The sequence below is a fragment of the Moschus berezovskii genome, chromosome 25, assembly GCF_049115385.1.
Source record: "Moschus berezovskii isolate FMDL1 chromosome 25, NW_MosBer_1.0, whole genome shotgun sequence".
Taxonomy (NCBI): Eukaryota; Metazoa; Chordata; class Mammalia; order Artiodactyla; family Moschidae; genus Moschus; species Moschus berezovskii.
This window is the reverse complement of record NC_142484.1, coordinates 48,546,115-48,689,731: the sequence shown is the minus strand read 5'-3', so window position 1 is coordinate 48,689,731 and position 143,617 is coordinate 48,546,115. Positions and strand designations below refer to the sequence as shown.

At 48.0% G+C, this 143,617-nt stretch overlaps 2 pseudogenes across 1 annotated transcript; one reads left to right on the top strand and one right to left on the bottom strand.

Annotated features, from left to right (window-relative positions):
• Nucleotides 1–9,703: 9,703 nt before the first annotated feature.
• LOC129548573 (etoposide-induced protein 2.4 homolog pseudogene) lies at nucleotides 9,704–10,512 on the bottom strand (annotated as a pseudogene).
• A 43,187-nt stretch (nucleotides 10,513–53,699) lies between these two features.
• On the top strand, nucleotides 53,700–140,451 carry LOC129549093 (uncharacterized; annotated as a pseudogene). Its single transcript, XR_008684447.2, has 7 exons — nucleotides 53,700–53,738; nucleotides 62,985–63,103; nucleotides 64,789–64,876; nucleotides 64,992–65,369; nucleotides 67,080–67,156; nucleotides 107,210–107,287; nucleotides 140,380–140,451. The product of XR_008684447.2 is annotated as an uncharacterized LOC129549093 (transcript).
• Nucleotides 140,452–143,617: the final 3,166 nt, after the last annotated feature.

The window sequence follows — 143,617 nt, the reverse complement described above, 5'->3', positions numbered from 1 at the left end:
GAAGGACTGATGCTGAAGATGAAACTCCAATACTTTGACCACCTGATGCAGAGTTGACTCATTAGAAAAGACTCTGATGCTGGGAAAGATCGAGGGCAGGAGGAGAAGGGGGCAATAGAGGACAAGATGGTTGGATGGCATCACCAGCTCAATGGACATGAGTTTGAGCAAACTCTGGGAGATAGTGAAGTACAGGGAAGCCTGGAATGCTGCAGTCCATGGGGCCACAAAGAATTAGACACAACTGAGTGAACAGCAACAACAAGGATTTGTGGAAGGCATGAGAATAGGTGGATTCTAGAGAGTGGAGAAAGAAGAGAGGACTGAATCCAGGCTTTTGCCCATGTCTAGGGAAACTCCAACATTTTGGCCACCTCATGCAACGAGTTGACTCACTGGAAAAGACTCTGATGTTGGGAGGGATTAGGGGTGGGAGGAGACGGGACGACAGAGAATGAGATGGCAGGATGGCATCACCAGCTCGATGGACAGGAGTCTGAGTGAACTCCGGGAGTTGGTGATGGACAGGGAGGCCTGGCGTGCTATGATTCATGGGGTCGCAAAGAGTCGGACACGACTGAGCGACTGAACTGACTGACTGACTGACTGACTGAGGGAGACTCTGAGAGCAAAGGGACATAACAATTATTCTGAGATAGAAAGAAACTGGGAACCAAGATCACAGATGGCAATAAGGGCCAGATGAAGTAGAGTCTCAAGGAGGAAATGATCTTGGGTGGCCTTGGTCGAAGTGGCTTGAAGCAGGGCTTTGGTTCCTGGAAGAGGTTGAGGTTGGGTTGCAGCAGTGAGAGCACCAAATTCTAGCCCCTAGACCAGTGGTTGTAATCTTTGAAGTCTCACACATTGAGTGGATGTGCTGCCTGGGACCTTTTCCCAACTGGGACTCCAGATGTGCTGTAACATGGGACTTACCAGGGCTGATAAAGTCTGGATGTTGATTCAAACCTAATTTGCCTTGCCTTGGACACTGAAAAAAAGATCCTAATGACCCAGATAACCATGATGGTGTGATCACTCAGAGCCAGACATCCTGGAGTGCAAACTCAAGTGGGCCTTAGGAAGCATCACTAGGAACAAAGCTAGTGGAGGTGATGGAATTCCAGTTGAGCTATTTCAAATCCTAAAAGATGACATTGTAAAAGTGCTGCACTCAATATGCCAGCAAATTTGGAAAACTCAGCAGTGGCCACAGTACTGGAAAAGGTCAGTTTTCATTCCAATCCCAAAGAAAGGCAACGCCAAAGAATGTTCAAACTGCTGCACAGTTGCACTCAACTCACATGCTAGCAAAGTAATGCGCAAAGTCTTCCAAGCCAGGCTTCAACAGTACATGAACCATGAACTTCCAGATGTTCAAGCTGGATTTCGAAAAGGCAGAGGAACCAGAGACCAAATTGTCAACATCTATTGGATTATTTCCCTGATAGCTCAGTTGGTAAAGAATCTGCCTGCAATGCAAGAGACCTGGGTTCGATCCCTGGATTGGGAAGATCCTCTGGAGAAGGGAAAGGCTACCCACTCCAGTATTCTGGCCTGGAGAATTCCATGGACTGTATAGTCTATGGGGTTGCAAAGAGTCGGACATGACTGAGCGACTTACACTATTGGATTATCAAAAAAGCAAGAGAGTTCCAGAAAAACATCTACTTCTGATTTATTGACTACACCAAAGACTTTGACTGTGTGGATCACAACAAACTGTGGAAGATTCTCAAAAAGATGGGAATACCAGACCACCTGACCTGCCTCCTGAGAAATCTGTATGCAGGTCAAGAGGCAACAGTTAGAACCAGGCATGGAAGAGTGGACTGGTTCCAAATTGGGAAAGGAGTACGTCAAGGCTGTATATTGTCACCCTGCTTGTTTAACTTATAAGCAGAGTACATCATGAAGAATGCTAGGCTGGATGAAGCACAAGCTGGAATCAAGATTTTCAGGAGAAATATCAATAACCTCAGATATGCAGATGATACCACCCTTATGGCAAGAAGTGAAGAAAAACTAAAAAGCCTCTTGATGAAAGAGGAAAGTGAAAAAGTTTGCTTAAAACTCAACATTCAAAAAATTAAGATCATGGCATCTGGTCCCATCACTTCATGGCAAGTAGATGGGGAAACATGGAAGCAATGACAGACTTTATTTTCTTGGGCTCCAAAATCACTGCAGATAGTGATAGCAGCCATGAAATTAAAAGACACTTGCTCCTTGAAAGAAAAGCTATGACCAACCTAGACAGCATATTAAAAAGCAGAGACATAACTTTGCCAACAAAGGTCCATCTAGTCAAAGCTAGTTTTTCCAGTGGTCATGTATGGATGTGAGAGTTGGACCATAAAGAAAGCTGAGCACTGAAGAATTGATGCTTTTGAACTGTGGTGTTGGAGAATACTCTTGAGAGTCCCTTGGACTGCAAGGAGATCCAACCAGTCCATCCTAAAGGAGATTAGTCCCTAGTATTCATTGGAAAGACTGATGCTGAAGCTGAAACTCCAATATTTTGGTGAACTGATTCAAAGAACTGATTCATTGGAAAAGCCCCTGATGCTGGGAAAGACTGAAGGCAGGAGGAGAAGGGGATGACAGAGGATGAGATGGTTGGACTCGATGGACGTGAGTCTGAGTAAGCTCTGGGAGTTGGTGATGGACAAGGAAGCCTGGTGTGCTGCAGTCCATGGAGTTGCAAAGAGTCAGACACGACTGAGCGAGTAAACTGAACTGAGGCCAGTGGTCAGTGACAAGGGGCTGCTCTTCAGCTTTGCAAAGAATTCCCATGGAAAGGGAAAGTAGTGAAACAAGTAAAGTGTCTTATTAGGAGGGAAAAAAAGAGTACAGTACATGTTGATAGACACACAGGTGAACTCAGAGAGAGAGAGAGTTGGGCCCTCACGCTAGTTTGAATCACTTTTGTGGGGCATTTCTTCTGGGTTTCCTATGGCCAATCATTTCGATTTGCCTGGTTCTGAGTCCATATTTGCTGTGTCTCAGCATCCTCCTATGTGTGCACATGCATCTCTTAGCCAAAATGGATTCTACCGAACAGGCCTGTGGATAGTTAGCACCACTTACTATGGGATGGCACCCCCCTTCCCATTTTGACCTTGAAGGAGGCTTTCTGCGCGTGCTCAGTCCAAGAGGTCCCCCTTCCTCAGAAACACTAGCCATACGGTAGATCCAGAGGGACTATGAGGACATGGCACGCCTGCTGTTAAATTTGGGATTCAAAGCCCATTTGTGTTTTTGCGGAGTGTGACTCCCAGGGAGAGGGAGAGGTGAGCACAGTGCTTTGGACATGAAGAAATGGAGCGTTAGTCACTTAGTTGTGTCTGACTCTTTGTGACCTGATGGACTGTGTAGCCCACCAGGCTCCTCTGTCTGCGGGGTTTACCCGGCCAGAACATTGGAATACGGAGCCATTCCCGTCTCCAGGGGATCTTCCCAACCCAGGGATCAGACCCAGATTTCCTGCATTGCAGGTAGGTTCTTTACCCCTGAGCCACCAGGGAAGCCCTGAAGAAACGAGCAGCAGGTTAAAAACGTGATGGATGCAGGAGTCGGCTAGTGGAGCCGTCTGTCCGCATGGAGAACCATGGAGGGCTCTCAAGAGAAGGCAGATCTGAGCAGAATTGTGTGCAGAGAGGGAGGAGCCGATAGAAAAAAGAGAGGCTGGCGGTGCTACAAAGGACAATACCCTGAAAGAGCCTGGAAAGCTGGAACCAAGAGCTCAGCAGAAGGAGGGGTTGCTGTCAGAAGGAAGTCACATGGACTTCTTTCACAGATACACCCCCTCCCCTGCCCCCAGAGGAGGTAAGCCTGACCTCTTCTGTAGATGGCCTCCCTAGTATCCTCAGAGTAATTAGCTCCATGCTAATTTTTATTACAAACAGCACCTCTTAAGCCAATCATACTTTCACAAATTAAAATTATAAGTCTCTTGGCTTTTTACACAGCTTTTGCTTATTAAAACTAACTTCATGGAGCAATTAACAAAGGGAAATATCTTGCAACTCACTAGAGAAGAATCATCCATAGATGTCAGAATTCTGGTATTTTATTCCTACATTAAATCTAAGGACACGGGGCCTGTTAAACTGCCTTTTTATTTGGAGATTTGTGGAGTTAGCATCTTCTGGCTGTCTTCGGCAAGATAATTTAGGTAAGAAAGTTTGTGCATATCTTTTAGCGCAGGTGACAACTTCCAATGAAGGATTTTACAGAGAGCAGAACACAGTCATTAATAACACAGTGTCCTCACCAGTCATGCATATTTCTTTTTTATAACAAGCATCTTGTTTGGTAATGGCAGGACAGCAGAGTGAAGATCCTGCCACATTGAAATTCATGAAGTCCAATCCACTTTATGAAATGCACATATAAAGATTTTCTGCTCAACTCTTTCTAAATTGCTGTATCTATCCCTATGACTTAGGGATTTGTGAAATACTGTCCTGGTAATGATACTTTAAAATGCATCTCCCCTGCAGTATACCCATTATGTCGATTGAACTACATAAGAGATTCTTAAAATACAGACTGTCTTATTTATATAAGGATCATTATCTGGGGAGGATGCCATGCTTGGGAGGAGGGGGAAGAACTAATGGCTGTATTAGAAGTCTGTCTGGGACTCAGCATCTTTGGAAGAGCAGCTGGACGTCCATGCTGTCAAAGTACATCAGGCAAATCAAAAGACTAGAATTCTTCTCCTTTTGTAAGATGACAGGGAATGATGAAGAAAGTGTATAGTCAGCATCGCTCTGGTTCAATCCCTTTCTGTAGGCCGCTCTGCCAAGCCTGGCTTATTGAGACTAGCTAGGGAGAAGAACTGTCTAATTCATGGAATATTTTCAGAGAAATTCACTTTTTATACTCCTAAATGCAAATAATAACTCAATAATAGCTCAAACCGGGTACACATTTTCCCAGGTGGGTGTCCTGACTGGAGCTGACAATGATTTGTAGTTGGTATAGTGACTGTGTGTGCAGTATGTTGATGCTTCTCAAGGGCTGTCTTTAAAAAGCACACTTTTTGCTCTCAGTATTCTTCCTACAAAGGCAACCCATTCCAGTGCTCTTGCCTGGAGAATCCCATGGACGGAGGAGCCTGGTAGGCTGCAGTACAGGGGGTCGCTAAGGGTCAGACACGACTGAGTGACTTCAGTTTCACTTTTCACTTTCATGCATTAGAGAAGGAAATGGCAACCCACTCCAGTGTTCTTGCCTGGAGAATCCCAGGGATGGTGGAGCCTGGTGGGCTGCTGTCTATGGGGTCGCACAGAATTGAACATGACTGAGGCGACTTAGCAGCAGCAGCAGCATTCGTCCTGCAACTTTGTTTATTCTAGTACTCTTGCCTGGAAAATCCCATGGATGGAGGAGCCTGGTAGGCTGCAGTCCGTGGGGTCGCTAAGGGTCGGACATGACTGAGCGACTTCACTTTCACTTTTCACTTTCACACGTTGGAGAAGGAAATGGCAACCCACTCCAGTGTTCTTGCCTGGAGAATCCCAGGGATGGGGGAGCCTGGTGGGCTTCTGTCTATGGGGTCACACAGAGTCGGATACGACTGAAGTGACTTAGCAGCAGCAGCAGCAGCATGTCTCTGTTCCATGAATTAAAATTTAGTAGGACTTCAAGGAGGATTTATTTTTGTGTGTGTGGGCACATTTGTATGTATGCTTTAAGCCATTTTATTTTTAACCCAGGAAAGAGAAAAAAGAAATAGCAAGTTATAACCAAGTTATAGGCCACAATGTCATGTAAGCTCTGAGCATAGTGATAAGAATATGATCTCAAAGGAGGTGAATTGATGTTTTTTTGAATGTATGCTGTGCTCCAGACCATGAATTAGGTGATTTTGTGTTAAAATCCAGGATTTATAAATCTCAACATACTGCACGCACAGTCACTATGCTAATTACAAATCACTGTCGGCTCCAGTCAGGGCTCTGGCCCTTCCAGGACACCCACCTGGGAAAAGAGATTCTTGTAATCTAATATTCTAATCATCTAATATCAAAATATGCTTCCTGAAAAGACACAGAGAAGCTTGGGATTAGGCCCTGGGACAGAGGGTAATCAGGAGTCAGTTAAGGGGCAGCCTTGACTCGCTGAAAAAAGCAGATGACCTAGAATAAAGACAAAGAAGAAAAAACCCCGAAAACCGGTGTCCCTCAAGACAAAAACAGTAACAAAAAACCCTGAAGCAAAATCAAATACAGAATGAGTAAAACAGATAGATTCAAATCAGCAGACTTAAGCTCACGCGCTTTTCTTAGAGTGAGCTTCGTGATTTTGCACTCAGAATCGATATATTCTTTTCCTAAGTTTTTTATTGTAGTAAAATTTACATAATATAAAACATACTATTTTAGTCATATATAACTGTACAGTTCCATGGCACTAAGTATACTGACATCGTTGTACAATTTTTATCATCATCCATCTCCCAAATTTTCATCACCTTCCTAACCTGAAACTCTGTCCCCCTTAAACATTAACTCCCTATTTTCCCTCCCCACTCCCTCCCCCTGACACAGTGGAGGAACCAGGCCTTTCCTCCCCTGCAGTGCTGGCCATGGGCCAGCCTGACACTGCATGTGACTGCGGCCTGGCGTGGCCTGGGCGCCTAGAATGGGCAGCAGGTAGATTCACCTCAAACCTATCCCCTCCTCTCTCCCCGTCCTGTGGTAGAGGACATCTTTGTTGATCATGTCTGTCCTGGGCAGACTGGCTGACCAGCTCTACTAGTCCTGCGAGCACGCTGCCCGGGCTGTTGATGCCAGAATCCTCTATGTGGACTCCGCCGACTGGTGGACACTGAGCAGAGTGGTGGACACTGTGTTGGACTGAGCGCAGCCCTCCGTCTCTCTCTGCCACCAGGTAAGTGGCATCAACCCCACCTGGAGGCTGGAAGGGAGCACCTGAAATCGGGGCGGATGGGTGACAGGCGGGCAGCCCAGGGGTCTTAACCTCTCTGCTTTTCCTCCTCCTGCCACCGCTTCAATGCCTCCGTCCCCAGTGCTGCTGGAACAGTTGAAAGAATGGATGAACAAACAGAGTTCCTCAAAGCTGGTAGCTCTAAGCATCACAAATCGATCATCTTCAAGTTCTGGAGGTCAGAAGTCCAAAATGCGCCTTCCTGGGCTAACACCAAGGTGTGGGCAGCGCTGTGCTCCTCCTGGAGGCTGTAGGGGAGGATCTGTTCCCCACCTTTCCAGCCCCTCGAGGTGTTCCTCCGCTTGTGGCCTTTTCCTCGTCTTGGAAGCACATCCCTGCAGCCTCTGCTTCTGTCGTCACAACTCCTTCTCTGCCTCTGAGCCTCCCCTGCCTCCTTCTTGTGAGGACCCTCAGTTAAACCCCATCTGCAAAGGCCTTTTTGCCCTGGAAGGGAGCACACATCATAATCCTGGGAATTAGGATGCAGACATCTTCAGGGAGGGCATGATTGTGTTCCTAGACCCAGGAAGAAGTAACTTGAGGTCCTGAGCAGAGGTGGCTGGTGTGGCTGCCTTTCCCCAGGTCCCTGAGTACTGTTTGTGCTGTCATCAGCAAACATCCTCAGATAAAACAGCCAGGAGTTTCCATTGGCTCAGGGCTTCCAAAAACCACAAAGTTTCTAAAACTTTCAAATAATGGTTTCCTCCCCTCTGCAAATTTTCTGAGTGGCTTTGTTCAGAGTGCCCTGACCCAGAAAGCACGGGAGAAGCAGGGTCTCTGCGCCCATGTTTCCTGGTGGCAAAAGAGTCTCAGATCCCTGAAGGAAGGCGGGTTCTGATCTATCTTAAACCACTTACACAGATCTAGCAACATTTAGGATCCAATTGCGACCTGGGGAAATGTTTCCTGGATGAAGGGGAAATGAAGAGCTATGAGGGAGTCATAAGAGCCAAATCACAGCCCAAAGCATTTCTTTTGGGGAAAGTTTAATTGTAAGTAAATGAATGCTCTGTCATTAGTACAGATCTTGTGTACAAAAACAGAGAAAAACCATTTGGGGCAACATTATAGATTTAAAAGAATAAAAGGGAAAAGGAACAGAGGAGAAACAGAAAAGAAAGAAAAGGAAGAAAAAACTAAAACAGGAGGAGGAGGCCTGTTTCAGAGCATCAAGCTACTTCTCAGCTCAGGGTAACCTCTTCAGCTGCACCAAAATAATGTCCCAACCCAAGAGATACAGAAAACCAGTCTGAACCATGTTCTAAGGCAACGCTTACTCTGCTTGAAAACTCTCTTTCAAAGTTGGGTTATGTTTATGTATTCAGTTGTGTTCAGCTAATATCTCAGACATTTATTTAGCCTTAAAATATTATATGGTTATTCAATCTATGTACTCTGTTAAAACTATCCCTTACAATTAATTCCAAAAATATTTGGAGAGACACACACATACGCCAACCTTTGTATTACTTTTAAATAATCCTAATCGAGTGTACCACTTCTTTGTGATCACTGTCTTTTTGATCTCTGGCAGCCTTGGTCTGCAGCGACTTGAAGTAGAGTTTTGATTCCCAGCCAGAGACTGAGGACAGGTCATGGCAGCGAGAGCTCCAAATCCTAGTGCCTAGACTGGTGGTCAGTGACAAGGCCTGGTGCTTCATCTTTGCAGAAAAAGAATTCCTACAAAAAGTAGTGAAACAAGTACAATATTTATGAGGAGGAAAAAGAGTACAGTACGTGTGGGTAGACACATTGGCTGACTCAGACAGAGACAGCTGTGCCCTTGTGGTACTTTAAATCAGTTATATGGGGCATTGCTTCCAGGTTTCCTTTCGCCAGTCATTTTGATTTGCCTGGTCCTGAGTCCATCTTTGGTGTGTCTCGGGCTCCTCCCAGGTGTGCACATGCATCTCTTAGCCAAGATGGGGTGTAGCGAAGAGGCCTGTGGGTAGTTAGCATCAGTTACATGAGGTGATGCCCCCCCTACCCCGCTTTTTACAGGTTTAATGGGTTTAATAAGTTTACGCCTTCAGTTTCTATTTGCAGCACCCAATGTTCCTTTGAAACACCAGACAGACCCAGCAGTGGCCAACCGTCAAGTTCAGACCTCCAGAATTTAAAAGTTCAGCTTCTCTGAGCATTCTGTGTTGTAGTGGTACTTGTCCGAAATTGGTACCTCCCTATCTTTGGGGGAACTTTAAATGTAGATGCCTGTAAAGGGAGTGACCAGGAGCAGCAAAGCCTCCATCCCTCCAGGCAGCCAACATGTGTGCTTCACAGAAAAATAACAATAACAGGGCCACAAAATACAACAGCTAGAATTACAGAAGTCCATTCATCCAAGGGCGGCAGGAAGGTGGTGGGAGGCAGGCAGGGGAAGTGGGAGGGGAAATGGCGCAGGGAGAAGGGGTATTCAAGTCAGTCCAGGCACGGGGCTGGCAGACACTAGAAAAGACTCGCTAGTGTTTAAAATCCATACTGGTGTCAGGAAGATTCTGCCTTACCTGCACCAGAGGCAAAAATCCAGATTCCTCAGAGAGAAGGGAGTGTGAGCAAGGCTCTTGGCAGGCGGGCCCTGCCTCCCCTGGGAGGGGTGGAGGGGAGCTGGCGTCCTTCCAGCCCGGCCGGCCCCTCCGGGTGGCCGGCGACCCCCTCCGCGGCCCGCAGCAGCCTTCAGTTTGGCAGCAGGTGGTGCGGAGAGGGGAGCTTTTCCCTCAGCAGTGGAACTCCTTAGGGCCGCTCGCAGGTAGACCGGCTTGTGGAAAGAGGCTGTTGCTTACCACCAAGGAGAAGAGGCGCCCTGGCAAAGCTGTGCATTGCGGGTCCTTGCTTCACTGGTGATGAATGGAGGAAAGAGGGCAGAGAAGAGGATACCCTGATGCCGCGGGAGGACTGCCTTGTGAGAAAGCCGGGCTAACCCATCCAAAGTGGCCAGGCCGGTTCCTTTCTGTGTCTGACAGCCGCGCGCATTTCGATTCCTGCAGGAGGAAGAAGGCCTCAAGCAAGAGGCTGAAGAGCGTGTCAGCAACGCCAGGGAACGGGGGAGGCCTCCTCCCGGATAGCTCGAGTGCCTCAGCTATGTCCTGAAAGCAAATTGCACCAAGGACTTTGGTGAGCACAGCGAGGGGGAGCATCCAGACAGCACTGAAAACTGACATGAGGAAGAGCCCCAGCCACCAGCAGACATCCCCGGGTAGTGACAGACCACCAAGACGGATCACCCAGATCACCAATCTGGGCTGCTTCTGACTGAAGGACAGGAATAAACGCTCGATAAAACAAGAGGAGCTGGACCCAGACGACTCCGCCCTTCCAAGCGCAGCAGTGAAAATCTCTGCCAACAGCACGTGGCTCACCCCCCGGCTCCCCCGCTAGCTCTGGGCTCTTCTGTGAGCCAGGACACCTCTTGCCCTTATCCGAAGCCGCTTCTCTCTTTTGCTGAATTCGAGCATCCAGCTTTGAGAGGGCACAGACTCCTCAGATGGCGTCTTTGATTTCCCCTGGCAAGGTCCTGCGGAAAGGTTTGACCCTGTCCGCCATCTCTTTACCGCCCAAACTCTCAACGACACGAGGCAGAGAGCAGTGTCCCCAGACCTTCCATCGGGAAGGACCGCGCAGCTTCGCCGCGGCTCCAGCCGAGCCCCCGCGGCCCGCCGCCTCTCCGAGGCCTCTGTGCCTCTGTCCCTCCGCCAGGCCCCACGCGCCCCCTTCCTTTCCGACATCCAGGGAGACTTTCTGCGCAGCGTCTTGGGGAGGTCTCCTGACTGAGGATGAGAAACGTGTGGTCTCCTGTCCTCTGTGCAGGGCGCAGCCTCCGCCCCCAACCGTCCTGCTATTTTCTTCTTGGAGTATCTTCTCCTAAACAGTTGGAAGCCAGAGACATCAAGTCTAACACACACAGCCAAAAGTAACTGTCACACAACTGATTCAATAAAACTGTGAAATGGGCTCACTTGATTTTCTTTGCTTTCATGACTTGCCGTTCTTGTAACATCTTTTAATTTCCTCATTTATTTGTCCTCATTATTAATTTCCTCATTTATTTATTGAGCACTCACTATCTGCTGGTATTAAAACATCTTAGAAAGTATTAAAAATTTTACTGACTTACTTGAGTCTGTGCTGGTTCCTCACTGCTGCACGAGCTTTTCTCTAGTTGCAGTGTGCGGGCTTCTCACTCAGGAGGCTTCTCTTGCTGTGGAACGTGGGCTGCAGGTGCACAGGCTTCCGTAGTTGCAGCATGTGGGCGCAGTAGTTGCAACTTGCAGTCTCCAGGCACAAGGGCTTCAGTAGTTGCAGCTCCCGGGCTCTGGAGCACAGGCTCAGTAGTTTTGCCGCTCGGGCTTAGTTGCTCCGAGGCATGTGGGATCTTCCCGGATCAGGGATTGAATCTGTGTCTCCTATACTGGCAGGTGGATTTTTCACCGCGAAGCCACCAGGGAAGCCCAGAAAATATTTTGATGTTATTTGTTTATTTCATTACTTGTTTAAAGTTTAGTCGCTCAGTCGTGTCTGACTCTTCGCGACCCCATGGACTGCAGCCCACCAGGCTCCTCTGTCCATGGGATTTTCCAGGCAAGAGTACTGGAGTGGGTGGCCATTGCCTTCTCCAGAGGATCTTCCCAACTCAGGGATCGAATGCGGGTCTCCCACATTGTAGGCAGACGCTTTACCATCTGAGCCACCAGGGAAGTCCTATCATTACTTGTTTACTTACTTAAAAATGAATATCTATCCATTCTTTTAAGTGTCAAGCTAGGTTATGGTGTTGCACTAATAAACAAGACAAATGTATCTATAGTCCAAGAGTATGGTCTGTAGTCAATGTGTTGCCTTCCCCGGGATATCTGCTTTTAAACTAATTCAGATTGCAGAATAAAAGACTTTGAACTGTAGGATATTGAAAGAAACCTTTTTCTCTACCCTCTTATATGTGTCTGGGGCCTGAGGATTAAACTGACAAAAGACAGATTAATGCACAAGTGGGGAAAATGGGGTGGGGATAAATTGGGAGACTAGGATATATATATATATATATATATATATATATATATATATATATACACTATGTATCAAATGGGCTTCCCAGATGGCACTAGTGGTAAAGAACCTGCCTGTCAATGCAGGAGATTTAAGAGATGTGTGTTTGATCCCTGGATCAGGAAGATCCCCTGGAGGAGGACACAGCAACTCACTCCAGTATTCTTGCCTGGAGAATCCCATGGCCAGAAGAGCCTGGCAGATTATAGTCCATAGGGTCACAAAGAGCCGGACATGATTGAAGTGACTTAGCACATGCATAAAATAAGTAACTAATGAGAACTTATTGTTGCACAGGGGGAAAAAAAGAACATACAATCTGTTTGTAGGACATATATTAAATTCACCTTAAAAATGCATTTGACAAAACATGGTTCACTGGAGAAGAGAATAGCAAACCACTTCAGTATTCCTGCCTTGAGAACCCCATGAACAGTATGAAAAGGCAAAAAGATAGGACACTGAAAGATGAACTCCCCAGATCGGTAGGTGCCCAATATGCTACTGGAGATCAATGGAGAAATAACTCCAGGAAGAATGAAGAGATGGAGCCAAAGCAAAAACAACACCCAGGTGCGGATATGACTGGTGATGGAAGCAAGGTTGGATGTTGTAAAGAGCAATATTGCATAGGAACCTGGAATGTTAGGTCCATGAATCACAGCAAATTGGAAATGGTCAAACAGGAGATGGCAAGAGTGAATGTAGACATTTTAGGAATCAGTGAACTAAAATAAACTGGAATGGGTGAATTTAACTCAGATGACCATTATATCTACTTCTGTGGACAGGAATCCCTTAGAAGAAATGGAGTAGCCATCACAGTAAACAAAAGTCTGAAATGCAGTACTTGGATGCAATCTCAAAAACAAGAGAAGGATCTCTGTTCATTTCCAAGGCAAACCATTCAATATCACAGTAATCCAAGTCTATGCCCCAACCAATAATGCTGAAGAAGCTGAAGTTGAACGGTTCTATGAAGACCTACAAGACCTTCTAAAACTAACATCCCCAAAATATGTCTTTTTCATTATAGGGGACTGGAATGCAAAAGCAGGAAGTCAAGAGATACCTGGAGTAACAAGTAAATTTGGCCTTGGAGTACAAAATGAAGCAGGTCAAAGGCTAACAGTTCTGCCAAGAGAATGCACTGGTCATAGCAAACACCCTCTTCCAACAACACAAGAGAAGACCATCACTAGATGGCCAATACCAAAATCAGATTGATTATATTCTTTGCAGCCAAAGATGGAGAAGCTCTATGCTGCTGCTGCTGCTGCTAAGTCACTTCAGTCATGTCCAACTCTGTGCGACCCCAGAGATGGCAGTCCACCAGGCTCCTCCATCCCTGGGATTCTCCAGGCAAGAACACTGGAGTGGGTTGCCATGTCCTTCTCCAATGCATGAAAGTGAAAAATGAAAGTGAGGTCGCTCAGTTGTGTCCGACTCTTCGTGACCCCATGGACTGCAGCCTACCAGGCTCCTCCGTCCATGGGATTTTTCCAGGCAAGAGTACTGGAGTGGGTTGCCATTGCCTTCTTCTTGGAGAAGCTCTATACAGTAAGCCAAAACAAGACCGGGAGCTGACTGTGGCTCAGAACATGAACTCCTTATTGCCAAATTCAGACTGAAATTGAAGAAAGTAGGGAAAACCACTAGATCATTCAAGTAAGACCTAAATCAAATCCCTTACAGTTATAAGGTGGAAGTGAGAAATAGATTCAAGGGTTTAGATCTGATAGAGTGCCTGAAGAACTGTGTATGGAGATTCATGACATTCTACAGGAGGCATTGATCAAGACTATCCACAAGAAAAAGAAATGCAAAAAAGTAAAATGGTTGTCTGAGGAGACTTTACAAATAGCTGAGAAAAGAAGAGAAGCTAAAGGCAAAGGAGAAAAGGATAGATATACCCATTTGAATGCAGAGTTCCAAAGAATAGCAAGGAGAGATAAGAAAGGCTTCCTCAGCGATCACTGCAAAGAAATAGAGGAAAACAATAGAATGGGAAAGACTAGAGATCTCTTCAAGAAAATTAGTGATACCAAGGGAACATTTCATCCAAAAATGGACACAATAAAGGACAGAAATGGTATGGACCTAACAGAAGCAGAAGATATTAAGAGGTGGCAAGAATACACAAAAGAACTATACAAAAAAGATATTCAGGACCCAGATAATCACAATGGTGTGATCACTCACCTAGAGCCAGACATCCTGGAATGTGAAGTCAAGTGGGCCTTAGGACGCATCACTACGAACAAAGCTAGTGGAGGTGATGGAATTCTAGTTGAGCTATTTCAAATCTTGAAAAATGATGCTGTGAAAGTGCTGCACTCAATATTCCAGCAAATTTGGAAAACTCAGCAGTGGCCACAGGACTGGAAAATGTCAGTTTTCATTCCAATCCCAAAGAAAGGCAATGTCAAAGAATGTTCAAACTACCACACAATTGCACTCATTTCCCAAGCCAGCAAAGTAATGCTCAAAATCCTCCAAGTCAGGCTTCAACAGTATGTGAACCATGAACTTCTGGATGTTCAAGCTGAATTTAGGAAAGACAAAGGAACCAGAGATCAAATTGTCAACATCCACTGGATCACTGAAAAAGCAAGAGAGTTCCAGAAAAACATCTACTTCTGCTTTATTGACTATGTCAAAGCCTTTGACTGTGTGGATCACAACAAACTGTGGAAAATTCTTCAAGAGATTAGAATACCAGACCACCTCACCTGCCTCCTGAGAAGTCTGTGTGCAGGTCAAGAAACAACACTTAGAACTGGGCATGGAAAATCAGACTGGTTCCAAATCAGGAAAGAAGTACATCAAGTTTGTGTATTGTCACCCTGCTTATTTAACTTATATGCAGAGTACATCATGCAAAATGCCAGGCTGAAGGAAGGACAAACTGGAGTCAAGATTCCTGGGAGAAATATCAGTGACCTCAGATATGCAGATGACACCACCCTTATGGCAGAAAGCGAAGAAGAACTAGAGAGCCTCTTGATGAAAGTGAAAGAGGAGAGTGAAAACGTTTGCTTAAAACTTAACATTCAGAAAACTAAGATCATGGCATCTGGTCCCGTCACTTCATGGCAAATAGATGGGGAATCAATGGAAACAGTGAGAGACTTTATTTCTGGGCTCCAAAATCCCTGCAGATGGTGACTGCAGCCTTGAAATTAAAAGACGCTTGCTCCTTGGAAGAAGTGCTATGACTAACCTAGAAAGCATATTAAAAAGCAGAGACATTACTTTACCAACAAAGCTCTGTCCAGTCAAAGCTACGGTTTTTCCAGTAGTCATGTATGGATGTGAGAGTTGGACCATAAAGAAAGCTGAGTACTGAATAATGGATGTTTTTGAACAGTGGTGTTGGAGAAGACTCTTGAGAGTCCCTTTGACTGCAAGGGGATCCAACCAATCAATCCTAATCAGGCCTGAGTGTTCATTGGAAGGACTGGTGCTGAAACTGAAACTCCAACACTTTGGCCACCTGATGTGAAGAACTGACTTATTGGAAAAGTCCCTGATGCTGGGAAAGATTTAAGGCAGGAGGAGAAGGGTTCGACAGAGGATAAGATGGATGGATGGCATCACCGACTCAATGGACATGAGTTTGAGCAAGCTCTGGGAGTTGGTGATGGACAGGGAGGCCTTGCGTGCTGCAGTCCATGGGGTCGCAAAGAGCTGGACACAACTGAGCTACTGAACTGAAAAATGCATTTCAGTCAACACTAGGTACAGACAAATACTGTTTGATTCCACTTAGAGTCAAATTCATAGAGTCAGAAAGGACATTGGGAGATGCCAGGGTTTCGGGTGCTGGGAGTGGCAATGGGGGAAGGGGGACTTGGTGTTTAGTGGGGACAGAGTTTCTGTTTAGAAGAATGAAAAATTTAGCAGATGAGTGAAAGGTGAGAGTTGCACAACAATGAGAACGTACTTCGTGCCACTGAGCTTTACAGTCCAATATGGTTGAAGTATGCTTTCTATTATGTGACTTTCACCAACATAAACAACATTTTAAAAAAGACAGATTAAGAGGAGAAAAGTCACACACAAATTTTATTTCATGGTAATATTTTATTTTTTACATGCACAGAGACCTTCACAGAAAAATGAAGACTCAACAAGGCAGTTAAACCTGGGGGCTTATATCCTATTGTATCAAAGGGCAATATATTTATAGAAAAATGTCAAGACAAGGGCAATAAATCGTGGAAAGATAAATATTTGAAAGTGAAAGTCACTCAGTCGGGTCTGACTTTTTTGTTACCCCATGGACTGTAGCTCACCAGGCTCCACTGTCCATGGAATTCTCCAGGCAAGATTACTGGAGTGGGTAGCCATTCCCTTCTCTAGGGGATCTTCTTGACTCAGTGATTGAACCTTGGTCTTCTGCATTGCAGACAGATTCTTTACTTTCTGTGTCAACAGGTTCACTCTATGTACAGTGTTGACATTATGTACATTCAGTTCAGTTTAGTCGCTCAGCCGTGTCTGACTCCTTGTGATCCCATGGACTGCAGTACACCAGGCTTCCCTGTCCATCACCAACTCTTGGAGTTCACTCAAACTCATGTCCACTGAGTCAGTGATGCCATCCAACTATCTTGTCTTCTGTCATCCCCTTCTCCTGCTGCCCTCAGTCTTTCCCAGCATCAGAGTCTTTTCCAATGAGTCGGTTCTTTGCATCAGGTGGCCAAAGTATTGGAGTTTCAGCTTCAGCATCAGTCCTTCCAATGAATATTCAGGGTTGATTTCTGTTAGGATTGATTGGTTTGATCTCCTTGCTGTCCAAGGGACTCTCAAGAGTCTTCTCCAACACCACAATTCAAAAGCATCAATTCTTCGGTGCTCAGCCTTCTTCATGGTTCAACTCTCACATCCATACATGACTACTGGGAAAATCACAGCTTTGACTAGACGGACTTTTGTTGGCAAAGTAATATCTCTGCTTTTTAATATGTTTCTGGGTTTGTCATAGCTTTTCTCCCAAGGAGCAAGCATCTTTTAATTTCATGGCTGCAGTCACCATTGGCAGTGATTTTGGAGCCCAAGAAAATAAAGTCTCTCACTGCTCCTATGTTTCCCCATCTTTTGCCATGAAGTGATGGGACCAGATGCCATGATCTTAGCTTTTTGAATGTTGAGTTTTAAGCCAAGCTTTTCACTCTCCTGTTTCACCTTCATCAAGAGGCTCTTTAGTTTCTCTTCACTTTCTGCCATAAGGGTGGGGTCATCTGCATATCTGAGGTTATTGATATTTCTCCCAGCAATCTTGATACCAGCTTGTGCTTCATCCAACCCGGCATTTCACATGATGTACTCTGCATATGGAGTACGTCAAGGTTGTATATTGTCACTCTGCTTATTTAAATTATATGCAGAGTACATCATGAGGAACGCTGGGCTGGAAGAAGCACAAGCTGGAATCAAGATTGCTGGGAGAAATATCAATAACCTCAGATATGCAGATGACACCATCCTTATGGCAGAAAGTGAAGAGGAACTAAAAAGTCTCTTGATGAAAGTGAAAGAGGAGAGTGAAAAAGTTGGCTTAAAGTTCAACATTCAGAAAACTAAGATCATGGCATCTGGTCCCATCACTTCACGGCAAATAGATGGAGAAACAGTGGAAACAGTGGCAGACTTTATTTTTTGGGCTCCAAAATCACTGCAGATGGTGATTGCAGCCAAGAAATTAAAAGACGCTTACTCCTTGGAAGGAAAGTTATGACCAACCTAGATAGCATATTAAAAAGCAGAGACATTATTTTTCCAACAAAGGTCCATCTAGTCAAGGCTATGGTTTTTCCAGTGGTCATGTATGGATGTGAGAGTTGGACTGTGAAGAAAGCTGATTGCTGAAGAATTGATGCTTTTGAACTGTGGTGTTGGAGAAGACTCTTGAGAGTCCCTTGGACTGCAAGGAGATCCAACCAGTCCATTCTAAAGGAGATCAATCCTGGTTGTTCATTGGAAGGACTGATGCTAAAGCTGACACTCTAATACTTTGGCCACCTCATGCAAAGAGTTGACTCACTGGAAAAGACTCTGATGCTGGGAGGGATTGGGGACAGGAGGAGAAGGGGACGACAGAGAATGAGATGGCTAGATGGCATCACCGACTCGATAGACGTGACTTTGAGTGAACTCTGGGAGTTGGTGATGGACAGGGAGGCCTGGAGTGCTGTGATTCATGGGGTTGCAAAGAGTTGGACACGACTGAGCGATTGAACTGCCCTGAACTGAACTGAACTCTGCATATAAGTTAAATAAGCAGGGTGACAATATAGAGCCTTAACATACTCCTTTTCCTATTTGGAACCAGTCTTATCCCATGTCCAGTTCTAAATGTCGCTTCTTGACCTTAATACGGATTTCTCAGGAGGCAGGTGAGGTGGTCTGGTATTCCAATCTCTTGAAGAATTTTCCACAGTTTGCTGTGATCCACACAAAGGCTTCGGCACAGTCAATAAAGCAGAAGTAGATGCTTTTTTGAAACTCTGTTGCTTTTTCTATCATCTGACAGATGTTGGCAATTTGATCTCTGGTTCCTCTCTGCTGCTGCTGCTGCTGCTAAGTCACTTCAGTCGTGTCCGACTCTGTGTGACCCCATAGACAGCAGCCGACCAGGCTCCGCCGTCCCTGGGATTCTCCAGGCAAGAACACTGGAGTGGGTTGCCATTTCCTTCTCCAATGCGTGAAAGTGAAAAGAGAAAGTGAAGTCGCTCAGTCGTGTCCGACCCTGAATGACCCCACAGACTGCAGCCTACCAGGCTCCTCCGTCCATGGGATTTTCTAGGCAAGAGTACTGGAGTGGCTTGCCATTGGTTCCTCTCTACCTTTTCTAAATCCAGTTTGAACATCTGGAAGTTCATGGTTCACGTACTGTTGAAGCCTATCTTGGAGAATTTTGAGCATTACTTTGCCAGCTATCAAAGAGGGCTAATAACAGCTGCCCAAAGACTCTGTGAGAATTTTATGTACTGAGAAACTCTCAGTTACTTACAACTAATATTTATTGAGTATTTATGGAATACCAGGCACTTTTCTAAATACCTGAAGTATATTTATCTCAGTAAATCGTTTTAATCATTGGAAGGACTGATGCTAAAGCTGAAACTGCAATACTTTGGCCATCTCATGCGACGAGTTGACTCACTGGAAAAGACTCTGATGCTGGGAAAGGTTGGGGGTGGGAGGAGAGGGGACGATGGAGAATGAGATGGCTGGATGGCATCACCGACTCTGTGGACATGAGTTTGAGTGAACTCCGGGAGTTGGTGATGGACAGGGAGGCCTGGCGTGCTGTGATTCATGGGGTCGCGGAGAGTCGGACACGACTGAGCGACTGAACTGAACTGAAGTAGAAGTCATTCTTATACTACTTTTATAGAGGAGGAAAGTGGAGGGGAGAGAACCTAAATATGGTTATTTATGTGCTAGAGCTGTTTGGGTTTCACTCTGTCAGGCTCCAGAGCCCTGGTTTGTAACCTCTATCTTACTGGCAGCCAGCCCAACCACATTTTCTCTTTTTTTTTGAGTGTCCTCAATCTTGCCTAGGGCTTCCCTGGTGGCTCAGTGGTAAAGAATTTGCCTTCCAGTGCAGGAGAGGCAGGTTCGTTCCCTGGGTGGGAAAGATTCTCTGGAGGAGGAAATGGTAACCCACTCCAGTATCGTTGCCTGGAGAATCCCATGGACCAGGAGCCTGGTGGGCTACAGTCCATGGGGTCACAAAAGAGTCAGACACGACTGAGCAACTGAGTCCTGGCGCGCGCGCACGCGCACACACACACACAGAGGGCTTGCCTACTGTCCTGCTGGTCCTCTCTGCTGACCCCTACTGGACACCACACAACAGCGCCAGTCGTCCCTTGGGCGGCTGAGGACGTGCTTTCATAAGCCTGTGAGGGGTGAAACTCGGCAGGAACCAGCTCCTTAGGAGCTCCTCCCCCTGCCCTATTGCATCACATCCACAACCGTCCAGCAGTAACTGCCCACAGGTCTCACCAGCTGCAGAGGCTCCGAGTCTCTGAAAAGCAAACAGCGAAGTTCACAGGGTCAGTCAGGCATTCAGATCCTTCTCTCCCAGTTTTGACCCAACCCCCAGATTAGGCACCTAAACAACGAGGCAGCAAAACTGGTTTGACGAGTGATTTTCAGGCTTTGGTTTGCTTTCTCTCCTGATAGCTGTCCTCATGTAGATGAAAAGTGAAAGTGTTAGTCTTTCAGTCTGACTCTTTGTGACCCCATGGGCTGTAGCCCACCAGGCTCCTCTGTCCACAGGATTCTCCAGGCAAGAATACTGGAGTGGGTAGCCATGCCCTCCTCCAGGTGATCTTCCTAACCCAGGGGTCCAACCCACATCCTGCATTGACAGGCAGGTTCTTAACCACTAGTGCCACCTGGGACTTTGAAGTCACACAGTTGGAATCCCAGCAACACCATTTCCTATGCAGTGAAGAGTCACTTAGTCTTGCTGAGTTTCCTTCTGTATGACATGGACTAGGGGCTGGGGTCGAGTGACTGGATATGTGAAGGGCACCTTGACTGGTGCCTGGGATCTACTCCTGTCCCCAAAGATCCCTCCCTCCCTGCCTGGGAGCCCCTGCTCCCGCTAAGTAAATAGCAGAACTCTGGTTTCCCATGACAACAACTTTCTCATTATTTAAAAGAAAGAAAAAGTGCTTTATAATGAAAAGTGATCAAAACAAGATTGAGGTAAAAGACAAGTAGGAAACGAACATGACATCTAAAGAACTGCATAAAGCCATGGGAGACCAGGTCAGTGCAAGCTGGGAATTATGTGTTAAGACCGAAGCAGTTATTTCTCACAAGTTAACATTTTGCATGATGAATCTTCTGTGAGTAAATGCATGGGTTCTTTTTTGTTTGTATAGATTTTTTTTTTTTTAACCAGAAACATGTCCTAGAAGAAAGGAGGAATAAAAAGGAGAATCGTTTCTTCATTATTGACATAATTATTCAGTCGTCATGGATTACATTTTTATTTTGGCTAGTTTGGGGTCCCCAAGTATGGGAAGCATTTGAAAGACTATAAAAACAAATAAATCGATTCTTGTAAAAAATGAGCTCTGTTGAAAGGTTCCGTTCTGTCGCTCAGTCGTGTCCGACTCTTTGCAACCCCGTGGACTGTAGCCTAACCAGGCTTCTCCATCCATGGGATTCTCCAGGCAAGAATACTGGAGTGGGTTACCGTTTCCTTCTCCAGGGGATCTTCCCGACCCAGGGATCGAACCCGGGTCTCCCGCGTTGGAGGCAGACGCATTAACCTCTGAGCCACCAGTTGAAAGGTTAAAGATGGCTATTTGTTCAGGGGAAAAAAATGGAAATTTACTAGTCAGTGCCTTTTGTTATAGGGCAGGTTATTACAAACAATCTGTCCGTTCCGTCGCTCAGTCATGTCCGACTCTTTGCGACCCCGTGGACTGTAGCCTACCAGGCTTCTCCGTCCATGGGATTCTCCAGGCAAGAATACTGGAGTGGGTTACCGTTTCCTTCTCCAGGGGATCTTCCCGACCCAGGGATAGAACCCAGGTCTCCCGCATTGGAGGCAGACGATTTAACCTCTGAGCCACCAGGGAAGCCCTCAGTGGTCAGTTATTTTTCTTTGCCAAGAGGAAAAAAGGAGTAGGTTTTAGCTATAGCCAGAAATGTTGAGAGGCTACAATGGAACCTCATTTCAGAATTACTAAGCGTCCATGTGACTGCAGTGTTAGCACAGGGCGTCGCCCTGAGATAAGGACCCGCTCACACTGCTTTCTGTTGATCTCATTACCCACCGCACCCACACGCCCTCAGTCTTAGCTCCAGGGGACAGATGGTTGGAGCCGCTCCTGCCAACTGCCTGGTGAGTAATGCTCGGTGGCCTCTGCTGAGTCTGGGATTTGACTCCCAGCAGCACACCTCCCAGGCCTGGCCGGGGCAGAGCACAGGGCAGTGAACTCAGCATCGGGAGACCTGGCTGGCAGGTCCTGCTCCCCAACCTGCCTGCCTCCTGGGATCAAACGAGCAGGTTGATCTTAATTGTAGCAGTTTTCAAATTTCAGTGCAGATGAAAATTTTGACAAATCAATAATTTTGAGAGGGTGCTTGCTTAAATTCCAGCTTTCTAGCCCCTTCCCTGACTTCCCAGATGGCACAGTGGTAAACAATCGGCCTGCCAATGCAGATCAGGTTTGATCCCTGGGTCAGGAAGACCCACTGGAGGAGGAAATGGCAGCCCACTCCAGTACTCTTGCCTGGGAAATGCCTCAGACAGAGAAGCCTGGTGGGCTACAGTCCATGGGGTCCAACGGAGTTGGACATGACTGAGCACACACATACATCCCATTCCCCATGTAAACTTTTATTTTATTTTTAAATTTTACGTGGAGTGGAGCACAGGACCCAAAGTTATGTTTATTAATAAACACCTGCTATGAATAACCCTTGGGCTAGTGTATTAGTTTGGGAGGGCTGCCATAACAAAATACCAAGACTAGGTGGCTTAAGCAACAGATAGTAGTTTTTTTGCAGTTCTGCAGGGTAGAAGTCCAAGATAAGTGATTGACAGGCTTGGCTTCTCCAGAAACCTCCTCCCTTGGCTTGCAAATGGCAGCTTCTTGCTATTTGTTCACAAGGTCTTTTTTCTGGTGTTCTTGCCTGGAGAATCCCAGGGATGGGGGAGCCTGGTGAGCTTCCGTCTATGGGGTCACACAGAGTCGGACACGACTGAAGTGACTTAGCAGCAGCAGCAGCAGGGGCTCAACATATGAATTTGGGTAGGGGGAAAAATTTGGCCCCTAACAGCTAGATAATCTCTAAAATTCTATGACTGATGAAAGCTAGGTGGCACGTCTCTCCAGGCTCAGCTTCTTTATTTAAAAAATATTTATTATTTGTTTATTTGGTTGCGCTGGGTTTTGGTTTCCGCACATGGGTTCTTTAACTTCGGTATGGGGATCTAGTTCCCTGACCAGGGATTGAACCCGGGTCCCTGCATTGGGACTGCAGAGAAGTAGCCACTGGACTGCCTGGAAAGGGACGAGTAGGTAAGTCCCTCAGTTTCTTTTTTGAGACTTCGTGTAGCACTATGGTGGAGTAGCGAAGCATATTTATAGTCTCTCTACTTCTCCAGCCAGAGCTCCCAGTCCTACTTTGGTGACATCTGGCCTTAATCTCCTGGCCCTAACTGCTACTACCACCCTATTTAAGGTGCCTGCCACCCCATCCTCCTACACTGATCTGAAGTCTAGTATTGATTTATTTATCTGTTTCCTCATTTCCTGTCTTTCTCCCCCGCAGCAGCAGCAGCAGCAGCGGACTGTAAATTCCATAGATCAGCCTAGCAGCACACACAGTGCCTAGCATACAGTAGGCACTCATTAAATAGTGATGCATGAATCAATGACTGAACAACTGAGCTGAGTTGAGACGACCTTAACGTCCAGTCTAACCACAGAATCACCTTGTCTTCTTCATCCTTTCACTTGGACAAGGTTGAAGAGACTTCGGCCCCAGCCAGAGGCAATAAAATCTGTGGAATGCTATCCACCATGATATCTTCACGGAGGCCTGGGAGAGGTGAAATTTAGGCTCACTTATCATCCTACTAATGTCTTGGTCACCAAAGTGTTAACAGTGCCCTGAACCTATTGTCCCCGGCCTGTACGACCCTGAGACAGGCCAGGGACAGAGTGGAGCAGCTCGTCAGCCGAGAGCAAGCGTCCCCCACCACTTACCTCGTCAAAAGCCCCGCGTGGATCAGGAGTCTGCGAGTGACACAGGCTGGGACCTGGGACCGCTGCCAAAGTAAGAACAAAGTCTCCTCCAGCAACCAAACACAAAGAAACTGTGAGGACCGAAAAACAACTGCATGCATGTACAGTTGGGGCAATTAGGAGAATAGCATACCAAAGGCCACAAACCAATGGCCGTTCCTGAGGTGCTGGGAGCAAAAGCGGGGTACTGCGCATGCTCCCTGCACACTCACCACCGGGGTGGGCAGACCCGCTAAGCTACACCTCTTGCTCCCCTACTGACCCACCCTTGTCCTCACCCCTGTTAAGGAAACAGCGGGACCCGGAGACCAACCTAGATAGCATATTAAAAAGCAGAGACATTACTTTGCCACCAAGGTCCGTCTAGTCAAGGCTATGGTTTTTCCCGTGGTCATGTATGGATGTGAGAGTTGGACTGTGAAGAAAACTGATCGCCGAAGAATTGATGCTTTTGAACTGTGGTGTTGGAGAAGACTCTTGAGAGTCCCTTGGACTACAAGGAGATCCAACCAGTCCATTCTAAAGGAGATCAATCCAGGGTGTTCATCGGAAGGACTGATGCTGAAGCTAAAGTTCCAATACTTTGGCCACCTCATGCGAAGAGTTGACTCACTGGAAAAGAGTCTGATGCTCGGAGGGATTGGGGGCGGGAGGAGACGGGGACGACAGAGGATGAGATGGCTGGATGGCATCACCGACTTGATGGACATGAGTTTGAGTGAACTCCGGGAGTTGGTGATGGACAGGGAGGCCTGGCGTGCTGTGATTCATGGGGTCGCAGAGAGTCGGACACGACTGAGCAACTGAACTGACTGACTGACTGAGAGGCTGTCATGCTGAGAGAAGTAAGTCAGAGGAGAAACATTATATAACACCCCTTACATGCGGAATCTAAAAAGACATGATACAAACGAACTTATTTACAAACAGAAAGAGACTCACAGACTGGGAGAAGGAACTTATGGTTGGTTGGGGCCTTGGTGGGGAGAATAGGTGGAGGAGACAGGAAGTTTGGGATTGACATGTAACTCTTCTACATGTAAAATGGATAATCACAAGGTGTCCTACCATATAGCACAAGGAACTCTGTTCCATGTTATGTGGCAGCCTAGATGGGAGGGGAGTTTGGGGGAGAACGGATACAAACGTGTGTATGGTCAAGGCCCTTTGGGGTCCACCTGAAACTACTGCAACGTTGTTAATCAGCTATGCTGCTGCTGCTGCTAAGTCACTTCAGTCGTGTCCGACTCTGTGTGACCCCATAGACGGAAGCCCACCAGGCTCCCCCGTCCCTGGGATTCTCCAGGAAAGAACACTGGAGTGGGTTGCCATTTCCTTCTCCAATGTGTGAAAGTGAAAAGTGAAAGTGAAGTCGCTCCGTCATGTCCGATCCTTAGCGACCCCACGGACTGCAGCCTACCAGGCTCCTCCATCCATGGGATTTTCTAGGCAAGAGTACTGGAGTGGCTTGCCATTGCCTTCTCCAGTTAATCAGCTATACCCCAATACAAAATAAAAAGTTAAAAAGGAACCAGCTCACCTCTGGCCCCAGCTGGACAGAGAACAAGAACACCTGCTTCTTGTTTTCATTCCCTTGTGCCCGACCCCAGGAAGGCCTCATTAAGATCTATTGATTAAAGAGTTTTCAAGAGGCTGGGGTGGTAATACACATGGCCCACAACTGGCGTCTGGATGTGATCATCCGTCTTCCTGCAGCTGGCCAAAAGCTCTTTTTTTTTTTTTTTATAAACTTCAGGCCTGAGACATTTGCCAGGAAAACAGTGAAGCTTTTTATTGCCTGTCATTCTTTTAGGTTGATGGAGAGAAGCTGGACTGTGTCAACAAAAGCAACACTATTAATGCAATAAGACTAATAGTAAATGAAAAAACAAATATATCAGCAATAGTTTAAAGAAGACAGTCTCAGCTCACTGAATACAGGTGAATTTTAATCTCAGATTGGGTTGAATCTACATAAATGAAAGCAGGATCATATCTTTGGGCTACAGGGAGGCGATATTTTTAGATAGTGCTCGTGTGTATTTTCACCGAAGGCCTCATCCCAGGTTGAGTTGATTGCTTTTTCCTTATACTTACTAAATTTGTGAGCATCTATTTCTTTCTATGCTTGTTTCCTCTTCTATACCAGTGGTTCCTGGAGAACAATAATCACATCTTATTTATTTATGCATCTCTTGCACCTGCTGCTGCTAAGTCGCGTCAGTCGTGTCCTACTCTGTTGTGACCCCATAGACGGCAGCCCACCAGGCTCCCCATCCCTGGGATTCTCCAGGCAAGAACACTGGATTGGGTTGCCATTTCCTTCTCCAGTGCATGAAAGTGAAAAGTGAAAGTGAAGTCGCTCAGTCGTGTCTGATTCTTCATGACCCCATGGACTGTAGCCTACCAGTCCATAGGCCCCTGCGTCCATGGGATTTTCCAGGCAAGAGTACTGGAGTGGGTTGCCATTGCCTTCTCCACCTGCACCTGCTGCTACTGCTAAGTCATTTCAGTCGTGTCCGACTCTGTGTGACGCCATAGACGGCAGCCCACCAGGCTCCCCATCCCTGGGATTCTCCAGGCAAGAACACTGGAGTGGGTTGCCATTTCCTTTCCAATGTGTGAAAGTGAAAAGTGAAAATGAAGTCGCTCAGTCATGTCTGACTCGTAGCGACCCCATGGACCGCAGCCCACCAGGCTCCTCCGTCCATGGGATTTTCCAGGCAAGAGTACTGGAGTGGCTTGCCATTGCCTTCTCCGCCTGCACCTGCTGCTGCTGCTAAGTCACTTCAGTCGTGTCCGACTCTGTGTGACCCCATAGACAGAAGCCCACCAGGCTCCCCCGTCCCTGGGATTCTCCAGGCAAGAACACTGGAGGGGGTTGCCATTTCCTTCTCCAATGTGCGAAAGTGAAAAGTGAAAGTGAAGTCGCTCCGTCATGTCCGACCCTTAGCGACCCCATAGACTGCAGCCCACCAGGCTCCTCCATCCATGGGATTTTCTAGGCAATAGTACTGGAGTGGCTTGCCATTGCCTTCTCCGCTGCACCTGCTACTCGGCCTCAAATACTGCATGAATAACTTAACAAGGAGATTTAAATATTGACTATTAGTTACTGCCAAAATGTTTTATGGCAGATTAGTCAGAGACATATTAATTACTGTCATAATCATTCCAATATATCCCACTCTCAATAATTTTACTTACAGAATTAAAAAAAAAAATCCCACTGGTTTTAGCCTAAGGCTAAAATTTCTTAGAATGGGCCATACCATGCATGTTTGGGGGAGGAAAGAAGCCAGAAGAAAGATGTATGCATGGCCTGCCTCTGGGAATGTAAAGTGATTTTCAAATTATCCCACATCAGACAGAAAAGGAAATGTATTGGGACTTCCTTGGCAGTCCAGTGCTGAAGAGCCCGCCTGCCAATGCAGGGGACATGGGTTCAGTCCCCGGCCTGGGAAGACCCACATGACCCAGGTCACCTAAGACTGAGGCCACAGCTCCGAGGCCCACACTCTAGAGCCTGGCGGCTGCAGCTGCTGAGCACACACTCTGCAACTGCTGAGGCCTGTGCGCTCCAGAGCCCAGGCTCCGCAGCAACAGAAGACCCCACATTGAGGAGCCCATGCACTGCTACTCGAGAGCAGCCCCTGCTCACCGCAACTAGAGAAAGCCTGTGCACGGCAGCCAAGACTCGGTGCAGCCAAAAGTAAACAAATTAAGAGAAGGAAATGTCTTAGAGGGGAGTCAAACACCTGGAAGTGAGGTGAAGTGAAAGTCGCTTATTCATGTCTGACTCTTTGTGACCCCATGCACTATGCAGTCCATGGAATTCTCCGGGCCAGAACACTGGAGTGGGTAGTTGTTTCCTTCTCCAGGGGATCTTCTCAACCCAGGGATCGAACCCAGGTCTTCCGCATTGCAGGCGGATTCTTTACCAGCTGAGCCACAAGGTAAGCCCCTAAATACCTGGAACACAATGCAAAGCATTTAAAACATCATCATGTGCTCCAAACTATATACAGTATTGCGCCACTCGATAGTGTACATAATGGTAAATTAGCTCTAATTATTAATACCAGTAGCCTCATTCACTGAGAAATCAGTTTATAATAAAGAGCTATTTAGCTTCTAAGCTCTTGAGGCCACAGCCAGAGAGGCAGTCACCGGGGATCACTGTTAATTATCTCCCAATTCCGCCCTATCCCTGAGGAAGAGCCACATTTAATGAGGGCAGGAAGGCGCCATCCGTGCCTCCCTCGCTGTTTGAGGGTCTTTTCATCAGGGAGATTGTCCTGGGTTGGCACCAAGGACCACTCAGCAGGTAACATAGGTAAGATGCTTTTAGAGCTGTTCCTTCTTGAGTTAATTTTTCTCGTTGTGCTCCCAATCAAACTGATTTTTTTTTTTTGGAAATAGCTTGGGAATATGTTATGAAAGAGCCAGTAAGCATCCTTAAGTTGAATTATGCTTTAAAAAATTATGGTAAAATACATATGAAATGTAACATTTTGACCATTTTAAAGTGTACAGTCTAATGGCACTTACTTCATCCACAATACTGGGCAAACAATGCCACTACTCAGGACCAGCAGACTTTCGTCTCCCCAAAATGAAACCCCCCACCTTTAAGTAGTCTGTCCCCATTCCCTCTTCCCACCGCCCCCTGGCAACCACTAACCTGCTTGTTAACTCCTGTGCTATGGGTTTGCCTGTTCTGAATATTTATTATTCAGCCTGTGACCTTTTCCAAAGAGCTGTCTTCGCTTAGCTAGGCGCATCCACTTTGTGGCATGTGTTAATACCTCACTCTTTTTTATGACTGAATAGTATTCCACTGCATCACACTTTGTTCTTTAGTTGATGAACACTGTGTTGTTTCCATCAACCAACAATTTTTTTTCTTTTTAAAAGTTTAAATTTTTTTTTTAAAGTTTAAAATTTTTATACAATTTTTAAAGTTTACTTTCCGTTTATAAAATATTGGCTATATTCCCTGTTTACCAACCAAACCCTTTAAGGCTAGCCCCTGTGTATTATCTCCACTTCCTTAACCTAGTGGGATCTGGCTTTGGCCTTAACCAGAATAACAGATAGTATTGACTACAGCCAATGGTGATGGAGAGCTTGCCCTGTTCTGGGTATTGTGCACAGCGGTTTATGAGTATAACCCCACCTAATCCTCATGGGGCAAAAACTTGTGCAGGTTAGCCTTACACCAGACAGCCCACAGAGGGGCTGGGAATTGAAAACCAGCCCAGATTCTGTTGGCTGTGTCTGCCCTGAGGGAGAGGCACTGGTCTCCCCAGTGTGCACAAAGGCAACTCTGTCACCAGCACTTTGGGTAAATATTATCATTATTCCTGGAGTAGGAAATGGAAACCCACTCCAATACCCTTGCCTAGAAAATTCCATGGACTGAGGAGCCTGGCAGGCTACAGTCCATGGTGTCAAAAAGAGTCGGACACAATTGAGCAACTGAACTTTCATTTTTTCTAACTATCCTTATTCTCAAACTATACTTAAAGTGTGTTGTTTTAGTCACTCAGTTGAGTCTGACTCTTTTCGACCCCATGGACTGTAGCCCACAGGCTCCTCTGTCCGTGGGATTTCCCAAGCAAGAATATTGGAGTGGGTTGCCATTTCCTTCTCCAATCTACACTTAAGGAAAGGGAACATTTGAGAGTCTCCATAATAGTCAAGATTATACAAATATCTAACGACGAGGAAGACACCAGGGCTTAAACCCAGATGCAGATGAGTTTATATCCTCAGCCTTGTACCCTGTACAAGCATAAGATTGCAAAGAACTTCTGTGCTCTCCCTCTTTCAAGATTTTCTTCTACCATAATCCAAAGCAAAAGTTATATCTTACACTGTTACCCATTACCTAATCACGTATATAACAAAATAAGTTTCATGAAACTATACTTAAACTCAGTACCTGAAATGTACTTTTCCAGTCTATTTCATTAAAAGAAATACTGGTGAAGCTCCACTAAACTGACATTTGACAGGTTGTCATCCACAGTTTCAAAACCATGGCTGAAAACCAACCATTCATTTTTCAATCTTTTTTTTACTTGAACTCTTGGTGATATTTAATATTAAATGAGCATTTACTTCTTGAAATTCACCCAGTTTTGGGATCACTCTCTCGCAGGCTTGAGAATGCTATTTCCAGCTCTTTCTCTACTGCTCCCTTATCTTAGTTAATGCCTTCTCTACTTTCCCAGTCTCTCAAGGTATATAACTAACTCATAATCAAAAGACAGAACAGGTGCTTTATATTTTTTACCTTAAAATTATTTATTTATTTATTTTATTTTCTGGCTGTTGTGGGTCTTTGTTGCTGCACATGGGCTTTCTCTAGTTGCGTGACTGCTCTTGCCGTGGAGTGCAGGCTGGAGGCATGCAGGCCTCAGTAGCTGCGGTGCATAGGCTCAGCAGTGGCAGCTCGCCGGCTCTAGAGCACAGGCTCAATAGTTGCAGCCATAGGCTTAGTTGCTCCACAACATATAAAATCTTCCTGGGCCAGGGATCAAACCAGCGTCCCTTACACTGCAAGGTGGATTCTTAACCACTGGACCACCAGGAAAGCCCCCAGAACAGATGCTTTAAAAAGAATACATACAAATGGACAAGCACATGAAAACATTGCTCAACATCATCAGTCATCAAATAAATGAAAATTAAAACCACCATAAAATACCATTATATACCCACATGCGTACTTGCTAAGTCACTTCAGTCATATCAGAGTCTGTGCACAAGAATGTCTAAAATTAGAAGGACCAACAACATAAGTGTTAGCAAGGACGTGGAACAATATCTATTGCTGGTGGAAATGCAAAATGGTGCAACCACTGTGGAGAACTGTTTGGCCATTTTTTATAAAGTTAGTTTTACATTTACTCTGTACTCTGGCAATTCACTCCAAACTATTTCCTTGATAAGAAATTAAAAACATATTTCACACAAAGAAACAGCTTTGTTTGTAACAGCTTCAAATTGAAACCAACACAAACACCCATCAGCGAGTGACTGAACAAATAAAATGGGGTACATGAAACAACAGAATAATATTCAGTGAAATGAAGGCACAAACTACTGATACAGACAACATCCAATATGAATTTCAAAACTTATGCTGAGTCAAAGAAGGCACATACAAAAATAGAGTGCATGCTGTAAGATTCTACCTACATGGAATTCTAGAAAAGAAAAAATTAATTTACAAGGGTAGAAAGTAAATATATCAGTGGCTATCTGGGCAAGGTAGGGGAACGGTTTACTGACTGAGAGCATAAGAGAACCTTTGGGATGATGAAAATATTTCATGTCTTGGCTGTGGTTACATGGATGTATATATTTGTCAAAACTTATCAGAATCATATATCAAACTTGACACATTTTAACTTTATGTAAAGCATAACTTTGTAGAGTTAATTTAACCAGCCAATAAGAATTTTTCAAGGAGTGTTCAACCTCTTCCTTCTATTCCTTTCTGTCACCTCCTCCAGCTAATCAGTTGTTCAAGTCTCCGGCTTTGACTTCAAACATTTCCCCCAGGCGAGTCTCTCCTCTCACTCTCTGTCGCTGGGTTCAGGTCCTCAGAGTCTCTCCCCGTGCTGAGCTGAGAGCCTTCAGTCTTTCCTCACTCCTCCTCCCCTCAACTCCAGCCAGTGTTTTCCTCCTCACCGTTCCTATTCCCGTGCTGCCACTCCCTGATGAAATCGCTTCCGTGGGCTACTCTCTGTTGACATGCTGAGACACACGTTTCCGCTTCCTCCCTCCTTTCCTCCTTTCACAGATGCTCACTGGCTGGACACAGGAACTCGGCACGCCCTGCAGAGCCTCTCATGCCCTGGTCTCCCTCCAGGCTCATTGTAAGTCCCTGGGAGCTTTCACAACTCCGTTTCTTTATACCTGCTATACCTGTCACCTATTTGCCCTTCCTTCTATCTCTTCTTGGGCTTCCTAGGTGGCTCAGCAGTAAAGAGTCCACCTGCCAATGCAGGAGACACAGGAGTCTCAGGTTCCATCCCTGAGTCAGGAAGATACCCTGGAAGAGGAAATGGCAACCCACTCCAGTGTTCTTGCCTAGAAAATTCCATGGACAGAGGAGCCTGGCAGGCCACGGCCTTTGGAGTCACAAATAGTCAGTCCCAACTGAGTATGCATGCACTCTTTCTTCTTATTGATTTCTATTTCTTAGAGATTCACACTCTGTGAAGCTTTCCTCCATCTACAGGCAGATATCTGTCTCAAGACCTTTTGCTTACCCCTAATCAAGAACCTCGGGCTTCCCTGGTGGCTCAGAGGTTAAAGCGTCTGCCTCCAATGCGGGAGACCTGGATTCGATCCCTGGGTTGGGAAAATCCCCTGGAGAAGGAAACGGTAACCCACTCCAGTATTCTTGCCTGGAGAATCCCATGGACGGAGAAGCCTTGTAGGCTACAGTCCACGGGGTCGCATAGAGTCGGACATGACTGAGTGACGGAACAGAACGGAATCAATAACCTCAGATATGCAGATGACACTATCCTTATGGCAGAAAGTGAAGAGGAACTAAAAAGCCTCTTGATGAAAGTGAAAGACGAGAGTGAAAAGGTTGGCTTGAAGCTCAACATTCAGAAAACTAAGATCATGGCATCTGGTCCCATCACTTCATGGGAAATAGATGGAAAAACAGTGGAAATAGTGTCAGACTTTATTTTTGGGGGCTCCAAAATCACTGCAGATGCTGATTGCAGCCATGAAATTAAAAGACGCTTACTCCTTGGAAGGAAAGTTATGACCAACCTTGATAGTATATTAAAAAGCAGAGACATTACTTTGCCAACAAAGGTCCGTCTAGTCAAGGCTATGGTTTTTCCCGTGGTCATGTATGGATGTGAGAGTTGGACTGTGAAGAAAGCTGATCGCCAAAGAATTGATGCTTTTGAACTGTGGTGCTGGAGAAGACTCTTGAGAGTCCCTTGGACTGCAAGGAGATCCAACCAGTCCATTCTAAAGGAGATCAGTCCTGGGTGTTCATTGGAAGGACTGATGCTAAAGCTGAAACTCCAATACTTTGGCTACCTCATGTGACGAGTTGACTCACTGGAAAAGACTCTGATGCTGGGAAAGGTTGGGGGCGGGAGGAGAAGGGGACAACAGAGAATGAGATGGCTGGATGGCATCACCGACTCTGTGGACATGAGTTTGAGTGAACTCCGGGAGTTGATGATGGACAGGGAGGCCTGGCGTGCTGTGATTCATGGGGTCGCGGAGAGTCGGACACGACTGAGCGACTGAACTGAACTGAACTGAATGTAAGACTGCCCGGTTATCATTTCATTGTCTATGAAGACTGTTCCCTTTTTAGACTGTATGATTTGATGCCATAGCCATATCTATGCCTTTAACAGCTAATATGATGGTGCTTAATAAATATTGTTTGAATTAGAAGAACCAGACACATACATTGGCCATATTTTTTTTTTGATGATGAAGTTTGCATCATAAATCTCCTGTTAGAATTAGTTTTTTCTTCTCCTATCCTCCTATAATCTTTTGTCAATGCCTCTTTTATATTGCTTTTCATTTTTCCACTTGATTGTGACTTTTTTAAAGTTTCTAAATATTCTAGGCACCTTACAAAGTGTATAGCAAATAATAAACTCCAAGGTATCCATTCTTGTCAAATCATAGCATTTTTGCTCTATTAGCTTCAGAGGTTTTAAAAAATTAAACATAACTTTTATAAATACAGTTGAAGTCCCATAGGACCCTTTCCCAATGCCTTTCCCTTTCCTCCCTCTCAAAGGTGCTCACTCTCTTAAATTTCGTATTTATAGTTTATTTGTATATTTTTATACCATGTATGAGTGAATTCACAAACCGTGAATGGTGTTTTTACATATTTCAACTTTGTGCAGATAATATAATATTGCACATATTATTCTGTAAGTTGTTCTTTTGTCTCAACATGATATTTTGATTTATCCATGTTGCTACATGGAACTCTAATTTAAGTGCGGTAATATATATATATGCCTGCATAAATGTTCAATGAGGTGTAACCCATTGTAAGCAGAGAACAGATTTATGCTGTGCAGTCATGATTCTCTTAATTTGCCTGCAACAATACAAGACATCATTAGCTTGCCTACTGTTGTCTGCTGTACTGGAGACCATGTCACAGTACAGGACAGATATCTCTGCAGACACATTACATGAAGAATCAGTACTGGAAAGCATCTTTCATAAACTATGGAGATGGACTGAATCTACAGATTTGAAATTTAATGAAGACAAATGGAAGATGCTGCATTGGGGTAAAAGAAATCCAATGGCAAAAATATAAGGGGGAGATGTGGCTTAGAAGCAAAACATGAGCAGAAAATGGGATATTTTTTAGTTGACAAGCAAGCAAGACTGTGAAAGGAAGCCCCAGCTGGGAATCACTGAGATGAAGTATGGGATGAGGAGGCTTGGTAATGGAGTATGCTTCTTGGGGCTGCTTGAACCACACAAGCAGGCAGGCTTCAGTTTCTGGATGTGGAGCTTGTTTGGAAGAGAGTAATGAGGATATTTGAAGGAAAAGTGTTGCTTTCAAGAAAAGAAGTTGAGGCTCACAGGGATCTTGACGTTTGATTTCCGTGAGTGAAAGGAAGTTCTCTGTGGCCTCGAGAGAGGGCTGAACCAGTCCTGCTCCTCTTTCTGAACTCCTACCTGAGCATACCTCCCACCCAGTCCCAAAGCCAGAAGCCTGCCCAGGGTCCTCTCCCCGGCCTCACGGCCTGCCTCCTGCCGGTGTGGCCGTCATCTCACTTACTCTCTCAGCAGCCTCACATGCTTGGAACCAGTCTTCCTGCACAAGACACTGTCTTCTGCTGGTTTTGTGTATCGTTTGTTTTCCTGAACTTCCTCCTACCTCTTAAGAATGCCAGAGGTGCAACCAGATATTGTGGAGACAGAAGCAGTTTCAATTTAGGAGTCTTTCTTTAAAATAATACAAAATTATGAATAAAAGGCCTTGGATGGGGCTCATACCAGTGGGAGAATTATTTCCTGGCAAAACCACCTCAGCCCTTTTTACACTTATCTGCTTCTTCCAAGCTGCATGGTCAAATCCCTGAAGACACACCCAAGCCCTTATCTCTCCTGGCTTGGAGGATTCCATTCACATCTTAGACGTCCATGACTGCTGGTGACGCCCAAGTTTCTGCCTCCAGCTCTGGCCTGCCTGTCTCCAGTCCCGTGCTCAGACAGCCATCCTCACCAGGCTGTCTCATTATACCGCAGGCCCCCTGTGGCTGAGAGGGAATGACCTTCCACGGAAGCACCTGGCGCTTCTATAGGGTTCCCATCTCACTAAATGGCACCAGCATCTACCCAGTTCCAAAAACTAGACACCCAGGCACCATCCTTAAGACTCCTTCTCCCTCAGACTTATATCCAACCGTCTTCAGTCCCGTCACATTTAACTCAAATACCTCTTTCTTCTCTCCACCCTCTTTACCGTCTTCCTGGCCAAGGCGTCTTTAGGCCTTGGCTGGACCGCCACTAGCGTCTCCTAACTGGTCTTCCTACATCATGATCTGACCACCTCTCTCCTCATCTTCTCTACACAGCTGCCAGGGTATCTTGCCAAGAGGCCTCTCTGATCAGATAGGAACCTGACCTTAGGACGAGGATCAGACAAACAATAGTCTGAAGGCCCTACTTGGTCTGACCCTGCCTGGCTCTCAGCTCCCCTCCCATCAGCTGCCTGCTCTCTGGTCTCTTGGGCCCCTTGCTCCCTGGCCTGTGCTTGGAAACCTCTTCCTAACCCTCTCCACTCCTAACTCCTCATTCTAGGCCAGGTCCCCTGATTGCTCCTTCTTAAAGACGTCATTTCACTCCTGAGTCTGTGGATTCAGTAGCACACGTTCACGAGTGTGACTGACTTGACTGATTTAATGTCTGGCTTTTAACTAGACTCTCAGCTTCATGCAGCTTAGACATGCTTGTCTCTGTTGTCTTTTCCATGTGTCATAGCAAGTCCTTCAATAAATATTTGTTAAAGAGCATTATGAATAGATTCCTGGAAATGGATAAAATAAAGTAAAATAGGGTGATGCAAGCCTAGCTTCTAAGTCTTGGGTCAAAGAATTTTTAACTTTGAAAGAACAAGATTCAAGGACACTGTATGTTGTGGAGTCATCTACCCTATTAGGTCAGAAAATACATTTCTCTTCAAAGGTTGGGATTTAGTAATTCCCGAAACCCTGTCAGAAGCCAGCTGGCTGCCCACACTTTTGAAAGCATGGTTATACATTAACCCTCAATGGCAAAGTCCAAGGGCACGGCTTTGCTGTCAGGGCCACCGTCTGCCCGCCTGTAGCTTTAACAGCCAACTGCCAAGTATGCAGTGACGTCAGAGGGAGTTCCTTGGGCCCAGAGCACCTGACTTGGCCTCTGCAGTGCAGTTTGGAGCAAAGGTTTTGGCCTGAAGACATTTCACCTGCTACCTCTTTGGGGCTTACAGTGAAATTTAGTTTTTATACTTCTCTTTTGACCTGGTATAATTTAACCTTTAGTTACTGTTTGTATTTCCTATTTCATTATTTACAAACTATTAAATAAAACTCTGAATGTGGCGCTGGGGCTGGGGGAAGGGAGCAGAATCAAGTTCTTTCTAGTCTTTTCCCAAAGTTCCAAACTGGAACTGTTAAAGGTACAGGAGAAATGTTTTGCCATTTTAGGATATGACAGGGGCTACAGGATCTAAAGTGTTTGGTGGCTTTTTTTTTATTATTAAAGCAAATCTTTTCTAACTTTCAAAATAAAATGGATTAGCCTATAGGATCCCAGAAAATTCACACCAAATGAGTAATCAGAGCAGCATATTATATTGGGTTGGCCACAAATTTTGTTTAGAGTTTTCCTTACTTATTGGCCAATCCAATAATACAAGAAAGATGCTTGTAATGAAAAAAAAAATCCTGTCAACTCTTCTTTAAAATACAATATAGTAAGATGCCCCAATATTGTCAGAAATGTTTCGAGGCCTCAAAATAAGTTCCTCCTCTTCGTGCTCTCCAAGTATCACAGACTCACCTTCCTAGTGCTTCTCAGGGCACCATGATGGCTGTGGAGCGTGTCCTTGTGGAGACGGTGAGCCCCTGAGGCCGGAGCGCGTCTTTCAGCTCTCTGTGACTTTGTGACAGGCTGCGCTTCAGGGTGTCCGGATACTGTAGGTGCCGAGAGAACAGGAATAGGATCATAGAATTCTGTGCTCCAACCCTGTTCTCGTATTTTCAGAATCTACAACCTTGGCAAATTCATAAACTCCCCAAATTTCATTATTCTGTAAAATGGGGAAGCACACCTCCTCACAGAGCAGCTATGAGAATAAAATGAGGTGTGTGTCCTGCGTGCAGTAGGCACTCAGTAAGCTGTTATTACTAAGGGCTTAGAGCTAGGATGCTGGGCTCTGCCTTTTGCTAGCTGTGTGACCTTGGGCAGTCCCATAACCTCTCTGAGCCTTGGCTTCTGCTTTGTAAAATAGGAGTAATATCTACCCATTAGAGTTGTGAGGAACAAGTTTTAGACTATTGGATTCAATGGGCCAAAAACAGTCTAGTGATTCACACATGGTTGCCAATCTTTTATTCTTTTCAGATAGGAATATTTTAAAAACTATCATCTATCCTCATGATGAGTATTTTAACACCAAAAGAGTAGGAAAAGTTAATTTCTTTAAATGAACATAGTTTTAAGCAGCAGTGTTTTCCAATGGCTTTATTTTTAGACTGATGACAACTTTAGTCTCGTGCCAGCACTAGTCCATGTCCAGCCTTTGGAAGCCATTCATTATGAGGATTAAATGAGATGATACGTGTAAATAGCTGAGCATAAAGCCCAGCACATGGGAAACACTAAATAATTTTAACTGCTGCTATTTAATATTATGACCATAAATCAAAGTACATAACTCATCCATTAAAAAGCATGATAAATGAATGAACTAAATACCTGTTATGCTAGTAGTCAGTGGAGCTAAAGAAGGAAAAGAGGGGATGATATGAATGACTGATCAAAAGCTTTAGGAAGAAGAGTATTATTGATAAATACTCACTGAGGGCTTTTTATGTTACGTGCCCCTCATAAGGAATTTAAATGCATGATCTCATTTGTACCTCAGAAAAGCCCCATTTTTACAGACAAGGCAGCAGAGAGGTTAGGGGACTTGATCCAGTCACTGGTTAGTAAATGGTGAGGCTGAGATTCCAACCCAAACAGACTCCGTCACCATGATCTTTCGCCTCCCTCTAATAAACATATGGGCTTCCCAGGTTACCCCAGGCACTGGGGGTAAAGAACCTACTTGCCAAAGCAGTAAATGGAAGAGACATGGGTTTACTCACTGGGCTGGGAAGATCCCCCGGTGATGGGAAAGACCATCCACTCCAGTATCCTTGCCTTGAGAATCCCATGGACAGAGGAGCCTGATGGGCTTCAGTCCACAGGATTGCAAAGAGCTGGGCATGGCTGAAGTGACTTAGCACATAATAAACATAAGATATAGGATAAACTTCAATTTAAATGATATAAAAGTAGAGAAAAGAAGTGAAAGAAGATTCAAAGGAAGAATAGTAGACTATGTCATTGAATTAGATTTTGGGCGGAAAGAAAAGCTTTAGAAGATGGGCATGTTGCCCTGTAATTCTATCCAGTTTTATGTAAAAATATCCTGCTCTGGAAATGTGTCAGGTACCATTTTCAGTGCAGTGGAAGAATTTGATAGGTTGAGTGTTTTGGTGCATCTCCTTTGTTTTCTGCGGGGCTTCTCCACGTGTGTTTCCTGAAGTGTGACATGCTCTGATGGTGATAGTTGGAAGGGGTTGGGGTGAGAGTGGGGGAGGAGCCTGTCCGTTTGGCTCTGAGTCTTGCTGAGGTGTTTCAATTCTCTGTATTGCCACAACCGCTAGCGGGGAGTTCCGGGAGGGCAGCATGTTCCAGCTAGGGTCTGGAAGAGAGATCAGATGGGCAGGAGGTGCCTCCTGGTCACCGGTCATCCAGGCTGGTCACCGTGCAGCCCAGGCTGGTGAGTCAGTTTTCCTGAGGAGCAGCAGCCGCTCCATCGCTCTGCACCAGCTCCATGCCAGAGAGAAAGCAGGCTCTGGAGCCGCGCCCGTGCAGAACGGAATGAAGCCAGAGGTCACATTTTCCCACAGCCTCACTGACAGCAGTGGCCAGCGTCCAGAGAAACTTGGCAGTCGTGGCCACCCAAACCGCCCTCCAGCCAGAAGCGGAGTGACTGACTTCTTGGAGACGGTTCAGTCACAGCCGTGCCTGGACCGTTCCCCGGCGGACGCTCCGCAGCAGGGACCCGCGGAGGGCCCAGCCAAGGTCCTGCAACCTGGAGGGGCTGCCAACGCCAGTTGCTCTTTTGACGACCGGAGACCTCTCTGTGGGCTGGGGTTACGCCTGTGGGGCTCACAGGATGCCAAGTCACACATGATTTCCATCATCTCATTACCAACCTTGTTTCTTATTAACCCAAACAAACACTTTAGCATTGACATCTGTGCTACTCAGCACAGAAATTATCCCCTCTTTGGGGATTAAACTGATAGCATTTTCTGTGTTTCAGGCACTGATCTAAGCACTTTCTGTGGATTATCTGCTTCTCCCAGCTGCCCTTTGCAGAAAGTGACAGGAAAGCACAGAGAGGGGAAGTAACTTACCAAGGGGCGAACAGCGCGTGCACGGCGCCCGAGTTAGTTCCGAATCTTAGAGCTCCGACCACATATCAGCACCTCTCTTGAGTGAGGGTCACAAAATGAATTACTATATAAGGGTTCAGGTCTCTTTTTTCCTTCCTGAATTTACTTGCAAGCTCCTTGAGGGAAGGGAACATTTCTTACCAAGGTGCTCCCATAATGTGTCTTTCATCTTGGATTTCTGTAACAAATACCACAGGCTGGGTGGTCTAAATAATAGGCATTTATTTCTCAGGTTGGAGGCTGGAGATCAGGGTGCCAGCCTGGTCAGATCCTTCTTGAGGGCCCTTTTCCTTGGTGGGTGCAGGCAGAGAGAACTTTCTCACTTCTTATAGGGGCACGGATCCCATCCATGAGGGTTGAGACCTGATCACGACTTCATCGTCTCCCAAGGACCCTACCTCCTCATCCTATCACGTGCAGGGTTCAGTTCAGTTCAGTTCAGTCGCTCAGTTGTGACCGACTCTTTGCGACCCCATGAACCACAGCACGCCAGGCCTCCCTGTCCATCACCAACTCCCGGAGTTCACTCAAACTCATGTCCACAGAGTCGGTGATGCCATCCAGCCATCTCATTCTTGGTCGTCCCCTTCTCCTCCCGCCCCTAATCCCTCCCAGCACCAGACTCTTTTCCAGTGAGTCAACTCGTCACATGAGGTGGCCAAAGTATTGCAGTTTCAGCTTTAGCATCAGTCCTTCCAATGAACACCCTGGGTTGATCTCCTTTAGAATGGACTGGTTGGATCTCCTTGCAGTCCAAGGGACTCTCAAGAGTCTTCTCCAGCACCACAGTTCAAAAGCATCAGTTCTTTGGTGATCAGCTTTCTTCACAATCCAACTCTCACATCCATACATGACCATGGGAAAAACCATAGCCTTGACTAGACGGACCTTTGTTGGCAAAGTAATGTCTCTGCTTTTTAATCTGCTATCTAGGTTGGTCATAACTTTCCTTCCAAGGAGTAAGCGTCTTTTAATTTTGTGGCTGCAATCAGCATCCGCAGTGATTTTGGAGCCCCCCAAAATAAAGTCTGACATTGTTTCCACTGTTTCCCCATCTATTTCCCATGAAGTGATGGGACCAGGTACCATGATCTTCGTTTTCTGAATGTTGAGCTTCAAGCCAACCTTTTCACTCTCCTCTTTCACTTTCATCAAGAGGCTTTTTAGTTCCTCTTCACTTTCTGCCATAAGGGTGGTGTCATCTGCATATCTGAGGTTATTGATATTTCTCCCAGCAATCTTGATTCCAGCTTGTGCTTCTTCCAGCCCAGCGTTTCTCATGATGTACTCTGCATATAAGTTAAATAAGCAGGATGAGGAGTTATTTTAACACTTTTTATTTTGTATTGGGGTATAACTGTAACAATGTTGTGATAGTTTCAAGTGAAAAGCAAAGGCACTCAGCCATACATAGACATGTATCCATTCTCCCCCAGACCCTGCTCCCATCCAGGCGGCCACATGATGTTGAGCAGAGTTTCCTGTGCTATACAGTAGGTCCTTATTGGTTATTCATTTAAATACAGAAGTATGTACATGTCCATCCCAAACTCCATAACTATCCCTTCCCCTGGCAACCATAAGTTCATCCTCTAAGTCTGTGAGTCTCTTTCTATGTTGTAGGTAAGTTCATTTGTATCATTTCTTTTTAGATTCCACATACAAGGGATGTCATACAATATTTTTCTTACGTACAAATTGGAAAGGGGACTCAGGCATTCAGTCCCCATAATACATAATATTCATTGGTGCATTTCGGAAACATTTATTGAGGACCTATTATGTACTAGGAACTGTGCTAAGTATTTGCCAAGAGAAAGACAAAAAGATCACCAGGTCTTTTCTTTGGGAGCAGCTAACAGTCCTATGAGGGTAACATCTAGGGACGTCGATGACTTTACAGAATAACCAAGACTGCCTGGCATGACACATGCCATGCTAGCAGATCTGAGCAGTTGGAGACGGGGATGACAGAGAATGAGATTGCTGGATGGCATCACCGACTCGATGGACATGAGTTTGAGTGAACTCCGGGAGTTGGTGATGGACAGGGAGGCCTGGCGTGCTGTGATTCATGGGGTCGCAAAGAGTCGGACACGACTGAGCGACTGAACTGAACTGAAGATATTTTATCTTAGATTCAATGAGCAGGAGTGTTATTCTCAGGTAAAATACTTAAATTAGTCCAATGATGGGTATAGCATAATCAGAAATATCTATGTGGCCTTTATTTCCAGTTCCGGACACAGAGCTCCTAAATCTTTTGGAATTTCCTGAGTGATAGGATGCAAGGAATGTTCTTTGTTTTAATGAAGTACTCTTGATGGGCCCCCGGATAGCTTCAGGATGGGGGCATGTTGCCAGAAAGACCAAATCTTGATTGGAAGTCTAGAAATTTCAGCCTTATTCCCCAGCCTCTGGGGAGGGAGAGGGGCTAGAGATTGAGTTACTAACCCATCAGGCCTACGTGATGAAAACGCCAGAAAAAAAAAGCCCTAAACAACAGGGTTTGGAAAGCTTCTGGTTCAGTGAGCAAAAGCTACAGGGAGGCATCACGGAGATGACGTGAAAGCTTCACGCCCTGCCCTGCACTGGCCAGCCTCCTGTGTTCAATCTGTTGGACTCTTCCTGAGTTCTAGCCTTTATATTAAATTGATAATCATAAGTGAAGTGTCTTAGGAGTTCCTTGAGCCATTTTAGCAAATTATCAAACCAACTAGGGGGTGGTGGGAACTCCCGCCTTAAAACCTGTCACTCAGAAGTACAGATGCCCCAGGCCTTGTGATGGACATCTGAAGTGAGGCAGCCTTGGGGAACTGAGCTCGCTGAATTGTGAGTGGTGGTGGTTTAGCTGCTAAGTCACGTCCAACTCTTGCGACCCCTGGACGATAGCTTGCCAGGCTCTTCTGTCCATGGGATTGCCCAGGCAAGAATACTGGAGTGGGTTGCTATTTCCTTCTCCAGGAATCTAACCCGGGTCTTCTGTGTGGTAGGCAGATTCTTAACCAACTGAGCCACCTGGGATCAGACGCTAACTCCAGGCTGGTAGCATCAGAATTGACCTATAGGTTCCTCAGCTGGTGCCTGGAGAATCGGAATGGGTCATTGGTGTTGGAAAACACCCCGGTGGCCTTCATGAGAGAAGAACATAAGGTTGTCCATCTTTAAACATGAAGAATGTCAGAAGATACAAATAGTTCTGTCAAAAGTGGGCAGCCAACTCAGAAGCACAAACAGTTTGACTTTTATGAATTGTGTAAAGATCAAAATAAGAGATGGGTGTTCAGACATTTTATGTTATGTAACCTTGCATCCAGATTCTTATAGAGGCCTCCTAACTCCTCTCCCTGCTTCCATTCTTGTTCTGCTCTAATCTCTCTGCACTGAGCAGCTATGGATCTTTTAAAAACAATAAATCAGACCATGTCACTTACCTGAAAACTCCTCATCAATGACTTGCAGTTGTTTTTAGATTAAAACTCAGATTTCCTGTGGGCTGCAGTGACCTGCATGATCTATCTCCTAACTCTGCAAACTCGTATGATGATGACAATTGACAGGTAGATAGCACTTTCTGAGTATCCACGATGCACTCGACATGCTTTCTCTCACTGAATCGTTTCAACAGCTCTCCTAGCTGTTTCTCTAGCTCTCTTGCCCTCGAATTTACACACACACTGTGCTTCTTTTATTCCAAATGCCCAGAGAACCCTTCCCCAATCTGGTCCGTGGCTGTGCCCTGGACCCCGGACGTTCTTGTTCCAGTTCTCACGCCCGGCTCCTGTGTACCCAGTCAGCAGTCTGTAAGCAGCTCCTGCCGTTGTTTCTTGCTGATGAAGACTTATTAGGGCCTGCCGTGGTCATGTTTATTTCTTGTCCTGTGTTCATCTGCTTTTCCACCTAGAGTGTTCTGTGAGCGCTGCATGGTGGTTTTCTCACTGGTTCCCCCAACACTCCATCACCAGCACCGTGTGTGCTCGAGGAACAGACGAGATGCGCAATACGCAATTTTAAACTTTTTTGGAGTACAGCTGATTAAGAAGAGGGGGCAAGAATACACAGAAGAACTGTACAAAAAAGATCTTCACGACCAAGAATCCCGATGGTGTGATCCCTCACCTAGAGCCAGACATCCTGGAATGTGAAGTCAAGTGGGCTTTAGAAAGCATCACTACGAACAAAGCTAGTGGAGGTGATGGAATTCCAGTTGAGCATTTCAAATCTTGAAAGATGATGCTGTGAAAGTGCTGCACTCAATATGCCAGCAAATCTGGAAAACTCAGCAGTGGTCACAGGACTGGAAAAGGTCAGTTTTCATTTCAATCCCAAAGAAAGGAAATGCCAAAGAATGCTCAAACTACTGCATAATTGCACTCATCTCAGACGCTAGCAAAGTAACACTCAAAATTTTCCAAACAGGCTTCAGCAATATGTGAACCGTGAACTTTCAGATGTTCAAGCTGGTTTTAGAAGAGGCAGAGGAACCAGAGATCAAATTGCCAACATCCATTGGATCATGGAAAAAGCAAGAGAGTTCCAGAAAAACATCTACTTCTGCTTTATTGACTATGCCAAAGCCTTTGACTGTGTGGATCACAACAAACTGTGGAAGATTCTTAAAGAGATGGGAATACCTGACCACCTGACCTGCCTCTTGAGAAATCGGTATGCAAGTCAGGAAGCAACAGTTAGAACTGGACATGGAACAACAGACTGGTTCCAAGTCAGGAAAGGAGTACATCAAGGCTGTATACTGTCACTCTGCTTATTTAACTTATATGCAGAATATATCATGAGAAATGCTAGGCTGGATGAAGCACAAGCTGGAATCAAGATTGCTGGGAGAAATATCAATAACCTCAGATATGCAGATGACACCACCCTTATGGCAGAAAGTGAAGAGGAACTAAAGAGCCTCTTGATGAAAGTGAAAGAGGAGAGTGAAGAAATTGGCTTAAAGCTCAACATTCAGAAAACTAAGATCATGGCATCTGGTCCCATCACTTCATGGCAAATAGATGGAGAAACAATGGAAACAATGTCAGACTTTATTTTTGGGGCTCCAAAATCACTGCAGATGGTGACTGTAGCCATTAAATTAAAAAATGCTTGCTCTTTGGAAAAAAAGCTATGACCAAACTAGACAGCATATTAAAAAGCAGAGACATTACTTTGCCAACAAATGTTTATCTATTTAAAGCTATGGTTTTTCCAGTGCTCATGTAGGGATGTGAGAGTTGGACTATAAAGAAAGCTGAGTGCCGAAGAATTGATGCTTTTGAACTGTGGTGTTGGAGAAGACTCTTGAGAGTCCCTTGGACTGCAAGGAGATCCATCCAGTCCATCCTAAAGGAAATCAGTCCTGAATATTCATTGGAAAGACTGATGCTGAAGCTGAAACTCCAATTCTTTGGCCACCTGATGCGAAGAACTGACTCCTTGGAAAACTGACTCCTGATGCTGGGAAAGATTGAAGGCGGGAAGAGAAGGGGACGACAGAGGATAAGATGGTTGGATGTCAGCATCACTGACTCTAATTTTGCAGCCTTGATGTATTCCTTTTCCTATTTGGAAACAGTCTGTTGTTCCATGTCCAGTTCTAACTCTTGTTTCCTGACCTGCATATAGGTTTCTCGGTCAGGTGGTCTGGGATTCCGATCTTTTTCAGAATTTCCCACAGTTTATTGTGATCCACACAGTCAAAGGCTTTGGCATAGTCAATAAAGCAGAAGTAGATGTTTTTCTGGAACTCTCTTGCTTTTCCCGTGATCCAGCGGATGCTGGCAATTTGATCTCTGGTTCCTCTCCCTGTTCTAAAACCAGCTTGAACATCTGGAAGTTCACGGTTCACGTATTGCTGAAGCCTGGCTTGAAGAATTTTGAGCATGACTTTACTAGCGTGTGAGATGAGTGCAATTGTGCAGTAGCTTGAGCATTCTTTGACATTGCCTTTCTTTGGGATTGGAATGAAAACTGATATTTTCCAGTCCTGTGGCCACTGCTGAGTTTTCCAAATTTGCTGGAATGTTGAGTGCAGCACTTTCACAGCATCATCTTTTAGGATCTGAAATAGCTCAACTGGAATTCCATCACCTCCACTAGCTTTGTTTGTAGTGATGCTTTCTAAGGCCCACTTGACTTCACATTCCAGGATGTCTGGCTCTAGGTGAGGGATCACACCATCGTGATTATCTGGGTCATGAAGATCTTTTTTGCACAGTTCTTCTGTGTATTCTTGCCACCTCTTCTTAATATCTTCTGATTCTGTTAGGTCCATATCATTTCTGTCCTTTATCGAGCCCATCTTTGCATGAAATGTTCCCTTGGTATCTCTAATTTTCTTATATTTAGTTGTGTGTATATGTCAGTCTGGATTTCCCGTTTATCCTTCCCCTCTTCCCCTCTGGTAAGCTCAATATATATTTGGTAAATGATGTCTTAAGAATATTAAGTAATACATTCTAAAAATATCCTGAACTTTTCTTTGTAAGTAGTGACCATCTATCCACGTTAATATTCATAAATTAGCATGATTTGTTTTAGTATGGTCGCTCGATGGGCATGCATTTGTTGCCTGAGTAACCATACAGAAAGCAGGTCAGGGGAGCCTTGGGGAAACACACCTCAGTGTTTCAGAGGTAAGTGGATGGTCAGGTGGGCACTGCCGTGCACTTAGGAACAGAGCTGTGGGACGGAGCAGTGACAGCCATCTGGGCTGTCAGGAGGGCAGGCAGTGTTTGCTCTTTGGATGGGGGTGGTTTGGTGTGGGCAGGCCTTGGGAAGGATGGAGTGGGGATGAAGAGGTGAGGAGAGGCAGGTTCGACCACAGATGGTGGAGAGAAGTGCTAAGTACTAGAGCTGAAGAGGCTGGACTTCGCATGGCAGCTGTGGTCGGCTGCGGATGTGGGAAGAGCTTAGGAAATGAGAACGGTCAGACTCATGCCGTGCAGGAGAGAGGACACGGACAGGAGAGAGCAGAGCCTGTGAGCGAGACATGAGGCCCATGGTGAGTAGGGATGGAGAGGGTCTGGGCCCTGAGTTCGTGCTCAACGTGTTTGCTCAGGAAACAGCAGATGTTAATAAGATGCATGATGAAATATACAACACATCATATGAACTGGTTAAAGGAAATCTGGGTGCTGGGATAGAGTTGTAGGCCAGCGTAAAGGGCAGCGTGATAGACAAGCATTGCGTGCCCTTGAATGAAGGATCGTAGATACAATTTGTAAGGCACAGGATTGAGAACCAGAAGGGGCTTCAGAGTAGGCCTCTGTCCTGTTCCTCATTTTCAACTGTGTGGCCTTGCTGCTTTCTCCAGGGCTTTCTTAGCATTCCCTGACTAAGTCACATGTGCGCCACCGCCAGAGTTCTGCTCTTGATGACTTCTTTCCCCTGTCCCTGCTGGCTGAGACATACTCATTTTTTTGGCCAAGATATGGAGTCATGTCTGATGCCTTCCTTACCTTCGTTCAGGTAAAATCAATAGCTCAGCTCTTTGTTTCTGTGTCATTTGCACTGAGGTCTATTATGTGAATCCTCACTGGGCACTATCTGCGGTGAGTAGCAGGGTGCACTCTTTTTTAAAATTGAGGTTTAGTTGATTTCTTACAATTTTGTGTTACTTTTAGATGCACAGCATAGTGATTCAGTATTTTTGCAGATTATATTTCATTATAGGTTATGACAAGATAAGGGGTATAATTCCCTGTGCTATACAATAAACTGTTATTGCCTACCTATTTTATACATAATAGTCTGTATCTATTGCTCCCATGCCCCTAATTTGCCCCCACCTTTCCCTTTCCCCTTTGGTAGCCAGACATTTGTTTTCTATATTTGTGAGTCTGTTTTGCATATATATTCCTTTGTATTATTTTTTAGATTTCACATATAAATGATATCTACATTATTTGTCTTTCTCTGACTGATTTCACTAAGGATAATATTCTCTAGGTCCATCCACATTGCTACAAATGGCATTATATCATTCTTTTATATGGCTGAGTAATATTCCACTATATATATATTCTCTTTGTTTACAAAGTGTATGTATATAAATATATATGTATGTGTGTATATACACACATATGTATGTAGTCAATCCTACCTAAGGGAAATAAACCCTGAATACTCACTGCAAGGACTGATGCTGAATCTTCAATATTTTGACCACCTGATGTGAAGAGCCAACTCACTGGGAAAGATCCTGATACCAGGAAAGGTTGAAGGCAAAAGAAGAGGGCAACAGAGGATGAAATGGTTGGATGGCATCACCGATTCAGTGAACATGAATTTGGGTGAACTCCAGGAGATGGTGAGGGACAGGGAGGCCTGGTTCGCTGCAGTCCTTGGGGTTGCAAAGAGTCAGACACGACCGAGCGACTGAATAACAACAGCAGCAGCAATAGATAGACCGCACTTTCTTATCATCTGCTGATGGGTTCTCGGGCTGCGTCCATATCTTGGCTGTTGTAAATAATGCTGCATGAATTTTCTCAAATTAGTGTTTTTATTTTTTCTGGATCTATACCCAGGAGTGAAATCGCTGGATCATGTGGTAGTTCTGTTGTTCATTTCTTAAGGAACCGCTATGCTGTTTTCCATAGTGCCTGCACAGTGGTCTCTTACTAGCCAGGTAAGTTACTGAGCCACCCTGTGCTATAGTTTCCTCATTTGTGAAATGAAGGTAATAATAGTATGAATAATGTTATCCACTTGTAGGGATATGGGAAGGATCTTATGAGTTAATATGTATGAAATGCAAGAACAACCTCTAGCACGTGGTAAGACCTTGAGTGTGCTAGTTAAATCCCTGCTTGACTGGGTTTGTGAAAGCAGGAGCGGTAGATCGTCCTTTCTTCTGTAACCCAGACCCTGGCCTAGTGGGTGGCTCCCTGTGGTCCTCAGCGAGTGCTGCTGAATGAATAGCCTGCCCAGGTGAGGAAGCAGGCTCCGTGCCTTTAGGAGACACGTGCATGGCCCCCGGAGTGTCACACGAGCCTTGAGAGCTCTTAGGCTGGTACTGACCTGGTCACTCGTGCATGTGAGGTAGGTGGTAAGCTCTTCTATCTGTGTACCTGTAGCAAAGAAGGCTCAGTGCATTTAAACTCACTTTTCAGGTTGCCTTTTATGATATCTATACAGCAGCATTTGCAGTTACAGAACACGTTAAAAAAAAAAGAGAATGTAAGTGTAAACTTCTGAAATTACTGTGATTTAGGGAATGATAGGTGTTATTTTTTCTCAGGTTTTATGTAATGTGAATGCATGCTCTGGAATAATCTGAACAAAAGTTGTAAATAAGCCTGAAGAGTACTTATTTCTAGGATAAGGTGTGATGGCAGTGTGTACCTTATCTTTCAAATGCTGGCAAAATGTGTGGTATTTCTAACAGTGCAAGTGTGAGATATTTCCTCACAGTATTTATTGGCCTGAGAAGCTGTGAAACAGAGCCATACTCCTATTTGGAGCCCTGATTTAGAAACTTCAGTCCTCAAGGGTGCTGCTGGGAGCAGGAAGGAGGTACGGAAGGGCCCGACTTCTTATACTCACAGTTAAGACTGCTTGTCCTCCACCTGGAGGTGTCCACCCTGCCCTGGCTCCGGGCCCAGTTCTGATTTGAGGGGAAGTTAAGGAACCCAGGTCCATTGCCAGTTAGCTCTGTTGTTGGACTTACTCTGATCTGGGTTCTGATTCCAGGTAAGGAAACCAACTTGCTGATTACCCTATCAATGTCAAGCTTCTATATGCTTTATCTGGTTTACTCTTCATAAAAAACGTCACATGTGATGAAACAGGTGCCTAGAGCGATTAAGTGACTCGACTTAACCAGGATTCAAAACCTGGTTCATGGTGGAAGCAACCCAAATACCCATCCACTGGTGAATGGATAAACAAAACATGGATATCCTTGCAATGTGATAGTATTCAGTCATTTAAGTAAATGAAGTACTGATCCATGTTATGTATTAGTCAGGATTCTCCAAAGAAATGGAACCAACAGGATATGTATAAAATATACATTATATAATTAAATGTATTAATATTGGTATACCTATGTACCTACATATCACCTACCACTAGGAGATAAATAAAATATATTAATATATCAATGTATACTTAGGTCAGACAGAGAAGGAGAAATATCATATGGCATCCCTTATATGTGGAATCTAGAAAGAAGTGATAGAAATGAACTTACTTACAAAACAGAAACAGACTCACAGATTTAGAGAACGAGCCTATGGCTGCCAAGGGGAAGGGATAGTTAGTGACTTTGAAAAGGTCATGCACACACTGTTGTATTTAAAATGAATAACCAACAAGGATCTATGGTATAGCACATGGAACTCTGGTCAATATTATATGCTAGCCTGGATGGGAGGTGAGTTTGGGAGTGAATGGATACATGTGTATGGATGGCTGAGTCCCTTTGCTGTTCATCTGAAATTACCACAACATTAATAATTGGCTATACCCCAATCCAAAATAAAAAATTTTGGGAAAATATATAAATATATAAAATATATTAATATATTATATATTCGTACTATGTTATCCCTACAAAATGGGGAAATAACTCACATGGTGATGGAGGTTAACAAGACCCAAGATCGGCAACCTGCAAGCCGATACTCAGTGGAACCAAAATGGTATGATTTTAAGTCCAAGTCCAAAGGCACGAGAACTCGGACAATCAATGGTGTCAGTTCCAGCCTAAGTCCAAGTTCAAAGACCAGCATCCCTGCTTGAAATCAGTCAGGCAGAGAGAGAGATAGAGCATGAATTTTCCCTTGCTCAGTCTTTCTGTTCTGTTCAGCCCTTCAGTGGATTGGATGAGGCCCACACACACTCTGCAGGGAAAACAGCATGACTCAGTCCAACAATTCAAATGTTCATCTCATCCAGAAACACTTTCACAGACACACCCAGAAATAATGTTTAACCAAATATCCGGGCCTCTTATGGCCCAGTCAAGTTGACACACAAAATTAACCATCACGGACTACTGCAGGGATGAACCTTGAAACCATTATGCTAAGTGAAAGAAGCCAGACGCAAAAGGTTACCTGTTGTGTGATTCCATTTAAATGAAATGTCCAGAGCAGGCAAATCCAGAGAAACAAAAAGCAGATTAGTGACAACCCAGGAACTGGTGGGGAGGTGAAATGCCAGTGACTAATTTGTGGGTATGGGGCTTCTGTTCTGTGCTAAGTCACTTCAGCCATGTCTGACTCTGTTCAACCCCAGGGACTGTAGCCCGCCAGCCTCTTCTGTCCGTGGGATTCTCTAGGCAAGAACACTGGAGTGGGTTGCCATTTCCTACTCCGGGGGATCTTCCCGACCCAGGGATCGAACTCGCGTGTCTTACATTTCTCTGCACTGGCAGTCAGGTTCTTTACCTCTAGTGCGACATGGGAAGCCTGGGGTTTCTGCTCAGGGTGATGAAAACGTTATGCAGCTAGACAGTAGTGATGGTTGCGTGGCACTGTTAATGTAACGAACACTATTGAATTGTAGACTTTACGTCAGTTATCAGTTTATGGCAGGTGATGTGGTTGTCCGCTGTGTCCCTGGTTCCCAGCGATCTCCCTGCGGAAACGCCTCGGCCTCCCAGCGCCCCGCAGCCGGGCACCGCTCTTCCACGCCCGGCCCCGCGTCTCGCGCCTCCCCGCCGGCGCTGGGCTGGAGCTTTTTCCTCCAACAGGGCCGGGGCGCCGCTCAGCCCGACTTCCTGCCTGCTCGTGGGCCGGCGGCTCCTCTATCGCTCCGCGATCCCGCCCAGACCTGCTCCGCTTCTAAGCGCTCATCTTCAGCCTGTCTTTGCAGGGCAGCATTTCCGTGGCGGCAGCTGCCTGTCCCAGGGAGCTGCTCAGGCTGAGCCGAGTCAGATGCTTCCTCTGTCCGCCTGTCCCTCGTCTCACGCCCTTTCCCCCACAGACGCAGCCTTCCCCTCCTACCGTACCCCTGACTGCCGGTACCTGTCAGAGTGTCCCCGGCGTGACGATCAGTCCTGTGTGGAAACTGGGTGAAGCCTACTCATTCCGGGCTTTCTTGCCCTTTCCCAGCTGGACCCATCTTCCCAGAAAACACGTGTCATCATACCCACTCCACCGCTAATGACCCTTCTCAACATGTGAGTCTAAGGCAAGTCAGTGTAGAAGGGAAGAAGCCACATAATATAAACTAGGGAAAAACTGAACATGGTGGGAGATTTGAGCCCAGAAAGAACGAAGAAGAAACTATCACAAGGTCAGAGGACCGCGGTAGGGGCCCTGGAGGGTCTTTCGCCTCATGAAATCGCTCCGTGCAGCAGCCCCCTTCCAAGGCCGGTCCTCTCCTGTGGGTGCCTAATGACACTGAACCCTTTCTTCTTGCCGGCATGATCCACATGATCTTGGGTGGTCTCCAGTGGCTTGAAACAGGATTTTGGTTCCTGCCCAGAGACTGAAGTCAGGCTATGGGAGTGAGAGTGTTGAATCCTAACCGCTGGAGGGACCATACGAGGGACCAGTGCCCAGTGACAGGCTCTGGCCCTTCGACCTGGAAGAAATGAACTCCCACAAAGATGGAAAGTAGTAAAAATGTAAAGTGTTTGTTACGAAGAAAAAGAGTACAGTATGTGCCTAAAGACACACAGGCAGACTCAGGGAGAGCGAGGCGCCCTCGTGGAAGTTTAAATCACTTATATGGGGTGTTTCTTCCAGAGTTCCTTGGGCCAATCATCTTCCTTTGTCTGGTTCCACGTCTGTACTTGGTTGATCTCAGGATCCTCTTAACATGTGTGTTCGCATCTCTTAGCCAAGGTGGATTCCAGCGAAGAGGCTTATGGGGTTGCCATCACTCACCTTTTGACCTCCAAGGAGTTTTTCTGTGCATGTGTAGTTGGAATGATCTCCTTGACATCAGGAATGAGAAGTATCTTGTCTCTATTATTATTTGGCAGGGCTCAGCCCCTCCTGTTATCCTCCTGTTATCTTCCTCTTAGAGCGTCTATCCTTAGACAACAAACTCCAGCTGCTCAACCCAGAGCCCCTCGATCTCCTGCCTCACACATCCCACCCCCTTGGCAGCCTGCCGTCTCCGGGACACAGGGCCCAACCTGCTCCTTCTCCGAATAGGCAGCCATGCTTCACTTCTGTGAATCTCCCAGTGTCCCTGCCGGAGAGGGATGATGCCATTAGACACTTAAAGGGAGAAAGAGCCCTTTCCATCGTCCAGCTGTAAAGGGAACAGGCTGCATCTGGGAGAGGCCCTGCAGCAGGGACAAAGCCCCGAGTGCGGCCAGCTCCCCAGTGCGCGGGATGGCGTAGAGCAACTCGGAGCCCTGTCAGTCCTCCTCGGGCAGGAAAAGGGGCCAGGGAAACAGGCTTGAAGCTTCAGTCTGAAAAAAATCCATCTCCTGCGCATGGAGAGAAGCAAGCAGTTTCCATCTCTCAATCCTATCAGGTACTGCAGTAAAGACAGAGGAAAAAGACACAGGCCCTGTCCTGAGTGAGGATTTTGCTCTGGGCATGGTGTGGGGCAGGGCAGGGAGGCAAGACCCAGCATGGCTGAGGGTGACCCCTGCTGTGCTCAGTGTGTGCTGGTGTAAGAAGTGGATTCAGAGGAGGCTGGCACCCCCAGGGGGCTGAGAAAGCTTCCTGGAGAGGGGGAGCCACACCCTGATGAATGAGGGGGTTCGGGTGCAGAGGGGAGAGGTATTCTGGGTGAGGCCCCTGTGACACAGTCAGGGGACAAGGAGGGGAAGCCGGGCTGAAGCTGAGCACAGGAATGGCAGCGGGAGGATGGAAGGGAGGTGGTGGGACGTGGGAAGGGCTTGATGAGTGCGACCCCAGTCTAGTCTCCGCATCTCTGAACGGCCGTGAGAAAACCGCGATGTTCACGAGCATCGCTGAAGACACCGGACTGGAAACCTAAGCCAGCAACCAGCACTGTCTGGGCCCTCCTGAAACGACAGTTTTGGGCCGGAAACAGGAGGAGAGGAGACAGGGCACAAGCTTGGAAGCCTGAGGGCAAAGCATTCACTAGTTAGAATCAAATGGGCCCAGAGTGGCAGACAAGGCAGCTTTGACTAGACCTTGGCCCTCAGTATACACTCGTTGTAACACATCAGCAAGCTAAACGTCTTGACACTAGAGGCGCCATGACAGTTCCAAGGCCGACCATCAAAGACCAAAAAGTGGTCAGTGGCCCAGTTCCTGGTCATATCCGTCCCTTCCCCAAAATAGTTGGAATAATGTTCCCACTCATGAACCTATGAAATTACCCAGCCCATATGGCACAGTGGTAAAGAATCCGCCTGCAATGCTAGAGACCCAGGAGGAGTGAGTTCAATCCCTGGTCCAGGAAGATCCCACGGAGTAGGAAATGGCAGCCCACTCCAGTATTCTTGCCTGGGAAATCCCATGGACAGTGGACTACAGCCCATGGGGTCGCAAAAGAGTGGGACACGACTTAACGACTAAACAACAATAATAACATGAAAACTAACCACAGCGCGTTCTGAGGCTGCACTCGCCTCTGTAACAGCCTCTGCAACACACTCTGCGGAGTGTGTTTCTCTCTGAATAAAACCACCCCTTACCTTTCACTTTGTCTCTCGCTGAGTTCTTTGTGTCACAAGACAGTAAGAACCTGAGCTTCACTGGGTCCTGAAAACAGGTGTGTGATCTCAGTTGGAGGACCGTGGGTTTCGACAGGGTTCGTGTCCTGGTCTTGTGAGTTTGAGTCCCAATCTGAGGTAAATGGTTTCAACCTGAGTTACTTGGGCATTATCTCACAGGCTGTGTGGAGTCACAAGAGCTGGTGAACAGGAAAAGGAGCTCAAAGCCCAGGCAGAAAGGGAATTATGAAGGATGTGAGAGGGGCTTGTGGAAGGTTAATCCTAGCCTTCTCTGATGGAGGCCAGCAAGGACTGAGAACCCTGATGGGAGACACTGAAGTCCTAGAGTTACCGGGATGGGAAGCCTTCCAGCACCTCTCAGACCCTGCTTGAGGCTATGAGATCATGCTTGAAACCTTCTCCGAGAACTCTCTCGAGCTCTCAGGAGGCAGGGGCTGCCAATCCCTGGTTCCTCTAAGCGAAAGCAGAATGTGTGGGCAGGAAGGGAGGGACTCTCCTCCCTTCTCAGTCATCACTGTCAGCCGTTTTTCATTCCAGCGAAAATTTAGGAGGTATATTAAAATGCATCCAGGCACAATAAAACCTTGTTTGAAGTTTAAAATATAGCTTGTCAGGTGAGTATTTAGTGGTGTGTTTTAATGTGCATAAGTGCAGACCAGAATTTCATGTGTAGCCTAGGGTACACATTAGCAATTTCACGAGTGATCTACAGTCGCAGTGTCCATGGGCCGTTCGAGGGGTGGGCGGGGAGGAGAGGGAGCAAAAGAGCTTGAAACTTTGGGACCTTTTTTCTCTATCCCCCTAAGTAGGGCCTTGAATTCCCAGGTGACTTTATAATGGAGTTTCCTCAGACTTATTGATTATTTTATCGTATGTTTTATTGAGAGAGAATTCATATAAAATTAGCCCTTTTATGGGGGGGTAGTATAACGGCATTTAGTGCATGCACAGGGCTGTGCTCTGCAACCATCATCTCTTCCTAGCTCTAATGTTTTCCTCACCCAGAAGGAAGCCCTGCATCCATTAAGCAGTCACCCCTCCTCTCCTCCTCCCTTCAGCCCCTGGCAACCAACCACTCATCTGCTTTCTGTCTCCATGGATTTACCTATTCCAGACCCTTCTATTTTTAAAATTTCTTATTAATTTTTGGCTTTTGTTTCTGTCTTATGATTCATAGAAGTGTTTGTGTGTTTCTCTGGACCACAGGCAATAATGCCTGCTGCTTTGGAGGGATTCAGAGATTGCAAAACGGGAGCCAAGACATCAAGTTGTTGAAAGGAGAGGGACTGCAGGGAGGATGCTACACAGGTAACGCTGTAGAAGCCAGTACAGGCAAGGCGGGAGACAGTCCTACTGTCCTACCAAGATTTTCCTAAGCGAGGCTATTAACCTTTTCGTGTGACTAGTGACTAACCCCTTGGCAGTCTAATGAAGCTCTTGGACTTCCTCTCAGGATGGTGATTTGGATAAAATAGAGCATACAGGATTACAAAGGAAGCTAATTATATTGAAATTCAGTTATAAAATATTAAAGTATTTGGTGATCGTGTTTTATTTAATACTTCTTTATTAACGTATTGAATAAGGAGACCTAGTTATGGGTTTAATAATACTGTAATCTTAAAGTAGGGAGAGGTACAAATTATATTTGGAGATATCTGTAACACTATAAAGTGGTATGAAAATATCTGACTTATATTGGTGGCGAAGTCACAGATATTGCTAATATTACTGTGATTTGTCACTTATATTCATAAGGAAAAGGAACATGCATGGAAGCTAGAAAGTTATCGTTTTTTCCCAACCAAGTTCATCCACTGATGTTGCTTAAGAATCCTTATTCTGGAGTCAACGGTTTCTAATCTATTTTCAGCCATGGATGTCTTTGAGAATCTAACAAAAGCTTTCTGTAGGCCATCTCACCCTCCTGCAAATGCATTTATTAGTACAAAAATTGCATCATGTCTATGGACCTCCTGACACCCATCCGTGGACCATTTCCAAGCCCATGGACCCCAGGTTAAGCTCTCCAGTTTTACATGCACCAACAGTCAAGGGCACTGAATGACTTAGCGTTTCTTGGCTGTAGACAAGAGAAACTGACTGGAACCAGGCAGTTCTAGAGGATGGCTGTAGCAGAAGCTTCTGGACAGTCTTACGCGCATTCCACATCTAGAATAAGTAGGTTCCATCAGGGGCCAGGCTTTTGACCCTCGATCATCATTCCAACATCTGAGTGTCCTTGGCTGGGTCAGGAGCCCATTCCTGCACTAGAGAAGAACTAGGCACCTTGATCAAATACCCCAGCAGGCTGTCTCTGATGAGGAAGAAGCATTTCTCAGAAGGAATTTGAGGCACAAACAAAAAAAAGGAACAGAAAAAAAAATTGCTGTGGATATGAGGCAGAAAAAAGAGAAAATCATTTTTTAAGTTCCATGAAAACCATAGATAGGTACTGTTTTATTATTATAAGATACTTTCTGGGAACATTTTAATATTTCTGCAATCAGGATATAACTCTCAATATAAACACACATTGAAAGCACCCCAACTCTCCTCCCCATGCCCAGACAAGTAAACTGCTGTTATATCAAATCAGTATTGTGTCTTACAGCTGAGTCTTAGAACTGTGGCCTCACAGAGTCATACCAGCTACATTTCCGGAAGCTTCAGAAAGTGCTTCCATTCCTATGCTCTTCATGCTATTTTCTTTTAATCTCAGCTCTTCTAAAGCATACTTTATTTGTCTAATTTGGCCCCTTTTTCATATCAGATGTTTACCGTATGACTAAACACTGAGATGAAGCCTGATTCAATTAAGCAGGTGTCCTCTGAAGAGCAGCTATGAGTCCAGCTCTTTCCTGGGCATTGTGAGCATCAGACAGGGAGAATGAAGCAGAGTCACCTGCTCTCCAGGAGCTTACAGCGTAGGTGTAGAGGCTGCACACACACAGGAACCAGGTACAGCGCTCATCTGGACTGCTCGCCTCAGTGCTGCACACTTGGCTGTTCAGTCGCTCAGTCATGTCCCCACTGCGCCCTGCGACCCCATGGACTGCAGCACACCAGGCCCCGCTGTCCTTCACCATCTCCTGGAGCTTACTCAAATTCAGGTCCATTGAGTCGTTGATGCCATCCAACCATCTCATCCTCTGTCGTCCCCTTCTCCTCCAGCCTGCAGTCTTTCCCAGCATCAGGGTCTTTTCCAAGGAGTCAGCTCTTCGCATCAGGTGGCCAAAGTATTGGAGCTTCAGCTTGAGCATCAGTCCTTCCAATGAATATTCAGGGTTGATTTCCTTTAGGATGGACTGGTTTGATCACCTAACAGTCCAAGGGACTCTCAAGCGTCTTTTCCAGCACCACAGTTTGAAACCATCAGTTCTTTGGTGCTCAGCCTTCTTTATGGTTAGGTGAGCCTTTACGAGCTGCCGCTGGGAGTCAGGGGTCGAGAGAGCATGGTACGGGTTAAGTAGCAAAGCAAGACCCTGGTCATCCTGTCCTGGGTCTGTGCCTGTGTGGACACGGGGCTCTCTGCACTTCTCTCTGAAAGCAATGAGTCTTTGAGAAGTCGCACTCCTTGTCTTGGTCATGATCCAAGAAACACAGAATCTTTGAGTAAGGGGGAACATGTGGCCCCTGGGCCCCTCACAGGGCCAACCCCCATTTACCTCCCAGGTCTCTGCTTAAGGTCACTTTCAGAAAGTTCCTCTCTAGCCTCTCAATTTAGAACTAAATCCTCTTATGAAACTTTCTCATAGTACCTTGTTCTTTTTCTTCAAAACACTTAAGATCATTTGTAATTACATGTTTATATATATTTTTCTCTTCCCTGGTCTGCAAGTTTTTCTAGGTAGGCAAAGGACTGTGTCTTTTTCGCTTGCGTCTGCATTCACAAAATTCAGTGCAGTTGCCTGCACCTTTGAAGTGCTCAGGAAATACGTGCGGAGTGATTAGAGATTTAAGTATAGGCTACAGGCTTCCCTGGTGGCTCAGGCGGTTAAGAATCCACGTGCAATGCAGGAGACCCAGGTTCAACCCCTTTTTCTGAAAGATCCCAGGAGAAGGGAATGGCAACCTCCTCCAGTATTCTTGCCTGGAGAATTCCATGGACACAGAACACTACAATCCACAAGGTCACAAAGAATTGTACATGACTAAGTGATTTACACTTCAGAAACCACGTCAGTGTTTTCTGATAATGATGAGATTCAGTTGAGGGCAAGGGCACCATTGACAGGAAATACAGTTTGATGTTAAAATTGTGCCAGACCAAAGGGGCAGCTGGTATACGTGTCATTGATGCAGATCTTAAGGGTTATGAATCTGAGAGTTAAGGTAATTAAGAAGCATTGCTTTCCGGTTTGGAATTGAAAACCTGTAGTGAAATACAACCTATGGAATAAAGTGGAGAGGCTCCTGCTCTGTTGCATCCATGCCAACTGTTTCAACTGTTCTGCCTTTAATGGGACTCTGGGGAGTTGTGTGTTACTGTGGTCTTATTTTCCCAAGCAAAAAAAAAAAAAAAAAGCCATGAAACCCTGAAAGGAATTAGACCACTACAAAGACAGGGATGTTAATGAAACTCTTATTTCTCTTCAAACAGAAGCTTAACATTTGCCAGCAGAGAGAAAGTTGTGAAGAAATGAAGTTGAAAGAATCCACTGGCGTTCCTGGCTTGAGAGTTTGCTTTGGTTGTTGGCAGTGGGGTGGAGCAGGGATTCCTTTCCATTTTTTAGCTGAAGACTTAAACTTCAGAAATCAGAGGCAGTGAGTGTAAAGGTCTTGGTTGAACTTTTCATTGCTGCTCCAGTGTGTGTGTTAGTCAGTCACGTCTGACTCTTTGTGACTCCATGGACTGTAGCCTGCCAGGCTCCTCTGTCCGTGGGGATTCTCCAGGCAAGGATACTGGAGTGGGTTGCCATTTCCTCTTCCAGGGAATCTTCCCGACCCAGCCGGATCTCCTGCATTGCAGGCAGATTCTTTACTGTCTGAGCCACAAGGGAGGCCCAATGTCTTTGTACAAATGAAAGCAGAGATCCTGAAAGTTTCCTTATATGGGATTTTACAGCTTTATAAAAATGAGCAAGCCTTCCTTTACTGTAGAATTGAGTAGGTATAATTTGGCTCAAAGTCTTTTTTTTAATTTTAAAAAACTATGTATGTCTGATATTACTATCAGTGAGGAAAAAAGACATTTTTATTGTAATACTTGATACTTATGCAGCAGTCTTCTCTGAGGGATTCAAATTCCAGCTAAATGTATGAAATGGGTAGGCTTGCTCCTGGTGAGAATGTGAATGTTTGGGACTTTATGCTACCCTTGAAAACATAAGAAGTTGGATATTTTCCTCTTGCAGCTTAGGGAAGATAAAGTTCACCCCTTTTTTAGATCTAGAAGAGTCTTTCTGGAATGTCAGCTTCTGGGAATTCATATCGGATTTAATTTTAACACCAGTTGAGTACCTGAAGAAGGAAGCACTGTCGAAGGTGTTAAGTGTTTGACCTCTGTATTCAGCTGGGCTTGGTCTCAAACACGCTGGGTCTCAGTTTTCCCCTTTGTATGTGTGGCTTTTTAAGTCACTTCAATCATGTCCCACTCTTTGTGACCCCATGGACTGTAACCTACCAGGCTCCTCTGTCCATGGGATTATCCCGGCAAGAATACTGGATTGAGTTGCCATGCCTTCCTCCAAGGGATCTTCTCAACCCAGGGATCGAACCCGCATCTCTTGTGGCTCCTGCATTGCAGGTGGATTCTTTACTGCTGAGCCGCATGGGAAGTCCCCCCTTTGTAAGATTAAAACAACATCTCCTCTTAGGGTCAAGTAGCCTCCCTCTGGTGAACAGTGCTGGTGACCTAAGAAGGACTCCCCCTGCCACAAGCACACACCTATGAGCGTGCACGCATATGTGTGTGCACACACCCGTACACACATACTGTCATCGACCAAACCCCAAGCCCAAAGCCTCAGTCCTGAGTCACCCTCACTTTCTTCCCAACCCACAGCCACAGACGCAGTCCCTGGAGTGATGCTTCTTCAGGCTCCATATTCTAACCTGCTAATGCGTCTGCCACGTAGGTGAGAGAAAAGGAAGCAGAGGCGTCATTCAAACAATAGCAGTTGAATGAGTAATGGTGTATTGAGTCTGCTGAGCCTTTGCAGGGGTCACCCAGATCTCTGAGATTATAAGGCAGTCATGTCCAAGGCTTTCAGATGGCATGGCCCTGTAACATTACGAAAACATTTAAGGGGGAAACTGAGACTGTCAATGTTCCATTTTGCTGAAAACAAAACCCTAAGCCATCACGAGTATAATATTCATTGATATAAAGATGGAATGCATTTAGCTTTACATTGCTCTAACAAGATCTCGTTTTGCTTCTGAGTAGCAGAAACTTCTCCAAGGGTCTGCCGCCGTGACCCTCTGCACAGGTCAGCAATGAGCCTGGGACTGTGCCGGAGAGATGGCACAGGGCCAGGCCCGAGGGAGCAGGCTCGAGACCAGGTGCTGAGCTGTGCTCCGGCGGCTGCGTGCGCCCACTCTCAGTTCTGAGGACCCCTGTCTGTGAACACCTAGGCCTGCCGCCTTTCCCACCCCAGACCTGCCCTTTCTTACTTCTCGGCTTTTAGAACTCATTCCCCAAGACTGGCACAGGACTGCCCTGGTGGTCCAGGGGTTGGGAGTTCGCCTGCCAGTTCACGGGGCATGGATTCAATCCCTGGTCTGGGAAGACTGCACATGCCAAGGACAGTTAAGCCTGTGAGCCCCAACTCCCGAGGCCCACACCCCGAAACGAGAGGAGCCCCCTTGCTGAGGAGCCCGCACATGGCCACAGAGGGGCCCCTGCTTGATGCAACTAGAGAAAACCATCCATAGCAACCAAGACCCAGCACGGCCAAAAATAAAGAAATACAACTAAAAAATAAAGACTGGCATAGTCCAGCACAACACGGCCCATCTCGGATGTGCAACGTATCGTTTCCTCCTTTACCCTGAGTGTGAGTACGTGTCCTCCTCCCAGGATCATGGACAGACCCAGCACGGTGTGTCTTCCACAAATCTATACCCACCACATTCTCTCTTTTTTTTTTTTATCACCATTCCTATAAAGCTAATGTCATATGGAATGAGTCAGAAGAGTCAAAGGCCTATATTATTCATTCATTGATTCGTTCGTTTGATAAATTTTGAGAGCCGATTATGCAGCAGGCTCTACATCAGGTTACAGGGATACAGCAGTGGGCAAAAAGCACAGTCCCTTCTCTCATGGGGGGAGACCATGACAAACAAACAAACATGTAACCATAAAATGTGATGAGCACAGTGAAATGTCAGGAGTGTCACGACAGAGTGTAAGAGATGCAGAAGGTAAGAGAAGCTTTCCTGAGAAAGCAACAGCTGAGCCGAGGCCTGAGATAACGTAGTAGATACCCATCGCTTTTGGTCACCTTTGGTTCACTTTCTCTTCTTTTGATGACAACACATGATGATTGTCTTTGGGGGTTTTCTTTAGGGGAGTCCCATTCTTCTTGGGTTGGTGCTGTGATCAAGCTAGGCCACGTGACCGAGCCAGGTCATGCTGTCTTTCATTCAGGGCTTGGACCCTGAGTGGAGTGACACAGGGCGGAAGACAGCGGAGAGGGCAGGGCGTGCCGAGTGACAGCATGAGCTGAAACGATGCCTCCGGGGGCTGGCTGCACCAGGGTTCGCGGGGCCAGATGAAGGCTCTGGATTTTATTCTCAATGCAAAGGAAAGTTGTAAAGCTATTTTGAGCACAGGGAGGATATTTTGGGGAGCAACCAGTGTCACAGAGGAAAAACAACCCAACAAACAATCCAATCTAATGAACAGTGTGAAGATCTTTGGATCTGACAGTTCTGCCCTAAACTAGCTCTAGGACTGAGAATTTGTCAGGCTTTTCTAATCTCTAATCTCTCTGAGCTCCAGTGCCTTCATCTGCAAAATGAGGTAGGGGATTAACTGATCTTTAATTTCCTTCCTTCCTGGATGTTTCATGATCTACAGAGAAACCCTGTCAAATAGAATGAAGTGCTCATCATCAAGAAATTTATAATCAAATGGGAGCTACGAACTCCTAACCTCTATAACTCCTGCTGTGTTCCAAGGAGCTGTGTTTAAAGTGGTTTTTAAGCTGGTTTTGCCAGCTCATTGTCTTGGTAGCTGCAAAAAGATTTTAACCAGGCTCAGTAGTCATTCAATGCAGAACTTTGAGAGAAGGCATTATTTGAAGTGTGATACTCTGTTAAGCTGAGACATATTAACTCCAACTGAGGGCTCCATGGCAGAAAACACGAGTGAGAGTATTGACTCTTGGCTGAATTTCGCCAAGACCTTGGAACTGGGGAAATGGCTGCGTGTGACATGTCTGCTGCTGCTCTGTAACTAAGTCATGTCCAACTTTGCGACTCCATGGACTGCAGCACGCCAGGCTTCCCTGATTTCACCAACTCCCGGAGCTTGCTCAAACTCACATCCATTGAGTCGGTGATGCCATCCGACCATCTCGTCCTCTGTTGTCCCCTTCTCCGCCTGCCCGCAGTCGTTCCCCTGTGTCTATCAGTTTATCTACTCCTGCCAACACTCAGTGGCTTAAAGCAGCCACCATTTTATTTTTCACAACTCTTTGGACGGCTGGGTCATTTTGGCTAGGTTTGCCTGGGCGGCATTCAGCTGGTGGGTTGGCTGGGGAACTGCTACAGCTGGGATGACAAGCCTCTCTCTGCCTCAGGGTTTCATTTTTGAGGAGGTTGGACCAGGTTTTTTTTTCACGTTCTTCACAGCATTTCAAGAAGGCAAGAAATGAGGCGCAAGCGCTCGTCAAACAGCCGTTGTTTGCTGTGACTGTGGATGTCCCAGCGGCCAAGCCCAGGTTTAACAGAGGAGGCTCGACACCAAGGAGGTGAGAGTCATCAGAGGCCATTAGGGTGACTGTGAACTGTCCCTCTTAGATATGCATTGCAAGACGTGCAACTTTGACCTATATGGTGCTTTCACAAGACACAATGTTCATGTTATTACTAGTATAAGAAAGCATTTGGAGTCACCTTATTAAGGGACTGAATCCTACATCAAGTGGTTCTGCTTGCCTCATAAAATTGTTCATTAATTTTTGCAGTGGCCTTGGAAAGTTATGTACATATTTAGAGGAAAATACCATTTACAATTATAATGAATTAAAGCAATCTTTACTGCAGTACCACTGCCTCAGTTTGGAACTAAGGCTTTCTAATTTCATATTAGCAGCATCTGTGTCCTCCCAACCCCTCTGCCCAAGAATGTGGGTGCCCTTCTCGTCAAACAGACCTCAGTCTCTTTTGAGGGCAGGAATCCTACCTCACCCGTGTCTCTTTCCCTCACTCTTCCAGCATGTATGACACTCAGCGGATGCTCCCTGAGCTGTGCTATGCTAGGCTCAGATGCTGAGTCGTGTCCAACTCTCTGCAACCCCATGGACTGTAACTCGCCAGGCTCCTCTGTCCATGGGATTCTCCAGTTAAGAATACTGGAGTGGGTTGTCATTTCCTCCTCCAGGGGATCGTTCTGACCCAGGGATTGAACCTGTGTCTCCTGCATTGGCAGGTGGATTCTTTACCACTAGCACAACCTAGGATGCTCCCTAAATGCTGGTTAAATAAACAAATCGACAGTTGCCTTTTAGTAAACACCTTTATGTTCCAGGCACTTCACTCACAGATTGGATCACCAGTCTCTCAGTGTGTCATTCTCCACAGTTTTCAACTCAGGGGACTGAGGCACAGAAAGCCCAAGGTGGGATTCCAGCCCAGTCCTGTCTGATGCAACTTCACTGCACCCGCTGCTGTTTTCCAAGCAGAACAGGAAGGAGACTGTCAGAAGTGAAAAGACGGCCTCCAGGTGTTGAGAGAGGGGCAATGAGGAAACAGTAGAGGCTGTAGATTGCAGAAGCCCTTAAGCATTCACACTGCCTTTACAAGAAAATAAGCACTGTTCATTAAGAGACTGGCCACCAAAACCCAGGTGGAAAACCAGTAGGACAGCCGGTCCTACAGCTCTTAAAAAAAACCAGTACCAATTAGTTAATTCCTGGGGGTGGGGAAGAGGAGAGACTGGAGAGGCCCTGTTGGGAAGGTGACAATTCCACACTCACAAGGGGTGTCCTCAGACGAAAAGGTGGCCGTTAGTTCACATTTTGCATATAGTTTTTATTACCTACTAGATCAGTAATAATAGTAACAGTAGCTACCTGTTAATGATCATAATAACGGCTTCTACCACTTAGCTCTGCAGCATAGGTGGGTGGAGGGGCCGAGCAAGGCACTTCACTACACTGCAAGGTCTCAATGCTCACAACAGCTCTGGGAAGTAGGTTTTACTATTCTCAGTGTATAGACGAGGTAACCGCTCAGAGAGATTAGCTTTCCCAAGAGCTCCCAGCTTTTAAGTGGAAGATCTAAATCCTAAGTCTGTTCGACTAAAAGCCGCGAGTAGCTGGGCGGTGGGCCCTGTGCCGCTCCGTGCTGGTCTGAGGTCGGTGAATCTTATTTATTTATGCAACGCTGAGCACGTGTCTGCGTGTGTAATTCACAAACGAAAAATCAAATCCAGGTCCGGGATTCTGTTCCTTGGAAGTTTAGAAGTCTGCGTGGTGGAGAGCTGCCAAAGTCTGTCCTCATTCATTCGCTCCTTGGATCCCGTAAGAAGTGTTTGTGGCGCACTTGGGTATTCCGGGCGGGGCGCTAAGCTAGGAGAGGGGACGGCGAGCCGGCTGCTCCCCAGCCTGACTTGACTTTCTCCGGGGCAAGGGTTAGGGTTCAGGAAAGCAGAAACGGTACGGAGCCGGCTGGGGCGCGACCCCAAACGGCGGCGGGGCGCGGGGGGCCGCGAGCGGCGGCTGGCCTGGCGGGCGCCCGGAGGCGGGCTCCCCGAGGCGGGCCCGCGGCCTCCGGCGGGGCGTCTCGGAGCAGCGGCGGTGGAGAGCGGGGCGAGGGGCCGCGGCGCGCGGGCGGGCGGCCGCGCCGGGCGGGCGCGTTAGGGTTAGGGCGGGAGGATTCGGCTTCCCGGCGGCAGAGGGCGCCTGGCGCTGCCGGCCGGGGCCGCGCGCCCGGGCGCCGGGAGGCGAGGCGGGGAGCGCGAGCGGCGGCCACCGCCACGTCTTCCCGGCAGCGGCGGCGGCGGCGCGGGCGGAGGTGAGCGGCGGCGCTGGGCCGGGCGGGGGGCGGCGGCCCCGCGGTTCCCGCCGCGCCGGCCCCGCGTGGAGCCGGGCGGCCGCCGAGGCCCGGGCCCCGAGCGCGTCCCGCGCGCAACTCGTGCCGGCCGCGGACGGGGGCCGCGGGGCCGCGCGTCTCCGAGCGGGGCCGGGGTCCCCGCGCTGCGGGCCGGGGCCGCGCCCGGGAAAGTTGGGGCGGACGCGAGCCCCGCGGGCCGGGCGGGAAGTGCGGGCGCGCGGCGGCCCCAGGGGACTGGGGCACGGGGGGCGCCGGAGGCGGCGGGCGCGGGTGCTCGGCGCGCGGAGAGGAAGGGGCGCGCTCGGGGTCCCCGGCTGGAGCCCGCAGGTGCCCGGCGGGGCCCGCGCTGAGCAGGGGGAAGGCAGGCCCGCGGGGGGCGCCGGGGGGCCGGGGGCGGAGTGGAGCGGCGGTGGGCTGGCCCCCTCCCCTCTGCCGGGGCGGACGCCGGGGGCGGGGGGCGGCCTCAGGGTTGGGGACGCCTCTGGGCGCCCGGAGACCCGGTGGGGAGTTCCTGGAACTGCTGGAGGAGGCGGCCGAGCCGCGCTTCCTCTATCGCCTGGGCCAAGTACCTCCCCTCCCCGTCTGCCAGACTCGCCTCCCCGACTGCGGCGCTGCTGTCTGGGAAGTTGAGAAGGGACCCCTGAGTGGATGGGATATTTAGGGGTCCCGTGAGCAGTAGGATTGGGCTGCATGCAGTCATAACCTTTGCCAGGAGAAAACGCAGCTCTGACCCCCTCTGACCCTCACGCACCCACCCCCATTCCCCTCTCCAGCAGCAGCCACGTCGGTATTCCTTGGGTTCGGCTAGGGATCCGCAAAGCCTAGCAGCCCCTCTGTTCGCAGAGTCGTGGTCATCCTGAAGGGGCATAAGACATGGCCTTTGGTTCTCGGGCTGAGGCTGGTTATTTCAGAAACAAGTGGTTCTGCAGATGCTTTATTGGAATAATCTGTGTGGTGCCCCTTGACCGTGGAGATGACTCATGTTAGCTTTTTTTTTCCTTCAAATAAACTTTGTATTCAAGACACAAGGGGCCAGGTCATTTGCAACAGTGGTAGAGCTGGAGATCCACACTGTAGCCCGTGAGACCTTGTCCTAGGCCTAGATGTATTAGCAAGGATTATGGCCTCCAATAATGCCGTCACCAACTTGATGCACGTGAGTTTGAGTAAGCTCCGGGAATTGGTGATGGACAGGGAAGCCTGGCATGCTGCAGTCCATGGGGTCGCAAAGAGTCGTACATGACTGAGCGACTGAACTGATGGCCTCCAATGCATCACTTCCCCTCTTTGGAACTCAGTTTCTTTATCTGCAAAATTTGGTATACAGAATGAGCTAGACAGTCTTAGGTGGCAGGAGTTGGTGTTTGAGGGAACCTGACATCTGTTTCCTTGTGAACCTTGATCAGCCACACAAAGTCACCTCAGCCTATTATAAAGAAATTAGGGTGGACTTAACATAGCCCAGAAGCAAGAGAGGCTGCATAAGGTAAAACAAACCCCAAAACTAATAATAATTGGTACTGGATTTGCAGTCAGGATACTGTTCTTATGCAGACAATTAGTGTCTTTCCTGTTCAGCTATCATTATCATAAAGTTGTTAACGGTGCTTTAAAAAGTTATGTATGTCTCATCTGTGGACCTGAATTTTTTCTTTTGTTTGAACCTTCAAGCCTGGAGTGGATGCACAGTGGGTCCACTTGGAGCAGCCTTACTTGAACAATACCCCCAGGATCTCTCCTTGCCGTGGGTGAGTGCCCAGTCATGCCTGACTCTGTGACCCCATGGACTGTAGCCCACCAGCTTCCTCTGTCCATAGGGTTCTTTGACAAGAATACTGGAGTGGATTGCCATATCCTCCTCCAGGGGATCTTCCCGACCCAGGGATTGAACCTGGGTCTCATGCACTGCAGGCTGATGCTTTGCCGCTGAGCTGCCTGAAAGCCCGTCTTGTTGCCATGGGACCATAGGTTTCCTTCTGTCTGACTGATGCTGCTGTCTTTGTACCACCACACTTCTGTCATCTTTTCCGTTCTGACTTGAGAAGTGGGGAGCTGATTCCTGCTGCATGTGGCATTTCTGAACCTCCCAGGTTTTAAGTGAGTGAAATTAATAGGCAAATAGTGCATTAGATACAGCACATTAAAAATAGCTCAAGGTAATAATGTGTCTGCTCCACCACTATTCCCTAGACCCTCTGGACAACCTCTTAGTAGAAGTTCAGAGGCACTTCCTGCCCATCTTGTTTTGGATGCTGAGAAGTTGAAATGCCATGGCTGGGTCAAACGGCAGGTTCACGATCTAGCCATGGTGCTGGTGGGCGGGGAGGGTTCTGTGTGTGTGTGTGTGTGTTATAACTGAATGCTCCTGTCTTTCTGTTCTCTTCCATTAGTAGCTTTCAAATCCATACTGGGTTAGACCACATCATTTTCAGTAATCCTTCTGTCAGTTTCTTGTATAAGTTTTTACTTTAACTGAGAGCTATTAAATTAATAAAAATCCTGGTGCTAATAATAGTTGTCATTTGAGCACCTACCATGTATCAGGCAGGACAAGATACGGTGGCTCAGCAGTAAAGAATCTGCCTGTGATGCAGGAGATGCAGCAGGGGTCGTGGGTTCGATCCCTGGTGGGGAAGATCCCCTGGAGGAGGGAATGGCACCCACTCCAGTGTTCCTGCCTGGATAATCCATGGACAGGGGGGCCTGTCAGGCTACCGTCCATGGGGTCACGAAGAGTCGGACATGACAGCATGTATGCATGTGATGTTTTATGATAGTGAAAGAGTAATTCTTTTTCTTTTGACTTTTTATTTTGTTTTGGGATGCAGTGATTAACAGCGTTGGGTAGTTGTCAGGGGAACAGCAGAGGCGCTCAGCCATGTGTATGCATGTACCCCTTCTCCCCCAAGCTCCTCTCTGATGGAAAAGTAATTCTTAACTGTTTCTTACAGGATTGAGATATTAAATAAGATCTTATATGTGAAAAGCAATGTGTAAACTGTAAAGTGCCCTCCAACCCAGGGCAGGTTCTACCCTAAGCACCCGAGGACTCTGGAAGCGTGTGAGTCCATGACTCAGGAGCCCAGTGTCTGGTGGGCCTGGTGTACGTGCTGAGCCCGTTGCCTGATCCCTCTGAGCCTGATTTCCGCGTGTGTAAAATTAGGATGATACTATCTGCCTTGCACTAAATGAGATGCACTTGTCAGCTGCCGCAGGTACTCAGTGATGGTCAGCGTTCACCCCTTTTTCTCCCCTTGCCCGTGGGCACTTGGAATAATGGGACTGATTAAGTCTTCCAGTAGGAATTGTCCTCCAGGGAAAAAGGCTTTAAAGTACATTTTTGTACTTATAAATAATTCTTTTAGCTTTTGGCTTCCCACTGCACCCTCCGCGCATTACAGTGAATATTCGGGGTCTTAGCATCATCTGAAAGGAGGGCATTACTGGGACTGGCTCAGCCTTGTGAATCAACTATACTTCAAGTGAGAATTAAAAGAAAGGCGAGGCTTGAAGCAAGCTAGAAGCCAGAAGGAACAGGTCTTTGGTAGGGGCTAATTGGAAGGACTGATGCTAAAGCTGAAACTCCAATACTTTGGCCACCTCATGTGACGAGTTGACTCACTGGAAAAGAGTCTGATCCTGGGAGGGATTGGGGGCGGGAGGAGACGGGGATGACAGAGAATGAGATGGCTGGATGGCATCACCGACTCGATGGACATGAGTTTGAGTGAACTCCGGGAATTGGTGATGGACAGGGAGGCCTGGCGTGCTGTGATTCATGGGGTCGTGGAGAGTCAGACACGACTGAGCAACTGAACTGAACTGAAAGATGGATGTGGCTAGTTACCTTTTGTCTGTTTTTCTGCAAAAGGGGAAAGAGAATGAATTGGGGACTTTGGCTGGAAGGAGGCATTGGTAGAGCTGTAGTATATGGTGGGAGGGGAGGGAAGCTATGGGCTTCGAAGGGGAGGGAAGAGGTGATTTGATGGTAAAATCTGGACAGTTTGTCATGGGGGAATTCTCTGTTAGATGAGGATCTGGCTAAATGTGGGACCAATTTCCATCAAGTCCTAAAGGAATCTGTTGTGGCACTTTGAAGTTTTTGTGCTCCAGGCAGATTTTGACTGGTGGTGGTATCATCATAAATGAGTTTCCATAGTAAGTTGTATGCGGGAAATGAAATTAAATTCCAAGAGGGTGTTTGTTGTGACTGATGCCAGAATTTCTCTGAGAATTTTATTAAGATTCAGTCAGTTTATAAAAGTACTTCTTAGTTCTCTGAAGATATTAATTAAGAAACAATTAAGAAAAAAAACCCAGAAATGTCTCCTTTGTGTGCTTTTGAAATGTAATCTTCCTAAATCCTTGGAAAAATGAAGTCTAAGAAAAAGTCGCAAAGCTGTATATTTTAAAAGCAGTTCCTCTGGAGTGATTTTTTTTTCTCTTCCTGTCTCTTCCCTCCTCTCACATTATTTTGATAATGAGTTCATTTTGGTGTCTTTCACATCTTGGGAGCCTAATTTTTATGTTTATGACCCTTCATCTTTAGATCTTGAATGTGCCTTTTTTCTGAGCTTGCCCGTGTTCATTCATTGTGAGAAAGTAGCACAGTGAGGTCGTGAAGAGCGGAGACTCTGGGGCCAGGCTGGGGACAGGGAGAGTCGTGGTCCAAGCCGGGGTGTCCTCTGCTGGATTCACAGAGGCTCCGGAGGTCAGTCGTGTTATCCCCCTGCCCAGATGAGGAGACGGCTCAGAAGTGCCTGCGTCCCCAGAGCTGGGGCGGGATGTTCGCCCTCGTGGCAGCCCTGATGTCTGTGAGTCCAGAGCCTGGGAGGCGGGGGTCAGGCCGCCCCACCGGCGCTGGACTCCATCCCAGAGATGGGGCTGGGTCAGGGCCGTGTGGAGTCCGCAAGGGGCAGCAGAGGATTGAGGCCGTCAGGGTAACTGGCCCGAGGAAGCCTGAGAGTTGGACTCACGGCGTTGAGGCTGGCAGGTGGTGGGGCACGGTGGGCGCTGGCCGTGGACGGTGTTCCGTCCTTCGACCTAGGCTTTAGAGAGGAGGGACCATCCGCTCTCTCCACTGCCCCTCACGGCCAGTCTCGTGCCGCAGGCGGGGTGTTGATGCCATGTGCAGACTGAGAGCCCCTCTAGAAACCACCGCGGCCTCCTGTGGCCTCTCAAGCAGGAGGAAGGTGCTGGGATAGCCCCAAGCCCTCCCTGTCTTCACCTGCCCACCTGGCCTCTGTTGCCACCTTTCCTGGAGCAGCTCGGGATGGAATTCAGGTTCTCAGACCCCAGTCCCTGAGGGACATGCCGGCTTGCATGTTCACACTTCAGGTGAAAGGATTGCAGGGGAAAAGCCCCGGGGAGGCCACCTCCGGGGGTGGGTCCCGCACCCTTCTGCTCCTGGGGGACCCAGCAGACTGTGCTGGCTGTGGGCCTTGCCTCTGACGGGTCCCCTGGGGCCAACCCGCCTCTGGACACCACCTATCCGGGGCTGGTTGGTGGGTGGCGGTGGTGGGCGAGTTCTTGGGGTGGCCGGCCCTGCTGGGAGGTGAGCCCACCTGCTGAGGGCTGCAGAGCGTTGGGAAGCCGGGCTGTGCTGGGGGAAGCGGCGCCAAAGCCCAGGGCACGCGTGTCCTCATCGTGTGGGGCCTGCTGCCATGTCAGGAGTGCGCTGGTCCCGGGCCGTTCCCCTGCCAGTGCCAGCGTCCGTGCAAACTTGCCCAGGCTTCCTGTTTTCCTTGCGTAAACACTCAGACTCTTCAGGTAGCTCCTGCTGAGCTCCGGCCCATTGGCCAGGTCCTGGCTTTTCTTGGGCCACGTCCTCACTGCGAGGGGGCTAAGGGCCTCGCTGGGCCTGCCTGCTCCCGGCTTCTCCAGGCAAGGCCTCACCCCGGTAAGTCACACGCAGGACTCCAGTGCCCCGCTGTGCGGGGGGCACCCCTTTCCCCCAAGATGGGGCTTCTGTTCCTTGTCCTGAGGGTGGTCCCCTAGCCGTGGGCTGTTCCAGTGCCGGCTGTGTTTGGTGCACTCACGGGGTACCCGTTCTAATGGGAGGGAAGCACCTGACCTGGGGTGTCAGCTGTCAGCCTGCCTCCTGAACATTGTGTCCTAAGCAAAGCCCCTCTCTTTTTCTTTTTGCTCTGTGTTTAGCTGTGTACTTGTGTGTTTGTTTTAGTTATTCTTAGGAAGCAAACAAGGTCTTTATCAAATCTTTAAACTTACAGACATGTTACTGTGGGCAAGCAGAAAGAGTAACTGTCTTTACCCGGGATATCACTGATTGATCTCTCCTTGTTCCACATTGTTCTTGTTCTGTTGGCAGAACCCTCTGATGTGTGTACCAGTTCAGTTTTAGTGTTGAATGTGAAGGGAGGCTTGACTGGTTGTTCGGAGGGAGTTGAATGTGTGGATGCTGGGCTGCCAGCCTGGCTGTCCTTGGAGCCTCAGGAGCCTGGCAGGAAAGTGGCTCAGACCGTAAAGAATCCACCTGCAGTGCAGAAGACCTGGGTTTGATCCCTGGGTTGGGAAGGTCCCCTGGGAAAGGAATGGCAACCACTGCAGTGTTCTGGCCTGGCGAATCCCATGGACAGGAGCCTGGGGGGCCACAGAGTGTGACACGACTTAACGACTGATGCGTTCCCTGCTTTCCCTTTCTCTCCAGCTTCACTTGGGAGCGGCTCTGCTCACTTTCTTCCTATCCCGTGGGGTGAGAGGGAGGCGAGTCTCGGAACAGTGACTCCTGGAGCCCAGCGGCTTTGGAGGGGGGCAGCTGCAGCTCCCACAGCGCTGCCGTCCGCCTTGCCCTTCCTCCCTGTTGACCCTGATCCTGCCTGTCTCTGTGGCTTAGAGATTGCATTTGAACTTCATTATTCATTCTTGCTAAGACCTTGGAGTGTGGCCCCAAACTTGTTCAAAATTGCTGTGGCGGCCAGCACACAAACGAACCCTGTTTGGTGGTGGTGGTGGTATTTTTCAATCAGTTTGTTGCCTTTTTTCTAAGCGATACATGAATTTGTGGCACTCTTGCCCCTCACCCTCCCAAACAGGTAGTCAAGTCCGCAGCAGCAGATACAGAGTTCTGCTTCCCCTGGGACCCCCTCTCTCAAGGGGTCCCTCCCTGCTGACTCCTCCGCCGTGACCGATTGGAACTTCCATCAGCCTGTCCAGACCCAGAAACATACAGCTTTGTTTCTTCTGTAGGCATAAATTGGATTGCATCATATATATTGTGTCACTATTTTATCTTTTCATGTAATGGATCTTACAGATCTTTTCATGCATTCTTCTCTCTTTTACTTTGTCTGCAAAATATTTTGTAGTATAGGTGCGTCATAATTTGTGAGTCAGTCCCCCACTGACAGACATAATCTAACTTGTTAGTTTTGCTGTTGTATGTTCATACGTGCATACTGTTATGCACACGTGTGTATTTCTCTAGGAGTGGAATCAGCATGCCACAGGTTCTACAGGTTTGAACTGTTAGAGCGAATCCCCACGCTGCACTCTTGAGGGCTGGGCTGGTTTAAAGTACCAGTAGATAATGAGGCTGCCCCTTCCCTGTGGGCTGCCATTCTGCTAGATGATAGAAATGGATAGTGTTTAGTAGGCATTTCACCATCGCTGGTGTGGCTCTGAGGCTCACTTGGATTTCGGATCTTACTTGGTGAGGCATCATAGCCCTGGAGGATGGGGACACTGAGCCCCCAGGACCACAGCTCTGCTCAGGGTGCCCTGCAGATGGGTGGGGACGTGGCAGTGGAAGCAAGTGCTCCTGGTTTTACGTTCTTTCCGCTTTTCCCAGAGGCTGGGCACTGTAATGGATCATTTTAATTCTGGCATGACCTGCCAGAGTCTTTCTGCGAGCCTGTCCCCAAGGAGGCAAGTGCTTGTAAGCAGCGCATTGATAGCAGTTCTGTTCTGCATAGCCGAGGCAGAGGTGCCAGGCCCGAGAGCTGAGCTAGGGGAGCGCACGCCAGAAAGTCAGATGCTCTGGCTTTGGGACAGCCTCTGTTCTGGGTGTGAAGCAGCACCCCTCGGCGGGGCTGTCCCTGCAGCAGGCGGTGCCCCTCCACCCGCTCCCGGCTCGCTTGGGAAGATCGTGATGGGGGTCCCTGAGCGGCCTGGGCAGGCAGAGGGCACGTCCCGAGGCCTCACCTGGCCTTTCCCTGTGGGCTGAGCCACACAGTGGGCTTTGGGAGGCTCTGACTTGATGACAGAGTCCTGCACCTGCTGGTCAGAGAAGGCCAGGAGGCAAGAGTGATGGAGGCGCGGCTGGGGTGGGAGGAGGCTCCCCTTCCAGGTCTCACTCTGTTGTTCGTGGCTGTGTGATGTAAGTAAAGTTGTCTTTTCTCCTGGCCTCGGTTTCCTCATCTGTAAACCAGGAATAATATCAGCACCCACCCCACAGGGCTGTTGTGGAGATTCAGAGAGTCATGTTTGTAAAGATTGGCACACGCTAGCACGCGCTCAGCAGCAGTAAGCAGCTACTCCTTCCGTTTGTGTTCTCCTTTCCTTAATGGTGGTTTAATCACTAGGTCTCGTGTCTGACTTTGCAACCCCATGGACTGTAGCCCACCAGGCTTCTCTGTCTGTGGGAATTCTCCAGGCCAGATTACTGGAGTGGGTTGCCATTCCCTTCTCCAGGGGATCTTCCAGACCCAGGGGTCAAACTCAGGTCTCCCGCATTGCAGGCGGATTCTTTGCCAGCTGAGCCACCAGTGAAGCCCAAGAATACTGGAGTGGGTTGCCATTTCCTTCTCCAGGGGATCTTCCCCACCCAGAGGTTGAACCCAGGTCTCCTGCATTGTAGGTGGATTCTTTATGTCTGAGCCTCCTGGGAAGCCCCTTTCCTTAGTGTTTCTAAATGCACAAATTAGTGTGCCTTTGGTAAATGTAGCAGGGCACATCGTCTGGTAATGTCGAGGAGGATACAGGCATACCCGGGTCAGGCGGGGCTGTGGGAACGCCGCAGGGTGGAGGGTTCAGGGCTCTCTTCCTGCACCAGCCCTGCCGTGGGGTGTCAGAGCAGAGGCCCCCTTGCTTAGGCTGACTGGTTCCTGCGGATCCTCTTACAGCCTCTCCGCTTTGTTTCCAAGGCTGAGCCCAGCCGTGAGAGGGGTGCAGCTGTGAGCCTGGTGGCTTGGTGTGGAGGTGGGACGGGGCTCCGGGCTTGAAGCTTGGGGCTCTTTACTTGTTCTCCATGCCGGGTAAATGGGCCACGTGCTGCCTCTTCTAGCTACAGGAAAATAGAACCACGCAGTGTTGGGGGTGCCCTGCAGAGTCTGCCGTCTGCTGCTCCGGGCCCCTGTGAGCTGAGGTCGCTGCAGGGAGGGCCGGGAAGTGCAGCCCACGGGTGGGGGGCTCTCGCTTCACCGCCTGCCTGGTTGTGCTTCCAACAGCGCCGGCCCTGGGGTGCTGTTGCCGCGGGTCTCCTGCCCTGACCACGTGTGTGTGCAGTGCACGCAGGTGCGATGGCACGCTCTTCTGAAGTCCCTGCTGTGTTTTCTGATGGTACCCCCAAACCAGAGAGGCCTGCCGGCCGAGTGTGGGCAGGGCTGTGCCCAGGGTTCCAGAGGACCCTGGCCGCCTGGGTCCAGGGGGCAGAAGGGAACCTTGGTCCTGGGAGCAGAGCGTGTTGGGGGAGCCCCATGTGTGCAGGCCCGGGAGGAACAGAGCTGCCCACCCGGCGGGAACACAGGCGGGGCGTGCAGACCATGGGGCTTACAGAGCTCTGGGTACCGTGAGGCCAGGCACTTGTGTGTCTGCCATGGTGTGACTGTGGGGCGTGCAAGCATTGAGTGCCCTGCGGCGCAAGCCGGACTTCAGAGCAGCGCTCGGAGAGTGCCAGAGGTGCCGCCGTGTATCAGCTGCTGGACACGCGCGTGCTCACCGAGGGCTCGGGTGGCAGTGGCTTGCTCGGCGCCCAGAGGAGCTCAAGGTTGCTTCTCAAAGGAATGAATGAGGTCTCGGTTCAGTTCCGGTTCTGGCTCTTCTGTCTCTGAGTGGAGCTGGGACACCGGCCCCTCAGTTGTGCCCTCTGTAGGGTGGGCGCAGCACCCCACCTCCCTTCTAGGCTTATCTTCATTCACTCAGAATCTGTCCAGCAAATACATTTTTTCAGGTGGATGCTATTCCATGAGTTGGGCATTTTACATCGAGCAAAGACATCAAAATCCTTTTCTCTTGGGGCTTATTTTCTCGTAAGGGGCAACAGACCATAAATAACTGGTCACAATTCATGGTACACGTCCCAGTTTCCTAGTGTGCTGCAACAAAGGACCACAAACCAGATGGCTTAAACACCAGGACCTTGTTCTCTCGCTGTCCTGGCGCTCCGGGGGCAGACCTATCCCTTGCTCCCCCCTTTCCTGGGGACGCCTGCGCCCTCTGCTCCCTGCCTCCGTCACTGCATGGCATCTTCCCTGTGTCTGTGGCCCCTCTTTCTTTGTGGGCCCCCTCCTCCATGTGACCTCGCCCCAACCGTGTACATCTGCAGGCCCTCTCTGCAGAAGGGGTCACGTGGTTCCAGGTGGCTGTGGGTTTGTGGGGACACCGGTGGACCCAGAATAGTGTGTGAGGTGGGGACAGTCACTGAAACGCCAGGGGCGCGCCTGGGGCAGGGGGTGGTGAGGCGCTGAAAGCGGGTCCAGGCAGGCCTTGCTGAGCAGTCAGTGTCTGAGGGGAGTTGTAGTGTGGCGGGGACGCGGTCCGGCCTGGGGCAGCTGCCACAGAGGCCTCAAGGTGGACGCGTGTGCCTGCTGGGCTGGTGTGGGGGCGCGGAGGTGGAAGTCGTGTGTGTGTGTGCATGTGCGTGTGTGCGCGTGGGTGCATGCATGTGTGTGCGTGCATGCACGCGTGTGCATGTGTGTATGCGTGTGTGTGCGTGTGTACGTGTGTGTGTTTGGGGTGGGGGCCTTTTGCCCCGGTGGGATAGGAGCCAGTGTGGAGTCCGCAAGCACAGTGAGAGCATCACCGGCAGGTGGGCAGCCGGTTGAGGCTTTTCCGGGTTTAGATGCGGCTGCAGCGGCGTGTTCAGGCCCCTGGGTGTTGCGTGGCAGTTGTCTCTCTCTGCTCTGTTGACCCTCGACCCGCAGCCCTCTCCTGTGTGTCCTGCCTCCTCACAGCTTCTGTGCACCACCCGCTCCCCACGCGGAAATAACAGGCAAGAAGAGAGAGCACACGAGGCCGGGGCGCGTCTTGCTGCCGGCCAGGCGCGGGAGGTGCTACCCGGGACGGTGCCCGCGCCCTGGCAGGCGTAGAAACTGCCGACTGAGGCCCGAGCGCCCAGGGCACTCAGCGCCCGCATCCTTCCGTGGATCCCGTCACCGTGAGCAGAGTGGAGTCAGCGCCTCGGGCGCCTCCCGTGGCCTGCAGAGCACAGGGCCAGGAGGGGCGGCACAGGGGCCGGGTGCGCGGGCGGCGTCTGACCCAGGCCCTCCCTGCCCCCAGCTCCTCGCCGGTGCGCAGAGCTGGGCCCTGTCGTTCCTATTTGCTGTGAAAACACTCGGGCCCACGTCCGAGCCCCGTCATCGATGGAAGGAAGGCGCCCCGGGCACGGCTGGCCTGGCCTGGGCTGGTTTGGCCCGCGTGGCCCCCGGGGACTCATAAATGCGGATTTCTCGGCGTCGGAGCTCCTTATCTGGCTCCCGTTTGATTTCCTCTCTGCCTCTCCAGAGGAAAGGGCCTGGCACGGCTGCGATCCGGGCCTGGGAGGAGTGGGCCGCGGGTGGCCCTGCTTTGCGCCGTCTTCCAGGCCTCCCTCTGCGACGCTGGTGCAGGAGCAGCCGGTCCAGGAGGTGACCTGGGGCCGCTGGAGCTGCCAGCCCTCCAGGGAGCGCAGCTTTAGGAGATAATTAGGTGTAAGCAGAGATGGAAATAGAACTCCCCAGCGCCCGGAGCAGCTGCTCCTCTGTCGGATTTCAGGAACTGCCTTGGGGGTGCCGCTTGCTCCCTGCCCCCGCTTCCCAACAGAACACTCACCTGTCCAAAACGAAAGTGGGGGAAGGTCGTGCCTCGCTGGGGACAGAACCTTCACGTGTGTTTTGTGGGATCGTGGTTCCTTCTCTGGAGTTGGACCTGGCGCTGCTTCCCCAGCCCAGCAGAAGAGCTTCCTTCTTTGCCGGGCGCTCCAGGAAGTTTTGGCTCGTGTGGCGTCCCCAGGAGTCGGTGGAGTCTGGCCTCGTTTCCGCATTAAAGGCAGAGAGGCCTTGCCCACGGACGGGAGCCAGGCAGAGCCCCAGGGTCCGGGTAAAACAGGCTCCTTGTCCTGTGCCCAGGAGCCACTGTCTCTGTGCTGACATGCTCCCAGTGTGTGCCTGCCCGGTTGTGTCCGGCTCTTTGTGACCCCATGGACTGTAGCCCGCCAAGCTCCTCTGTCCATGGGATTCTCCAGGCACGACTACTGGAGCGGGTTGCCATTTCCTTCTCTAGGGGATCTTCTCGATCCAGGGATCGAACCTGCGTCTTCTGTGTCTCCTGCATTGGCAGGAGGATTCTTTAATGCTGAGCCACTGGGGATGTGCCCCAGGCACTTAGTAAATAAGGACTTGTAGGTACATACTGGATATCGGCCTTGATGGTTTCTTTTTGTTTTTTATTGTGTGTGTTTTTTTTAAACTGGGGATCTGTGAGCTACCTCAGGACCCTGAGAGCTCAGCCTTCTGGCCGAAGTCAGGACTGGTCTCATCCCTACAGCCTTGGGGCCATCACTTGTCTCCTGGGCCTGGGTGACCTCCTCCTTACCAGGGGCTGGATGGGACGGCTGTCATGCGTGTCTCCTTCTTGTGCCCCCGCAGCTTGGCACAGGCCCCGGAGTGATTTGCCTGCAGTGGCTCCCCTGTCACTGCAGGAGCTCCTGAGGGTGGGGACCTGGCACGCAGAGCTCCCATGGGCTCCCCCCGTGGCCCTTGTCCTGCTTGGCCAGACCCCGGGGTCTTGCTTTCTGGGGGAGCGTCGATGGGGAGGGAGGAACAGGCGGCTGGGGTTTGATGGACACCTCCCTCCTGGGTTTGGGGGCAGGTGTCCCCAGCTGTTCAGCGTGAGCTCTGTGTTCCTGCCTCGAGTTTCACGCAACTTGTGATATTTGCCCTGAACAAAGTCCCTTTATTTCTGGATGTTGTACAGAGAGTTGTTTCTGCAGTTTTGCAGAAAAGAATGGATCATGACGACAAAGTTGACTATATATTATATTCCAAATTTACGAACTATCGATTCTTTGGAAAAATACCATAAAAATTTTTATTTCAGTGGTTGCCTCTGGATTTTAGTATTAAAGGAGATTCTTTTTATCTTTTTGTTTTTCAGCATTTTCCATGTTGAGCACGTATTGCCTAGATAATAAAAGCTATTAATATTAAAATTACTATAAATAATAAATAGCTATTTATTACGCTTTAGTATGTGCTACACACATAGGAATTGCCATTAAACTCTTATTTAATCCTTGTTATGAACCTGTGAGGTTCTCTAACAATATAAACGCTAGCCCATTTTATTTTATTATGGTGAAATATACAGAACTTACCTTTTAAACCATTTTTAAGTTCTGTGGCATGAAATATATTCACCGTGAGATCCTTTTTTTTAAACTCCTTATTTTAGAAATGAGGAAGCTGAGATTTAGAGAAACAAAGATGCTTAAGGTCACAGAGAGTAAGGAGTCCCGGAAACAGGATGTAGAGCCAGGGTGCTGGTACTCGGAGGGCTAGGATCTCCGGTTTGTGGCTGCTGGGGTCTGTGATTACCTACCCTGCCCCGCGATCACCATTTGATTGCAGGAAGCAGTGTGTGTGTGTCTCTTCTTTGAAAGCTCTGGAGTTGGGTTTAGTATGTTTACCGGGAGGTGGGTGGTCACCTGGCTTGGGCACGAGCTGACGTAGGTGACACCACGGTTGATGATTGCTCTGCACCTGTTTGTAAAGCAAGTGGAAGTGTGTGTGTGTGTGTGTGTGTGTGTGTGTGTGTAGCCTGTGTGTTAGAGTTCTGTCTCCAGAAGGTGCTCAGCCGTAGGGGCCAGTGGGAAGACCAGTGGGCTAGAGCTCAGATACCTGGCTTCCCCAGGCCTGGGCGCACTGTGCGGGTGATTTTAGAGAAAAGGCATTGAACTTGGAGTTAGAAGGTCTGAGCAGTAGACCTGATTTTTACCATGGGGTAGACATGCTGTGGCCTCAATTTCCTCATTTCTAAGCAGGCGATGAAAGTGCTTCTTCTGCTTGCCTCGTGATTGCAGATGATTAAATGTCATGATGGGGTCAAAGTGCTGAACAAACTAAAGGCCTACCAAGTAAATTTCTGGGATGGGTATTTGAGAGCTCAGTCTGGGAGAGGAGTCTAGGCTGCTGATGCTGGAGACCTGGGGAGGGTGGATTTGGATGTGAAGACTAGCAGCTTTGCTTTGACTTGTTCTCTTTGGTTTTGGCCGTCAGCTTGCTTCCTCCACCATTGCTTAGTTGGTGAAAGACAGTGTTCCATTGTCTGCCTCGTACTGTATGTTGGAATGCTCTTGGATTTTACTGGCTTTGACTCTGCCAAGGCCCTTGTGTTCACTTCCCTGTCGCCTGCCCCAAGGGTCACACCGCCCTGGTGAAAAGAATTATGATAGAGGAGGACTGTTTTGTAGCTACCTGGTGGTTGAAATTATGTAGCAGCTTTCCCTGGTCTTCTGTGCCTTTCTCATCTTTATAGCCAGCAAAGTCTGTCTCTTTCTATCCCCAATCTTGAGGAGCCAAGCGTGGGAGTGGGTGGGACCTGGAAGACTTGCTGGGGAGGCAGTGGTGGTGAATGCAGTGCTTGCTTCTTGCCGCACCAAGACGCTGTGAAATATCATGATAAAGAAGACAAGGTCTCAAGGAGCCCACTGTGTCCTGGAGAAGGTATAGAAACTCCAGAAACAAGTGTGAGGGTGAGGGATAGGTAGCTTGAAAATGGACTGTCAAGAGAGGTAGTAGCCTTTTGTCTAAATGAATGAAAATACATCATGGGAGCTGGTCAGAGGGATGCATTGTCGTCATGACTTTGAGACTCTTTGCTTTTTAACAACAGTTTGAATCAGCTGTTTCTAAGCTCAGTTTTCGGAGAAGGCAATGGCAAGCCACTCCAGTACTATTGCCTAGAAAATCCCATGGATGGAGGAGCCTGGTAGGCTGCAGTCCGTGGGGTCGCTAAGGGTCGGACACGACTGAGCGACTTCACTTTCACTTTTCACTTTCACACATTGGAGAAGGAAATGGCAACCCACCCCAGTGTTCTTGCCTGGAGAATCCCAGGGACGGAGGAGCCTGGTGGGCTTCCGTCTATGGGGTCACACAGAGTCGGACACGACTGAAGTGACTTAGCAGCAGCAGCAAGCTAAGGTTTCTGTCTGGCCCCTCCCAAGGTAATTTCTCAAGCCATTACTGTTTCAGTGCTCGTTTTGAATGACAGGAAAGCTGGGGTGCTGTGCAGGGCCCTGCGGAAGTCAGCGGACCCGTCCGCCCCCTTGGGTCTGGCGTTGGGAATGGTACTGGAAGACTAAGTAGGTCACAGAGATCTATTTTGAACTGAGTGTGGCCGGGCTGCCTGGACGTTTAATTTCCGGATCAAATATTGTTGGGCTTGTTTGCCCAGGAGGTTGGCAGTGAGCACTCTCTGGTGGGTCGTGTGGTATATTTATAAAGTGTGAAGAGTCTGGAGGTAGGACCTGCCAGCCACTTCTCCCTCTGGTAGGGGCGCCGGTGGTGGAGAGGTTTCAGAATGCTTCCAGAAGGTGGGGGAGTAGTTTTCCCCACCTCACGGCCTTGCTTTTTCTGAAAATGGTCAGTCCTCGTCAACTTTCTGAAATGTTTTTCTTTTAAAGAATGAGATCTAGTTATTACCCAGGGCTGGGTGGCTTCTGCTTATGTTAGTAAGAGCGGCTGGTTGCTGATCAAGTCTTTTAGGTGTGTTGTTTCATTTACTCCTCACAGCAACTTTGGAAATGGGGAATTACTGTCCCTGTTTTGTAAGGCAAGAATCAGGTGATGCCACCAGACCTGGTGTGTAAGTAGCAGTGCCAGAGATTTGCACCCAGGTCTTTCTGTTTTAATTTCGTTACAACCTTTACTTTTGTGTTGGAGCATAGCTGGTTAGCAGTGCTGTGATTGTTTCAGGTGGACTGCAGCCCAGCCAGAGTTCTGCATGTATCAGTTCTCCCCCAGGCTCCCTCCCGTTCCCACTGCCACGTAACATTGAGCAGAGGAACCCAGGTCCGTCTGCCCAGTCTGGCCTCTTGCTTCACTCCGCACGCTCTTGGGAGCCCATCTGGGAGCGGGGAGTCGGGTAGTGGCTCCTGGGCCTGTTCGGAGGCAGGAGAGACCTCCCCCTGGAGAGGAACAGGTGTGGGCACAGGGTCGCCGGCCTCCTGACTCAGAGGTTCTGTGAGCAAATGGAGCCATGTTTCAGGCCAGCTCTCTGATCTGATGGACCACAGAATCGTTGGAATTTTGCTCTTTGTTGGCGTTTTCTCCCCTTTCCCTCTTTTTTCTCTAGGTGTTCTTGCCTAAGGCCTTGGGTGAGTACAGTGGGGCGGTGAGGTCCGTGAAGAGACGCAGGTGGTGATGGAGTCATCTCCACCCGCTCCTCGGGACGCAGGGCCTGTCCGCCTGGACATCCCTCAGTCCTTGGGACTCTGCTTCCCCTGCATTTTTGGGAGTAAACACAAGCTTTAGGACATGTGCTTCCCCGTCTCTCTCTGCAGTTCTTCCTTTGAGCCTCTTGCAGAGCCCCGGCAGTCAGCCTGCTTCTCCTGGTGTCCGCGTCGCGGGCAGGTCGCACTTCTGGGCGCTTTGCACAGGCTTGCCTCGCAGTGAGCCACCGTCGCCCACAGCTCACAGACCGGTTCTTTTTCTTTTCTTTTTTTACACATTTTATTTGTTTATTTACTGACTGCACTCGGCCTCTGTTGCTGCGTTTGGCCTTCCTCGAGCTGCAGAGCTCTGGGGCTGCTCTCCAGGTGCAGCAGCCGTGGCTTCTCTTCTCTGGTTGCAGAGCACAGGCTCAGTAGTTGAGGCAAACGGCTTAGTTGCTCTGCAGCATGAAGAATCTTCCCAGACCGGGGATCGAACCCGTGTCCCCTGTATTGGCAGGCGGATTCTTAACCACTGGATCACCAGGGACGTCCCCGGATGGGTTCTCAAGGGACGTCACAAACCTGAGACTTTAGGTAGCATACTGCATAGGCTCCTCTGATGTTTCAGACAAAATATCAGCGGGGGTATTAACTGAAATTCAGTCGTCTTCTGAGAGTGAACGTGTGCCCCCTTCACGTGCTGCCCCTGCTGGCAAGGAAGCCGTGCGGCCGCTTCTGGGCCCATCTGAGGGTCCCTCCCAGTCACCTCCCGGCTTTTTACTCAACCTCTGCATCTGTGTTCCCTAAGCCGGGCATCATCATAATATCTGAAGGAGCTGAGTAGATGTAAACGAGACAGCATACATGAAATCGCCCGGAACTCAGTGAACAGGTTACTACTTTTTGTCTTTATTTTGAGCCAGCATGACTTGGAGAGATCACAGACCTTTAACTCGGGTGCGGAGGCCTGAGGTGCTCCCACTGCCCTGAGAGCGTTAGTGACTGACCTCCCGGTATACTCCCTCCTCCAAAGCGAGAGAGAGAGAACGGAGCATAACGAGTCCTGTTTTAGCCAGGTATTTTCTAAGGTTTTTGGCTTGGGAGGTGGGTAGCTGACATTTGCTTCATTTGCTCGGACCAGAGCTCTAAGGGTGTCCTTGTTAACCACATGGCCACTCTCAAGTGCCCAGGCCCAGTAGTTTAAAAAATGAAGAAATGCCAAAATAGGATGTTAGAAACAGGTTGTTTTTTTTTTTTAATTGAAGTATGATATTTTGGGCTTCCCTGGTGGCTCAGACAGTACAGAATCTGCCTACAGTGCGGGAGACCTGGTTTTGATACCTGGGTCGGGAAGATCTCCTAGAGAAGGGCATGGCAACGCACTCCAGTATTCTGGCCTGGAAAATCCCTGTGGACAGAGGAGCCTGGCGGCCACAGTCCGTAGGGTTGCAGAGTCAGACGCAACTAAGCAACTAAGCACATCACACACACATGGTAGATTTACAATGTTTTGTGAGTTTCAGGTGTGCAGCCAAGTGACTCAGTTATATATATATATAGCTTAAGATACTGAAGGCAGTTCCCTGTGATATGCAGTCCTTGTGGGTTACCTATTTTATATATAGTAGTCTATTTGTGTTCATCACAGATTCCTAATGTACCTCTTCCTCCTCCCCTTTCCTCTTTGGTGACCGTAAGTTGTATTTTGTGTCTGTTTCTGTTTTGTAAATAAATTTATTTGTGTGATTTTTTTAGATTCTGCAGGTAAGTGCTACCATATGGTGTTTGTCCTTTGTATGACTTACTTCACTTAGGGTAATCTCTCGGTTCATCCATGTTGCTGCAGATGGCATTATTTCATTCTCCTTTATGGCTGAGTACTACTCCATTGTGTGAATATACCACGTCTCCTTATCCCTTCAGCTGTCATGTTGCTTCCATGTCTTGGCTGTTGTGAACAGTGCCACTGTGAATAGTGGGGTGCATGTATCTTAGACGAGTTCCAGTTTCCGTCTTTTCTGGATATATGCCCAGCAGTGGGATTGCTGGGCCATGTGGTAACCCTCTTTTTAGATTTTTAACGAATCTCCATACTGAGAAGCAGGTATTTCAGATATACACATTGGACACATGAATAGTTTTAGTGCACACATATACAGTGACTTTATAACCTTAAGATGGCTTTTACCGTCTAACTGGAGGCCTCTGGCCGCGTCTTTCGGAAGGCCTGCTTAGGCGCGCGGCGGGCTCAGCCTTCCCTTTTTGACTTGGAGGCCTTCATCCTCCCCAGCCTTCCTTCCTCCTGTAAGTTTTTGCTTCTGGACAAATATAGAGCAGGTTCCAGAGGAACCGGAAAGGCAATCGGCGATTTTCCATCTTTCGAGATTCCAGTCTTGTGATATTTGTCATGTGATCTTCAACAGGTGACCTTACTTCCAGCCTCAGGAACTTACAGTCACATCAGGGAGGCAGCTCTGGAGTCGTGACAGTCCTGCTGTTGCTGTGGGTATATCCAAGGATGGGCTTCCCTGGTGGCTTGGTAAATAATCTGCCTGCAATGCTGGAGATGTGGGTTCGATCCCTGCGTCGGGAAGATCTCCTGAAACAGGAAACGGTTACCCACTCCAGTGTTCTTGCCTGGGAAATCCCATGGACAGAGGAGCCTGGTGGGCTACAGTCCATGGGGTCGCAAAGAGTTGCACACAACTTAGTGACTAAACGAGAGCAGACAAGGATGCTTTTCTTCCGGGCTTGAGACTTGGCTTGGTGGTGGTAGTTTCTGATTCTTAATACATTAGCAATTTGTGAACTGTGATTTTTTTCCTACTAAAAAAAATCAGCTCGGATTAAGGAGTGGGCCTTCCAGCATGAGCCGCGCTCTCCCTGGACGCCTGGGTTTCCATTACACCGCCTGGCCCAGTGGGTTGTACAGTCACCTGTTACCTGTCCATCTGCCCAGCTTGAGGGCATGCTCCAAGGGCAGGCTCCTGGCCGAGGCCCCGTCGTAGCTTAGGCACCTCACAGGTCTTGCTTCCTGTAGAAAACAGACCTTTTCCCCTGAGAGGTCTGAAGGTGCCCTTGGAGTAGTGCAGGGGCCGTGGGCCAGTCCGCAGCCGCAGAGGTACCTGCGACCACCGCGGGGCGTCAGGCGCTGTGGGGCGGAGGCCGGGTCTGGACATCCGCGCCAGTCCCGCAGGTGAGGCTTGGCCCCCTCCCGCCCGTGTCCTAGGCCTCCGAGCAGTGGGGACCAGCTCCCTGGCAGGTGGCCTGCGAGAAGCTTGACAAGCTCGGTGGTGAGTGGTGCTGGCTCCCTGTTTACAGACCAGAATCCAGAGGACTCGGGCAGTGCTTGGGTGCGGGTCAGTGGACTCCAGGTGCCGGCCCTCGGCCACCCTGGTCACTGCTGTGTCCGCCCCGGGACGTGTGCGGCCGTGCGCATTGAAATGACCTGGCAGCGTAAGAAACTTAAGCTCGATGTCAGGGCCAGCTTCCTGATTGTTTTTTTTTTTTTTACGTTTTATTTATTTATTTTTAAAATTAGAACTAAAGCAGGGCAGAAGGAGCAGGGCTTTTCAAGCTTTCATCCAGAGTCTACAGTCACAGATTCAATTTAGTAGGTTGACACATTGAAAAAAAAGAAAAGGGCTTCGCTGTCTGTACAGCGGTTAAGACTCTGCACTCCCAAAGCAAGTTCAATCCCTAGTTACGGAATTAAGTTCCCACATAAACCGTGTGTGTGGTGCAGCAAAAAAAAAAAAAAGGAACCTACGAGTATAGAATTAAGAGATACAGACTGCTATGTATAAAATTAATAAGCAACAAGGGTATACTGGAGTTTCCCTGATAGCTTAGTGGTAAAGAATCCGCCTGCAGTGCAGGAGAAACAGGAGACTGGGGTTGGATCTCTGGGTCGGGAAGACCCCCTGAAGGAGGGCATGGCAACCTACTGCGGTATTCTTGCCTGGAGAATTCCGTGGACAGAGGAGCCTAGAGGGCTGCAGTCCATGGGGTTGCAAAGAGTAGCACACAGCTGAGTGACTGAGCACACAGATGTATTGTGCAGCACAGAAAATATACCCAATATTTTACAGTAATTTTCAATGGAATATAATTTATAAAAATATCGACTCATTACGTTGTACACCTGAAATGGCTGTAATACTGTAAACTGACTATACTTGAATTAGAAAAGAAGGAAAGAGAGTTAGGAAGTGTCAGCGCATCAGACACGGTCAGGCTCCGTGTGAGTGCATGTGCCCCAGATCACGATGGAAATACATTGCTGACCGGAAATGCCCTAGAGATACAGGGATTTGTTTAGAGCCCTCTAGCTTAGACGGTCGAATTCTTAGGGGCAGAGATGTTTGCTGTTCCTTTGATGCTCCCTTTATCCAGACGGTTTGTCTGGGAGAACCGCTAGCGTTTTCCCTTCAGAGGAAGTGAGAACCCGCCCTGCACTGTTAGAGGAGAAGGCAGGGGGGCCTTCCTGGGCTTTGTGCGTGAGGGGAGGGAGAGCCCCCGCGGTGAGGAGCCCGAGGGCTGGGTGCTCACGTCTGAGGGGAGCCCCAGAGGTGGGGGGCCGAGGGCTGGGCGCTCAGGTCTGTGTGACCCGCGCGCGCGTGTGTGTGTGTGTGTGTGTGTGTGCAGGGTCCGGGTGTGCGGCCCTGGGCAGCTCCCTTAGCCCTGCTGAGCTTCATTGTCTGTGTCTTTAAAGCTGGCGGTAAGAGGGGCACCTCCTGCCGAGTGTGGGGGGCGTGAGAGGAGAGTGCAGGGCCTCACACTGGAAGCCTTCTCCGCTGCCCTCGTCTTTGTGATTCACATTGAGGACTGTGACTCGCAGGGCCTGCAGCAGGTGGCCCTTGTGGAGCTGCAGTTCTGGGACGGGTGTGGATCATGAACGGAAGCCCGAGCCTGAGGTTCGGTTGTGCAGGGAATGTTCGTGGTGTTGCGCTGGGCAGGTGTCTGCAGGGAGATGCTCTGGTTCTGCGTCTTATAGAGCGAAGCATCCTCTGTGTACGATGAGATGGCATTCTCTGTGGTATCTGAGAAGATAAATGGCATTTCTTACAAAAGTCAGATGCTTTTTATTTAATCAACAAGCGTTTGTTTCAATTTAATGTCATTTTTTACATTTTAACAATTTTCAGAAATAACTTTTCTGAAACTAAACATAGCCACGCTTATGATTAAACTGGTGATTCTGTGATGTTTTTAGTGGAAAGGCCAAGATCTGGTAAACACTGATTTCTGAAATCACCAACTGGGCCTGGCAGCACCACTATCCAGTCAGAATTAACTCTGTGAAAATAAATATGGAATTTGTTGAAAGTGTGAGATGCCAGACAGAATCCCAAAGGGATGTGTTTTGGCTCCAGCCTCTAATTTTTCAGGTCTGCATCTAATCAGTTCTGTTGTCTGGGCTGGAGAGTCTGAAGCCTTCTTTCTCACCAAAGTTAAAATATTTTTGTTAAATATCCCGTGATAATAAAAACTACCCAGTGATAAGAAGTTTCTGGTGTACATTTTAGTTAAAAATGTGACTTCCTCCCTTGTTGTGGACACAGTCAAATATTAATGTAAGGGTCAAGAGCATGGATTTCAGCTAGACCTAGGTTTCCATCCTTCACGTGCTGCTTTTTTCCCCCCTCTTATTTATTTTTCTTAGCTGTACTGAGGCATAATTAACAAGTAAAAAGTGTATATTTTAAGGAGTACCACAAGATGATTTGATGTACATACACATTGTGAAATGATTATCGCAGTCAAGTAAATTAACACATGCGTCACCTCACACAGTCACCACTTCTGCTGTGTGTGGTGAGAACACTGCGGGTCTACGCTCTTAGCAGATTAGGCCTTCGGTATTATTAACTGTAGTCTCCATGTTGCACATTGCACCCTAGAATGTATTCATCTCATAACTGAAAGTTTGTTCTCTCTGACCATCATCTCCCTGCCCCTGACCCCAGCTACCGCCATTCTGCTCTGTGCTTCTCTATGGGTTTTGACTTTTTTAGATTCCACATATCAGTGAGATCATGCTGTGTTTTATCTGTTTTTCTGTGTCAGGTTTCTTTCACTTAGCATAATGCTTTCCAGGTTCATCCATGCTGTTGCACATCTCCCTTTGCTCCTACCAAGCTGTGTGACTTTGGGCCAGTAGCTTAACCTCTCTGTACCTCATCTGTGAAATGGGCTAATAATAGTACTACATGTAGGCTAAGTCACTTCGGTCCTGTCCAACTCTTTGTGGCCCTATGGACCTTGGCCCCCTAGGCTCCTCTGTCTCATGGGATTCTCCAGGCAAGAACACTGGAGTGGGTTGCCTTTTCCTCCTGCAGGGGATCTTCGTGATCCAGGGATTGCACCAGGGTATCTTATGTCTCCTGCCTTCGCAGGCATGTTCTTTGCCACTGGCACCACCTGGGAAGCCCAGTAATAGTACTTACTACTGCCTTATAGTTTGTTGAGGGTTGAGTGGGATAATGCATGTAAAGCCCTCATTGTAATGTTTGCTTGTAAATTCTTCAGCAAGGATACTGTCACCAGCACCAGCGCCACCATCATCAGTACAGTTTAGTGGAAGGCCTTCCAGGAGACCAGGGTTATAGACCTGGCTTTGCCGTTGTTAACTGTCGGTCCTGGCTATGTTGCTGAATCTCTCCGAACCTCAGTATTGTTTTCTCTAAAACAAAGGAGGGGCACAGACGTCATACACCCCTTGCTCTAATACTCCACTTTGCAGCCAGGCATTCCGTTTTTCCTCGGGCCTGAGTGACGTGATGCTGGGTGCCAGGAGAATCCCACTTTATCAAGGACCTATAGCTCTCCGTCCTCATAACCTTTGTTTTTCTTCACCTAGACTTTATATTTTTCTCAGCGTATGTCCGTTTCCCTTGCCTCTGTCAAATGAGTCCTTGTGCTTTTCTATACTCTTTCCCATGTATTCAGACCATAGGTCTGCTTGGTAGGTGGAAGTTAAGTCTCGACTTTCCAGGAGCTCACACACAAGGGATGTTACAAGTAAGGGCATGTATGTGTGTTTGTGTGTGTGTGTGTGTGGGCATGCGTGCTCAGTCATGTCCAACACTTTGGGACCCTAAGGACTGTTGCCACAAGGCTCCTCTGTCCCTGGAGTTTTCCAGGCAAGAATCAAACCTGTGTCTCTTGCTTCTCCTGCATTGGCAGGAGGATTCTTTACCACTAGTGCCACCCGGGAAGCCCACTTTGCTGTTGGGTTTTAAATCATGTCCGTGTTTGTCTTTATCACGTTCCCCAGTCCAAGCACCAGGTCTGCCTGTATCTGAAGCGACCAGGCAGAGCCACTCGTGAGAAAGGAATGATTTTTTTTGATTCATAATAAGCTACCGTTTGCTTTGTTTCCTTCCTGGCCTTGGTTTTAGTTTGAACTTTAAAGGGCTTGCTAGAGCTAACCTGGGAGGACTTTTGCCTTTTACACATGCATCTTTGCTGGACTCTGCTTTGGCCAAAAGTGGGGCCATGGGCTTAATCTCAGGCCACCGCTGGTGTTTCCGGTGTGTCTTTGTGGGGAGCCGCCACAGCAAGCTGACCGAGTTGCTGTTTCTGGACCCCCTGCCCCCGAGCGCCACCAGAGCTCCTGCCTGTCCCCTGGCTCGCTGCCGTTCCCGTCACGTTGGCGTCTCGATTGTGTCAGAAGAGTCGGTTTTGTCATTTGTGGTTAGCTCACTCTGCCTCCAGCGAGCTGTTTTCTTCTTCACGTGATTTAAAGGTGCCGATGTGGCCTATTCTGGTGCAGTCCCCCCACATTTCTGTCTCGCCACAGGCTGTCCTGCTAAAGCGTCGGCGGTGACCAGCTGCATGAAAGCCGGTGAGGCAGGTGCAGAGAGGCTGCGTCCCTGGGCTGCTCTCGGCTCGCTCTGAACAACAAGAATTACATATCTTAGCTTTCTCCTGCTAGTGTTCTTGGCCTTTGAAAAAGAAGTGTACTGTTTCGGTTCCTTCTGCCCAGACTTGAGCTTATTGAAAGAAGGGGTGAGACTAGAAAAACTTTTTCTTTTTAGCTTCTTTGATCTCACTGCGGTTTTGCATTTTGCTTTCAGTGTCCTTCTGGCTTTTCTTTGCAGCATTTCCTATTTTCAAGACACATTAAAGGGTTCCTTAAAAGTTAAACATCCCATTACCATGTTGTTTGCTGTTGTTTAGTCACTAAGTTGTGTCTGATTCTTTTGTGACCCCATGGACTGTAGCCTGCCAGGCTCCTCTGTCCGTGGGATTCTCCAGGCAAGAGTACTGGAGTGGGTTTCCATTTCCTTCTCCAGGGGATCTTCCTTCTCCAGGGGTCAAACCCGCATCTCCTGCACTGCAGGCAGATTTCTTCTCATCTGAGCCACCAGGGAAGCGCCCAGTAAATACCAGCGTTTGTCTCTGGTCTGTGGAGGGAGATAATGAAGTGGCCGCAGTTCAGAAAGAGAAGCAAGATGCTGGAAACAGAGAAGTGGGGGTGATTCCAGTGATCCCGGTTTAGGTTAGACCATTGAGAAAAGGATCAAAACCTCCCGCTTCTTGGATTGCTTTTAGAAGTCGTCATAATCATGCGCAGCCAGTGACCCGGCGACAGCAGAGAACATCTGTGAAGCAGCAGTGAGGGTGAGAGCTGTGTCTGATGAAGGAGGAGGAAACCCCCGGCCGGCTGCAGGGTGCTCGCCTCCCCCACTTCCTTCCCTCCCACGGGCCCTGCCTCCTGTGTTGGCCCTTTAGTCTCTTCAGAGAGGTGGGCCCTTGCCTTCATCTTGGTTGACTTCGGTTTGTGTTTCTGATTTCTGCTTCCTTCTTGAGAAGCAGGGCCTTTAGTTGTCCCCTGGGCAGAGAGGAGTAAAAAGACGTGGACCCAAGAAGAGACCTTCCACTCAGCTGCAGGGAGTCAGAAGCGAGGCTGGGAAGCAGGCCTGGCTCTCGTTGATGAAGAAGCATGGTTTCTGTTTCATCCTAGCACAAGACTGTGGTGTGGAGATCTCTCAGTTCAGTTCAGTTGCTCAGTCGTGTCCGACTCTCTGCAACCCCATGAACTGCAGCACGCCAGGCCTCCCTGTCCATCACCAACTCCTGGAGTTTACCTGAACTCATGTCCATTGAGTCGGTGATGCCATCCAACTATCTCATCCTCTGTCATCCCCTTCTCTTCCCGCCTTCAATCTTTCCCCGCATCAGGGTCTTGTCCAATGAGTTTCAGTTCTTAGCATCAGGGGTCCAAACTATTGGAGTTTCAGCTTCAACGTCAGTCCTTCCAGTGAACATTCAGGACTGATCTCCCTTAGGATGGACTGGTTGGATCTCCTCGCAGTCCAAGGGACTCTCAAAAGTCTTCTCCAACACCACAGTTCAAAACTGTCAATTCTTCGGAGATCTCTAGTTTTAGAAAATTCTGTGGATGTAAATGGGTACATTGATTTCTCTGAATTCTGTTTGTACTAAGCATCTTTACTGCACAATTAGCACCTTATTCTACACTGGCTGTTCTTTACTGTTACTGCTTTACAATTTAGTGCCCAAATAATGTCAGCTGTGGTGTAGAATGAGTGACATTCTGGACTTGGGATCCAAAGAGCAGTGGCTTAGCCATTGTGTGTGCAAGGTTTCTGAATACTTACGTTTATGATGTTATTTCATCTGCCTTAATAATCCTTCCTCCTTTGCTGGAGACTGGTGCACCCTTCCTGTTTTTCTGGGGAAGCACCTTTCCTCTGTCTGAACTTGGGACCTGCCAGGAGTGGTTCTTGATTGGTCCCTGTGCTGTAAGTAGACCCTTGACCTACTTGGGCCAGGCAGGGCTCCCCTTGAATCTTTTTTTTTTTTTTTAGTAAAAGGGAAGAATTTATTATGAAGCTCCAGGCATCTCACTCCAAGGCAGTAATTTCAGTCGTCTGGGCTTCCCTAGTAGCTCACATGGTAGAGAATCTGCCTGCAATATGGGTGACCTGGGTTTGATCCCTGGGTCAGGAGGATCCCCTGGAGGAGGGCATGGCAACCCACTCCAGTATTCTTGTCTGGAGAATCCCCATAGACAGAGGAGCCTGGTGGGCTGCAGTCCGTGGGGTCACAAAGGGTTGGGCGTGGCTGAGCGACTAGCACACTCACAGTGGGTTGTTAAAATGGTTTTCTTTTCCTGCCTCTGTTTACCCAGAGCTGCCAGTGCGGGACTGTCCTGTACCATTGCAAGCTTGAGGCAGCCTCCTGTGTGGAAATTACAAGGGGAAAGCATAAGGCAGGTTTTGCCACTTTTGGACCCCTCAGCCAGGTCAGAGAGATGGAGGGGAGGGCTTCAGACGGGGAGAGGATGTGATGATGGGACGCCTCTGGGGGCCATCCACCCCCGTCCCCCACCCAGCACGGGGCTGGGGAGCAGGGAGGCATTTCAGACTCACCCCTTGGAGTCCTGAACTCCAGGCCCTAGAGCCTTTCCATCTGGCGTGGTGGGCGGGGACGCAGGCTCCGCGGTGCCGGCTTCCTGTCTGCAGGGGAGGTCTGGGCCGTCCAGGGCGGGAGGACGCTGTGGGAGGGGGGCCGTCGGCACTGGGAGCCCCCTATGCCCAGGCCTGCCTTCTTTCTCGTGCACCCCTGCTGTGCAGAGCGCTTTCTTTTGTAGCTTACAACCAGGTCCTGAGTCACAGGAACTGTGACTTGGTCTTGTTTTGTTCTTACCCCACAGTTACTGAGTTGCTCAGATGAAGTCATGTATGTGGGGGAGTTGGGGAGCCTGAAACACAGCAGATACACGTTTTGTGACTATTTTACTAATGACCTGACACTAATAATTTGATTAGTCTGAGCGTAGTTTCTTAGTTTAATTAAACATTCTTTAAAAAAATTTTTTTTTTATTAAAAAAATATATTTTTTAGCCATGCTATGAGGCTTGTGGGATCCTAGTTCCCCAATCAGGGATCAAACGTAGGTCCATTCACTGGAAGCACGGAGTCCTAACCATTGCCCTCAGGGAATTCCCTAAACATTCTTTCAGAAACAAGTGATGCCATTAGCACGTTCCTGTTTTTTAAAGTCGTAGAGTTAAAATAGGGCTTCCCTTGTGGCTCAGTCGGTAAAGAATCTGCCTGCAGTGCAGAAGACAGAATCTCAATCTTGAAGCCTCAATCTTGTCATCCGTAAAATGGAAATAATAATCCCTACCCTGCAGATTGAGGATTGCAGGAGATGCTGTATTTAAGGTCCTTAGTTGTCCATTGTATGTGGTAGGTGCTTAATAAATATAGCTGTTACTATTAAAGATGACAGCTTTAGTAACAGTTGCAACTAAAGGGGGTAAGACTAGAAAATCCGAATCTGAATTTGGTATTTAATGCAAACATAATCAGTATAAAAACCAGTCAATCAATGGCTATTGGGTGCCTTGTCTGTGCAAAGGATGGGAGTGTTTGCATAAGAAGGTGTGTATTACCATTCCAGTTGGTTGGGGGAACGAGTCACATACATGTAGGAAGAGAAGGAGCTGGGCTTTGGAGGATGGCAGAGGATCGGAAACAGAGGCACGCCTGAGAAAGCCTCGAGCTGATGGAAAAATATAGCAAGGGGAGTGATGAGAAGACTCCAACATCCAGGGTGACCTTGGAAGAGGTCGAATGACATACACACGTTACGCCCCATCTTTCCAGTTTTATTTTTCCTTTGTCTTCCTGATCCCCTCCCAGACCTGCTTAATACCTCCCATCACTATGATGAAGAGCCACGCCCGTCTCGCATTGTGGAGTTTTCACAGTTTTTCGCAGGTTCCTTTTGTCTGTGAATTTATTGGCCCACATCCCCAAGTAACCACAAATTCTCCTGGCAGGTTCTGTTTGCCCATCCCATCTGCTGTCCCTTATCTTAGTGTCCTGAACTGTAAGTGGCCGTTTTGGGGTTTTTTATCATGTTGAATCACTGAATTGAGCACCTACCAGAGGCAGTGGGCAGAGCCGCATGCTGGGGAGGCCTGGGGAGTAGAAAGATGCATGACCCAGGGTGGTCCCTGCCCCGAAGCAGCTCACTTAGTGGAGGAAGTAGATGGGCGGACGGACTCTAACTGAACGTGATCAGTGCTTGACGCTGGCTGGACAAGGAGAGACATTTGGCGGGGGCCATGGGTCCCCAGGTCCTCCATCGCTCACTCTTCGTGGGCGAGTTCACAGAGGCTGTCCAGCTCCCCAGCACAGTCTGGAAAAGCACATTCTGCGTCCATAGCTGTGGTTCAGCTGTGAGATCTCTCCGCCTGGTTCCCTGCTTGGTGGACCGTGAAGCCTCTGTTTGTCCCCCTCCCTGTCCTGCTGGCAGGAGGTTTAGGCCCAGTGTCTCCTCTCTCCCTCCCCTCCCAGAGACCCACTTCTGCTTCCCGCCCTGGGGCTCCCCATCTCAAACGGCAACATCTTGGTAGGAACGGGGACCCCTCTGGGGCTGAGAGTGGGCTCTTGTCTAACACTTGGAAATGAATTTTCCCAGGGGACACATGTGCCGACAAGGCAAGAGGCTTCATTGGGAAGGGGCGCCCGGGGAGCCAGGAGGACGGCTCCGCCGCATGGCGTGCAGGCTCGGGCTTGACGGTGCTGTGAGTTTCTGCCCGTCTCTGGCCAACCCTTCTGACTCAGGGTGCTTCCTCCTGCCACACACGGTGTTGAGCCAAGGTGGACGCCAGCGAGGGTTCTGGGAGGTTGGAGACTGACTTCTCTCTCCTTTTGACTTCCTCAAAGTCTTTTGTTTGGTGGGAGCTCGTTAGTTCCTCGTTCCCTATTAGGACCTCCTGTTTAAGAGAACTCCTGCAAGTGGTCACTACGGTGCCTGGCCAGGGTGGGTGATCTCAGTCGGTTGCTCCCCCAACAACGTCATCACCCGAGAGGACTGAGTCACCTGACACCCCCTCCCCTGTAACCGCTCACACAAAACTATCAGCTCTGTCCCCTCCGTTGCCGTCACCCGGGTCCAAGCCCTTGTCTCCAGCCGGAGGTCAGGACCCCGGTAACGGGGTTCCGAAGTTAATCCAGAGGGTCTCTGCCAGTATTAAAACAGAAGAAGAAATAGAATGGGAGGAAGGCCTGAGAGTGGAATACACGTAGTCAGGCTGAGTTTTGTGAGAGTTGTGTATAGTAAGAGTTTTACAGAGAAAGGTTGGCGCCGTGGAGCGCTTTACACGCGTTGACTTACTTCTCCACAGCAGCTGGAATCGTGGTGCCGTTCCTGTCCTTGACTCAGGGGAGGAACTGGATCGTGGGAAGTGGAGGGACTGACCGGGGCCAGGCTGGAAGCCTGCGTCTCAGAGACGCTGCGTGTGCGCGCGTGCGTGCAGGGTTGCCAAGGAAAGGGTCTTTCGCACTCTGCAGGTTGTGGTGAAAACAGAAGTCGGATGGCTTCTGTTTGACAGACGTCTGAGCCTGTTCTCTTGTCCTCTCCCCCCTCCGACCTGCGTCCTTGCGGCCTGGGTGCTCCTGGTCTCCGTGGCAGGGTCCGGCACTTTGGGGAGGGTGTGCAGTCTGTGTGCTCACAGGGCCTGTGAAGCCTGGTCTTGCTGACCTCCCCGGCTCGGAGGCGTTGTGAGAACAGAGCTCCCCACCTCGCAGAAGAGAAAACCCAGGCCCAGGGCGTTTGAGAAGCTTGCCGAGCTCTTCTGTTCTCAGAGCATGCCGTTCACAGTTTCCTTACAGCCAGCCTGTGGATGTTTGTGGGGTTTTGGTTTTCGTGTTGTTGTCTTTTTGTTTGCAGCACTGCAGGATCTTCCGCAGCCAGGAACCAAACTTGTGCCCCTGGAGCCTCAATCACTGGACTTCACTGGACTGCCTGGGAAGTCCCTTGGTTTTTGTTTTTGATTTAGAAAGTAATGATTATAAGCCCCTTGAGAGCAAATTCTAATAGTTGTCTTGTCTGTTCTCAGTGGTCTGGGTTTTTGGTTGGCATGATCCATCTTTTCCTGGGCGAGACTCTGGTCGTCCAGGTAAGGATCCCTGGCCTCTGCCTGTGCTGGACTCTGCAGGGGTCTCCTTCCTCGGCAGGTGCTTCGTGCCCGCTCCCCCAGCAGCTCCCAGGCCCCCGCCCCACCCTGAAGTGGATGGAGCCCACGCTCTGGAAATAGGAGCTGATTTCCTCCCAGCTTTTTACTTTGAAGCCTTCTGTCTGCCTTCTCTGGGCTGCACTTGTCTCCCCTCTTACTGCTGCGGCTTACTGCTCTTTACTGGCTCGTTTATGTTTATTTTTCAGGCTTGCCCAAAGTGCACCTTGATTTTGGTATCTTTAGATCTTTAAAGCCCTGTACTCTGTTACTGATGATTTCCTTCATTTTGCACAATTCTAGTTGCTTGCAAGTCTATTTTGCGAGATCGTGCTTCTTTCCCTTCTGTTGTTAAATTTTAATACTTTTCTGTTCCTCCTCTTTTATAGGCATTTGTGTTTCATTTTTTTAGATTGTAGTGATGGACCGTCAGTGTCCTGCGGTCTGACTTCCCATCAGACTGACTGGCGTTTAGAATCGCGTGTGCGTCGAGTAGGGGCCAGCTCTCTGGTGTCCTTGCTCTTTCTTGGCAGGTCTGTTGCACCCTCTTGGTGCTTCCCACCCCGTCGCTGGCTCTCGTCGGATCAGCCCTGACCCCTCACCACAGTGGGGGCCACTGCTGGCCCTCCGGCCGCCGCTTCACCCTCTACTCCCCTCCCCCCACAGCCAGCAGCTCTCTAATGTTTCATTTCAGGACCCCTGTTAAAATTCTTAAAAGCTAGTGAGATCCCCAAAGAGCTTTCAATTATGTGGATTATATCTAGCAGTACTTACAATGTTAGAAATTGAAGTTGAAAAGATGTTAAAGTGTTTATTAGTTTAAATATAGCAGTAATAAACCCATTTCATAATACAGGTAACACTTTTAATGAAAACAGCGTTTCCAAAGCAGAGAATGAAGGGCGACATTGTTTTGCTTCTTCCCAGGTCACTTTATTGCCGGCCTTAATGGAAGAGCGCTGGGTTCTCATCAGTGGCTTTGCCTTCATTCTGTTGTACTATGTTGTGTGTCTGTGTGTGTTTTAAGAATTAAAAACATTATTTTTGGCTGTGCTGGGTCTTCGTTGCTCTGTGGCTTTTCTCTGGTTGCGGGGCCTCACTTCGTTGCAGCGCACAGGCTGCTTGTTGCGGTGGTCTCTCCTGTTGCCAAGCACAGGCTGCAGGGCGCGTGGCCCGGAAGCGGAGGTTCCGGCCGTCTGGGGCGTGGGTTCGGCCGCTGTGGCACGGGCTTTGTTCCTCTGCTGCACGTGGGATCTTCCCGGATCAGGGATCCAACCCGTGTCTCCTGCATTGGTAGCTGGATTCCTCTCCACTCAGCCACCATGGATGCCCTGTTGTGTTTTACGTATGAAGAAAATACAGCCTTACCTGGATATAGTTGGAAAAGGGAGGAATGTTTTAACAGCCTATTCAGTTAATTGTGGATAGTCTTTGAAACTACATCAGAGCTTGACAAGTGGTAGTTTCTTCAAGGTTTGTTGCAGCATAGAATCTGAAATCTTATATCAAAGAGTCTCTCGTATTCTGTTACATTAAAATCTTTTGGTCTGTCTTGCATTTGAAAGGATCTTTTATGCATTTTGTAACATCATGCATGAGTCATTTGAATAACATCACATTAGTTACTGTCACTACCACTCTCCTCTGAAAAGCCTTAAAGTATTGAAAGACTCTAAAGCTCATAGTGGCCAATAGAGTTTTTCCAAATTTTAATTTTTGCTTGAAAACTCAAATTTTTCTTTACTAACAAATACTGTCAGTTTTCCTTGAACTAACAAGCTTCCTTTATTCATTTCTAAAAACACCCAGATCTGAGTCACTGTAGCTTTTCTGTCAGTCATTCTTTCAAGTTAAAATGGTGTTCAGTGAACTAGCGGCCAGTCCGGCTTGCGCTTGGAGTATGAATGCTTCTTCCTGCCAAGAACCACCACACTTGGGCTTGGAGCAGAAGTGCTGTGTGCATGCTTCTCATTTTGTCATGGGATAGTAAAAAGGTATGCACTCAAGGTTAATATTTAATGGAATTAATCACTTTTACTGCTCCCATTAGTATATTCTTAGGTGAAATTGACCTTTTTTTTTTTTTTAAAACTGTGAGAGTGTGGTGGTGGAGATTACAGTGACGGCTATCACAGTCAGATGCTACGGCCTTATTACTGGCTGAGGCTCCAGCCATTTCCCCCACCATTGTTTTTGCACTGTCAGTGCAAATGTCACACAACTGAAGGTAGTTTTGACCTGGCAGCACCCCCAGAGAGGGTCTTGGACCATATAAGACCAACGTGTGCATAAAACCTCTGCACATATTGGACACTCTTGCTTCTCATCTGCCTGGAAAACCCTCTCCCTTCCTGTGTGTGTGTGCAGATACACACACTTATACATATATACGTGTTTGTAGCTGTATGTGCATATATGTGCATGTCTCTGTCGCTTCAGTTAATATTGGTTCTACTCACCACGTGTTCATGGGTCTCTTCCAGTAGACAGTAGACCGTGAGCCAGGTTTCACATTTATCTTAGGTGGTGATAGCGCCAAGTATCATGCCTATTAAATATTAACTTGTTTAATGTTGTTTGTCTTCATCACCCTTATATTATTATTGTTTCCAGGGCTTAATAAATGTTTTTTGAACAAAGAATTGGGTTAGTGTTTTCCCAGGATTTTCTTAGAATGTTGGTTCTCTTATATCAGCAAGTGTTAAGCATGAAAGGGCATCTGTGGTTAAGTTGATTTGGGAAGTTCAAAAAGTGTTTAATTGAAGGCTTTCCCGTATTCTTCATTGTATGATGTGCACTGTGAATTTTTAAGCGGGGACGGGAGGCCGCAGAACGTACTATTTCTCACCAGCTGAGTAACACATGAAACTTCTTTTCTTGGCATGTCTCACAGGATTAGGTTCCTTGGAATTTTCTTTAGGAAATAATTGTGTAAACTGCCTTTTTCAGTTTTTACAGATTAGTAAATTGATTACACATGTTTATTCATGCATTAATTTATACCTTGTATTTAGTTAGTACTTCTTAAGGCTAGACACTGGTGGATTTCAGCATTCAATGGCTAGCGAAAAGAAAAAATACTTTGAGAAAATATTAATGCACTACTTGTGTGGAGTAGATGGTCAAGTGGGAGATTCAACTATCATCAACTGATCCCGGCAAATTACAAGTGTTACGTTGGTGGAATGTTGGAAGGCACAGTTGTCTCTTGGTACCCCTGGGAGATTGGTCTCAGGACTCCTGCAGATACCAGAATCCTCAGATGCTCAAGTTTCTTGCATAAGATGACTTAGTATTTACATAAAACCTGTGCACATCTTCCCATATACTTTACATTTATAGATTATTTATAGCACCTTTCCGTATACTCTAAATCTTCTGTACATCCTGTGTAAATAGTCATGTGTGTGCTTGGTCGCTCAGTCGTGTCCGACTCTTTGCGACCCCATGGACTGGGGCCCACCAGGCTCCTCTGTCCATGGAGTTCTCCAGGCAAGAATTTACTAGAGTAGGTAGCCATTCCCTTCTCCAGGAGATCTTCCCAACCCAGGGATTGAACCCAGGTCTCCTGCATTGCAGACGGATTCTTTACCATCTGAGCCATCAGGGAAGCCCAGATAGTCATAAATACGATGTGAATGCTATGTAAATAGTTGCCAGTGTGTGGCAAATTTGTTTTGCTTTTTGGGACATTTTGGAAATTTCTTTTTTCTAATATTTTCCATCTGCGGTTGAATCCTTGGATGTGGAACCTGCAGGGACAGAGGGCGGATGGTCCGTAGCACTAAAGCGTTTCCTTTTTGTTTTTCTTCTTCTCAAACTTCCACTGGGCCTGTTCAGGCGTCCCTGTCTGCATTTTGCTGCTGCTGGCATTCTTGGGATCCAGAAGGCTGACGACGAGGCTCCATAATGATGGGGCCTTGCCTGGCCGTGTCGTTGGAGGGGATGGCGTGTTGGAGACTGGGCCTTTAGAAATGTGAGCCGCCTTCTCTTAGAGCCTGGCATGTCGTAGGTTCGTGCATGTTGATTCGCTGAACAGTGAGTGACTAAGTGTGCTCAGAGGCTAAAGGGTAAGCTCCGCACTGTGACCCCAGCAACCCCGTGCCTGAGCTTACTCCACCACACAGGGTGGGCTGAGTACAGCCCTGTACCTGCTTTTCACGCCCTTTGGCTCTGACCTGGCCTGTGTTGTAGGGAACCAGTGACTCTTCAGCCTTCTCTGCCACGCAAAACAAAACGTGAAGCATGCCGTCCTTTCTGTGTTGATCCAGTTCTGTCCATACATTGGGAGAAGATGTTAATACACTCTTGATATGAAAGAATTTAATCAAAGGACATGATGCTGATACAGTGAAATTGGCCTTTGGTCCTCTGACTTCCTGGACAGACGATAGCAGGAGGGCTTTGCAACAGAATGGCTCGGAGTTCGGACTTCAGTGAGATGAAGCCCGCGTCCAGTGTGATGTTCCGCTCTGTGAAGTCGCCCACAGACAAGGCAAACATTCCATGTTTAGTAACCAGTCCTCTTGGTTCTTGGCGTGTGGGCCACGCCAGTTTGCGCCGGATGGGCTCTGGGAACGTGCCGACTTCTCCCAGTGCTCCCACTCCCCACCACCTCGTGTGGGTGGATAGGTAGGAAAACCTGCACCCGCTCAGACTGTCCTCTTCTTTCCAAGAGTGAGGCTTCTTCAGCCACGTCATGGTCCTGCCAGGGTCTGGAAGCTGGTGGGCTTTAGAGAGGCCGAGGGTCGGCTCGAGTCTCCCAGGAGAGGAAATGCACCCGGGCGGTTTCTTTCTTCAGGTGTTGCTCTGAGGCCGAATTAGGAAAATCCTCAGGGAGCTTTCTTGATTTTTCATTTTTGTGATTGAGTTAGAGTTGCAGGAGTATCATGAGTTGCTAATTAAAAAAATGTTTTTTTTTCATTTCTTTGTAAAAGAAATTCACATTAATTGTAGAAATTTGGAAAACTATCAAAAGGCATAATGCTGAAAATTACCCATAATTTCTAGTATTCAGAGATAATCACTACAGAACGTTTTGTTGTATTTGCATGCATTTTATATGCATAATTAAGATCATTGTGTATAAATTTTGATTTCTCCTTTTCCCATTTAGCATATTTTATCTTGCATTGAGAGCACTACAGGATGGGAACTTGTATTAGTTTCCTCTGGCTGAAGATTTCCCCAAACTGGATAGCTTAAGACCATGGAAATGGATTTCCTCAGTTCTGGGGGCCAGAAGTCTGAGCCGGGCCTGAGGAGGGTGCGCCCCCTGGAGGCCCTTCGGGGGAGTGCATCCCTTGACCCTCAGTTTCTGGTGCCTGCTGGCGTTCCCGGCGTGTGGCTCTGTCTCTGCAATGTCTGCCTCTGTTTTCATCTGCCTTTCGTGAGTGTGTGTGTGTGTGTATGTGTGTGAAATCTCCCTCTGTGTATGTGTTTGTGAAATCTCCCTCTGCCTCTCTTGTGAGAGCATTTGGGAGGGCATCTAGGGCCCACCCGGTGATCAAGGATGTCTCTCCATCTTAAGATTCTTTACCGGCAGAGGTGCTATATCTACCCAAGGTAGCGTTTACAGGTTACAGAGTTAGGACCTGTTATCTTTGGGGACCATTATTCAGACTGCCAGAGGATTTAAGAGCGTAGACTTTTTGAGCCAGACTGGGTGGGCTCAAAACCCTGTGCGGTCTCTTACTAGCAGGGTGATCTTGAGCAAGTGTCTTTACTATTAGTGCCTCCGTTTTCTGATCTGTAAAGCGGGAATAATAACATTAGCAAACTGAGGATTAAGAGGGTTAATGTTTGTAAAGCACCTGGTAAGCTTAGGACAGTGTTTGACCCATGTAAGGATTAGCCGTTGCTATTGTAGTTGGTATTTTTATTAGAAATTCTTTGTAAAATGTCCTTTTCATGGCTGCATAAAACTTTATTCACAAATCTACCATAATTTGTCTAGTCATTTCTTTCATTGGCTATTAACTTTATTTACAGTTTTTTTTTAATCTCATGTAAAACATTGCCATGGATACCTTTGAGCATTAAGTTTTGTCCCAATTTCAGATTCATTTCCTAGGGTAGAGTTCTGAAAATGGAATTATAATATCAGAGGGTGTATACACTTGTAAACCATTTAGTAAGAATTTGCCAAATTACTTCCAGAAAGATTTTACCTTTCATGCTCCTAGTTGAATGATGAGAGTAGCCACTTTGCTATGGCCATACCTGGACTGAGTGCTGTCATTTAAACATCGTCAGGTATTTTGACATGGTCTGCCATTTAAGGCTGAAATGTAACATGGAAAAAGACTCAGAATTGTAGTTTCTTTGACAAGGAATGCTCCTGCAAGGCAAGCAAGCTTCTAATGAGAAATGAAATCCTTGCTTTGTCAGATTTCCAGGTGCCTCTTCCATCCTGTTATGAAGCCTGGATCTGCGTGTTTTAAAAGTTATAGGGCAGGATGTTGCTGGGGAGCAAATGTTAGTAGTAGGGCAGTGCTGCGGACACAAGGATTCTAATCAAGCAGTTTTGTTTCTGTTCTCAAACTCGGGCGTTGAAAATTCTGAGCATTGATGGGATGAGGGAGGCACCCTGGAACAACAGCAGCAGCAACAGATGATGAATTTAATCTCTTTACAGCTAAAGCCATTTGAGGGCAGGAGGGGGTAGAGAGGAGTGGCCCCTGCACTGCCTGCTGGTGAGGGGGCCTGCCCCCATGCCCCGGCCTCCTGTCAGCCTCCTTTCCTTTCCTGGTGGTTCCAGGCTGGTCTCACCTGGGCTCCCGGGCTGTAGCGGAGGAGCCAGGGTCCCAGCAGAGCAAAAGGCAGGGCAGTGGTTTTCTCTTCCAGTTGTGAACTGGTGTGAATGTACAGTGCACACCATGTAACAGCTGGTCGCACACGAATTCCACAGTATCTGAACCAGTTGAGGTGGGTGGGCTGTATGGTGGCCCCAAAGATGTGTCTGAGTAATGTGACCTTATTTGGAAAAAAGATCTTTGTAGATGTAATTCAGATAAGGATTGGAGATGAGGTCATCTTCGGTTGAGGCTTTCCTGGTGGCTCAGATGGTAAAGAATCTGCCTGCCAGTGCAGGAGACCCATGTTTGATCCCTGGGTCGGGAAGATCCCCTGGAGAAGGGAATGGCAACCCACTCCAGTATTGTTGCCTGGAGAATTCCAGGGACAGAGGAGGCTGGTGGACTGCAGTCCATGGGGTTGCAGAGTTAGACACGACTGAGCAGCTAACACACACATACACATTTTGGGTTATCTAGGTGTGCGACTGTATGCTCAGTCATGTCTGATTCTTTGCAGCCCCACGGACTGTAGCCCACCGGCCTCCTCTGTCGGTGGAATTTCCCAGGCAAGAGTACTGGAGTGGGTTGCCATTTCCTTTTCCAGAGGATATTCCTGATCTAGGGATTGAACCTGGGTCTCTTGTGTCTCCTGCTTTGGCAGATGGGTTCTTTACCACTGCGACACCTGGGAATATTGGGTTATATCTAGGTGGGTCCAATGTGACCACAAGTGTCCTTAGAGAGGAAGAGAGCGATTTGACACACACACACACACGTGAGAAGGCACTGGAATGAAACAGCAATGTGGCCACGAGCCGAGGCATGCCAGCGCTCACCAGCAGCTGAGAGAGGCAAGGAACGGACCCTCCCCTAGAGTCTGGAGGGGATGTGGCCTTGCTCGCACCTTGATTTCACGCTTCTGGCCCCCAGAGCTGTGAGAGAATAAATTTCTGTTGTGCTACGCTGCTCAGTTTGTGGTAAAATTTTTATGGCATTTGCAGGAAACTCATACAAAAGTCTATGCTCTGTTCAGCAAGACAGTCCCCCTGATCATGTGCTTGGCTGTGTAGCAGTGTCATAAGCACTAAAAGCTTTTGAACTGCTCTTAACTTCTGTACTTGGCTTGTTGTGAACCAGCAGCAGAGAGGTCTGGTCTGCAGACCGTCCTCTGAGGGCCATGAGTCCTGTCTCCCTCCCCGGTTTTGTGGACAAGGAAACAAGCCTAGAGAGGAGAAGGTGGGGCTGAGATTAGAGCAGGTGCCTCTGCTGCTTGGACAGATGGGGATGGACACCAGCCTCCTGGGGGCCAGGTCTGGGGTGAGCAGACAGGATCACTGCCCTTCAGCCTGCTTTGCAGGCCAGCTGGTGTCCCTGTCACTGTTCTGTACCCCACAGAGTGAACGCTGATGCTCCAGTGAACCCCTGGAGCTTCGAGCTGTCTAGAAGACCCAGAAGCCAGGAGATGCTCATGAAGCCCTTGCTGCAGCTAATGAGCCAACAGCAGCAGGCAAAGTGCCCTGTCAAGGGTAAAGATCACGGCTACTGTCGACTTAATTTACAGCTGACTGCTCTTGTCTTTGTGCTTTGGGTCGTATTTTCCCTCTGTAGCCCAGTTTTAACATTCTACATTTTCAGAATGGTAATCATCTCTCAGAGAGCATGGGTGAGCCTGCAGTCATCTTGACTCTTCAGTTCAGTTCAGTCGCTCAGTCGTGTCCGACTCTCCGTGACCCCATGAATCACAGCACGCCATGCCTCCCTGTCCATCACCGACTCCCGGAGTTCACTCAAACTCATGTCCACAGAGTCGGTGATGCCATCCAGCCATCTCATTCTCTGTCATCCCCTTCTCCTCCCGCCACCAATCCTTCTCAGCATCAGAGTCTTTTCCAGTGAGTCAACTCGTCGCATGAGGGGGCCAAAGTATTGGAGTGTCAGCTTTAGCATCAGTCCTTCCAATGAACACCCAGGTTTGATTTCCTTTAGGATGGACTGGTTGGATCTCCTTGCAGTAGAAGGGACTCTCAAGAGTCTTCTCCAACACCACAGTTCAAAAGCATCAATTCTTCGGCGCTCAGCTTTCTTCACAGTCCAACTCTCACATCCATACTTGACCACTGGGAAAACCATAGCCTTGACTAGATGGACCTTTGTTGGCAAAGTAATGTCTCTGCTTTTCAATATGCTGTCTAGGTTGGTCATAACTTTCCTTCCAAGGAGTAAGCGTCTTTTAATTTCATGGCTGCAATCAGCATCCGCAGTGATTTTGGAGCCCCCCAAAATAAAGGCTGACACTGCTTCCACTGTTTCCCCATCTATTTCCCATGAAGTATTGGGACCAGATGCCATGATCTTAGTTTTCTGAATGTTGAGTTTCAAGCCAAACTTTTCACTCTCCTCTTTTACTTTCAACAAGAGGCTTTTGAGTTCCTCTTCACTGTCTACCATAAGGGTGGTGTCATCTGCATATCTGAGGTTACTGATATTTCTCCCAGCAATCTTGATTCCAGCTTGTGCTTCTTCCAGCCCAGCGTTCCTCATGATGTACTCTGCATAGAAGTTAAATAAGCAGGGTGACAATATACAACCTTGATGTACTCCTTTTCCTATTTGGAACCAGTCTGTTGTTCCATGTTGAGTTCTAACTGTTGCTTCCTGACCTGCATACAGGTTTCTCAAGAGGCAGGTCAGGTGGTCTGGTATTCCCACTCTTTCAGAATTTTCCCACAGTTTATTGTGATCCACACAGTCAAAGGCTTTGGCATAGTCAATAAAGCAGAAATAGATGTTTTTCTAGAACTCTCTTGCTTTCTCCATGATCCAGCGGATGTTGGCAGTTTGATTTCTGGTGCCTCTGCCTTTTCTAAAACCTGCTTGAACATCTGGAAGTTCACAGTTCACATATTGCTGAAGCCTGGCCTGGAGAATTTTAAGCTGCTTGAATAAAGTCCATCCAACTTAACTTGGGGCTTCCCAATTGGTACTGTGGTAAAGAATGTGCCTGCCAGTGCAGGAGATGCTGGTTTGATCCTTGGGTCAGGAAGATCCCCTGGAGTAAGAATTGGCAACTCACTCCAGTATTCTTGCCTGGGAAATGCCATGGACAGAGGAGCCTGGTGGGTTACAGTTCATGGGGTTGCAAAGAGTCAGACATGACTGAGTGACTGAGAATGCATGCAATTTAACTTGGCATTCAGACACCCTGAAAAGCCATCTACTTTCTAGCCCTGCCTCCCAACCCTCCCTTTCATAGCCCTTATCTTTAAACTTCATGAAAATTTTACTCCCTAATAGAGGGATTAGAAGGGGTTAGAGTCTTGAAGCCCTACAGTAGGTGATTTCATGGGTGATCCACTGAGGAACCAATGGAAAATTAGGTCAAGGGTATAGTGAAATGTTTCAAGATCTTAGGGAAACAAATGTTCTCATTTACTAAAATAGACTCTAAAGATAGCACAAATAGCTAGTACCAGCCACTAGTATGTGAACTGAGTCATCTGGTCTACCATCTGGCTCAGCTGAACCACAAATGCCTATAGCCACATGAGTAAACCAGGCAAGACCAGAAGAAAAACCACCCCACTGAGCCCAGCACTAATTGCTGACCCACCAACCGTGAGTAAATAAAATGTTTATTAAGACCAAAAAAAGGACAGCACAGTACATCAAGACTTATCTTTAAGTTATTTCACTTCTCATTGTAGTATTGCTAGGCGTTGTGTGGTTACTCAGTTATTCCTCATGTGCTGTAGACACTTTCAGAGTCTCTCACCTTTATATTTTCATTGAAATTCTTTTTCATTTTGTTTTGGGTGATACCCATATTAGGAGCCCTTTCTCCCCAGTATCTGGGTCTCCGTCTTTGTATTGAATACCGCTGAGAGTTTATGACCTATTTGTTGGTTCTCCTCTCTGGGTTTCCCACCTCTCTCTCTTCCTCTCCTCTCACATATAATGGGACGGTAGTTGAGAGGCCCAGGTCACTGTCTCTCATCTTTTATGTTTCCTGAGGCTTTGTTTCAGAAGTCTTTATTTCATCACCCTCTGTGTGTGAGTGTGTTTTTTTCCCCCAACCCTGGATCTTGTAGTTTTAAATAAGTAACTTTTGGTTGCAAGGAAAAGAAATGCTGTCTTTCCAGCTTAAGTCGGCAGAGGGTCTGTTGCAGGAACCTCAGGAATGCAGGGATCAGCCTGACCGGCATGCTGGGGGGCTGGAGAGGCAGGCTCCTCCAGTTCTGGCTCTGGCACGTGGTCCTGCCTGGTGTGAGGGGCGGGGCCGGGTGAGTGCTGGTGAGGAGCAGCTGGGGGAGCCCTGCGACTGCCCTCTCAGCAGGGACTTGGTGGAGGTGTCACAGGAGATCTACAGAAAGCAATCCCACCAAAACTATTATACCTCTTCTGATTTCTCAACAGGAATAATCCAAGTCACCTTTCCTGGAAGTCAGTTTGCTGAAACTACTGAAGCAGCAGTTCTTGGAAGTTGAAGAAAAGGTAAATAGAAGCTAATTCGTGTCTGCTAAAGTCCTCTTAAGAGGGAAACGTATGTTTGGAGGGATAACCGTCCCTATTGTTTCTCAGACGAAGCCAGCCCTGTATGTAATATTTTACCTTCCTCTGCCTGGCCACGCCCTAGTTTACCTTCACCAATGGCTGCTGCCTTGGAAACGAGGGCTTTCCCTTCTGGCTGGTGTGGTCTCTCCTGCCTTTGAACCCCCACTGTACTGCGTTCTTCTTACTGACCTGTCCCCCGGGGGGCAATCTCTACCTCCCCACCGCCCCATCCTCCCACAGCCATGTGGGATGTGGGGGCTGCTTTCTGTGACCCTCACCCCACTGTAGCACTTCCCATGCTGGATTATGGTTACCTGTTTGCGTGTTTCCCCCAGTCACTTCCTTAAGATGTATCTGAACTGTGCCTCAGACATAGAAGATGCCTCCATAAACATTTATTGAATGAGCAGTGGTCACCTCATGTGTGGATTCATTATGCACCTCCACTATTCTATCTGAATAGGGCCTGTACTATAAATCGATTTTATTCTTTGAGCATTCATCAGAGAATTTTAATCTCTAGTTGCTTTTTGTGTTTTGGCTGTTAGGGAAATGAAGCAAAGCTTTCATATCTAGTTTTTATTTTTCATGGGCAGTTTGGTTCCACGTTAAGAGCTGTGATCCAGAAGCTTGAGGGGAAGGGATGTGACGGGCAGGTCAGGGAACCAGTGACCTTGCAAGCATGGCTCCCCACCCCACTCCGCCTTGCTGTGGGTGGTGTTGAATGGGATTGCACGAAGTGGGGTTTGGTCATGCTGTGTCTGTGGCCCTCTTGTCTGCTGTATGGCAGACCCCTCCTCCACCCACCAACCCATCCATCTATTCATCCATATGATCCTCCAGACTGCCTCAGTCAACAGAGAGTTGCGTCTGAGCCTACCTTCCTGCTCCAAACCTTTTTTTTTTGCTTAAAATTATTGTCAGTAGATTCCTTTTCTCACCTTTTACTGAACCTGCTGAATATCCCAAAGATGTTCCTTACTTATTTTATCTATTTTGTTGGTCACTATCCTCTTAAGAAGGACTCATTCCAGCCTTTCCTACCTGACAGTAACCAGCAGTTGCCTGCTACATTTGATGAGTTCTTTCCCTTTCAGAAAGTGCTTCTATGTGCACCACCAGAGTTCCTTGTCCCACCAATCCTAGTAAACAGGCAGGGGCAAGTGGTAACTTCCATTCCCGGAAACTCAGAGTACTAGATATTCCATGTGAGGCACACTGCCAGTGTGAACGGCGTCTGGTTTTTCTCTCCCTGGCACTATCTTGCTAGTTCTCCTGGAGGCCACTTCTTTCACAAAGCTGGGGGACCCTTTGCACCCATTCCAGTGTCCTCTCAGGAGGGAGCCTTGACCTGTTGACAAGAGATGCAGTCTGATCCTGGTGTTTCCTCTACCCCCAACCAGGCCACTTTCTTAAAAAAGTAGATCTCTTCTTCCCAAGAGCTTCCAGTCCGTCTCGTGAGTTTTATTTTTTGTTCAGGCTTATTTAAATGCAGGAAATTGAGTTAGTTTACATGAATGCTGTGCTGTCTTGGAGCGCAGGAAGATGCTAACAGGGATTGGGGCAGCTTAATCTGGCTATCTGTAACTATCTTCCTCCCTCCCCTCTAAATAACTGCAAATGGGGCCATGCATCAAGGCGGCAGAGCATAGTGCTTTATTGTCGTGTGCGATTGTTTAGTTAAATATGTGTGTGTGTGTATGTTTTTAAAGAAATGGCTCAACTTTTAATTGGAAAACAGAATGTCGAATGGCATTATGATTTGTCCTTTGGTGGCAAAACTGGAAAAATAGATCCATCCTGATAGGAAACCAGGTGCTGGTCCCAAAGAAGCCATATTAACTTCAGAGCAGGATGCAAACTTGAGTCATTGTTTCCCTAAAACAGGCCATCTACTCTGGGCTTTTTCTTGTGAGACCTTCTTCTGCATCTGTACCACCTTAGATTGACATTTCCCTTGGGAGGTTCTATTTGGAATCCCCCAAACAGGCAGTACCCCTAGCGATGTAACTGTCAGGACACAGGGCGAGACCCTTCTGCCTGCCTTGAAAACGTCAGTGTCAGGAAATCAGCACACCGGTTACGATTTGTAATTGAAAAAAATACCAGGCTGTACACTTCACTTCGGGCTTCCCTGGAGGATCAGATGGTAAAGAATTTGCCTGCAATGTGGGAGACCTGGCTTTGATCCCCGTGTCAGGAAAATCCCCTGGAAGAGGGCATGGCAACCCACTCCAGTATTCTAGCTTGGAGAATCCCACGGACAGAGGAGCCTGGCGGGCTACAGTTCATAGGGTCACGAAGAGTTGGACACGACTGAGTGACTTAGCACACACACACACATACATGCTCTACTTCGCCCTGTGCTGTGATGCAAAGCCTGTTTTATCATTAACAGGACTATTTCCTTAGCCCCAAAGCTGGCGTCTGCTTTACGGAAGGTCGTCTTAGAAGCAGCTTGCTTGTGTCCTGGCTGAGTTTGGCCACATGAGCTCCCCATGAGGTGCACCCCACCTTGAGCTGGCACAGAGGTGGACATATGAACACCCTGAGAGAAGAGAGGGAATGATCATTTGTGAGATCTGCCCCAGGCTTCCATTACTCCATGCTCTGTGCTTCATGGCTTTTTCTATCTTTTTTAAAAATTTTAATTTATTTTTTAATTGAGGTATAATTGCTTTACAAAATTTTGCTGTTTTCTGTCAAACCTCAACATGAAACAGCCATCAGTTCAGTTCAGTTGCTCCGTCATGTCCGACTCTTTGCGGCCCCATGAATCACAGCACGCCAGGCCTCCCTGTCTATCACCAACTCCCAGAGTTTACTCAAACTCATGTCCATTGAGTCAGTGATGCCATCCAACCATCTCATCCTCTGTCGTCACCTTCTCCTGCCTTCAATCTTTCCCAGCATCAGGGTCTTTTCAAATGAGTTAGTTCTACGCATCAGGTGGCCAAAGTATTGGAATTTCAGCTTCAACATCAGTCCTTCCAGTGAATATGCAGGTCTGATTTCCTTTGCAATTGACTGGTTTGATTGCCTTGCAGTCCAAGGGACTCTCAATAGTCTTCTCCAACACCACAGTTCAAAAGCATCAGTTCTTCGGTGCTCAGCTTTCTTTATAGTCCAGCTCTCACATCCATACATGACTACTGGAAAAATCATAGCTTTGACTAGATGTACATTTGTTGTGTGGTGTGAGGTGATATCTCATTGTAGTTTTGATTTGCATTTCTCTAATAATGAGTGATATTGAGCATCTTTTCATGTATTTGTTAGCCATCTGTGTGTCATCTTTGGAGAAATGTCTGTTTAGGTCTTTTACCCATTTTTGATTGGGTTGTTTGTTTTTCTGGTATGGAGGTGTATGAGCTGCTTGTATATTTTGGAGATTAATCCTTTGTCAGTTGTTTCGTTTGCTATTATTTTCTCCCATTCTGAAGGTTGTCTTTTCACCTTGCCTATAGTGTCCTTTGCTGTGCAAAAGCTTTGAAGTTTAATCAGGTCCCACTTGTTTACTTTTGTTTTTATTTCCGTTACTCTAGGAGGTGGGTCATAGAGGATCTTGCTTTGATTTATGTCATTGAATGTTCAGCCTATGATTTCCTCTAAGAGTTTTATAGCTTTTGGTCTTACATTTAGATCTTTAATCCATTTTGAGTTTATCTTTGTATACGGTGTTAGGAACTGTTCTAATTTCATTCTTTTACATGTAGCTGTCCAGTCGTTTTATTGAAGAGGCTGTCTTTGCCTCATTGCATATTCTTGCCTCCTTTGTCAAAAATAAGGCACCCACAGGTGCGTGGGTTTATTTCTGGGCTTTCTGTCTGTTCATTGGTCTGTGTTTCTCATTTTGTGCCAGTACCATACTGTCTTGATGACTGTAGCTTTGTAGTATAATCTGAGGTCAGGAAGGTTGATTCCTCCAGCTCCATTCTTCTTTCTCAAGACTGCTTTGGCTATTCAGGGTCTTTTGTGTTTCCATATGAATTGTGAAATTTTTTGTTCTAGTTCTGTGAAAAATGCCATTGGTAATTTCATAGGGATCACATTGAATCTGTAGATTGTGTTTGGTAGTATAATCATATTCACAAAATTGTTTCTTCCTACCCAGGAACATGGAGTATCTCTCCATTTGTTTATGTCATCTTTGATTTCTTTAATTCAGTTCAGTTCAGTCACTCAGTCGTGTCCGACTCTCCGCGACCCCGTGAATCACAGCACGCCAGACCTCCCTGTCCATCACCAACTCCCAGAGTTCACTCAAACTCATGTCCATCGAGTCAGTGATGCCATCCAGCCATCTCATTCTCTGTCGTCCCCTTCTCCTCCCGCCCCCAATCCCTCCCAGCATCAGAGTCTTTTCTAGTGAGTCAGCTCTTCACATGAGGTGGCCACAGTATTGGAACTTCAGCTTCAGCATCAGTCCTTCCAATGAACACCCAGGACTGATCTCCTTTGGAATGGACTGGTTGGATCTCCTTGCAGTCCAAGGGACTCTCAAGAGTCTTCTCCAATACCACAGTTCAAATTGATTTATTTCATTAGTGTCTTATAATTTTGTGGGTACAGTTCTTTTGTCTCCTTAGGTAAGTTTATTCCTAGATATTTAATTTTTTTTGTTGCAATGGTGAATTGGATTGATTCTTTAATTTCTCTAATTTTTCATTGTTACATACAGAAATGGAAGTGATTTCTGTGTATTGATTTTGTATCCTGCAACTTTGCTAAATTCACTGATTAGCTCTCGTAATTTTTTGATAGTATCTTTAGGGTTTTCTATGTACAGTATCATGTCATCTGCAAACAGTGAAAGCTTTAGTTGTTTTCTGATCTGGATTCCTTTTATTTCTTTTTCTTGTCTGATTGCTGTATCAAGGACTTCCAGAACTATGTTGAATAATAATGGTTAAAGTGGACACCCTTGTCTTGTTCCTGATCTTAGGGGGAATGCTTTCAATTTTTCACCATTGAGGATAATGTTTACTGTAGGCTTATTATATATGACCTTTACTATGTTGAGGTAGGTTCCTTCTGTGCCCATTTTTTGAAGAGTTTTAATCATAAATGGGTGCTGAATTTTGTCAAAGGCTTTTTCTGCATCTATTGAGTTGATCATATGATTTTTATCTTTCAATTTGTTAATATGGTGTATCACATTGATTGTTTTCCGTCTATTGAAGAATCCTTGCATCCTTGGAATAAACTCTACTTGATCATGGTGTATCAACTTTTTGATGTGTTGCTGAATTCTGTTTGCTAAAATCTTCTTGAGGATTTTTGCATCTGTGTTCATCAGTGATATTGGATACTGGCCTGTAGTTTTCTTTTTTGTGTATTGTCATTTGTCTGGTTTTGGTATCAGCCTGATGGGCCTCGTAGAATGAGTTTGGAAGTGTTCCTTCCTCTGCAGTTTTTTGAAAGAGTTTTAGAAGGATAGGCATTAGCTCTTCTCTAAATGTTTGATAGAATTCTCCTGTGAAGCCGTCTGGTCCTGAGCTTTTGTTTTTTGGGAGATTTTTGATCACAGCTTCAATTTCAGCGCTTGTAATTGGGTTGTTCATGATTTCTATTTCTTCCTGGTTCAGTCTTGGAAGATTGAACTTTTCTAAGAATCTGTCCATTTCTTCCAGGTTATCCATTTTATTGCCATATAGTCATTCATAATAGTCTATTATAATCCTTTTTATTTTGGCGTTATCTGTTGTAACCTCTCCTTTTCATTTCTAATTTTGTTGACTTGATTCTTCTTTTTTTTCTTGATGAGTCTGGCTAAACGCTTGTCAATTTTGTTTATTTATTAATCTTTAGTATTGTTTCTTTCATTTCTTTTTCATTTATTTCTGCTTGGATCTTTATGGTTTCTTTCCTTCTACTAATTTTGGGGGTTTTTGTTCTTCTTTTTCCAGTTGTTTTAGGTATAAGGTTAGGTTGTCTATTTGATGTTTTCTTGTTTCTTGAGGTAGGATTGTATTGCTATAAACTTCCCTCTTAGAACTGCTTTTGCTGCATCCCATAGGTTTTAGTTGTCATGTTTTCATTGTTATTTGTAGAAATTTTTAAATTTCCCTTTTGATTTCTTCAGTAACCTGTTAGTTATTTAGAAACATGTTGTTTAATCTCCATGTGTTTCTGTTTCTTACAGTTTTTTTCTTGTAGTTTCTGTCTAGTCTCATAGCGTTGTGGTCAGAGAAGATCCCTGATGCAATTTCAGTTTTCTTCAATTTACTGAGGTTTGATTTGTGATCCAAGATGTAGTCTATCCTGAAGAATGTTCCATGTGCACTTGAGAAGAAGGTGTATACTTCTGCATTTTGATGGAATGACCTAAAGATATCAGTGAGATCCACCTCATCTAATGTATCATTTAAAACTTGTGTTTCCTTATTAATTTTCTGTTTTGATGGTCTGTCCATTAGTGTGAGTGGTGTCTCACGGTGTCTCCTACTAAAGTCTCCTACTTTTTTTGTGTTACTGTCAATTTCTCCTTTTATGTCTGTTACTGTTTGTCTTACGTACTGAGGTGCTCCTATGTTGAGTGCATGCTGCTAAGTCACTTCAGTCGTGTCCGACTCTGTGTGACCCAATAGATGGGTGCCCACCCGGCTCCCCTGTCCCTGGGATTCTCCAGGCAAGAACACTGGAGTGGGTTGCCATTTCCTTCTCCAATGTGTGAAAGTGAAGTCGCTCAGTCGTGTCCAACTCTTAGCGACCCCATGGACTGCAGCCCACCAGGCTCCTCTGTCCATGGGATTTTCCAGGCAAGAGTACTGGAGTGGGGTGCCATCGCCTTTTCCAATGTTGAATGCATCAGTTCAGTTCAGTTCAGTTCAGTCGCTCAGTTGTGTCCGACTCTTTGCAACCCCATGAATCATAGCACGCCAGGCCTCCCTGTCCATCACCAGCTCCCGGAGTTCACTCAAACTCATGTCCATCGAGTCAGTGATGCTATCCAGCCATCTCATGCTCTGTCATCCCCGTCTCCTCCCGCCCCCAATCCCTCCCAGCATCAGAGTCTTTTCCAGTGAGTCAACTCGCCGCATGAGGTGGCCAAAGTATTGGAGCTTCAGCTTTAGCATAGATATTTACAATTGCTAAGTGTTCCTCTTGGATTGATCCCTTGATCATTATGAGTGTCCTTCCTTATTTCTTGTAATATTCTTTATTTTAAAGTCTATTTTTTCTGATATGAGGATAGCTGCTGAAGTTTTCTTTTACCTCCTATTTGCATGCAATATATTTTTCCATCCTCTCACTTACAGTCTGTATGTGTCTTGAGGTCTGAAGTGGGTTTCTTGTAGACAGCATATATATGGGTCTTGTTTTTGTATCCCTTCAGCCAGTCTGTGTCTTTTGGTTGGAGCATTTAATCCATTTACATTTAAAGTAATTACTGATACATATATATATATGTGTATATATATATATATTTTTTTTTTTTTTTTCCCTCTTGCCATTTTCTTAATTGTTCAGGGTTGATTTTGTAGATCTTTTTTCTTCTGTTGTATTTCTTGACTATATAAGTCCCTTTAACATTTTTTGTAAAGCTGGTTTGGTGGTACTGAATTCTGTTAACTTGCTTGTCTGAGAAGCTTTTTATTTCTTCATTAATTTCAAATGAGATCCTTGCTGGGTACAGTAATCTTGGTTGTAACCTTTTCCCTTTCAGTACTTTAAATATATACTGCCATTCCCTTCTGGCCTGCAGAGTTTCTGCTGAACGATCAGCTGTTAAGTGTATGGGGTTTCCCTTGTATGTTACTTGTTGCTTCTCTCTTGCTGCTTTTAACATTCTTTCTTTGTGTTTAGTCTGTTAGTTTGATTAGTATCTGTCTTGGCATGTTTCTCCTTGGGTTTATCCTGTATGGGACTCTGCTCCTCTTGGACTTGATTGACTATTTCCTTTTCCATGTTGGGGAAATTTTCAACTACAATCTCTTCAAAAAATTTCTCATACCCTTTCTTTTTCTCTTCTTCTTCTGGGACCCCTATAATTTGAATGTTGTTTCATTTGATACTGTCTCAGGGGTCTCAGAGACTATCCTCAGTTCTTTTCATTCTTTTTACTTTATTCTGCTCTTCAGAGGTTATTTCCACCATTTTATCTTCCAGCTCACTGATTCGTTCTTCTGCTTCAGATATTCTGCTATTGAGTCCTAAATGGCAACCCACTCCAGTGTTCTTGCCTGGAGAATCCCAGGGACGGTGGAGCCTGGTCGGCTGCCATCTGTGGGGTCACACAGAGTCGGACACGACTGAAGCAACTTAGCAGCAGCAGCAGAGTATTTTTAATTTCAGTAATTGTGTTTGTTTGTCTCTGTATGTTTGTTCTTTAATTCTTCTATGTCTTTGTTAATTGATTGTTGCATTTTCTCCATTTTCCAGGTTTTTGATAATCTTTACTATCATTATTCTGAATTCTTTTTCAGGTAGTTTGCCTATTTCCTCTTCATTTATTTGGACAACTGTGTTTCTAGTTTGTTCCTTCATTTGTGTAATATTTCTTTGCCTTTTCATTATTTATTTATTTATTTTTTAACTCACTGTGTTTGAGGTCTCCTTTTCCCAGGCTTCAAGGTTGAATTCTTTCTTCCTTTTGGTTTCTGCCCTCCTGAGGTTGGTCCAGTGATTTGTGTAAGCTTCGTATGAGGTGAGATTTGTGCTGAGTTTTTGTTTGTTTGTTTGTTTTTCCTCTGATGGGCAAGGCTGAGTGAGGTGGTACTTGTCTGCTGATGATTGGGTTTATATTTTTGTTTTGTTTGTTGTTTAGATGAGGCGTTCTACACAGGGTGCTACTGGTGGCTGGGTGATGGCGGGTCTTGTATTCCATTGGTTTCCTTTTTTGAGTTCTCACTATTTAATACCCCCTAGGGTTAACTTATGGAGAAGGAAATGGCAACACACTCCAGTGTTCTTGCCTGGAGAATCCCAGGGACGGGGGAGCCTGGTCGGCTGCCGTCTATGGGGTCGCACAGAATCGGACACGACTGAAGCGACTTAGCAGCAGCAGCAGCAGCAGTAGCAGCAGGGTTAACTGAGGGTTAGTTCTCTGGTAGTCTAGGATCTTGGAGTCAGTGCTCCCACTCCAAAGGCTCAGGGCTTGATCTCTGGCCAGGAACAAAGATTCTACAAGCTTTTTGTTATGGCATTAAGTGAGATTAAAACAAATACCCTAAAACAAGAAATCAAAGATGAACCCCAAGCAAATGGCATTTACAAAATCAGGGAACAATAATTAAAATAATGGAATATACGCATATACATATACACCCATCAGCAAATCAAAACAGCCTAACAAAAATAAAGTACAATAGATTGACCTGGTGAACAAAGAAAATAAAAAATTATATTTACCAGTTAAGAACAAAACTAACTAAAAGGCAAACTGAAAAACAAAACTGAAGTAAGGTGCCATGTGGGAAATACAGTGATAAAATCAAAACCAGCAAATTTGTTGAGAGGAATGGAAAGAAAGACAAGAAAAAAGAGAATAGATATTCAAAGTTAAACAGAGGTAGATAAAGATTTATATACATTAAAGATTAACTCCAAGGGGTAAAGAACAGTAGGAAAAGCAAACAAAGGAATAAAGGTAGAAAAAATAGGTTTAAAAAATTAAAATTAAAAAAAGAGGGAAAAAAGGAAGAAGATTGAAAAAAACAAAAGGATAACTCTACAGAACTGCAAAAGCCCAATGTAAAGGCAGAGGTTTATACCAACAATAAAAAATATGACTTAGAAAAGAAAAAGCTCAAAAGCTTAATTAGATTTCCTAGTGCCAATAAAATTGACAACTACAACAGAGGAGGGAAAAAAAAGAAAAAAAAATCCAAAAGAATCTATAGAACAAGTCAAAACATAAGAATAATAAATGTTTTTCTTGAGTCACTGCTGTCAGAGTTCTTTCCCTCACTGGGAGTCACAGCCTACCTTACCTCCCTAGGATGCCCTCCAGCACTCTGCTGATCTCTGGACCTGCTCTGTGGGCAGCTCAGAGTCTAATCTGGTCCTCCTCCTGTGTGTTCTTGCCTCTAGTGTCCACAGCTATCAGAACTAGCGCGTTTTCTTTTGTGGGAGCTGTCAACGGCCTTTATATAGTCCGTAGACACAGAGAGGGGTTCTGGCAGCACCAGGTACTCAGGGGGTTTGGCGGCTAGGGCAGCAGGAAATACAGTGCTCTAGAAGGGTATGGCAATATGCTCCAGTATTCTTGCCTGGAGAACCCCCTGACAGAGAAGCCTGGCAGACCACAGTCCACAGGGTTGCAAAGCGTTGGACATGACTGATGCAGCCCTGCACACATATGAAGTCTTACTTCATTTGCCTGTGGCAGCTCTGCCCCAGTGAGGGTTGAGCGTGAAGGTGGTGCAGCTGTTTGGCTTGTGGGGACTCTGGTGGCGTCAAGTGTGCAAGGACATGGATTGCCTCTGCTGCAGGAGTTATGGCCCTATCAGAGTCTTTTTTCCAGCCTCTTGTAGCTGGTGATCAGAAGGGCTCCTTGGCTAGTCTTTATCCACAGCTCCAGCCATTCAAGCACTTAGAGGGCTCCCTTGACTGAGGTCCTTCTCTGTTGTTCAGTGCGTCAGACACATAGAGGGGGCCCCTGACTGGGGTCCTACTCTGTAGATCGGTGCATCAGTCACTTAAAGGGGCACCCTGAGTGGGGTCCTACCCTGTAGTTCAATGCGTCAGGCGTTTGATGGGCAGCCTCTCTATTGTTCCCCTACAGATGCTGGCCTGTGGGGAGAGAGGCTACGGTGATGGCTCCACCCGCTACGCGTGACTCAGCAGTATCACCTTGCTTCCATGGCGCCTGGCTTTCCTCCACAGGCATTTCCCACCACAATCTCCTCCCTCACATCCCCTGGATCCTTCTCTCTGCAGTCAACACCAGCCCTCGCCCTGGGATTGCTCCACAATCCCTGAACTCCAGCTCCCAGTCACTGTACCTTCCAGGGGACCTGTGTTCCTGTCCAGGGTGTGTATGGCTGTGGCAGGGACTTTCTGATTCTCATTCCACTTAGGCTGCCGCAGATCAGCTATTTCACTCTCAGCCTTCAGTGTTTCTCGTCTGACTCAGACAATTGCCCCGATGTGGGAATCGGACCCCTGCTTCAGTTCCCCCACCTGCCGAGGGCAGGTCCAGTCCTACGAACACTCCTGTTTTTCCCCCTAGTTCCTTCATCCTACTGAGTTTTGTGTGGTTCTGCATATTCTTTTCTGCTGGTCAGGTCTCAGCTGGTGTTCTGCGTGCACTTCTGCGTCTAAAGGTGTGTTCCTGATGTATCCGTGGGGAGAGATGTACTCCACGTCACCCACTCCTCCACCATCTTGTTCTCGCCTCTGTTTATACCTTTGATAGGAGTTGGTGAACTTGGCTGCCTCATGGGCCCCTCAAGCTTAATGGGTCCCAATTTTAACTCTTGGTCTCCTCCTGCCACAGCCCCTTTCCAGCCTTCCCTTCCCCGCATTGCATTAAGGAGCACAACGATTAGCTCACTGTTTCAGTCCAGAAACTGGGGAGTCATCTGTTATCCCTTACCTTTCTCTTCCTCCAAATTGCCGGGTCCTAGTGGTACTTCCGAGGAGATCCAACCAGTCCATTCTAAAGAAGATCAGTCCTGGGTGTTCATTGGAAGGACTGATGCTAAAGCTGAAACTCCAATACTTTGGCCACCTTGTGCAATGAGTTGACTCTCTGGAAAAGACTTTGATGCTGGGAGGGATTGGGGGCGGGAGGAGAAGGGGACGACAGAGAATGAGATGGCTGGATGGCATCACCGACTCGATGGACGTGAGTTTGAGTGAACTCCGGGAGTTAGTGATGGACAGGGAGGCCTGGTGTGCTGTGATTCACGGGGTCGCAAAGAGTTGGACATGACTGAGCGACTGAACTAACTGAAGTGGTGCTTCCGAAGCAGGTCTTGAATTCATCCGCTACCTTTCCTCCTGTGTCTCCCAGGCTGTTGCCCTGCTTCTACTTTTCCTCCATTTTGCTCACCATGTTGGAGCCAGGGGATCTTTAGCAATGCTTGTCTCATCATTCACTTCTTTCTCAAAGCTTTAGTGACCTCCTCCCGCACTGGGATGGAGCCTGTGCACCCAGCAGGGCCTGTGGAGGAACTGCAAAGTTTGGGCCCCGGGCCTGGCTGGAGATGCCACAGCATTGTTGCCGTTGCATTAAAGTAGCTCGTGAGTTGCTCTGCCCTTTCACTTTTGACTTCCTGGGCAGATCGAAGTGACTCTGATTTTCCTAGTACAATAAAATACCTGCAGGCTGGCTAAGGCACACTTAGGGTGGATACAGAGTTCTGGGAAATGGTCCAGGGAGTGCTTTGTTCCTGAAACCCCAGAATGTCAACCCTATCAATGCTTAGAACACAGAGGTGGACCACTATTTCATTTGAAGCCTTGAAAAGTAAATAATCAATATGTAGTTAACAAAAATTCTAAAACCTAATATTGTGCTATTCTCCAAGTGCTCCTTCCCCAAATATTTTGACATAAAAATGTGCACAATGTTTTAGCTCAGGAAATCATGAATGAAACTTGGTTCCAGGCCAGTACAAGAAAAGACTGACTTTCTCCAAGGGAAAAAAAGAGACAGACAAAATACCAGTATACAGCTTTTCTTTTTATACACATTTCTCCTATTATGATGCCTACTTGCTTTCTTCCCTTTCACCTTTGAACTTTGCTTGTGTGTGTGTGTGTGTGTGTGTGTAGCCATGCATACACAAACAGCTCCTGAAAAGTGGGTTCTGTCTGAGTCCAGTGACACTCTCCATTCTCCTCGAGCCTTTCAATCAAAGTAATGGGAATTACTGAAATTCCAGCTTTATTTTTGGTGCACTGTGGCCTCAAATTAGGACAACTTTTCTGTGACCCTGAGTTTGAAATTTTTTCTAGTACCAGTTGGATGAATCACTGTGATGAGCTGCAAGCAAAGATTATAACATAATGGAGTGAGCAGTGTGCAGTGTGGTGAGCGCTGGGTGCAGTTTGTCCAGATGTCATGTGAGCACAGCGATAAGCTCCCCACTCACCTCAGGGACTGGGGAGTCATGAAATGCTTTCAGGAGTGTGTGACCCTTGAGCTGGGTCTTGAAGGAGGAATTTGCCAAGTGGAAGGGTGGCTGAGAGAAAAGAGGTGTATGAGGGCATTTCAGATAACTGCATGAGTGGAGGCCTGGGAGGTCAGCAAGGGGGTGGCCTGCCCAGAGGGCTCAAGGAGGATGCATAGCCACTGTAGTTAGAGGCATGGACTGGGCTGGGGGCGGAAAGGTGGGCAGGGGTTAGGTCGTTCTATAGAATGCCCCTATGGGACTTTACACAAGGGAGATCCTGGAGGTTTGATTTTACAGTAGGGATTCTATAGTCTGGGTCTTTACTTACAAGGCTTCTCCTGGATGGCAGTGATCTGATTCAGACATGCAGTTTCTTTCAGTGGTTCCTAAGGGTGTGGGTCTCAGAATTCCACTTTTCCAAGTTAGAAGGTATGACTGCGGGCTATCTACTTGTGATCACAAGAATGTCATTAAAAGCTACCGAAATGTGACTGGTGTTAAGTTGCAGTCTGACCTCCATGTCCTTGGGTTCTCCATTGGTGGCTCTAATCAGCCTTGGATCAAAAATATTTGAGGAAAAAAAAATTCCAGAATGTTCCAAAAAGCAAAAGGTGAATTTGCCACATACAGCAACTAATTGCATATAATTTACATTATGTTAGGTATTACTGGCTCAGATGGTAAAGCATCTACCTACAATGTGGGAGACCTGGGTTCAATCCCTGGGTCGGGAAGATCTCCTGGAGAAGGAAATGGCAACCCACTCCAGTATTCTTGCCTGGAAAATCCCAAGGACAGAGGAGCCTGGTAGGCTGCAGTCCATGGGGTCACAAAGAGTCGGACACGACTGAGCGACTTCACTCACTCAGAGATGATTTAAAGTACGTGGGAGACTGTGCCATAGTTTACATGCAAATACTATGCCATTTTACACCAGGGACTTGGGTGCACATTGAAGACAGGGGTCTGGAACCAACCCCCTGCAGATCCTGAGGGATGACTGTTCTGCTTGCTGGAGTTTCTGGATGAGTCTGTCTTGTCCTTCACTTGGAGTCTAGTTCCTCCCCATGTGAGCAGTCATGTATTTCAGGTTCCCATAGAGCATGGACTTACACAGGCCGTAGAATTTCCCATAGATTTTTGCAAACAGCACTGTAATAAGAGTATACTATTGCCAGCATCTTGAATTTGTGACAATTTTTAGTTTCTAGGAATCTCAGTGTTTAATTATCAATCACTGATAGCTTGGCTTTCTCATTATTAGTTGGTTGATTGTTTACCTTAAAGTGTGAAGTGGTGCCCGTTTACACTAGGAATGTGTTTTGACTTATGAGTTTCCAACAGTTCAGTTCAGTTCAGTTGCTCAGTTGTGTTTGACTCTTTGTGACCCCATGGACTGCAGCACGCCAGGCCTCCCTATCCATCACCAACTCTTGGAGTTTACTCAAACTCATGCCCATTGAGTCGGTGATGCCATAGACTTTAAAACATGTATGCGACTTAAACGAGTCATCCATGTGAAAAACTGAAAGTGTTAGTTGCTCAGCCATGTCCGACTTTTTGCGATTCCATGCCCTGTAGCCTGCCAGGCTTCTCTGTCCATGGAATTCTCTAGGCAAGAATACTGGAGTGGATAGCCATTCCCTTCTCCAGGAGATCTTCTTGACGAAGGGATCAAACTGGGTCATGTGCCTTGCAGGCAGATTCTTTACTGTCTGAGCCACCAGGGAGTGAATCATCCATACCTTAAATATGTACATCTCCTGCATTTGCTTCTACAGTGATTCTTCACAACTATTACTGCATATGTTTTGCTAAGGGGAAGGTGTGTGGAATGGGTCCACACCCATGGGCAGTGATTTTAGAGAGATTTAGTAATGTTTGTACTACTTAGGGCTTGAGAAAGCAGCAAGGCAAGGCAGGGAAACACAGGTTCAGTTCAGTTCAGTCGCTCAGTCGTGTCCGACTCTCCGCGACCCCATGAATCACAGCACGCCAGGCCTCCCTGTCCATCACCAACTCCTGGACTTCACCCAAACTCATGTCCACAGAGTCGGTGATGCCATCCAGCCATCTCATTCTCTGTCGTCCCCTTCTCCTCCCACCCCCAATCCTTCCTAGCATCAGACTCTTTTCCAGTGAGTCAACTCGATGCATGAGGTGGCCAAAGTATTGGAGTTTCAGCTTTAGCATCCGTCCTTCCAATGAACATCCTGGATTTATCTCCTTTAGGATGGACTGGTTGGATCTCCTTGCAGTCCAAGGGACTCTCAAGAGTCTTCTCCAGCACCACAGTTCAAAAGCATCAGTTCTTTGGCGATCAGCTTTCTTCACAGTCCAACTCTCACATCCATGTTAGGCTGTTGCAAAAATCCGCATGAACCAGACAAGGGCCTGACGTACTGGTAGTGGGGATGGAGCAGGAGAACGTGTTGAGAGATGTTTAGGAAAAGGGATTAGTAGGTCTGTTTTGCCAAAAGTTTTACTTTCCTTTTAGGTTCAAAGGATTCATTAACAAAAGAAACCACTCGTTACATACATAAACAATTTCAGTTTTTTGTAGAAGATTATTTGACTTAATTCCAATATGCATTCATTAAAAGAAAAGAAATAGAAACAATAGAAATAGCAGCATCAGTTCAGTTCAGTCGCTCAGTCATGTCCGACCCCATGAATCACAGCATGCCAGGCCTCCCTGCCCATCACCAACTCCCGGAGTTCACTCAAACTCACGTCCACAGAGTTGGTGATGCCATCCAGCCATCTCATTCTCTGTCATCCCCTTCTCCTCGCGCCCCCAACCTTTCCCAGCATCAGAGTCTTTTCCAGTGAGTCAGCTTGTTGCATGAGATGGCCAAAGTATTGCAGTTTCAGCTTCAGCATCAGTCCTTCCAATAGCAGCATAAACATCACCAAATTGGGCCCACCTATATCCAGACTTCAGCAGTGCTGGAAAGGCCCTCATTCACAGCAGTGTGGGGTCCCAGTTGGGAAAAGGTTCCCAGGTGGTGTGTCATCCCATGGGTGACATTTCAAATTGCAGTTTTGTGGGCTCCCGCTTGTAATTCCAGGCCTCAAACTGATGTCATCATCGGTTTGCATGCAAAAATGCAGCTCTGGTTTTACACTGTAACCGTTTTACAATGTTCATTTCAGTTTGTGAGTCATAGCATTTCGTTAGACCCTGGGGGACTGGCCAGACCTCCAGAGACTCAAAAATTCCAAGACCCACTCTCTTTCTTATCTGGTGTTGCCTGACTTGCTATGTTTGCAGGCAGGCAGGGAATCTGGGCAGTGTCCAGGCAGGTCAGAGGCCTGCTCTCCTGCTTTGAAGCCTGAACAAGACTTTCTCCATTTTAATTTCCCTAACATAGGTCTTGGGGGATAATTTGATACAAGGAATTGAGGAAAGGGGAGGTATCCAAAAAGCCCCCAAACTTCTGCCTTGGGTGACATTAGTAAGAGGAACAGGTTTAGACCACTCAGTAAATGCGTACTGAACTTCTTCTGGTGGGGGAGGTGGACAAAAATGATGAACTCTTTAAAAAGAAAGAAGAGTGCAGCAAAGAAGGACTATTTTAAAGGTGTAGATGTAGGCAAAAGGGCACCTGATTTTGACTAAGGGGCTCAGACAGGCTTTCTCATCTGTGAGAGAGTAAAGCCAGCTGAGGTGAGAAGCTGTGGGCATGAGGGCATGTGGGCTCTTTCTGTCACCACGTCAGGGGTACGGCTGCTGGATGCCACACGGGGGACCGGGCAGTGCTGCCATTGGGTAGATTCTGCACAGCAATCTGGTTTACTGATGCCTTTTAGGATATTTGGACTTTGTCAGTGGTCAGGGCCTGCAGTGAAGCACAAACAATGGGCTTTGAGACCTCGCTGTGGGTCTGTAGCGTCCGCTTTGGTGTGATCTTCTCGCCTTCTCTGCTCCTCCTCCCGCTCACCGGCCATCAGGCGCCCGTGGGCCCACATTGCGGTGCTGCAAAAGTGCCGTCTCTTCAGGCCCTCCTGCCCTGGTTCTGCTCAGGTCTCACTGCCGCCTCTCCTTGAGGCCTCTGCTGTCTAATCAGATTCAGGCCCCTGTAACGCTGTTAGTATTACAGTGTGCCCTCTGCTGTCACGTTATGCTGCTTTGTCTTTCTTCACAGCACTTCACTGCTTGACACGCTGTGTATTGATTTGTCTCTCGTCCATCTGCCTTTCCTGGAATGTGTGTTCCGTCAGAGCTGGAACTTTGTGTTGTTCGTGATTCCATCTCCACTGCCAGGACAGTGCCTCATGCATCCAGGTGAATCAGTGACTGACGAGATGGACCAGTCAGTTCATCTGTCTCTATGTCCAGACGAGCAGGGCCTGGCATGCAGTAGGTGCCTGCTAAGTGCTTGATAGAGTGGACCGGTGAGTGAGTGACTCTGTGTGTCATTGGCTAGTCCCCAGCACTTAGGTGCCCAGCGAGTGTCTGTTGAAAAGATGAGTGGTCTAGAGAGCTTGCCTATCTCTCTCTGAGGCTGGTCCTCTGTGGGGTCAGCCCCAGTGACTGTGTTTGAGAAGGGCCAAAAAAAAAAAGAGAAGTGCCCAGGCATGCAGTCTTGGATGTGTGTGGTTGCAGTTGATCTTTGCATCTGATGTTTGAGTCAATGCCTCACTCTCTCAGTATGTCTGCCGTCAGGCACGTGCTGTAATTAACTTGCCATAATTTAGCATAGAGATGAATTTTTCATTTTAAAGATGCCACAAACAACTGGCGCTGGTGATACGTTGGTTGTTAATGAAGCTCATGCCTAAGAGAACACGAACACAGTGTCCCGTGTCTAGGAGAGAAGGGCTGGTAGTCTGCGCCTGGCCAGAGTGTGAGGAAGCCAGAGACGTTCTGACAGACCTGGGGTTCCACACGCCCAAGTGCTCCCCAGCATGTGGGCAGAGCCTTGGGGTGAGTGTGGGTCCTGTTTTACCCAAAGGTTTGGGGGAAACAACATTTAAAGAATATTGCACAGGATTGGGGAAACAGACTCTTGGAGGGCACAAACAAAACCCGGACCCAGAGACTCCACAGAGGCTGAGCCAGAATTGTGTCTGAGCATCTCCTGAGGAGGTGCGGGTCAGCAGTGGACTGCCACAGGGGCTCTGTGTGCAGCAGACCTGGGTTATACAGCCTGTGGCATAAGCCCTCTTGGAGGAGGTCGCCATTAATCCCACCATAGAGCCACCAGAACTTACACAGGACTGGAAACAGACTCTCGGAGGGCACAAGCAAAAGCTTGTGCGCACCAGGACTCAGGAGAAAGGAGCAGTGACCCCACAAGAGACTGACCCAGACTTGCCCGTGTGTGTCCAGGAGTCTCTGGCGGAGGCGTGGGTCGGTGGTGGCCTGGTGCAGGGTCAGGGGCGCCGAGTGCAGCAGTGCATGCACAGGACCTTTTGAAGGAGGCCACTATCTTCACTTTCTCCACCATGGTTGGCCTCAGGTCAAACAACAGGGAGGGAACACAACCCTGCCCGTCAATGGAAAGTTGGACTAAAGATTTACTGAGCATGGCTCCACCCAGTGGAACAAGACCCAGTTTCCCCATCAGTCAGTCTCTCCCATCAGGTAACTTCCATAAGTCTCTTATCCTTATCCATCAGAGGGAAGACAGAATGAAAACCGCAATCACAAAAAACTAATAAAACTGATCACGTGGACCTCAGCCTTGTCTAATTCAATGAAACCATGAGCCATGCCATGTAGGGCCACCCAAGACAGACAGGGCATGGTGGAGAATTCTGACAAAACATGGTCTGTTGGAGAAGGGGATGGCAAACCACTTCAGTACTCCTGCCTTGTGAAACCTATGAACAGTATGAAAAGACAAAAAGGTATGACAATGAAAGATGAGCTCCCCAGGTCGGTAAGTGCCCAATATGCTACTGGAAATCAGTGGAGAAATAACTTCAGAAAGAACGAAGAGACGGAGCCAAAGCCAAAACAGCACCCAGTTGTTGATGAGACTGGTGATGGAAGTAAAGTCCGATGCTGTAAAGAGCAATATTGCATAGGAACCTGGAATGTTAGGTCCATGAATCAAGGCAAATTGGAAGTGGTCAAACAGGAGATGACAAGAGTGAACGTCGACATTTTAGGAATCAGTGAACTAAAATGGACTGGAATGGGTGAATTTAACTCAGATGACCATCATATCTACTACTGTGGGCAAGAATCCCTTAGAAGAAATGGAGTTGCCCTCATAGTTAACAAAAGAGTCTGAAATGCAGTGCTTTGATGCAATCTAAAAAACAAGAGAATGATATCTGTTCATTTCTAAGGCAAACCATTCAGTATCACAGTAATCCAAGTCTATGTCCTGACCAGTAAAGCTGAAGAAGCAGAAGTTGAACAGTCTATGAAGACCTACAAAACCTTATAGAACTAACACACAAAAAATATGTCCTTTTCATTATAGGGGACTGGAATGCAAAAGTAGGAAGTCAAGAAACACCTGGAGTAACAAGCAAATTTGGCTTTGGAGTACAGAATGAAGCGGGGCAAAGGCTAACAGAGTTCTTCCAAGAGAACTTACTGGTTGTAGCAAACACCCTCTTCCAATAGCACAAGAGAAAACTCTACATATGGACATCACCAGATGGTCAACACTGAAATCAGATTGATTTTATTCTTTGCAGCTAAAGATGGAGAAGCTCTGTACAGTCAGCAAAAACAAGACCAGGAGCTGACTGTGGCTCAGACCATGAACTCCTTATTGCCAAATTCAGACTCAAATTGAAGAAAGTAGGGAAAATCACTAGACCATTCAGCTATGACCTAAATCAAATCCCTTACGATGATACAGTAGAAGTGACAAATAGGTTCAAGTGATTAGATCTGATAGACAGAGTGCCTGAAGAACTATGGATGGAGGTTCGTGACATTGTACAGGAGGCAGGAGTCAAGACCATCCCCAAGAGAAAAAAATGCAAAAAGGCAAAATGGTTGACTGAGGAGGCCTTACAAACAGCTGTGTAAAGAAGAGAAGTGAAGAGGAAAGGAGAAAAGGAAAGGTATACCCATCTGGATGCAGAGTTCCAAAGAATAGCAAGGAGAGATAAGAAAGCCTTCCTCAGTGATTAGTGCAAAGAAATAGAGGAAAACAATAGAATGGGAAAGACTAGAGATCTCTTCAAGAAAATTACAGATACCAAGGGAACATTTCATGCAAAGATGGACACAATAAAGGACAGAAATGGTATGGACCTAACAGAAGCAGAAGAGATTAAGAAGAGTTGGCAAGAATATACGGAAGAACTGTACAAAAAAGATCTTCATGACTCAGATGATCACGATGGTGTGATCACTCACCTAGAGCCAGACATCCTGGAATGTGAAGTCAAGTGGGCCTTTGGAAGCATCACTACAAACAAAGCTAGTGGAGGTGATGGAATTCCAGTTGAGCTATTTCAAATCCTGAAAGATGAGGCAGTGAAAGGGCTACACTCAATATGTCAGCACATTTGGACAACTCAGCAGTGGTCATAGTACCGTTACAGGTCAGTTTTCATTCCAATCCCAAAGAAAGGCAATGCCAAAGAATGCTCCAACTACCGCACAATTGCACTCATCTCACACGATGCTCATCATCTCATGCAAATGCACTCATCTCACAAAGTAATGCTCAAAATCCTCTAAGTCAGGCTTCAACAGTACGTGAACCATGAACTTCCAGATGTTCCAGCTGGATTTAGAAAAGGCAGAGGAATCAGAGGTCAAACTGCCAACATCCATTGGATCATAGAAAAAGCAAGATAGTTCCAGAAAAATGTCTGCTTTATTGACTTTGCCAGAGCCTTTGACTGTGTGGATCACAACAAACTGTGGAAAATTCTTGAAGAGATTGGAATACCAGACCAGCTCACCTGCCTCCTGAGAAATCTATATGCAGGTCAAGAAGCAACAGTTAGAACTGGACATGTAACAACAGACTGGTTCCAAATCGGGAAAGGAGTATGTCAAGGCTGTTTATTGTCACCCTGCTTATTTAACTTATATGCAGAGTACATCATGCAAAATGCTGGACTGGATGAAGCACAAGCTGGAATCAAGGTTGCTCGGAGAAATATCAGTAACCTCAGATATGCAGATTACCCTACCCTTATGACAGAAAGCGAAGAAGAACTAAAGAGCCTCTTGATGAAAGTAAAAGAGGAGAGTGAAAAAGTTGGCTTAAAACTCAGCATTCAGACAACTAAGATCATGGCATCCGGTCCCATCACTTTATGGCAAATAGATGGGGAAACAATGGAAACAGTGACAGACTTTATTTTTTGGGGCTCCAAAATCATTGTAGATGGTGACTGCAGCCATGAAATTAAAAGACGCTTGCTCCTTGGAAGAAAAACTATGACCAACCTAGACAGCATATTAAAAAGCAGAGACATTACCTTGCAGACAAAGGTTGGTCCAGTCAAAGCTATCGTTTTTCCAGTAGTCATGTATGGATGTGAGATTTGGACTACAAAGAAAGCTGAGCGCCAAAGAACTGATGCTCTTGAACTGTTGTGTTGAAGACTCTTCAGAGTCCCTTGGATTGCAAGGAGATCCAACCAGTCCATCCTAAAGGCAATGACTCTTGAATGTTCATTGGAAGGACTGATGCTGAAGCTGAAGCTCCAGTACTTTGGCCACCTGGTGAGAAGATCTGAGTCAATGGAAAAGACCCCGATGCTGGGAAAGATTGAAGGTAGGAGGAGAAGGGGACGACAGAGGATGAGATGGTTGGATGACATCGTGACTCAATGGATGTGAGTTTGAGCACGCTTCCAGAGTTTGTGATGGACAGGGAAGCCTCGCCTGCTGCAGTCTGTGGGGTTGCAAAGAATCGGACAAGACTAGGCGACTGAACTGAACTAAAAACAAGTATGGCTCTTTGTTGGAGGAGAATTCAAATAGCTTAGTGGTTACAGCGGGGTTCTGAAGCTAGGCTGGGTGCATTTGAATCTGTCCCACCACTTCCTTGCTTCGCGGTCCTGGGCAAATTACATTGACTCTCAAGACCTCATTCTTCGGGACATCCCTGGTGGTCCAGTGGCTTTGGCTCTGGTTCCCAATGACCCAGGTTCGATCCCTGGTTCAGAAATTAGATCCTACATGTCCCAACTAAGAGTTCACATGCTACAGCTAAGTTCACATGCCACAACTAAGCATCCTGCATGCCACATCAAAGATCGAAGAGCCCATGTGCCACAACTAACACCCGGCGCAGTGAAATGAGAAAAAGAAACAAAAGCATCCCTTGCCTGTGAGGTGAGAGCCTGGGACACTGTGAGCCCCCTTAGCACATTGCCATGTACATCCCAGGTGAACAGCGAGGGCTAATATCATATATGATTGCTTGACATTGTCAAATAAAAGAGGAGACGATTACAATTTTCATCTTGCATTGGCTTTGCACCCAGGAATGATTCTCCACTCCTCTCTGCCATGTTTGAGATGGAAAAGTTAGAGGAACACTGCCTTAAAAACATAGACCTCCAGTGCAGTGCATGTAATTGGCTGGTATGATTATCTTCAGGAATTTTCCTGCAAGCTTGTCTTAGTTATCACCTGTCACAGAGTTGAGCTCTCATTACCAAAGTGATAAATCAGTGATACTTACTTTCAGTACTTAGTATCTAAAAGTACCTAGTTGAATAGCAGAGGAGGTTCAGGGAACCTGCGGGTTTGAATCAAGAATTGCCACTTAAGGAATGACAATGCCTAGAAGAGCTTGTAACGTCACATGTGTTTCTTGCATTTCATTCTCATAAGAGCCTGTTATTCATCAAGGTGGAAAAGGCTGTCAGGCTGTTTCTGCGACTTCTTCTGTGAATGAGATTGAAACATTTACCAGCCCTTCCTGGTCTCCATCCAGTGTTTTTTTGACTGCAAGTCATTTTCCATGGATTGAAGTGGCATTTTCCCTAATGAAACAAAATATGAAATATCAGAGCATGCTGCACATAATAAGCTTGCATTGGTGTTTAGTCACTAAGTCGTGTCCAGTATCATCCGTAAAACTTTGGTTTTAATTTGTGTGGTGTGTGCTGCTGTTAGCTGTATTTCTTTCTGGGCATCTTAACCATTTCAAAAGTTACTGTTTTGGACCCTCTTACAGGACTTTCACATTCCTTTGCTTCTGCTTAGTCGTCTCCTTTGGCCTTTCCGTGGTTGAGTTTGCTTCAGGTCAACTAGTTAAAACAAATTGCTGTGCTTGAAGTTGCTGATCACTGTAAATTTAACTCTGACTTGTCGTCGAAGGAGGGCAGTGGGCCGTTGGGGTTCGATGATGAGACCCATCAGCGGCTGGGCGTCCGTCGCTTTGCCTGCCTCATGACCACCGCCCATCCGTCCCCTGCCCCTGTGTGGTGCCGCCATTCCTGTACATCCACAGAACCTTGAGTTGTTGTATTGTTTCACACTCCATTTCCAGTCTGCTGTGAATTGTGTTGGCGCTCCCTTCAGAAAGCACTCAGTGCCCGGCTGCTTTTCAACACACCCGCCCCTCCCGGGACCGAGCCCCCACGTTCCTCCTGCGTGATTCACGGGCGTCTGCGCTCCTTTCCTGGCCCTGGCGCCCCGCAGCCAGCGGCCCAGCGTTGCTCTTCTCAACACAGGCAGAGCCATCCGGTGACTCCAGTCTTGCCTCGGTCACTTTCTCACCTCCTGGAGTCTCTGGTCCAGTGTCACTTTCCCAGGAAGCTTCCTTGGTTGATTTCTCTAAATTTGTAGCCTCTGTTTCCCTGATTTTTGTTTTCTCCAAAGCATGTAGCGTTATCTGACAGTCTATTCATTCGTGGGTTGTTCATCCCCCATGTTCCTGTTAACTACCCACCATGTCTCCTGACATAGATGCTCAAAAAATATTTGAATGCTAGGAATTTTTATCCCTGTTTTAGATACAGTCATTGAAGGTCTAAGAGATTAAAGGTTCCTTGCCCAGACCCTACAAGTGCCAGGATGGAGTTAAAACCTGTACACTCCTCTTTCTTGGTAAAAGGGGCAGTAGTAGATAAGACGCAAAGTTACCGGGAGGAAAGACTCCGCAGGAAGGCTCCTCACCCCACTTATTGAGAACCCTAACTTTTTATGTCTGTGTCATTCAGCAACCCACCCCAAGGTTCTTTTAGTGTTCCTGGATTTTTATTTAGGAGTAGCTGACCCCGCTATTACCTATTTTACCCCACCCAATTACCTGTTTTCTTTTTCTAGCCTAGATGAGAGAAGCGTGCGCGTGGGTTGGCGTCTGTCAGCGTCTGTCTGTCTGCCTGCTCCTCCCGCGGGCCGTCGAGCTCCCGGCTCTAGGCCATGGGCCGCGGGGCGCTGGAGCCTGGGGGGCTGTCTCTGTGCGCTCGCATCTGGGCCCCCGGGAGGCACCGATGTCAGCCGCACGTGCAGGCGTGTCTGGACTCCCAGCCTGCTCAGTTCTCCCGGAGACCTGCCGGCCCCCTGCCCCTTCTTGCCAGCAGGCGGGAGCTGGGTCATCACTGGCCCCTTGTGGCTGAATCTGAGTCTAGAAAGTGAAGCAGGCTCCCCTGATGAGCCACGTACGTTTCCCTGCACTCAGGGCGGCTCCCCTGGCCTGGTGGCCGGGAACGCGGAGCCAGTCGGCCTCCTGACGCTGCTCGTTCGGATGATGCCGCCGGGAGAAGGGCTGGTGCGGTCCCGCGCCCCCTGCACACACACCCTGCTTGGTGGCGGTAGGTCAGCCGCTCAGTTGTGTCTGACTCTTGGCTGCTCGGTCCATGGGATTGTTCAGGCAAGAATTAGTGGAGTGGGCTGTCATTTCCTTCTCCGGGGGTCTTCCCGACCCAGGGATCGACCTGGGGTCTCCTGTGGATTCTTTACCACCGAGCCGACAGGGAAGCCCGCCCCCTCTGCTGTGCAGTTTATTTGTTTGCATTTCTGATTTGGAAGCAGGAGAAGCCTGCAGCATTTTCTTCCCAAGCACCTCACGCTCACTGCCTTTTCTGGAGAGAGGAGGTACGGGGGGCTTTGAACAGGTGGATGGCTCGGAGGTGGGCGGCGGCCTCTGGCTGTCACCCTCGGGAGTGGTCTTCCTGGGGCTGTCGCCCGAGCCTGGTTTCTGCCCTCCTGTCGCCGGTGTGGGGAGGAGGGCTGCAGCCCACAGCCCCTCCTCATGCTGACCCGGACACACTGCTCTTAGCGGGCACCCCTCGAATGGCCGGGGACATCCAGGGTGCTTTTCTGGCAGCCTAACCCATGGTTAGTCCAAGCAGCAGGCAGTGTCTTTAAACCCAGGACAGCAGCCCAGCCTGCAGTGGGCATGCAGGATACCGTCCAGGACTCGGGGCAGGTCGGAAATGGGCTTTACCCGCTGCCAAGTGAGGCAGGCCCCGGAAGGCCTGGCTCCCGCTCACTCTGCCCGCTCCACACAGCCTCCCTCGGGAGCTGACAGGCAGGAGCCCGTGTGGACCCTTGACTCTGTGCCCCGTCACTCTGTGTGCTTCTAAGTGGTGGCTGGGTTGCCTAGAGGCAGCTGTGGGACTGGAGCAGGCAGAGGTGGGGCAGAATCCCAGTTGCACTCTGACCTGATTCTTCTCTGAGCCTCAGTTCCCTTGTCTGCAAAGTGGGATATAGGTTTGTGTATTTGTAGAGGGATTTAGTGGGGCCTCCCAGGTGGCTCAATGGTAAAGTATCCTCCTGCAATGCAGGAGACCCAGGTTCAACCCCTGGGTCAGGAAGGTCCCCTGGAGAAGGAAATGGCGACCCACTCCAGTATTCTTGCCTGGAGAATCCCACGGACAGAGGAGACTGGCAGACTACAGTCCATGGGGTCTCAAAGAGTCAGTCACAACTTAGCAACTGAACACACATACATGCAGAGGGATTGAGTGCAATAGTCCAACAGAAGTGAGTCTTCAGGATGTGATAGGTGATGTTCTTAATTGTGGGGTGACTGAGAGGCACGGTGGGTCATGCAAAGAGGATGCATGGACGGGAATTAAGTCCAAGTTCAGATCCTCAGTCCATTCATTCATTCAGTGTTTAAATGAGTGATGATGCTTTTCAAACTGTGGTGCTAGAGAAGACTCTTCAGAGTCCCTTGGACTTCAAGGAGATCAAACCGGTCAGTCCTAAAGGAAATCAACCCTGAATGTTGATTGCAAGGACAGATCCTGAAGCTGAAGCTTCAGTACTTTGGCCACCTGATGGAAAGAGCTGACTCACTGGAAAAGACCCTGATGCTGGGAACCATTGAGGGCAGGAGGTAAAGAGGGTGAGATGGTTGGATGGCATCACCGACTCAATGGACATGAGTTTGAGCAAACTCTGGGAGATGGTGATGGACAGGAAAGCCTGGCATGTGCTGCAGTCTGTGGGGTTGCAAAGAGTCACACATAGTGACTGAACACACACACACACTTTATGGGATTTACACTGAGATTGAGACCGTGTTGGTTGGTCTTTGATGTGGGCAAATCACCATACTTTCTGAAACTCAGTTTCCTCATATAAAATGGGAGTGAGGATACCAACCTTGTGTTGAGCATGAGATGCACATTTCTAAGTGGCAGCTAGCTGCTTGGTTATTTTCTGCTACAACTTTTTCTCTGCTGAGGCATTTTCTGCTGTAACTCTGTGGTTAGTATGTAAGATGACTACTTGTATTAAACTCTTCCACCTTTGATGTTCAATCCAGAGATGCTTGTTTGAGCACCTGTTATGTGAGAGGCATCCTGCCAGCCTAGGGGAGGTGCATGGTCCTGGGGGAACATCAGAGGCCCAGCTGCTTAGGTGGCGGCCACTGGTCAGTGCTGCAATGAAGGCATGAACTGAGTGCTGAGCTGGTGCCAAGGAGGGAGTGCTGAAGGCTGGGCATAGGGTGTGCCCACGGATGAGTGCACCGAGAGGATGCCAGTGCATGGGGAAGGGAGTGAGAATTACGCAGGGGGAGGGCGCGTGGCAGAGCTCTGGCATGGGCGTGAACATGGACGTGGGCTGTGTGTGGGGTGCGTGCTCAGGTGTGTTGGTAGCTATGGGTCACGTGCGGTGTGAGGAGGCTGGAGCAGTCCACTGGGGCTGGATTGTGAGGGGTCTACAGTCCTTGCCGTTGTGAGTTAAGGTTGCAATGTGGGAACTTCTCAGGGGGCTGAACCTGGTGCTTATTTGCATGGGGCAGGCACAACACTCTTCAGTTAAAGTGCCACGTGAGCCACTCATGGAATTTGACGTTTTCGAGTAGCCCACATTAAGACAGTAAGAAGAAAACAGGTGAAATAACTTTAATAATATACTGTATTGGACCTAGTATCTCCGAAATACTATAATTTCTTGTAATTAATATAGAAGATATGAATATTTTGTGTTCTTTCTTTTACTACTGAGTCTTCAATCTCTGGTGTGTATTTCAAATATTTCAAGCTACAGTACAGCTCAGTTTGGACTGCACCATGTCTCAGGGCTCGTGGCCGCATGTGACTCTGAGTGCCCTGCTGGGCAGTGCAGGCCTAGCCCGTCTGGGATACGGAAGCTGGGCATGTTCTCCGTGATTCTGAGCCTTCCCTCAGTTGCCATGCCAGCCTTCTTCTCCCATTAAACCTCTGGGAAAACCTTCCCAACAGCAGATTGGTAACTGGTGGTTTTCAGCAGGGAAGAGAGAAAAACTGGGGGATTCTGTCATCCAGGGCTTACATGGCTCAAAACCAAAAAATGGGCAGAATTCCCTGGGTCTCCCTCCTCACCTGCATCTGCACTGCACAAACATCCCTGGAGACTGAGTTACTCTGTACTAGTTTATTGAGCATCTAGTTTGGCCTGTTAATCAATACTTCGGTCTTTCTCTTTTTTTTCAGTACCTCCACAAAACAGGTTTTCTTGTCCCATTTTACAGAGGAAAGCCCATGAGAGATTAAGTACATTGCCCAGGGTTGTATAACTAGACATGGCACAGCTGAGGCTCAAACCTGGTATCAAATCCATGTTCTAACCTCTGCTCCTGACTGTTTCCCTCATAAATTCTCAGACTGTTATGTACATTATGATCTCTAAGTTGGAAGAAATATACATAAGTATTTGAATAAGCATGTGTATGCACACATGTATATATACACACACACACACATATACAGAAAAGGCTATGGTTTTTCTGGTAGTCATATTGGACTATAAAGGAGGCTGAAGCCAAAGAATTGATGCTTTTGACTCTTGAGAGTCCTTTGGACAGCAAGATCAAACCAGTCAATCCTAAAGGAAATCAACCCTGAATATTCATTGGAAGGACTGATCCTGAAGCTCCAATACTTTGGCCACCTGATGCAAAGAGGTGACTCATTGGAAAAGACCCTGATGCTGGGAAAGATTGAGGGCAGGAAGAGAAGGGGATGAGATGGTTGGATGGCATCACCGACTCAATGGATATAAGTTTGAGCAAGCTCCAGGAGATGGTGAAGGACAGGGAGGCCTGCTGTGCTGCAGTCCATGGGGTCGCAGAGTCAGACACAACTTAGACACAACTTCAGTCTTAGTGACTGGACAAAAATATAGCAAAAAGACTGGTAAGCTTAGCAAAAAACTAAAATGAGTCAAAACTAAAGGATGCGTTTCCTCCTCTTCTCTACCTGCCTCCCTTCTATCCAGGCACTGGGGACCAGTTAGAATGTTCTGGTGCTGACCAGTTGCTATGGGCCTGTTGGCAGGGGAGGGGCATCAGTGGAACTCCAGTGTTTGTGAAGTCTTCCATTTCCTTGGTAGGGGAGCTTGAGACAGTGGGGTGGCCAGGGAGCAGTCACAGTTGGGCTGTAAAGCTAGAACTCAGCTAGTGGTCTCGATCCGGCCTGGGCTGTTTGCTGGGAAAGAGCCAGACTGCACCTCGTGAGCTTCATCTTCGACTTTCTCTCCGACGGAGGCTGGTGAGCAGTGATGTGGCCGCAAAGGGGGTAAAGGGCTGGGAAGGTCCATGGGGAAGGCACCGGAGGATGGTGAGGAGTCAGGCTTCAGGGTCAGACCACTGTGGGTTTGACTTAGGACTCCGCCACTCCCTCATTTTGGTCTCCTCGTTTGTAAAACTGAAGCAATCATTTTACCCAGGGCTCCTTCATTAGAGGCCACAGTGAAATAACTCCAGTTCACAGAGATGTCTATGCTAGGATTCAGAAGCATGTGTATACAGGTCGGCTTGGGAGCCTGTGGCGAGCAGGCCCTTGTAGGCTGTGCTGGAGAGACAGCAGCAGACCCGCTCCAGCTTTCAGGAGCCCCCGCACCCCAGCTACTGTCTGCAGCACGGCCTCAGGTTGCTTCCCCAGCGCCTGCCCCTGCAGGGTTTTCCAGCTTCAGTGTCCATTCAGGGGTTTCTTAGTTTAGACTTCTGAAATAGAGGCGAATTGGCCCGACTTCCTTTCTAGTCAGAGCCACACATTTCAAAGGTCCTGGCAGACCTGGGGGAGCCAGCCCAGGACTGGCTAGTCCCCCGGTCCAGGCGGCTGCGGCCAGAGTGGGTGAGCCGGTCCTCAGCCTGCTGCGGGGGCTGGGCATGGACACGGAGGACGCAGCAGGGTCGGCTGTGCGGGCTGGTATTTCCCTGCCCGGCTTGACTTCTGCCTCTCCACCAGGGTTATTCCTGCCTGCTCCTCCCTCAAGCCTGGCCCCCACCTCCCTAGGTTTGCCTGGAAGCCCTCCACTCTGCACTGAGAAGGGGAAAGCCTCTCATCCCCGCCAGGCTGTTCAGACCTGCCCCCTCCTGAACCCTGCCTCCCAACTCCTGCCTTTGCTTCACTCAAAGGCGGAGCGGTCCTTTTGTGCTTTCAGCTTTCTCCTGAAGATACCCCTCCTTTTCTTCAGCCTTGAGGTTTTCTCCCTTCTGTGGGAACCCTCATAAACCCTCGCGTTTCTCTCTGGGCCCCCCAGGGGCTTCCCACACAGCTTCAGACCAACTGTCTGTCCAAGGACCAGGCAGAGTGCTGGGGTGTGAATCTCTGGCCACAAGTCCTCACAGGACTGAGGAGTTTGTGATGGGATGTTGATCAGCTGAGCACTGCAAACACTTTAGTTCAGCTGACAGTTTTTTCACGGCGAAACTTTCTCGATGAAGGAGGCAGTGTGTGTCATTTACAGTCGGGCACAGCTTCTGTCTGCTCAGGGACAGTGTGTGACCTCTCCTGTAATAGCCCCAGCCTGGGTGCTCCCCTCCAACCCCCTAAATGAAGTTCCTTGTGGCAGCTCTCCGAGTCACCAGGTCCAGAGGTTCCTGCTTTACAGCATGCTCTTCTCGACTCTTGGTCCCCAGGGCTCCAGTTTTTTCTCTTCTTCACTCGCCTCTTCTCCATAGGCTCCCCCGCCCCCCCCAACCCCCCACTCCCACAGACACACACACACACGCTCCTCGTGCTCTCTGACTGGCAGATGCTCAGGCCAGGCCCTCTTCTGCATCTGCCTTGCCCTTGCTGAGTTCACGTCCTCAGTCCCTGGTGACATCCAGTGCAGACCTTCAGCCCAGCCCAGGCTCTAGACTCATGTCCTCCCTGCTTCCTGACTGTCTTCGTGCTGATGTCTGACGGGCCTCCTCATGTGTGGATAAGTGCAAGCAGAGCACTGACGGCTTTTCTCAAATCTAGCCCCATTTCCCGTGATTCCCCTCTACCTCACGAGGGTGATCACCATCCAGCCAGATGCTCAAGCTCCAAACCCGAGGTCTTCCCCATGACTCTCTTTCCCTCTTGTGCCATGTCTAATCTGTCATTAGGTCTTGTTCGTTGTACCCCCTGAATAAAAGCCCACTGGCTTCCCTGGTGGCTTAGATGGTAAAGAACCTGCCTGCAATGCAGGAGACCCAGGTTCGATCCCTGGGTCAGGAAGATCCCCTGGAGAAGGGAATGGCAACCCACTCCAGTATTCTTGCCTGGAGAATTCCATGGACAGAGGAGCCTGGCGGGCTACAGTCCATGGGGTTGCAAAGAGCTGGACACTTCTGAGCAACTTTCACTTTTACCCTCGTCGTTATCACCACTGGTTGTCCCCACCAGGTCTGAGCCACCCTTGTCCCTCCCTGGCCAGCTCTAAGCACCTTCCTTTTCATCCCCCTGTACCCAAGTCTCCACGGACTGGCCTGAAGAGCTTTTTAAAGCTTGTGCCTCCCTGTGTGCAGCCCTCACACTGCTCTGAGAGTGAAGCCTGACCCCTAGTCATGGTCCAGCAGCCCTGGGTGGCCTGGCCTCGGCGCTGTCTCCATGTCCCCTCCTGTCACCCTTTGGGCTCTGTCCACTCCCTCTGCCTGCCGCCCTTCCCCGGGCTTTGTCCCGCTGGACCCTTTCTCCTCCCCTCAGCTGTAAGCTCAGAGGCATTTCCCCTCCCTCCCCACCACCCCCTCTTTGGCCAAAGGAGCGCTCGGGGCCATGTTTCAGGCTCACAGCACAGGTGACTGAGAGCAGGGAGGCCACCACTGAGCCTGTGTTTGTCCTCTAAGTTCTGGCCAGGCCTGCACTGTCCCCAGGAATGAGTCTTTTTTAAGCCTTGGGGAACTTCTGACACTGAGGCTTTGTGAAGCCCCAAACCATTCAGCCAGCAAGTGATCCGTCCTGAGTTTGAACTCAGGTTGGCCTGCCAGTTCCCTGAAAGATTTGAGGAGGGTTTGTAAAAGGAGGGTTTGTAAAGCCAGGGGCTCCTACACCTGTACGGTCCTAAAAAGTAGTGACCTGTTGGTGATAGAGGGCTTCTAGTCTCTTATTACTCCTCTCGTCCCAGACAAACCCCAGTATCTTTTTTGTATTATCCACAGTCAGGTGGAATTTCTCAAAGTGCAAGAGGGCTGATGTTACTGCAGCAGGATGACATGATGCCAGCCAATAGCAAATAGTAAATGTTCCGGGCGCCCCATTTAGGCAAACGTATGGTTTCTATCAGGCTTTGGAAAATAGCCAGTATTCCTTTCTTAAGAAAGGCATCCTTTCCCAGCTGGGAACTCACATTCCATGTCCTGCCAATTCACATGTTCCTTTAGGTGTAGATGTCATCTTACCTACCAGGATGGTGACAGGCCCCCGGCTGCCCTGGGCAAAAACTGAGAACACAGTACTGTGGTGCAAAAGTCTCTGTTAGAGGAGTACTGGTGCCTGCTGCTCCTCTGCCTCCGAAAGGGCCTGACTCGTACCAGAGCCCGGGAGGGTACGATGCTACTGCTGCTAAGTTGCTTCAGCGGTGTCCGACTCTGTGCGACCCCATAGACGGTAGCCCACCAGGCTCCTCTGTCCCTGGGATTCTCCAGGCAAGAATACTGGAGTGGGTTGCCATTTCCTTCTCCAGATGTTACGATGGGCGTTTGTTTTTTTATTTTCCTGCCCAGTGTTCACCCTCTGCTCCTTCACTGTGCTTAGAAAACGCTCGCCTCGCTTGCGGAGGTTGGATGGCTGGACTGCGGGTATATTGGGCTTCCGCCTGTCTGGTCGTGCGCACGTGGTGACGCAGGAAAGCTGGGCCCTAGGGGGTCCTCCAGAGGAGTGACAGCGGCCTGTCTGGTCGCCTCACCCCGCCCCCCACCCCGCAGAGGTGGCGGTGCCCGGGCTCTCTGCAGCCCCACTGAGGCGGCCCCGGCCTGTGATCAGGCCCCAGGTCAGGGGAGCCGTGGGCAGCCTGGCGCTGTGCTTGCCTGGAGAGATGGTGGGTTTAGAACGAGGTAAGTACATGGAGCCTTGGGCGGGAGAAGGGTGCCCCCCACCCGCTGAGTGGAGGCGGCAGTCAGCGCTCTCTTCATACCATGAAAGCACTGGTGTCCATCTGTGCCCAGGCCCGGCTGGCCACCGTGGGGCTGAGAAGCCCTGCCTCACTGCCCAGGAAATCCCTGGCCTGTCCCCAGCGCCCAGCGTCCGGAGGCGCGGCCAGGCCTCTTCTGTCCTTCCCTCCCCCCGGGTCTCGACTTGCAGATCCTCCTGGTTGAGCACTTGCCTTTCACTCTGGATTCCTTTTCCCTTTCCCTCCGTTGGTTCTTGACTGTGGTTCTCTCGCAGGAGATCCGGCGCCTTGACCCGAGGGGCGTGGCCCTCCCGTCAGAACCGGCTCCAGACGCGCCCTCCTAGCAGCCGGGAAGATGCGGCAGCTCAAGGGGAAGCCGAAGAAGGAGACGTCCCGGGACAAGAAGGAGCGGAAGCAGGCCATGCAGGAGGCGCGGCGGCAGATCACCACGGTGGTGCTGCCCACGCTGGCCGTGGTGGCGCTGCTCATCGTGGTGTTCGTGTACGTGGCCACGCGCCCCGCCGGCGCCGAGTGAGGGCGCCCACGGCTGGCCTCCGTGCGCGGGGCTTCCTGAGCTCTGAGCAGGGGCCCCCTGTCTTCTCTGGTCTGTGACTTGATTAAAGTTTCTCCACTTTTCTCGGGAAGGGAATAGGGAACGTTTTATCAGTGAATGTGCCATACACCTTATGGTCCACTTCATGTGCCTTTCAGACTTCAAAGCCGTGTGTGTGTGTGTGTGTGTGTGTGTGTTTCTCCTCCAATCAATATGTCGACAGCTTCACCTGGCGCGAGGAGGAATCTCTGGGTCACGGATCAGTTGGGATCAGTGCTTCTTACCCCATCCCTGTTGCTTTGAACATGACTCTTTCCTACACGTGTTCACGATTTCCGAAGGGACTGTAATTCTTCTCTGTGCTTCATGTGATTTGAAATATATGTCGACTCAAAAGTGAAATATTTATTTTTTGAATAAAGGAGATAACAGCCTTAATCTGGACGTTTGTCTTGTTTTGCCAGGAGGTGGTCTCTGCTCTTCAGGGACCACGGGAAGGTGTTGTCTGTCCGTGGGGGTCCTCCCACTGGCTGGGCAGTGCACCTCTGGCCTCCAGTTCCCTGGGCTTTGCCCACCTTGCCCTTCATTCCCCACTGTGAATCACTTTCAATAAAATCACGCTATTGAACTGGCTCATTTTAAGATTGAGAGAATCTCGAGAGAGCCAAAAAGGAGGCATTAATCGGTCTGTTACAGGGAACTAAGAGTTGTTCACAAGTGCTTTAGATACCAGTGAGCAAAGAGCACTGCAGACCTGGACTTGGAGGTCCAGGTCAGGCTTTGTTCTGTCCTGCAGAGGGGCTGACAGTCCAGCTGAGTTCTGGGTGCAGACTGGCCGTGCTGGACAGGTTGCTTCATTGTATTCCACGGGCATCGTCCGCCGTCCTGCCTGCTGGATGCAGTGGGCCCCTTTCTAAAGTCAGCTGCATGGCAGCTGTTCCGAGGGGGCCTGTTCCCTGGTCACTGCTGACTGGGGGAGGTTTGTGGGGAGAGGAGCACTCGTTTAATCTCGCTGGCTGCCTGACTGTGAAGGTGTGTTCTGGGGACGTGCGGCCTCTTGGAGTGAGCGAGTCTCTCAGAAGGTGAAGCAGCTGGAAGGAAGGGCTCCAGCGGAAGCTCTGCGCCTCCAAGGGAGACCTGTGCCATGGCCCTGGAAGAGGGTTTGCTGAAGTCTTTATCAAGTGCAGAGGTTGCTGGCATCAAGTCCCTGTCCCTTTTCCTCACCTTCTCTGGTTCTCAGAGGAGCCTCAGAGCTTGATGGTCTGGGGATGCCTGGAGGCGGTTGCCCCCGGGACACTCACTGGGGCAGGAGTCGGGGGCAGGGCCTCCCCAACGGCAGCCTCGGGCCAGGGCGTGCTGGGCTCCACGCCCGCCCAGAGTGGTCCTGCTTAGACCACAGAGGGCAGCCCGTCTGTTCCCGAAGGAAACCGGGCTGTGCTGCATCCCTGCCTGCCACTCAGAGCTGGGGATGTCCCATCCCCTGGGAGCTCGGTCTCCCCGTCTGTAAGAGGAGGTCCAGGCACTCTGGCAAGGGGCCTCTGGGGGAAACAAGGGTTTAGAGCCAGCCAGGGTCTTATGTGGGTTTTGCCACCAGAACCCCTCTCGGTCCACTTCCTCCTGTAAAAGTGGAGCTTATCTAGCCTCATAGGATTGCTGAGGGAGGAATCAATTGAAATAGTGTATTTGTGATACCAAGTCTTAATGCCTGGGACCCAGTAGTTACCTGTAGTAATTGATAGCATTTGACATGTGTAGGTGTAATATGGGTCATATATGTGTGCACATGTTATTTTCCATGTATTCATTGATTTCTCATACAGGCCTGGTAGGTAGTTACTGTTAGTGATTGATTTTATAGATGAGGAAACTGAGGTGCTGGTTTGATCCCTGGTTGGGGAACTAAGCTCACACACGCCTCGGGGCCAAAAAAACAAAACATAAAACAGAACCAATATTGTAACAAACTCAATAAAGACAAAAGTGGTCCACATAAAAAAACAAAAAAAGTCCAGGCAAACTGGCTTCAAAGTCTGTCCTCATCATTGTGAAGATCTATTGTGTGTGTGTGTGTGTGTGCTTAGTTGTTCAGTTGTGTTCAACTCTGCAACCCCATGGACTGTAGCGTGCCAGGCTCCTCTGTCCATGGGGATTCTCCAGGCAAGAATACTGGAGTGGGTTGCTGTTTCCTCCTCCAGGGGATCCTCCCGATCCAAGGACTGAACTCTCGTCTTTTGCATCTCTCACATTGGCAGGTGGATTCTTTATTACTGCGTCACCTGGGGAGCCCTGTGAAGATCTTAATAAACACTAATTTCGTCCTCTCCACTCTCCCAGCCTAAAGCAAGCTTTCCTGCCCAAAACGTGTGGACAGTCTTAGACGCCATCTTTGGACCAACAGGCTGTTGTGATTCAGCTTTATCCACCAAGTGTCTGACACCTGCTCAATATCTCACCCTCATGGTGATGGAAGAGTCTGTTCCACAGGCTCCTCGTGGAAGCGTCTTAGTGCTCATGCTTAGGACATCTGGGGGTGATGTGAGAAGAGTGCGAGGCTTCAGAAGCAAGGCCTGAGTCCTCCCCCACCCCCTTGCTAGCCAGGTGACCTCGGTCGTCCACAACGTGAGCTGCAGCTGCCCACTGCATCAGGCAGGGTCATGTTTCTACTGATGCAGAGGGTGTCGAGGGGATGCATGGGAACAGAAAAGGGCATGGCACTGGGCCTCGGACAGTAGATGCTCAGTAAACAGCCCGTTCCTTCTTGTCAGCGTGCTCAAACCCCAGGGCATGCCTGGAGGCCAGCCACCCGGGCACCGCGTTTCACTCTGGCAACAGAGCCTCCAGCTGCTTCTGGCTCTTCCGTTCACTCACTGCTTCCCTCTTTACTGTCCGTCTGGAGGCCTGGTGGACTTGTCCTGGGTTCTCAGTGGAGGCACTTTCCAGGCGGGCTTGGTGAAAGCGGG